General features: G+C 38.8%; 3 protein-coding genes and 1 long non-coding RNA gene across 13 annotated transcripts; 1 reads left to right on the top strand and 3 right to left on the bottom strand.

Moving 5' to 3' along the window:
• Nucleotides 1-11,754: 11,754 nt before the first annotated feature.
• On the bottom strand, nucleotides 11,755-65,365 carry LOC105036427 (phospholipase SGR2). Of its 7 annotated transcripts, none has more exons than XM_010912196.4 (23): nucleotides 65,179-65,346; nucleotides 64,198-64,505; nucleotides 63,231-63,331; nucleotides 44,204-44,368; nucleotides 41,365-41,520; nucleotides 40,591-40,662; nucleotides 40,361-40,510; nucleotides 37,144-37,194; nucleotides 31,933-32,103; nucleotides 29,336-29,485; nucleotides 24,086-24,151; nucleotides 23,400-23,987; nucleotides 23,095-23,194; nucleotides 22,871-22,986; nucleotides 22,596-22,668; nucleotides 20,862-20,964; nucleotides 20,527-20,620; nucleotides 20,347-20,409; nucleotides 19,859-19,907; nucleotides 19,658-19,758; nucleotides 13,771-13,817; nucleotides 13,388-13,664; nucleotides 11,755-12,098 (listed from the first exon to the last, which is right to left on the bottom strand). In XM_010912196.4, the coding sequence occupies exons 2-22, from the start codon at nucleotides 64,439-64,441 to the stop codon at nucleotides 13,421-13,423; spliced, it is 2,904 nt and encodes a 967-aa protein (XP_010910498.2). In that variant the 5' UTR covers nucleotides 64,442-64,505; nucleotides 65,179-65,346; the 3' UTR covers nucleotides 11,755-12,098; nucleotides 13,388-13,420. The 7 variants fall into 7 exon arrangements, 4 of the variants coding, with proteins under 4 accessions (XP_010910498.2, XP_029118235.2, XP_019704111.2 ...); XM_029262402.2 differs by having other exon boundaries at nucleotides 22,871-22,983; XM_019848552.3 differs by having other exon boundaries at nucleotides 64,198-64,500.
• Nucleotides 65,366-81,574: 16,209 nt separating this feature from the next.
• LOC105036402 (uncharacterized) lies at nucleotides 81,575-94,377 on the top strand. Of its 3 annotated transcripts, XR_012140768.1 has the most exons (6): nucleotides 81,575-83,758; nucleotides 83,838-85,139; nucleotides 89,521-89,585; nucleotides 90,248-90,466; nucleotides 91,413-92,029; nucleotides 94,141-94,377. It is a non-coding gene; the product is annotated as an uncharacterized lncRNA (long non-coding RNA). The 3 variants fall into 3 exon arrangements; XR_012140800.1 differs by lacking the exon at nucleotides 83,838-85,139 and having other exon boundaries at nucleotides 90,353-90,466; nucleotides 94,141-94,368; XR_012140785.1 differs by lacking the exons at nucleotides 83,838-85,139; nucleotides 89,521-89,585 and having other exon boundaries at nucleotides 94,141-94,365.
• On the bottom strand, nucleotides 85,180-121,317 carry LOC105036407 (uncharacterized). Of its 2 annotated transcripts, none has more exons than XM_010912183.4 (20): nucleotides 121,211-121,317; nucleotides 114,396-114,454; nucleotides 108,749-108,853; nucleotides 106,105-106,161; nucleotides 105,902-105,972; nucleotides 104,345-104,444; nucleotides 101,885-101,955; nucleotides 101,639-101,739; nucleotides 101,443-101,546; nucleotides 101,306-101,359; nucleotides 101,040-101,095; nucleotides 100,891-100,929; nucleotides 100,585-100,729; nucleotides 91,391-91,572; nucleotides 91,238-91,308; nucleotides 88,236-88,317; nucleotides 88,093-88,154; nucleotides 87,078-88,002; nucleotides 86,248-86,538; nucleotides 85,180-85,619 (listed from the first exon to the last, which is right to left on the bottom strand). In XM_010912183.4, exons 2-20 carry the CDS (start codon nucleotides 114,438-114,440, stop codon nucleotides 85,340-85,342), a joined length of 2,841 nt encoding a protein of 946 aa, XP_010910485.1. In that variant the 5' UTR covers nucleotides 114,441-114,454; nucleotides 121,211-121,317; the 3' UTR covers nucleotides 85,180-85,339. The 2 variants fall into 2 exon arrangements, with proteins under 2 accessions (XP_010910485.1, XP_010910477.1); XM_010912175.4 differs by lacking the exon at nucleotides 121,211-121,317 and adding an exon at nucleotides 116,655-116,862.
• Nucleotides 121,318-128,222: 6,905 nt separating this feature from the next.
• On the bottom strand, nucleotides 128,223-132,450 carry LOC105036392 (cytochrome c). The gene is given in 4 exon segments (XM_010912163.4): nucleotides 128,223-128,599; nucleotides 131,311-131,444; nucleotides 132,263-132,334; nucleotides 132,337-132,450. Coding segments are annotated over 4 exon segments (339 nt in total). The 5' UTR covers nucleotides 132,374-132,450; the 3' UTR covers nucleotides 128,223-128,503.
• Nucleotides 132,451-133,166: the final 716 nt, after the last annotated feature.

The raw sequence follows: 133,166 nt of genomic DNA, 5'->3' as shown, positions 1-133,166 counted from the left end.
TATTTTATAACAAATACCATTCATCCAATTCATGCATCATTTCACAAATCATGTCAGAAAAATACATTATAATTTACGATAAATCTAGAAAAAGTAAAACATTACTTACCTCAAACGTATTCCAATAATTCACATAATTCTATAAATTTTCTTCCAAAAATTTTGTTCGTAGATCATATCGCGATATCCCATGATCAAACATCCACAATCCTATACATAATCAATTTCAATAATTAGAAAGAATACGAATACCATATTTCAACGTTTAGATTGGGTCCGATCATCTAATTTTATCTAATCAAAATCCAATTAGGACCTAAATGATCCAAAGTTTGACTATCAGATCAAATCAGATCGAAGTGATAGGACGAGTTTCTTCATCGATTTCATAAAATCAAGTAGAGAGAGAAATCAGAGGAGAGAGAATTCATGAGGTACAATTCGAATTGATCAGGTGACACAATCCAACATTACGATTGGTCCAATATCTCAATTGGTGAAATCAACATGATCAAATCAAGTCATGGCTAGATCGAAATCATGGATAATCAAATCTAAAGATTCATGGTCTGATTAAGGTGGGTGCCAGTACGTTGTCTGACAATCATGGATCAGGATTCTTCATTAGAATCAGATCAGGACTATTGAAAAATTTTTTCATTGATAAATCGATCAAGAGAGAGAAATCATCGAGAAGAGAAATGACTTTAGAGAGAGAAAATTAGAGAGAGAAAATTTTAGAGAGAGAAAACTCATCTTGAACTCCTCAGACGATATGATTCAACAAATTCGATCGATCAGATCAAATCATGCTAAGATTATCATGTGGACAATTCAATAAGATCATGAGAAATAAAATCTAAAAATACTTGATCTGATCAAATGGATGTCGGTGTACCGTCCGACGATCACGGATCAAAAATCCATCACGAGATCATTTAAATTCATCATCATTCTTCTCAAAATTCTAAAAATCTTAGAAGAGAGAAATAATCTAGAGAGAGGATTTAGAGAGGGAAAGTAGAGAAGAAAATCCAATTCTAGAGAGAGAAAATACTAGTTCAGCTGAAGAGAGAGGGGAAGAGAGAGAAACTCTCTTTCTCATATTTTATTATTTATAAATTAATTTATTTTATTTTTTTTCTTTCTTCTTTTCTTTCTTTTTTTTTTTTTTCTTCACGGAAGAGAGAGGAGAGAAAATCTATTTATTATATTATTATTATTATTTTATTTTTCTTCTTTCTTTTTTTTTCTTTTCCTTTTCCTTTTCCTTTTTCTTTTCTTTTTCTTCTTTTTTTCTTTTCTTTTCCTTCTTCTTTTCTTTTTCTTTTTCTTTTCCTTCTTCTTCTTCTTTTTCTTTTTTCTTCTCCCGTGGGTTCCTTTTGGGCGAAACAGGGGACCGTGAGGTCCCCTCATTGGTTGGCCGGTCGGCGGCACAACCGGTGGGGCGGCCGTCGGCAGGAGGGGGTGACTCGCCGATAAGAAGAGGGCCAAACCGGTGGTCGGCGGTGACCACCGCGCCGGTAATCCAAGAAAAATGGTAAAAAATGAAGGTTACTTCCGCAACAAAATCCGGCGACTCCGATCGCCGGCGAGCATGCACATCGGCACGGAAGGAAGAGGGAGAAGAGAGGAAGGGGAGGAGGCTTACCTCCGTCCGGCGAAGCTTTTCCGACGAGAAATTGGACGGCACAGGGACGGTCTTCCCGGATTTTTCCGACGATTGCCGTCGTTTGAGCTTAGAATTTTTAGTGGAAAGGAGAGAGGAGGGATCTCCTCCTTAAATAGGGCCGGAGGGAACTTGTTTCCGATTCCGATTAGGAGTCGGTGAACGGAGGAAGAAGACTCCCTTCGGAAGTTCTTCTCCTCTGTTTTCCTTCCTTTCTTTTTTTTTTTGTTTTGGGCTTTGGCTGATTGTTGCATGGGCCAGGCCAGGCCATGACACTAAGCTCGTCATCCTGAAATTTATGAGAGGCTCTGTGTTTTGACACTTGGGTGCCTCCGAAGCCATGACACCACGTCGACTTGGGGGCCAGAGTTTTTGGTCAGAAGAGTGACGTACGTCAGGATTCTTATTTTATATCATTAAATATTATTATTTTATAATATTAAATTTATATTTTACGGTATATAACTTGACGTATTGGAAACTAGAGTTATTGTAATAATATTTAACTAATATGTTAGTAAATAATATCATAATTTATAAAATTTTAAAAGATTACACTGTTAAATCTTAAATTATGAAGACGTCGACTTAAAAAAATTTCAAATAAATTCCTTAAATTCATAAATTATTTTAAACTATTATTATTGTCATTAATTCTTATTAACGGAGTAGCATCACGTGACCATCACATGATAGTATAAAATTATATTATGATCAAACTGTCCTCTAAATCATAAAAGGATCCCATCGCATAATGGTATCAAGACACCTTTAGGATCATCAATCACACAGATCTCAAAGTTCTACAAACTTTTTTATTCATCCATCTCTATAGATCTTAAAGCAACCAATACATTATGATCAGGATCATCCATCTATCTATATAGATCTTGAAAAGACTAACAGATGAAGATTATCCATCTACTTGTACAAATCTCAAAGCAACAGTATTGATGATTCAGATTATGCATCCTTTTGCACAGATCTCAAAATAATTAGTAGATTTTCAGGATTATTCATCCACCTATATAAATCTCAAAGCAATCATAGATAATCTAGATATTTATCTGTTTTCGTAGATCTCAAAGCAACTATGGATAAAGGTGGCAATCGGATCGGATCGGATCATAAATAGGTTGGATCAGATGCAGGTTGGATCAAAAATATCAAATATGAATCTGATCTATTTATTAAATAGGTCAGATTTTCAAATCTGAATCTGACCTATTTAATAAACAGATCATCCGACCCGATCTGTTTAACCTATTTATTAAACAGTTAAATCATTTAACCGATCCGACCCAATCCGTTTAACCTGTTTATCGTTTAACCTGTTTAATATATGAACAACCTATTTAACTGATCCGACCCAGTCCGTTTTATCTGTTTTTAAATAAGATAAACATCATAATTCACAAATAACCAGCATGTTTAATTCAAGACAAAACATACTATTTCAAACTGAAAATACATTATCCTTAAAAGAGAACAAATGCCGCCACTATTTAACGTATGATCACTTTAAATAATATAAAGCATGAGGAGAAAACCTACTCAACAAAAAAAAAAAAAAAGCTTGCCAACCAAGTAAGTAATCACAATGTTTTTAAGTCTAATCTCATATCATGCATAAAAGTATGAAACTTGCAATATCCTATTATAGAACATAAAATACATATATCAAAATATTAAGTTAACATGTTATATAAAAATAAATAAATAAATAAATAAAACTAAATCGTAGGAGAAAAATGATTATCTGAGAGCCAGATCGAACATCAATAGGTTAATGCCATTGAACCCATAAATCGAAGCAAATCAAGAAGAAAAAAAATGACTACTAAAAAGGACTAAAAGCTCTAATTTAAACCAGCTGAACAAAAAAAATTTCAAATAATAGACTGGATCGCTATGAGATCCCAAAAATCCTAACGTAAATCAAAAAAAAATCTAATCTAAGAACATTCATCGGATCTAGATCGAACACCAACTCCAGAGATCAGAAGGGAATACCTATGCTTCGGACCAGCGAAATCTCGTGATTCCTTCGAGTTTGTCGTTGTCGTGATGTCGTGCATCTCAAACGCTAAAGATGGAGGTCAGGTCCCGACGGGCACTCCCATGAGGGAAGACTGGGGAGGAGCAGCGTCTAAGGGAGGAGGTTGAGGAGAAGAGGAATACCTAAGCTTTAGACCAATGAAATATCGTGATTCCTCCGAGTTCTCTTCAACATGGCCACGAACAGGAGCTGGTAGTGGACGGCCACCTATTGCCGACGGTGGGGAAGACGGTGGGGGATCCTCGATCGAGAGGAAGGATGGGATGGGAAACCCTAGAGAAGGAAAGTGGCGAACAGCTGCGGAATCGGTCGAACGACGAACGAATGGAAATTTAGAATGACTAAATCCCTGGGATCCTAAAACCATATTCAGTTATTCCTTAAGCCCTAAGTGTAACAGGTTAAATGAGTTATAATCTGATCCGATCCGATCCGACCCATTTATTAAATGGGTTAAATGGATTGGTTGTCTGAAATCTGAACCTGATCCGATTATTAAATGGATTAAATAGGTCAATCTGTTTACGATCCAAACCCATTTAATCCAAACCCAAATCTGTTTAAGACGGGTCGAATGCAGGTCGGGTTGGCGAGTCGGGTCGATTTTTGCCACCCCTAACTATGGATGATCCAAATATATTCATCCACCTGCATAAATCTCAAAATGAACAATGCAAAATTAGGATCATCCATCTACTTGCATAAATCTTAAAGCAATTGATAAGTGATCTAGATTATTTATCTACTTACACAAATATCAAAGCGACCTCATAGATGATTCAGATTATTCATCCTTCTACATAATCCCAAAGCAATCTATGGATGATCAAAATTATTCATCCAGTTGTACATATCTCAAAGCGATCATAAATATCCAGATATTCATTCACTTGTATAGATCTCAAAGTCACTACTAATGATCCAACTTGTTGTGGCCAATACTCTCATCGCCTGATCGTCGGGAACGAGCGCCTGCAAAAGAAAGTCTGCACTGACCGGAGGCGGCTCCGGCGGAGACCCTCCGACGGTCAAGTCAGAGAGGAGACTAGGCAACAGTGAAAAGAAAACAAGGAGCTTAACGAGAGAGAGAGAGGGAGAGCTTGAGAGTTTTCGAAGGGACCTCCTCCAGTACTGTTGACTTTTCTGTTTTATAGTAGAACGCGGCATGGCACCGTCATTAATGGCGCAGACAATGGGAGGAGTTGTCAAATCACCGGAGGCTGTCAGAGTCACCGTGGGCTGTCAAATCGCCATGGATTGTCAGAATCAACCCATGTCCTTGGCAGGATAATGTTTCAGGGTGGTCACACAGCACGTCCTTAACAGGACAGCAGCCCATAGCGGTCGTACGGTATTTGGGAGGGCTGGCCGATCATACATCGGTATTCGACTACCAGGACATCGGGTGATGATCCGGCGGTACCGTCGGCTGGTCTGGTGTCTTGCTTAAGTCGGACGTCGGCTGCCACCCCCGACAGTGAGTCGGTAATATGGGTTCGGTCGCTTGGTCGGTCGGGAACAGCATGGGTCGGTTCGGCCGACACACCTTCGATCGGATATTGTCGGCAGCCGTCCATCGGGGTCGTCCGTCGGAGTCGTCCGTCGGGGTCGTCCGTCGGAGTCATCCGTCGGGGTCGGTCGGGGTCGTCCGTTGGAGTCGTCCGTCGGTCGTCGGTCGGGGTCGTCCGTCGGGATCGGTCCATCGGAGTCGTCCATCGGTCGTCAGTCGGGGTCGATCGTCGGTCGGGGTCGGGGTCGTCCATCGGTCGTCAGTCGAGATCGTCCGTTGGGGTCGTCGGTCGGTATATCCCAACAGTTGCCCCCCCCACTCCTGAGTCCGATGTCGTGTTGGCTCGCGTGAACACGTGGGCGACGGCTTCGGACGAAAGGAGTGGTTTTTCGTCTCGTCTTGCTCCGACTCTGGCGATCACATCAACGAACGATCCAATATCGGTCGTCCCGACTGTAGGTCGAGCATGCACATCGGGTCGAAGGTCAGCCAACCTCCGAACGTTGCTCGTCGACACGATCATTCCGCAGAATCTGATAGTCGAGTAGCATCCGATGTATTCGGATAGGATAACGATGGCAAGTCGAATATCCATTGTCCGGCCCTTGGTCGGACGTATGCATCGGGATGTATGATAAATGGTGGCAAGCCGAATATCCTTCGACCGGTCGTGACCAGATCGGTATGTCGCGAATGCGACTGCGGTCGTCTTGACGTTTTGCCCTTCTTAGTCGAAGCTAAGTCGGCAAGTTAGCCAGCCGCATTAGTCGAAGCCCTTTGCCTTCAGAGGTAGGGGCCATCGTAGATATTCCATCCCTTCGATCTCCGTCGTAAAATTCGATGTGTCCTCGACGATCGAGACGTAGATTGAGCCATTGGTTCAGCGATTCGACGATCAGGCCGACGATGGAGTCGTAGATTCGGCGATCGACAATTGAGCCATGTTGGTCGGGGCCTTTTGCCTTCAGAGGCCGAGGCCGTCAGTTCGGCGATCGGTGATCGAGCCGTTGATTCGACGATCAGTGATCGAGCCATGTTGGTCGGGGCCTTTTGCCTTCAGAGGCCGAGGCCATCGGTTCGGCGATCAGTGATCGAACCATTGATTCGACGATTGGTGATCGAGCCATATTGGTCGGGGTCTTTTGCCTTCAGTGGTCGAGGCCGTCGATTTCGACGATCGGTGATCGAGCCATTGATTCGACGATCGATGATCGAGCCATATTGGTCGGGGCCTTTTGCCTTCAGAGGCCGAGGCCGTCGGTTCGGCGATCGATGATCGAGCCGTTGATTCGGCGATCGACGATCGGCCGTGTTGGTCGGGGCCTTTTGTCTTCAGAGGCCGAGGCCATCGGTTCGGCGATCGATGATCGAGCCGCTGATTCGATGATCGATGATCGAGCCATGTTGGTCAGGGCCTTTTGCCTTTAGAGGCCGAGGCCGTCGGTTCAGTGATCGAGCCATTGATTCGGCGATCGGTGATCGAGCCATGTTGGTCGGGGCCTTTTGCCTTCAGAGGCCGAGGTCGTCGTAGATTCTCCGCTCCTTCGATCTCTATCAAGATCTGCGCACGAGGAGCGGGGAGAGGGGTGTAGGAGTCATACCTGCGATGCGTCGGTCTCGGACTCCGTCGTCGGGGCAAGACCCGTCTATCGGTGGAGGGCCTGCTGGGTTCAGCATGGGCCCGACCTTTCTTCCATTTTTCCTTTCGGCCCGTGCCTTAAGTCAGGCGCCGGTCGGAAGCTCCTTCGTCCGTGCACATGTACTTGTACGTGCGCTCCAGCAATTCGGCGTATGTCCGGGGGAGGATCTTGTCCAAGGAGTATGTGAAACGGGACCCCCTTAGCCCCCTCTTCATGGCCGAGATAGCCATGTCTTCGTTGAAGTCCCGAACCTCAAGCGTGGCCGCGTCGAATCGCATCACAAAGTGTCGTAGAGTCTCATTTTCTCTCTGCTTGAGGGAGAAAAGACTATCCGAGGTTCGTGACGGCTTCCGACTGGTGCTGAAATGGACCACGAAGGAATGTTCGAGCTGTCCGAAGTAGTGGATACTTCCCGAGCGGAGGCCGGAGTACCAGACCCTGGCAGCTTTGCAGAGTGTGATGGGGAAGTCGATGCAAAGAAGAGCGTCGGTTGTCCCCTGAATCGTCATGAGAGCCTTGTAGCTCTCCAAGTGGTCGACTGGGTCGGTGGAGCCGTCGTAAGGCTCCACGTGTGGCATCTTGAACCGATTGGGGATCGGTTCGTCGAGGATGAGTCGGGAGAGAGGTTGGGCGGTCTGGAAGTCAACGTCGTTTGAGGACTTCTGTCCGTTCACCTGCAACTGGGCAAGCCGACGGTCGATTTCTTCGAACCTACGTTCGTAGTCGTCGATTCGTCGGTGCTGAGAGACCCCAGAGTGGAGTCTCCCGATGAGTCCGAGAGAAAGGCGGATGGTGTTCGCGGCCGCTTCTCCTTCCTCGCTCGTTCCAGCTGGGAGGGAGATGACCGTCGGGACCGATGGGTGTCATGCCGCAGCCGCCCCTCCTCCTCTCGGTGGGAGCGCTGTGGCAGGTGCTCCCGAGGAGGCAATGGAGACCGACGCGGGTTTCGACGGCTGCTCCGGGAGGGCACCGGATGTGCCACTGGTTGCTCCACCGACGAGGGCGGCAACCGGATCGGTTGTTGCTGAAGGCTCTTGACCGCGTCTGTCAGCACGGTCATCTGCCGCACGATCGCCGCGATCTGTGCCTCCGTGGTCACCGCGGGATGCGGAGAGCTAGGTTCCGCCATGGAGGGTGGAGGAGAGGCCTCTTTCCGACGGGAAGAGCACCTCGCCGATCCAGTGACCCTCGACCGCTGAGCTCTCGTTCTTGTCATCTTAGGAGATGCTTTGAGTTCCGCGGGGGTTACAATCCCTGGTGCTATCGATCCCCCCTACCTGGCGCGCCAAATCTGTTGGGGCCAATCCCCTCGTCGTCTGGTCGTCGGGAACGAGCGCCTGCAAAAGAAAGTCCGCACTGACCGAAGGTGGCTCCGACGGGGACCCTCCGACGGTCAAGTCAGAGAGGAGACTAGGCAACAGTGAAAAGAAAACAAGGAGCTCAACGAGAGAGAGAGAGGGAGAGCTTGAGAGTTTTCGAAGGGACCTCCTCCAGCACTGTTGCCTTCCCTGTTTTATAGTAGAGCGCGGCATGGCACCGTCATTAATGGTACAGACAATGGGAGGAGTTGTCAAATCGTCGGAGGCTGTCAAAGTCGCCGTGGGCTGTCAAATCGCCGCGGGTTGTCAGAATCAACCCATGTCCTTGGCAGGACAATGTTTCAGGGTGGTCACACAGCACGTCCTTAACAGGACAGCAGCCCATAGCGGTCGTACGGCATTTGGGAGGGCTGGCCAATCATACATCGGTATTCGGCTGCCGGGACGTCGGGTGATGATCCGGCGGCACCGTCGGCTGGTCTGGTGTCTTGCTTAAGTCGGACGTCGGCTGCCACCCCCGACAGTGAGTCGGTAATATGGGTTCGGCCATTCGGTAGGTCGGGAACAGCATGGGTCGGTTCGGCCGACACACCTTCGGTCGGATATTGTCGGCAGCCGTCCGTCGGGGTCGTCCGTCGGAGTCGTCCGTCGGGGTCGGTCGGGGTCGTCCGTTGGAGTCGTCCGTCGGTCGTCGGTCGGGGTCGTCCGTCGAGGTCGTCCGTCGAGATCGATCCGTCGGAGTCGTCCGTCGGTCGTCGGTCGGGATCGTCCGTCGGAGTCGTCGGTCGGTATATCCCAACACAACTATTTATCCATTCTTATCTACATGGAGGCTGGGTTGATGGGTGTCTTGGATGTGTGGAAGTAGGGTCTCGAATGTTCTAGAGCAATAAGCCGTCCCGTGACAATCCTGCTATGTGAAGGAGCTATCTTACATCTTATCACTTGCCTCCCTCAACGAGTCAATCGCGTCTTGCTTTTATTTCTCTACCGGGAATTATTTTATGTATTATTTGATTTATTCCTGTCTTTTGTTGAATCTTTCATGGTTGATAGATTATTTTATAGCCAACAAATTTTTTTGCCCCATGTTTTCTAATATCGTTAACCAACATGTTAAACTTATCGACCACGATAAAGTGGATCAGACTTGCAGCCTTTTTCTTCTGAAAACTGAGAAGCTGGGATTTGGTCTCAGAGGATCAGGAAAATAAGCAAGCATACCCTCTGTTTTCCATGAAGATGATGATGAGGAGTTGATCAGAAGACAGAAACACTCTTGCCTATTGACCATGCTGGAGCACCAGCGAATCTAGCAGCTGCCTCTGAACTTGCCAAGCGCGCCAGACTTGCTGAGAGAAATTTATGCACCGCAGTCGTCGTATCAATAGGAGATCCACATGAAACTGGACACATGTCGACATCTACGTAGACACACAGAGCAGCACCCGAGTGGTGGTGGTGGGATTCGTTTACGTATAGGCTATTCACAAGGGAGGGGTTTCCCTCCTACCTCTGGGATGCTAGGCTAAGCGTTTTAGCTGACACTTGCCTGCCTCCTAAACCATGACACCATGTCAAATAAGGGGGGCCAGAATTCTTGGTCAAAGAAGTGCCACCAGCCTATATTTGCTCGAATGAAATATAGCTTATAGAGCTTTATAATGCTTTGAATATCCATTTTTGATTGTGTTGTAGCACCATTAGATCATATTAGATTATATTAGTGACTCATCTAATGTGGAGGGTTGGAAGACTGTCTAATCTGGCTTGGTTTGCAATCCTTCTACGACTAATCAATAGCGGTTTGGCTACCTAGTGCCTGCGGCTATGTTGGATCTGTCTGATTCTTGCCGAGGATGGACCTATTTATCGTATAGCAAAAGGGAATGTATTTGAAACAAATCAAGTTAGGTGCTCCCAAGTGCAGATAATATATATATATCAAATCAAGAGATGTCTAGGCCGAGGCTATGGGCAAATGAGAAATTCGCATACATTTTGGTGAAAGTCTTCCGGTAACGGTGGATGATGAAGACTCAGAATTCCATCAGGTTTTTCTTTTTGTATTTAGCTTTATTTTATTTTATTTTTTATAGAATGAGGAGGGTAGGGCCTATAGAATTTCATCAAGAGAATGAAAATTATGATAGAGGTCAGGATGTGAGATGCACGGAATTGACGATCACCTCACTGAGAGGAAAAGTGCAGGAAGGGTTGACAAATAAGCATAATTTGGTCCGCGGGAGGTCGATGGGGGAACTACAGTCAATGAAAAGTGGAAAGAATCCCTTTTATGTAGTTGCAATTTTTAAAAGAAAGGGACTGGAAAAAGATGTTCACATGGAAATATCGTTTTCGTTTTATGGGAAAAAAAACTATATAAGACATGGATTTTTAAAATTCTCATGAAATAGAAATTGGAGGGTTCATTTTTCTGTGAAAATATTTTTTTAAGCCATCAAAATATCTACTACTGAAATAAACATTTTCTCTATTATAATACCTCAAACTTCCCTTCACTGTGATCTACAATCAAAAATATCTTTAACCATTATAATATTTTTTTATAAACAATGATAAAGATAGAATAGGATAAGATTTTTTTTTGTATTAAAATATAATAGATATATTATATAATTTTTTTAAAAAAATAGATGTTCCATCAAATATAACCGTTTTGGAATGAACTACTTTCTCACCATCAAATATGTCAAAACTACTTTTTAGACATCATGTTCTTAGCATTTTTCAGAAATAACATTCGAAAGAAGAAAATTTCTTTCCACAAACTACATGAGTCCAAAAAAAGTGGATGCGATCCATTCTCTCACTGTTGTTGAGCTTCAAACTCGTAGGAAGCTTAACAGCCAAAAATTTCAGAACCTCAAATCACAATAGTCAAACGAAGGTAAGCAAACGTCTTCAGCATGGGGGTAAGAGGATGATAGGAAACTAGCAGAAAGGGTTTTACCGATATAGGCCACAGAAAATGTGAATTTTTATACCATGACAGTAAAAATTTGTAGTTCTATCCCCAAAATGTATTAAATTAAAACTTGATTCGCCTACTTGAGCAAATTTTACAGGTTTCCTTTGCTTATATGCTGAATTTTATCTATTTCTAACAAGTAGAATAAAGGTATGAAATATGAAAAATGTATGAGACATTTTATACATGAATATCATGGATGATGGAATGCATACAACTGCATATTTGTATGTGTTACGGTTTACCGATGCATGCACAAAAAGAAAGGTTCGTTGCTCATTTTTCAGTCCTACATTGACTAATAAAAAGGCGCCACAAATGTTTATTAATTTAAACCAATCCTCCTCCCAAAAGCTTAAGCTTTTAGAGTTAATGACAAATGGTACCCATCATGCATATTAACTTTTATTAATGTCCTGCTTATCTCTCACTGAGGATTCTAGGATTGAGTACCCAATAGGAGCAAGTACTGAAGCAATGGAAGGCCCCTCTCTCAAGCAGAAGCCAACTGTGATAAAGAGGTCACGAGATTGGATAGGGGAGATTGTCATAATCACACATTGACTAATAAAAAGGATGCTACTTGGATTTAGTAGCCTTTATTAGTCCTCCTAATAGCTTTAGCTTTTGGATTGAATTCAACAGAGAAGAAAGTGCATTGATGGCTCTCTTTCCCTTACAGGTGAAGGTGAGAAAAACGACCTCCCAATATATACAATGAGGTCCGAACAAAATGTAGAATGCCATCCTATTTTTATATTTGATTTACATGTTAAAGTACAGGTCTATATACAAACTAAATGTACACCTTCATCCAAAAAAACAAACTAAATGTACACAGGTATTAGCAATCGGCTCCAACACAAACAAGCTCCCCAGGGACCGGGTATGATTCCATGTAATGTGATCCTGTCCACAGAATTAAGAAATAGTCATCAGTTCTCTTGCAAAAAGCATGGAATAAGTACCAGCATTTGCCTGCATCACCAAGCATGAATCAAGGCAGAACTCCATTTATTCTCGCTTCATAACATTAAACAAATACCTCTTTTTTTCCATAAAAATCTATTGTTATGCTACACTCAGATAAACATTCAAATCATCAATCTTCATTATTATGTATGCATAAAAGTGTTCATACAATGTATCAATATAATTTGGAATCTCTAAGTGCACTTTGTCATTCAAAATACTCTTTAGAGATTCATATTAGAAACCAAAATGCACACATAAAATGTATAAAAGAAACTCCATAACCAAAAAGAAAGAGATGCAACTATGTTTGTAAGCTTCTTTCTGGCAGTCTAGCACCCCTGTTCTGCAATGAAGCCAGTCAGATCAAGCCATGGTTCACTAATGCATGTACCTAACAATTTACTTTCTTTTTCAGGATAGGGGGAAAAAAAGCACAGAAAATATTCCCAAAGGGCATTGCATGCCTACTTTACTGCAATAAGAGTTGGCTTGGCTGCCAAGTATTCAGGGTTCCTGAAATATGTGAAACTTCAACCCAAAAATACACTTCTTCTTTATAATATAAAATATGCACATATACTGAATGCTATTTACCGACCAAGTTGACTAGCGATAACACTTGCTTGAAAAGTGGACTTTAGTCATGGACCAAAGATTGGGAAAATGCATAGTATTCAACTAGATGCAACTAGAAACTTGAACTTAATATTTGATTGTCACCTAAAATATTTGAATTTTGAAATCTCATCACCTTCACTAAGAAGTTGGTTAAATTGACACTCCGAAAAGGTGCATTTAGTACCTACACTTCTAACAGATGTCAGCAACATATTTTATTTTCGGAATGCCAAACCATTTCAGGGTCAAACAACCGGGAACTCAAAGAAGTTTCAGCATTAAGCCAAACAATTCTATATCTATTTCCATGCCAACCCTAACCAAACACCAGTACCATAAACCAAAAGCCAAGATGATTGGCCAAACCCCATAACAACCTATGCAGATACATTACAGTGGAATATGCATTAACACTATATCCTTGTCATTCTTACACTTCTAAGTGGACTAGCAAGTATAAACATCCTGATGTATTCCATATGGATTAAAATGCTAACAGTACAAAAGGCAACCTTACAAACTAAAGACAACACAACAGAACAGTACAGAGGCAACCTTATAAACAACAATGAATATAAAAAAGTTCAAAGCAAAAGATTACTCACCCTATGTTGTGGCAACAAAAGCCTTCAAAGTCATCATGTGGCATTCATGATCTTTTTTGCTTTCCTAGAAAATTCCCTAATCCGTAAATCATCAGAGAATGTCAATGGAGTATCTTCATCAATAGCTTCCCTGTCATAAAATAGTTTAATGGCCCTTCTTTGAGTTCTGGAACCCGATCCACTACTTGATTGTTCAGTTGTTGGGGGCTCTTCAGGTATATCACGATAGAGATGTTTGAGAATGAAGAGTGCAGTGTCATAATCCCGCCAATAATTACTGTTGGATACACATCCAATCAGAGTCATCAAATGAAAAAGAAACTGTCAAATCTTTAGATATAAAAGCATAAAAATAAGCAATAATTTGTTCAGTTGATTCTTACGTATGTGATCCCAAAGCTGATATGTAGGGATGCCGAAATGTTTTGTCCTGCATGGTTAATAAAAACAATCATAAACAAATAGCAAGAACACTTACAGAGCCAGCAAAAAGATAGGGTAAAGAAACTTCCATTTAACAAATATTTTGCCTAGGTGACTGACATCATACAATAAGAGGACATATATGTAAGAATAGTACAAGACAAATAAACATCACTTGTCCATGATTTGGACAAAGGCATAATCATGACAAGAAAATGATTCAGCTTTTCCAATTTCGCCACAACATAATGATCAAATGTATAATGATTTTGGTTTAAAGCAAAAGCTGTAAGTTGCATAATGTTTATCCTTTTCTTTTAAGTTTAGCCAATAAATACTCTAATCTTGCATTGAGATGCGATCATGTAGGTAGGATTTGAACCCATTCCATCAATTAAAATACATTCAGTGCACGAAAATTGAGAATTCATACCATTAATCAGGATTTACAACCTCTAGAAAAACCAAGTTCCAAGCGTTCTACTTGGTTTATACCAATGCATTTGAGGAAAAATGTAAAAGCACAGGAGGCCATATATACTCAAAATCCACATTGTGCAATCTTAAGTTACCGTCTTGTATTCATGACATTAAATAGTGATGGAACCATGGTATGCCAAACCATCTCGACCCACCTGATTTAGGCATACAGGCCCAAACCACCTAATTCAGAGTGTATTGACTCGAACTGGTGTAGAACATGTCAGGATTCCTATGCGAAGCAGTAAGTGGGACAAACCGGTTGGGGCAGTTCGAGCCACCTCGATAAGAGAGAAGGCTATGACATGACCTCTTTTTTCTTCAAAAAGAGGTTTTGTGACAAAAAAATTCAGGTAAGAGGGAGATTCGCTGATTGTGAGCCTAAATCCAACTCAAATCAGGTATACTCTCCTCCCTCCTATTCATTCTTTTAAAAAAAAAAAAAACAATTTTTGTGCCAAAAATAGGCCAAAAATTGGTAAAATCAAGGGAAATGCCAAAATTTTGTAATTTTTCATTGATTTTATAATTTTTAGATTAGAAATATATTTTTGATCTAAAAATATAATAATAAATAAAATAATATTCAGAAATTGTGAAAAGATGGTACCATTTTTAGGGATATGCATGGTACTTGCTGCCTTATTTGACAATAATCTATTTAAATCTGGGCATGATTACAGCTACATGAACCTAAGGGGTATGCATGCTACTTGTTACCTTATTTCAACACTAATTTATTTAAATTTGGGCATGATTACAGCTAGATGAATCTAAATTCAAATGAATTACAAAAATAAGTGGTGATTGGGCATATCCATAGGCTGAAAAATATATGTAGTACTCCTCATCGGGTTCTACATTAATATGAATGAATAGCAATTTTTTAGATATTTTATAATTTTAAAATAATTATTGTTTGAAATTAATTAGTATTTCAAAAAATATAAAATATGAAAAATTAGAATTTTGTATAGATAATGTAGCTGTATCGTTTGAAGTAATTCAACCATTTTTCGCACTAAAATGTAAATTATCTAATTTTTTTAGTATTTAATCCCTTAAATAATTATTAATTCAACTGAAAATCATGAAAAATATGGTAATACGTATTGGCCATTGAGGCATATTTCTTAGGACGACATGCACAATTTTTGTATAAAGCTATAAATTACCATATACTGAGTGAAATTTAATTATAAAAGTCACTAATTTATCTAAAAATATAAAAATTTTGTTTATGTTTTGAAAGTGTAGATCCACTTTATATAATCTACGGTGATGAATGAGAAGGTTTATGATGTATATTAATTAAACTTATAGAAATAGATTCATAAAGAGAGAAAGATCAGGGTATTGACATAGGTTTGGATCACGGTGTAATTATTTTGGATCACCATCATTGGAGGTGGAAGCCGTACAATTCAAAGTGGAGAGAGATGGGGTGATGAGATTGAAGCAGCATCTATCTAGCCATCATCCCGATATTGATGCACATAAGAAACATCCACAATCACTTTCATGATACTAAGGAGAGAAAAAAGAAAGTGCAGAAAAACAAGCAAAAGATTGATCCTCGTCAGGCAACCAAACCACTATATCACTTCAAAGACCAGCAGGATTGAGGCATCAAATCCTGATGGCATGGAAGATGGCTAGATGCAAGCTGCCATATGAGGCAATCTGAATGAACAGTGCAGAAGAAGGCTGCCAAGCATACGGCACAGTTAGATCCACATAATACAAGGGCATTCTGCTTCCAGTTCTGCACAGATCTAACCTATAGATGAAGCCAGTCAATGAGAAAGGTTGTTTGAAAGTGGCAGCCGCATTACGTATAGGTTGGGGCCTAAATGGCAAGAACGAAAAGAAGTCTAGCGATATAATCAAGGTTCCCTGTACCAGTACTGGACAGCGTACCGGTGCCGGACCGGTATGGTACGGTACCGGTAGCATACCGTACCGACACACGATATGCTTCGGCGTACCGGTTCGGTATCGGTAAAAAATGTCTTTTTCATTTTTTTTTGGTATTCAAGTTAATAATTCATAAATACAATCCCAAAATTGCATTATATTGCATATTATTGACATATTTGGATTCAATTTTGAGTTAGATAGCGGTACAAAGACTCTTGATCCGAAATTTCAAATATATATTTATTTACATTATATTACAACTATGCTATCTTAAAATTAAAGAAAAAATATATAAAATATGCATTAAAATGTATCTAAATGTTTAATGAATATCTGCAAGTATAACAAAACATGATAGTTTAATGATAATTAAAAAAATTATATATAAATTTAAAATAATTTCAATAATAATTTTAGAACTTATAAATTCAAAATAAATATGTTATATGCTTCAAATAATATTTTTAAATTAACTAAAATATAACACTATTTTTATATATTTTTTATTTTATAATATTTTTTTATTATTTAAATAATTTTTAAAATATTTTTTAATTTCAAATATTTCAAAAATAATTTGAGGTTAGATTTAAGTAGCTTGAATTATTCTAAACATGATTCCAAAACTCTGATTTTTTTGCTTTAAATTTATTTTTTTTATTAATTTTTAAATGAATAAATATATAAAAATATTTAAAAAATATATAATTAACAAAAATTAATAATTTTGGTATCATCATGTAGATCTTCCGAAGATCTATCACATATAATTAAATCATACCAAAATCATAAAATTTTGATATGATTTCCTCTTATTTTCATACTTCCTCATTCTTATCCTATTTTTAACAACAAAAATAAAAAAAAAAAATATTTACTAAGAGAATAATACATTATCTTACCTTCGGCCAAAGATCAGCCTCTCTTCGAATCACTCCCGCAATTTGACGGAGTTTTTTTCTTTTTTCTAATTTTTTGGAGGTCTCAACGGTTTTGTTGAAACCAAAGCACCTTCAGGAGTTCTCTGAGACTTCTCAAAGAACTCTAGGCATTGGGCTACCACTTAAAAATAGCCCAGACCCCACTCCCCCCCTCTCCACTTTTTCACGTGGGGTTGTCGGCACAGTTCGATTCACGCTGAACCGATGCCGAACCATTTCATACCGCCCAGTTTTGGGCGGTATGGACCGGAACCGCACCGAACCGAGCGATTTGGTGCGGTTCGGAGGGGTTTTCCGAAAAGAAACCCCCCGAACCGAACCGGCGGGCGCCGTCCTGTTCGGTACGCCCCGTACCGGGCGGTTCGGCCCGGTACGGCGAACCCTGGATATAATAATGACTTTGCATATAATAATGAATTCGATGATTTATTAGTTTAAAGGCCAAAAGCAGTAGCCAGAGCTTGATGAGTCAGGATCGCCTCGACCAACTAGTGTATAGCAAAAAAAGCTAGGATGAATACAAAGCAATGGGTTGAGTGACACCTGCCATGCTCACAACCAGCCAATAACCAATAACAGGAACAACCATGGAGGCTGGGGGAATTGATCAAGCTCACAACTCACAAGGCCTTGAGATATCTACCAGATAGGAGGAGTCACCATGGCACTATCATCCAGTCAGAAATGTAGGGCCAGTCGGAGTGGTAGGACCTAGTCAAGCCACCTAACAACATAGGCAAGGACAACCAAGGAAAGAAAGCAGTTTCTCAAAACAGCAAGAAAGGAAAAGAAAAGAAAGCTACAAATTCATTAAAGAGAGTTGATATGGAGTTCATTCGTTCAGATCCTGACACCATTGAGCTCTCTGATGACTGGCTATCTAGAACATCTCACCATACAAGCGATGAGGCTAATGATAGTTCGAATGATAATACATTTGGTGGCCAGAAAGGTAGCAGTACACAAGAAGGGGTGTATATGACTCAGCCACCTAGTCAGAGTCAATTAATTGGTGAATCGCATCTCAGTCATACCATGTAAAATACAGACACGATGCACATTGTAAGGCCTACAAGGATAGGATAGCATATAGGAGACATGCCCTTGAGATGATTCATGACAACACAGTGCTACGGCTGATGATATAGCATGCATCTCTAGACATATCTGGATCTTCATATAACCCAGATCCAATTCCACAAAATTATGGTACAACCCGCATGCATATTCTTTGTCTGAAGCATATTCGACCAACTAATAACCTCCACAGACTCAACTAGATTAAGGGTCAAATTTCACAGTCATGATCTTCCCTCAGATGGAAGTGTGACATGTCCCGCATAGTATTATAAAAGATCAGTATCACGATGACTATCCTGAACACTTAGATTATCAGATGCAGGAGTGGGCACAAAATTTAGGTTGGAGTTATGTCTAAGGCCTCGACTATGAACAAGATTCCAATATCTACAACAGTAGAGACACTCCATGAGGAACTAGATGTCAGTATGTATTTTGCAATGCAAATCAACTTGATACATACATTTTCAACCTTAAAAAAAATGCATTGTTTATGTTTAATTATTACAATGTCATGCATTAAGCAATCATGCAGCCTCTCAGGACAAACATGAAATAAAAATATAAAATAATATTAAAATATCCATAAACCATAATTTAAAGATCCACAAACCCTTAAAATAATCTTCATAACTAGAAAAATCCAAAAAAAGGCCAGAATAGTGAACCGGTACACATCTACGGCCAGTACAATTTCCCTTGGTACCATACCATATTGGTAGCTAACCGGTATAGTCTCCAACATTGAGATTGCATATCTTGGTTGGGACAGATTCCTTGATATAGAAAGAGGGAAGGCATACACAGAGAAATCATAAACAGTACCAAGCACACCGGCTTTTTTAGTGCCATGCCTATCGAAAAGTCACCAGCAAATTCCAACTTCCATTTTTTCCTTCCTAAATATTGCATAAATCAAGGGAAGATAAGGTACATATTATTTCTCCTAAATCTTAACTGTTTTTGTCTACAAGAATCAGCATGATGAAATCTTTTACCAACCACAGATACGCCACCTTGGTCAGTTGTCATATCATCATGATTTAAAACACAAATAGGATGGCAATTCTAACAACTTGGTGAGTCCCACCTAAGGCATCTTGAACCAATTTACAAGGATCAAGTAACATATTAGTATTTTTAATTATAAGAACTGAAGTAACAAAAATAAAACATCAAATGTTGATTTAACAAGATGTTGCCTTATCTAGTTTCCACCAGGATCCATGAAGGCTACAAGGAAGGGCAATAGGAACTATAATCCATTTGGTACATCCGCCAATCAAAGGTATTCAGTCTTCACAGATATATATAATTCAATTATTTGCACAACTATGCTATTACCTGATCAAAATATCCTAATGCAGAAGGTCAAGTATAGAGAACAGAAAAATATATGGTAGTGTAGATAGAAACTAATTCATACCTGGAGAACATGGTCAATTCGACCACCTTCACTGCCTGTCAATCTTTCAATCATAATGGAGCCATATGATCTTTCTTTTTCTTTGGCATCCTCCTTCGCTTCTGTAATGTATAGTTAATCACCACAAAAATGCTTATTATTAAAACACTAATAATACCCTTAATGGAAAGATAAGAGAACATAGATGATTTTGGAACTAACCGTCCATGTTATCCTTGTCTCCTGAGTGAAAAACATTAACCACTTTAACCTATTGAAACAGCAACATAGCTTAAGATAGAGATTTCATATAGATTAGAAATCTACAAAAGTTGATCTACAAGTGATATTTCAACATTCATAATGCTCTACATATGCATTTTGGTGCTGGATTCAAAATGAATTAGCACATGAACCCAACAAAATTTTGAAGCTGAGACAATTTTTTTTATCCATATGTTTTCCATCAAACATAGAATTCCTACTTCCTATTTACTCCTGGCACTTAGCTCACATCTTGGAACTATCAACTATAGGAATTTGTATCACTTTCCAGTGATTAACAGCATGATCATAATATGCTATGGCTTGATAACAAGATTTCCATAAAAGAACTTAGCTCAATGATCTGAATGAACAGAACATACTTTAAGATATCTAATGTAGAAGGAAATAATGAAAGTTTTTTCAGACTAACAGATAAAACCTACCCTCAAAGAGTTTAAGTGACTCCCTATAGCTTCACAACGTGCAGCTATATCTTCAGTGAATTCCTGCATTAAACATTAAGTGATTTATAAGTTAGATGGCTATAAAGGAAATGACAGGATATCTAAAAAGAAAATTATCTGGTCTTTTTCAGCAGTTTCTTGATAGAATGATGATCTCACCTGAAATCCAATATGCAACCTCTTCCCACCCCTGTGATAGGGTATAATAACAGGGCGCTTGCTGATGTATTCTTTGCAGATAAGTGGTTCTAGTCTGTATGAAAGCCCAGCCTAGATTCATATAATATGTTCCCTCACTTCCAAATAGAACTTCACATTCACAAGCAAATGACATGACAAACGATCTAGCATGCATAATGTGTTTGTGCTTAAACATTATAGAATGAGACAACTTTTTAACCAAATGTGGTATTATAGCAAGTTTGAAGTCATCAAAAGCAACAAATGAGACAAGCATTTTAATTTCAATAACAGCTAGAAGATATAGAACAAACCTGTAAGCCACAGGATCAAAGGGATGGAAAATGTTAAACATCTGCCTGCAAGATGGCATCTCTTCAGATATTTTTTCATCTTGCCAATAATCTTGCCCCCTGCCTTTAAATCAAAGATAACAGTTGTAAGAAAGCTGCCATTCAGGAGTGAAGAGACACAAAAAAATTGCTGATCATATAACATGATACTTCAACAAGCAGCATTTAACATAACACTATAGGTGCATATTAAGCAAACAAGTTACATCTAGCCATGACAAGCTGTCATGTGAATCCAGCAATTGATACTTGCAATACACATTACTTTGATACTTTATGCATCAATATGCCTTATCCATTTCTCACAAGAAATAAAGTTGAGGAACTACAATATTTTAAGATAATAAATATCAAATTTGATCATATAATCAGGTTTCTGTCCTTGTAACTGCAGTTCAATGACACACCACAAAGAGATCCTTGAAAAAAAAACTATTTTTGAAACTTAATTTCTCATTTTGAGTTGCTGAAGCTAATGGTACTTCAGTTACATAACATGATAGTTTTGATTTCTATGACTCTAGTGTTTATTTCACTGTATCTTTACTAGGGCTGGCAAAATATGACCCGACCCGCCAATCCAACCCGTATTCGACTCGCCATAAGCAGGTTTGGGTTTAGGCTAAACGGATTTGGGTCATAAAAGGGTCGACCCGTTTAATCCGTTTAATAATTGAGTCGGATATGGATTTTAGATATCTAATCCGTTTAACCCATTTAATATTCAGATCGGATTGAGTCAGATAACCCATTTAACCTGTTTAATCTATTTCTGACTCATGTAATCTGACCTGTTTAACTTGTTTAATCCATTTAAGATCCGTTTAACCTGTTTCTGACCCATTTAACTTGGCCCGTTTAACCCGTTTAATCCGTTTAACCTAATTTGACTTATTTAATAAACGGGTTAAACGGATCGGATCAGATTACCTGTTTAATAAACAGGTTGGGTTCAGATTTGAATTTTTGACCCATTTAATAAACAGGTCGGGTTTGGGTTGACGATTTTCTGACCCGACCCGTTTATGATCCGACCCGACCCGATTGCCACTCCTAAAATTCTTTACAGTTCATGTGTTTTCTTTACCCAACATGACACAGTAAGGCATATAAATAAATCTTTGCCACTAGATCAAATAAATCTAACAACAGAGAAACTCATAAACCAAAAAATTAGAAGAAGCCTCAATGGTTAACAATGATACCATATAACATATAAACGTACTATTCTGGGTCATCAGGTTTGGTTCCTGAAAATTCTGAAGCCATATCCTTTAGTTTCTTAGGTCATTTGCTGATATCCAAAACCATCCTTTAGTAATTCATTCAGTTGAGAGTTTTCTCAGATCCAACCTAACCTGATTCAGGAACCCAACCAAAAAATTTAAGGTCGGCTCAGCTGAAGGATACAAAATAAGTGTCATGTACTACTTCTAACAGAAGCAGAGACTAAATAGTACTTATAGGAATTAGCTATTACATTTTTTTTTTTACTAACTACATATATTTTTCCAAATAGGAATAGGGTGCTCACCATAAGATGTGTAGTTTCAAGACCTTGAAGGAACAGAAAATAAGCTTAGTGTTACAGAAACCAGCTCTTGAGCATGGATCAATTGGGGTAATTAAACAGAAAATAGCACCATAAATCAAGATAAGTAAAAAAAAGTAGAAAATGCCCTTAAATTTGTTTACCTATTCCTATGCGGATATTCCGAAGGGCAAGAAAAACTCCAAGAGGTGATCCGACAGCAAAGAATGTATCAACCTGATGGGGTGGTGCCAATTAACACATCAGTGTAGAAAGAAATGAAAACAATATCAACATACTTCATGTACAAACATATGATGCAGGAAAGACTAACATATGAAGGTCAACTGCAGTGGAAGATGTTACCAAAATCAGAGGAGAAGAGGTGGAATATAATAACAAATCACATAAATGAGGAAAAAAAATTAGACCATGTTACCTTGAAATCTAGCTTAGTGTATTTAACATAAGGCGTATAGTTCCTTTTGTCATCTTTCTCCGTAGAGAGATTGTTATGAGAGGATTTTTTAGTTGTCGATTTAACCTCTTTTCCTGCTGTAGCACAAAGACAAGCCCAAGAAAATCATGTTATATGACTACAGGGTATTACATACAAGCAAAATTCTGTGGAGTTATGGTGGCAGTCAAAAAATTATTCATTGCCTTGATCAAATTCACAGCTGTCAATTTCCTCACGATTAGTGTAAGTTGTCGGGGAACGATCATGTTCAAGTTCTGCAATCCTTGCTTTAAGAGCCTTCACCTGTATTACAAGCACATTTACAATATGAATGCTTGGTCATACTTCCATGTACAACATTTAAGAAAAGAAATAAAAAACTTATAATAGAACAAAATAAAAATTCACCCCTTCAAATCATGTAATAAGATCATCAAAATCAATAATCTCCAATATTTTATCGCCAAAAGGTTTTTAGTTTATTGAAAGATCAGCAATTAATCCATACCTCTTCCTCCAACAAGGAGATTAATTTGTCCTTATCAATTATATCTTTAGACATCATTCCAGCAAATCCAACTGCATCACCTTCATAATCTCCACTGCCTGTGGTTGGACTTGCATTAGAATCTCTTTCTTCTGCATTTAATGTTGCTCCAGAACGCTGACAGAACTCTTTTCCAGCTTCCTCAGAGACCAACATATCATTATCTAGCTTTTCAGTTATATTTAGTCCAGTGGAATCATCAGACTGCTCTTTAGGATAGAGAAAGCCACTACCATTCGAGGAATCCTCTAACAAGTCTGCTGAAAAGTCTTGAGAATTAGGTTCATTAACCATGATATATGAATGTAACATAGAACTGCTTTCCACAGCTGTACATGCCAGCTGCTCCAAATCTGCACCATTTATGTTATTGTTGTTATTTTGAGAAGTCATGGCAAAAGCTTGGCAGGAGGCATCAGCTTCGGACTCTTGTTCTGGTATCCGTTCCATGTAAACAGACTCCATAGGAAAAGGTGAAGACAAGCATTCTTGATGACAAAGGATATCATAAGACAGTACACTTCCTAACGAGTGACCATATATGGAAACCTGAAAACCGTAACAAGCATCTGTAAAACCCAACCGACAAGGTTGCAATGACAAGAAAGAAGATGCATATCGATCATTTTATACATTTCACTACAAACCTTCCCATCGTAGCCCGGGTTTCTTTTGAGGAACTTCGTATATAATCTGTTTAACTGGTTTGAAACCTGAAAACATAATTTATAAGTTAAAAGAGCTCCACTGATGCAGTTTGAGATTCAGTTTTGTAACACTAGATAGCTCTCTCTTTTTTGTTTCATGCTATTGATTGGAAAATTTCAGGGTATGATCTCTCCAATTTTATAAACCATGCTAATTTTTTAAGCAAAACTTGTTATTCAGATATGCTATGTTCAATATGGACCTTTAAACGCTATGGTGTATTTGAAGATGCTGAATGGTGGGTTTGTTCCTGGGCTATCCACTCTAACAATGATTCAAATCAATATTTTCATATTCTAATACATAAGAATACAAACAATTTGGAATGCATTTGTTTCTAAAATCCTTTGCAGGATTTCCCGGTTTTAGTCATGTATCGCTGTTGGTGATATGGCCAGCAAACAATTTTCTTGTAAATTCTTAGCTTTTGTAAAATCACTAGGTAATGAAAAATAGAATTCACCTACAGTTTCGCCAAATACAGAAGGTCAAGTTGTGCCAATGCAAGCAGAAGCCACATATAACCCACATGAGTCATGCCATAAATTATGCAGAAATGATCCACAAAGAGTGGTGATAGATCTGCTCAGACGACCAAGCCAATATCAATGATACAATTTCATTGCAAACCAAGAGAAGTAGAAGATTATTTTTAGCAATAGTGTGTTCACCGAGGTTCCTAGAAGTTTTGCATTCATGAAAGCTGGTTTCAGCATCCCTCATCTGAACAAGAAAACACAAACGTTGAAATGCATCTCCAGCCAATGATACAGCTCAAATGCACAGAACCTGTAAGTACCCTCTTGAGCATTATAATATGTGCATCACGATGCACTATAACCACAACAAGCCTTATTCTGTGGATTGTGTGGGTAGATCAACCATTGAAACAAGAAGGTATCTATACTGCTATGCAACATAGTTGCACTGACTCCCTTGATTTGATATCTTTTACACTAATTCCATCTTCCAATTTGACTTCTAGAATTCCAGATCAATTTTCTTCTGTATCAAACCACTCACCAAGCAAAGTTTCAATAGACTGCTCTTCTCATGCTCAATTTTGTTTGAGTAGGATCACGGGATCCTATTTTCAAACTCAAGAATTCTTCTCTTAAATTCTACCAACACTTATAGTCATCCAGAACTTCTATTGTTTGATTATCCTTATTTGGGGCTAATGTACCAAAAGATAAGTTATCCTTTAGTTCCAAATAGGTCTTACAAAGTGTCAATCAGTCAATTCAAGCTCAGAGAATCATATATACTTAAATGAAATAGAATAGGTCCTCAAGCGAGTTACAGCAAAGGATTGGCCGGGAATTGTCCAACAGTGGCTTGGGGAAAACCTTTATGGCACATGGTAATCATCCTTATCGGACATCAAGTCAATTTGCATGACGGTTATGCTCAATTGCTAGATAATGTTAAGATGGTGTTCAAAATGGGCTGTGTTATCTAGGCATTTTAGAATTTAGATAATGCTAAGATGGTGTTCTATATGGCCTGTGTTATCTAGGCACTTATGCGCAGCTCCAAAAATCCATGTTAGATACATATCCAAATTGGATGCATGTCAAACACTTGAATACTCATGAAATTCTTCAGCTTCTGAAGATTGGTTGAGAGTTGGATTCTTCCAACAATGAGTTTGACAATCTATTTTGAATCAAAAGTCAGTATTTGTTCTTTTGAGAGCTTGTTCAAGGAAGTAGGTGCTGAAATAACTTTGCAAAAATTTATTTTCTTACATCATTGATTTAATTGGGAACGACAGATATGTATATTGAAACCTTAACAATTAATATCTTTTTTAATGTTTTTTCTAACATTTAAACAAACAATGTTGAAGGAATAATTACATCTAATTTAGTTAAAATTATATTCATTCTATGTATCCGAAGATCCATGTTTCCTTCCTACTGAGTTGGACACTTGGGTATGAATCCAAATCCAATTCTTATGTCCATGCATATGTAATACAGAATATGGGATATCCAAAATATCATGCATATCGACGAAATTTGGAAATAACGAATCAGTAGCTGAAATATCCGTCTCACCTAGAAAGCACATCAACAAAAAAAAAGGAGAGGAAAAGCGTTAAACATTTGCATGCAATTTCATGACATCAAACTTCTTCCAAAAGGACTGCTTCAAATGGGATGCTCAAGACCAAAGATGAAAAATTATGAAAAAAATATTTTGACATATAAAACTAAGTGAAGATCAAGCCATGGAATAGTTGACGTAAAGGATTATGATCTTAATCTTGAACATGAATTCATTTTAGAAATATGAATTCCACCAGATTGGTAGACTGCATTGTTAGACAAGCCATCCACAGGAGAAAATTAAGATGTCTACATTTTTCTTCTAGAAGGAAACAAGAATTCCATTTCCTAAGAACGAAGTTCCTTAAAGCAAATTACTTTCTCATGCATAAGACCCTGAAAGTTCAATTAATTGACACACAAAACACAGAACAACAACAACAACAAAGAAAGAGAAAGAGAAAAAAAAAGAAAAAGAAAACCACTAACACTCCTTTAAAAGTACTCAAATTGATGTTTACTGATTAAATATAAGGATTTTGACCATCTGTAAGCCTTTGCCCTTTCCTTCTGGATACACCTGTAAGGAATCAGGGTTGGATGCCATAAAATCTGGAAATTATAATCCTATAAAATGGTTACATTGAACTAGACAAACAAAATCCAGCACTTTGCAGCTTTAAATGAGACTATAAAGGTTAGATGTTTGAACCAGTGATCTGGCCATAAAAAGCAGCGTATGCCAATGTCAGGTAATAGCATGGTTCGCCGTACCGGGCCGAACCGCCTGGTACGGGGCGTACCGAGCCGGACCGGTCCGGTTCGGGCCTGTTTTTCGGAAAAGGACCCCGAACCGCACCGAACCGGGCGGTTCGGTGCGGTTCGGGCCCATACCGCCCGGAATCGGACGGTACGGCTCGGTTCTGGACCGGTTCGGGGTGAACCAAACCGTACCGCCCATGAGAAAGGGGGGAGGGGGAAGGTGGGGGCCTTTTCACGTGGTTGGGGGGAGGGATAGGGGAGAGAAATGGGCGTGGCCCACTTCACATGGGGGGGAGGGCCTAGTGCTTTAATAAGCACCAGGCCTTCGGTGTTCTTTGAGAGTTCTCAGAGAACATCCATGACCGTGGGTAACTTAATCGTTGAGACCTCCAAAAAATTAAAAAAGAAGGGAAAATTTCATAAAATTGGAGTGATTTGAGAAGAGACTGATCTTTGGTCGGAGGTAAGATAATATGTTATTTTATTAGTAAATATTTTTTTTTATTTTTGTTGTTAGAAATAGGATAAAAATGAGGTAAAATAAAAATAGGAGAAAATCATGCCAAAATCTTATGATTTTGGTATGATTTTGGTATGATTTAATTATATGTGATAGATCTTTGGAAGATCTACACGATGACACTAAAATTGTTATTTTTGTTAATTATATATATTTTAAATATTTTTAAATATTTATTTATTTAAAAATAAAAAAAATTTAAATTTTAGGAGAAAAAATTAGAATTTGGGAATCATGTTTAGAATGATTCAAGCTACTTAAATCTAATTTCAAATTTTTTTTCAAATATTTGAAATTAAAAAATTATTTTTTTTAATTATTTAAATTAAAAAATTTAATTATAAAATAAAAAATATATAAAATAGTGTTATATTTTAGTTAATTTAAAAATATTATTTGAAGCATATAACATATTTATTTTGAATTTATAAGTTTTAAAATAATTATTAAAATTATTTTAAAATTATATATAATTATTTTAATTATCATTAAATTATTGTGTTTTGTTATACTTGCATATATTTTAATTATATATATATACTGCGGACGATCTTGCACGTGGAGTAGGGTCCATGGATGTATCTGGATCATCCTCACATTATGGATCCTATTATCCATAGCCACCTTATGATCCATATGCATATGGTGCATCCGAGGCATCATCTTCTAATGGTTACTATCCTATGCAGTCTGGAACATTTTATGCATCAGATTTTGCTACTAGCATATTTGGATGGGCTCCTTCACAACCGTACCATCATCTCGAGGATACTTCTCAGAGTCAGAATTTTAGCGAGAGGCCTGAGATGTCTTACAATCCAGAGAGGATGCCTTATGGGATGATGAATATTCGAGAGTACAGTGCAGCTTGGCTAGAGGGTTGGACTGATATCCCTTCAGACTATGTTGATGATCAGACATCTACGAGCGTCACAGACACTCGACAAGAAATTAAATACAGAGTATATCTTAAGGTTCATATATCAGTTATTGCGCTTTGTACTTAAATATTTAGATACATTTTTATGCGTATTTTATATATTTTTTCTTTAGTTTTAAGATGACATAGTTGAAATATAATGAAAATAAATATATGTTTGAAAATTTGGATCAAAAGTCTTTGTACCGCAATCTAACTCCAAATTGAACCCAAATATGTCAATAATATGCAATATAATGCCATATTGAAGTTGTATTTATCAATTATTAACTTCAAAAATCCAAAAAAAAATAAAAATCGAAAAAAATATTGTGTACCGGTATCGGACCGATACGCCTAGACGTACCGTGTGTCGGTACGGTACGCTACTGATACCGTACCATACCGATCCGAGACCGGCACGCCGTCCGGTACCGGTACAGCGAACCTTGGGTAATAGTATGCAAAGAGGTAGAAAATCAAGAGTTAACAAGTGATTACATCCCCCAAAGGAAGTGAACAAGTAGAGAAAGGATGTTACAGCAAGCAAATTCATAATTTACTTCAAAAATCATTCCCAAGCTCATTCCTTTTACAATGCAACAATTCTTTCACATATATTTTTCCCGTCACTTCCAAGAACACATTGCATTGTGCTTTCTATCATTGCTCCATGAATAATAGTAAAATTACAGGCATGATTACAATGAAATGAAACTTCTTTATGTTAAAGTAGATTATTGAACAAAAAGGGTATGGGATATTTGAGGTGATTCCAGATATAAGATGATTTGCCCTGAGACAATAATCTTGCCCTCTAATTAGTCTACCAACACAGTTAATAATGGTAAAGTTTCAGGAATATTAGCAGCCAGTAAACCAAAAATATATATATACATCAATGGAATGTCCACGAAAAGAAGGAAAAAGTTACCGAATCAATTATATCTTGACAATATATTGGGCTCATGTAGTATAGAACATCATGAACTGTAGCACTCAAGGTTACACGCAGACCTCGAACACCATCCAAGGTGATCTTTTCAACTGCACTCTCACCACTGAGCTTCAAACCCCTTCTCCACTAGTAATACAAATGATGTGAGAATTCATGCAAAAGAGACCAAAAAAAAAAAAAGGAAAGAACAAAAAGCACATTACACACAACCACACAGATGAGATCAGAAATAAAGTGATAGTGGCATCATAGACTACTACTGACAGACTATATATACAAAATAGAAATTACACTTTCCATCAAATAATCTGGAATCATATAGGGAACTGGAGAAAAAGAAGCACAAGATTATAGATAGGCTGTATACATGAAAACTACAACTACATTCTTAGTTCAGGAATTCATGAGAAAACAAAAATCAAGACATAAAGTTCTACTTTACCTGGATTGTGTTTAAACAAAACAGAGCAACACAAAGTTTGATGCAACAGGCACTTTTAAAGGCCAAAGTTGGACATAATTTATCACATCAACATAAAAAGGAAGGTATCTTCCAAAACAAAAGACACTGAATAATAAGATAGCGGTTTAGGGAAAATCAGACTGCAGTACTTTTTCTAGATATTTAAAAAAAAAGAAAGGTTACTGGGCATGAGAACAAAAGATGGTTGGATGGTATAAGAGAGGCTTTCAACTTTCAAGTGATGCCACAGATCACATACCCAAGAGAATGTAAGTCCATACACCAGTCTGCTTCAGAAAAGAAAAGTCACATCATCACATGTAGAATCAGCTAATCTTGTTGAAGATAATCTAGGAAAGAGTAAGGTGCACATTATTTGAACTTTCGTGGTCCATAAAGAAGACTTGCAGAAATTATTGCAAAGAAATGAAATGGGAGAAAAAGTGCCTCTGTAGGTTCCAGGTGGGATTCTGATAAAAAAAATACTTTACAAAGCAGAACCTAAATTCATAGCTACTATTATCATGATCATCCTCAAATTTGGGTACTCAATGATTGACCAATTCATTAGGGAACTGAGATTTCATGTCAGCTTCATTCCTTCTCTGGTACAATATGAGCATCCCTAGAGAGCAATAAGAAGCCAGCTTTTGTTATCACTCAAATATTTTGTGGATATTTACAGTCAAGAGCTTTCTTGTGGATGGAGGAACCTAACATTTGGACACCTCATGAACTAAAAGATATTTTGGAAGTTATAATATATGGAAGATGGAACAGAAGTAAAACAAGAAGCTCCAAAACAAAGTTTGCCATCTCGGTACCGGATCCCATATTGGTACCATTCTATAACACTGTCGATACATAGTTCAGTACAGTACAGTAGTCAGTACTCAGTAGTGTCGTATGGTACAGCACATGTACCGGATGGTACAGCGTACTGGATGGTACAGCAAACCTTGCTCCAAACATAAGGCTTACTCCATAAACTAATTCATGGACAAATCGACAAAGTCAACTAACTGTTAACCAATTTAGTCAATCAAAAACAACTAAAATATAACTACCAAATCAACTGACGTGGAAGGACTAGCAGTAGTCTCTTGGACAACAGGGGAAAACCATTGATTGGGAAACCACAAAAAAGGTCAATTAATGTGAATTTTACCAAAGTTTTCCTCTTTGGAGTTGGACAAATGAACATTAGACCTTTAAAGCAACTCGCCGTTCATCTATATCAATACACCCAAAAACATTAAACTTGTGGTTCCATATTCTAGCATCTCATCTTTTAAACAGAAGTGGTCAGGCAAGGTGGGCATGCCAAGGATAATAAAATATTGGAGGCCATAAGTTCACTTGCAAGTTATTATATTTCCAATTGCTTGCTTTCATTATGTTCTACCAAAGTCAAATAGAGACTCAAATTTAGAGGGTGAACTTTGGCACAAAGGTAAGGCCACGTACATCTAACCCTCGCTAAACCCCGCAACAGCAGGAGCCTCGTACACTAGGCCATCATTTTTTTGAATTTAAAACTGACAAAAAGGTTAATGGAAAAGATGTCTTCAAGCAAGCATGCATGTAGTTTGCATGCAGGTGCATGGATGGATGGATAGATGAGTAAAAACATCCTCAGACCAGCAAGTAGTAGACATGGCAATTTTCTTTGTTTTGTTTCAGACAATAGCCCAATATGGCATATTCCACAATGTATGACAAAAACAAATACATCCCCAGACCAGCAAGTAGGAGGTTTGGTACATCTCTTAGCTTTGTAATTCTAGGGCAGATGGCAAATAAGTGATATCTCACAGAGTATGAAGAAAACAAGTGGAGTTAAGTCCACTGTTTCTGCACTTTCTTTCATTCAAATTTATATTGTTCTTCCTCCTTTTGGTCTGTCTCCCACTTGTAATTTTATAGTAGTTTATCAGCCACAAGGTATTAGCACTGGTGCATGAGTAGCATTCTGGCAACTCCTTTTTTTGAAGCAAAACAAGATTTTTATAAATATCTTTTATGAGGGTGGAAGCATCTTCTCAACATAAAAACTTTAGTTAAAAGGAAAGAAAGAAAGAAAGAAAGAAAAGCAATATATTGTCTTTACCTGGCAAGGAATAAAGAGGACCCTCTGGGTGCTTCTCTGGTATGGAGTTAAGTGCCTTTCAGCTAGACTTGCTGTTATACAACGAAAATCACCAACATCATCAACTAAATTAGCTTTCTCTAACCTCTGTCCGATACCATGAACCATAAAAACTAGGTGACCGACTGGCACCTGCGAAACAACAAATAAAGCAATATAAATTGCGAGGTTAGGATGCATTTTTTATGCATTGAAGGTTCGTAACTTCCACTAAGTTTGTACAGAAATTTGAGTGATGTTAAGTCATTCCAACAAACATGGAAATCAATCTCGGTCAAAATGCTTTCTCCTGTCTATTTGGGTTGGGGGCAACTTAGGCTAAATTAGTATAAGCTTTGTCAACCTCCAAAAAGATTTGGGCCAACTTGAAGAATTTTTGATGTAGGACAGCAAGGGGTTAAAACAGTTTAAAGCTAATTCTAACATAGGTATTAATATCTTGCAGAAAATCAATCTGCAGTGCCAATAACCAATGAAGAAGAAGAATAGCGGCACAAATAAGAGAGAATAGTAGAAAGTAAAGAAGAAATAAAGTGAAGTAATAAAAAAAGAAGAAGAAAGAAATAGAGAAGAACATAGGGATAGAAGACAGATAAAAAAAACTCAAGCATGACCTAAGTAATATTTTTCATTCATTTGGAACAAGCCGCATGCAATGCTTTTCCATTCAACCCTAACTTTATATGGCTTGCTTTCCAAGCAAACTAGGATTCTTGATGGGCAAATAACTAATCTCTAAAATGTTTTCTAATAAGCAAAATTCGGAATAGCACATAAACCTATATAGAAAGACACCAAAAACAACCAAATATCATATCGTAATAATTTCATGACTTGTCCAACCAAACATGTACCTAATATAACACTCTTTTATACCAAATTCACCTAAAATAAAATTCCAAAAGCAATTCTTAAGATTACCTAAATAAAAAGTTTGAAGAATAAAAAAAAAAAAAAGAACTACACTTTTCTTATTCACAATCACTCACTTCTGCTGTATGGATCTCGACCTTGAGGTCTTCATGATGTCACTCATAAGCTCCGCCACAATTGAATCTCCAAGATCTGATGATGAATGCCAATACAAAATTTTCTCGTAGTCACATTTGGTTGTTGTGATGTTCGATGCTTGACAATCAACAAGCATTGGGTCATTTTTTTTCATGGAGATCTTCATTGAATCCAACAAATTAGTCAATGGATCTTCACATCAATTGATCTCCATCATTGCCTTTAGGATTGTTACTTCATCTCGTCATCATACAAATCTCCATCATTTTGATCTTCTACTTCAAAATACCTGATAGATCATCATCTACAGCATCTTCAATCTACAAAACTTCAATTGCAATATCTTTTTATGATAGAACTTTGATCATATACTCTTCACATTGCGAAGCTTTATTTCTAGGCACTTCATGAAGTGTTTCATTAGTTTCTTCATTCTCCTGAGTCCTGACTCTTGATCTGTAATTCCTCCTCAAAAAGTTTTTCAATGCCCGAAGCTGCTGCAATTTTTTACAGCATAGCGGTCATTGACATCACATTATCGTTGATAAATGTCAACCTATCATCCATCTGCCAAAATATCTTCTCATATTAGACATGGTCATGAAGAAGATCAATTTTGAAACTCAAATCTTCATTCGATAACAATGATGAAAGGGGAAAGAAATTAAGAAAAAAGAAAGGGATCAAGAAAATGACTAGAAGAATGGAGTGTGACCCTTTAGCTCTGATACCAAGTTGATGTAGGATAGCAAATTGACTCTAATAGTTTAAAAGCTAATTCCAGTACAAATCTGATATAACATCCTGCAGAAAATTATTCCGTAGCGCCAACAATCCAATGAAGAAGAATAAAAGCAACAACAATGAAAGAGAATAATAGATAGTAGGGAACAAATAAAGTGAAATGATAAGAGAAGAAGAAGAAAGAAACATGAGAAGAGAAAAAGGATAGAAAAGCGAAAGACAAGAAACGCCAAACCTGACCTATGGAAGTTCTTTCATTCATTCAAAACAAATTACACAACATGCTTTTTAGTTTTTAATTCATCCCTAATAGACCCTTCTATAGGCTTCACATGACTAGCTTTCCAAGCAAATTAGGATTCTTGATAGGCAAGTAACTGATCCCCAAAATATTTCCTAAAAAAATTCGGAATAGCACACAACCCTATATAACAAGACACCTGAAGACCAAAAATCAAATCCTAATCATTTCGTGACTTGTCCAAACCAACATAATATAAGCCTCCCTTACCATAATTTTATTTAAGATAGAACTCTAAAACCAATTCTAAGAATTACTAAATAAAAATTTCAAAAAACACAAAATTGAACTTCTTTTTTTTTTTTTTACTCACCATCAACCTTCCTCACTAATTGCCCTTATTAGGGCTATATCCTCCAAGCATATGTTAGATTGAATCAGTCTAAATACTTTAGATGCTTCTCAACAAATAGCTGTATTTTAAGTTATATTCTGCCTTAATTCATCTGGACCTGACTTGGCATACTCCCTTCTTTAGTATAATAAATAAATTCTACAGAAATATGTGATAACTAAGGAGAAAAATATCTCAATAAATAGCTGTATTTTAAATAATTTTCTGCTTTAATGCTTTGGCATACTTCTTTACGGTAATAAATGAATTCAACAGAAATATGTGATAATTAAAGAGAAAAATATTTATGTTATGGAGAGTTGGAATTCAGCAAGCCTAAATAATTGCAATGAAGAGAATGTTAGATACATATACCAAGTTAATTACAAAAGCATCATACTTATTAATCAATATATTCCAAGTAACAAGAGACTTTCATAGCTATACCTGGATTTCATGCCAATGCATAACCTAGACTGAAATTATGGCAAAATGTGGTTAGGGAAAGAAGGCACCTTCAAACCTTATGCCTTCCAAACAGCTTTCAAAACAAAAGTAAAGAATAGTTATGTCAGTCAAGCTTGCTCACGCCCCGCATAACTATTCCAAAGATAAGCTGTCATGAGTTATTCCTGGCATAAAGTTATCATTTATGCCTGCCTCAGCTCCTATATTTTGTGGGCAAAAAGACCAAGCCAAAAGTTAAACATGTAGTGAACAAAGGGGAATAACTTGTCACATGACTATTTCAATAGGAATAACTTTTTGCTACTTCCCTCTTTTTCTTAAACACAGGCCAAGACACTCTATGCCAGCATAAGAAAGAGGGATATGGTGTGGAAGAGGAGTTCAAAGAGGGCAAAATAATGAGATTACATCAAATGGGAAGGAAACTTCAGATAAGCTGATGGAGAAAAAACTCCCAAGCAAAGTCTAAATTGGTAACACCGTAATACGTAGAGTGATTCCAGCCATCAAGTGCACGTGGAGGTAAGAGAATAAAAGAAATTAGTACCTTCACATCACTAAAATAGATCAACAAAACATGATAACATCAGCTGACAATATGTGAACATGAAATTTGTTCCAAAAGAAAAAAAAAATGTAATAGAAGATGAGATTTTCTCCAGCAAATATTTCTTCCTGATAAAGTACATATTTCTCATGCTAATTTTTATCTAGAGAACTGTGATTACATGCCAAGTTTTTGATGATGTTTGCCTACCTATATGTACAATATAAGGAGATCAGATCAGCCTACCAGACACATTTGCCAAAAAAAAAAAGGCAACTTGAATTTATTAGATCCAGCACTTTTCTATACAAGAAAGCTGAACATGATATCACTATAATAAGATTACTGATTGCATATCATCTTTTTCATCAAAATCTTCAACTGCATTAGTTTACATTCAGTTTGTGTCAGTTTTATGCAATATCTGGACCTTTAATTAATAAGTTATTCTATTATTTAGTAACAAAATTTACGAGAACAAATCCACTGTAACTAGTCATCAACCTTTTATGGACTTGAATATTCGATAAAAAATGATGCACCATCCAAGACCAAGCAAGAGTATACAACAAGTACAAGTTACCAGGTCAGATACTGTCAACCAGATTTTATTGTAATGCAGCAATTAATCAACAATGAAAAAAATAAAGAAAATTTAACCAAAAAAAAATAAAAAACAGAAAAGGATTACAAATTAAAAAAACTTCTTGAGAATTGAGATAACGTATTAATCGGTGTTACTTAGAATTTTATAGCATTATCAATTCTTATAATTAGTACCATTCATGTTGGAGTTCCAAACAAGGATTTAAGTACCAGTACTGTACCAACTAGTATGGTACCAAAATAGACCGACATACAGTATGCCTCTTGGTGCTAGCACCTTAAAGATAACATTGTGTAGTACGTACCATGTGTTGGCACAGACCAGTACTGAGGGGGGCACCAATACCTAACTGGTGCAGTATGACTGCTATGGATCGGTTTGCACTGGTCCTTAGCAGATACTCTTCCCTTTCCTTAATACAAGTCCTGGCAAACTAGAAGACTTTCTCAAATGGCTGGATTGCTGGACATAATATTAAGTGGCATCAAACTCCTTTACCTCTTACTTTTTTTTCACTTATTTTTCCTTTTCACTCATAAGCCTCTGATTTATCACTGAGAATAATTACTCATAGGCTTTAAGTTTAAGTTATTCTCTGTAGGTAAGCAAAATTCCATATCAGTAGCAGAAAACTAGAGTAAAAAAATGAAACAAAAGTAAGGTTGTAGCTCCAATTATTTTAACAACTAAAATACTCTGAGGATGCCTATCACATCTTTATCACTGCTTCCTTTATGATCCTACTTTTCCGGTGCTTCCTATGAAGGGCAAGTCCTCCAAAATAGGGAGCATCTACACATACAAAATCAAAAACGGATCTACATACTTAGGACATAATTATGCCAAGATATTAAGTAATTGTGATTTCTACATGTCAGTTATGTTGATTAAAACAAGCTTGACTGATTAAAACAAGCTTGAATATTGTCTAAAAGGACCTCTTACTATCAACATAAAGAGCATGCCGATCTTCTTGCCAGAGAACTATTCACCTTATATAGCTATACATTCATCTAAAGCAAGAAATCAAGTACAATGCATAAAAATCATATGGTGAGTAACTGCAATTTCAGATAGGCAGAAAAGAAGAAAAATATCATGTTGAATAGCGTACAAAGTGATGCACAATATCTATTATCTATGATCTAAAATATAAAAACCTGAGAACAATAATCATCCATCTCCTCCTCTTTTTGCTGGCGCAATTCATCCTGGAGAAAAGCATCAAAACGAACAACATCATTTGACCATTCAAGATCTCAAAAAAAGCCAATAGTTTTCCGGCATGACCAATTTGTGCAATATTTAGAATTAACTTTTGCTTCTAACATGGACAATATGTTACTCATATCAACAAATTCTAACTTCTTGATGAATAAGAGAATGTCAAAGAAAATTGCATAATACTAGTCCATTTGATAAATTACTCAACTAGAACATTGCAAGCATTAAAGCAGTCAATACAGATATTTGGGATGGTATATGATACTAGATCTTCTCTAAATAGTTAAAACCATAATAATTTGTTCAAAACATACCTATCAACTAACATAAAGCAGTTAGAGGTAGTAAATTATGACAGAAATTAAATACTTTCTGTGCGTTACCTTTCGACAGACCTGAATAGCTCCCATCCCAACTTCTGCTAATTACTGGCATGGAATGCCATAGTACCTGTACTAGCACCAAGCCACTGCGAGTACAATTACATCACTACCTCCTTTCACTCCAAAAACTAAAATATGAAAATTCTTTTCATTTTTCAAGTAAGCACTGCAAAAAGTGAAGGTTTGAATTTCCTTATTGTGGTCGTTTTATTTATTTGTTACCACCTCTTTATTTCTATCATGTTTCTCTCTCATTAGTGCACTAGTTCCACCATTTTTCCTACAAATATATCTTCCTCTCTCAAATATTCCCAAACATTCTGCTCATGTACCTACCATTGAAATTGAGAAGTGAGAACCATGTTCATGTACTAATTAAGTCTCTTATTCCATCATTTCAAGAATAGATCAATTTAATTTTAGTCATACATATTCTTTTAAATCCTTATCTTATATGCATGCTTCAACCTAATTTTTTAACACTCCATATATATTCCTTCTCATCATGTATTTCCAACACTCATTTGTCATTTTGTTTCCAGCCATTATTTCAAAACTCAAAAACTAAGCTCCTAAGTCCCAACTACTGAAAACATCAAGCACATCTCTAAGTACCAACCCCACTATGGAGACTGATTAATCCTTCATAAATGGAAAACAAAGCAAGCTAAGAGGGAAGGGATGCTCAAGTGCAATTTAAGTTGTCAATGAGCTAGGTTTAATTATTGATGGTATGCTTTCATTATCCCATTTTTACTTTTTATTTGAGCATAATTTATAGTAGAAATATATAGAATCTAAGACCATGGATTCCTGCTAAACTCTCCAAAATAAGAATTTAAATCAAGTGAAGCCGATATATTTGACATGATTTTGGACTAATACTATATCAACCAAGTCATTATACCTTAGTACTCCCTCTAAAATATTGTCAGACCATCACGAACAAGCAATTTTGAGACACACCATACTGAACTGGCTAGGCACCAAGATGGTTTAGTCTTTCATTTGGGGCAGCAATTGGGCCAAACTGCTCCAAACCAAGTGGAATCAGCCAGTTCAGCCAATTCTAGGCAGTACTGATTGGCACTTGTCAGTCCAGGTGCATCCCATGTTCTTTTAGACCTTCTATGTTGCAGCCAAGATCGAGGACCTCCCCCTCTTCCACAGTGTGCTTGTCCCTGGACCCTGACCACCAGACCTCTTCCTCTGCAAGCTTTGGATCTACACCCTCAAATCCACCTGCAAGGAAGCCAAGTGCCAAATCCTCCTCGAGCTCATCAACTTCATCTAATCTGCTCCTGCTGCATCACCAAGCTTGTTCAGGAGGAGCTTGTCCATGTCATTGGCACCAAAATCTTCCGCTGCCTCTCACTTGCAACCCCAAGAATATCAACTCCTAGAGCACCGAGTCAGAGGAGGATCCCTACCTCGATCCTACTTGGCTCCACCTCTAGTTGTCTACAAGCTCCTCCAACACCAACACCAAGCTTTCCAAGTGCTACATCGACCCCTCCTTCATCCACCACCTCTCTTTGATCTCTTCAACTCTACCCCATGAGTGCAAGTACTAGTACTTGCCAGCATATCGTGTGTCATTAATCGTATGGTACCATACTATAATGACCCAATACTAGACTAGCATGATCAAAATATGCAAATGTGCTCTCTCTGCCCATCAAGAACTCTTTTTGGAAAGGCAAAGCCATCTCTCTCTCTCACACACACACCCACACAAACACCTCCTCCGTACTTATACATGTCTATATATATATATATATGTTCTTGACCTTAATTGCTAAATCTCTTCCTGTAGTTATCACTGGCTTCCTTTCCTAATTGCTATTTAGAGCTCCACTTTCCATATCCAAGTCTCTTCTTCTGAAATTTTATTTAAATCATTCATTTATTTCACAGTTAGTGCACCTATCAGCTCCCTTTCAGTTACCATCCAGTTCTTTTTGGGATTGTGCTGAAGAGTTAAATATAGCATGTGGATTACTTTAGTACGAGTGACATTCTTCTGTTATGTAAATTCGATTTTGCCAAAGGAAAACAAACAAAGAGAAGATAAAGAGCTATAATATTAAACTAGACACAAACTAGCAAAGACAATTCCTAGACTATCATAGCCTCCTAGGCTAAATACTACCTAAATGGACTGAACATAACCCAATTGAGCTACTGGACATCAGATAATGCAAAGCTAAGGAAAAAGACACAACAAGATCAAGAAAGCAATTGTTTCCAATGTAAAGTTAACTGCTTTCTTTTTGTCTATTTTGTTGCTTATGAGTCAATCTCCAGAACTTGTTAGCATCAAATCTGTACAAGATGTGCATATGTTCACTTAATGTGTGGATAAATGCAAGCAACCCTGGACTAAACATGGCATGTCCCTCGATAGGTATGCAGCATAGTCAGTTAATATCTAATTATCCACCAACAAGACTTAATAAGAAAATGAACTAAAGTGATGACCCCTAAATGGAAATTATTTACAATCAGATCATGTCAACTTCAATATAATGCATTCCATTGGTTAAATAGTGGTAGCCTAGGGTGTAAGAAGGAAACCCAAAGTTAAATCAACAAAGAAGATACAATCTCCCAGCAATATAAGAAAAATAGGGAGTTTGATACACAAGCAGATAAAGCAACCTCAAATGAAAGAGGTCCTGGTGGTGTTCATTGTTTGTGTGACAAAGGAGACAATATATATGCGGATTTCATGCATTAGTAAACAAGAGACTTGCCATAAAAGACAGACCTGTGTTGGCTTCAGAGATCCAGAAGGTGAAAAACCACGTCTTAGTTTAACACCATTTCCTCTTCCCGCATTAAGAGTAAAACTAGAGTTATCAGAGACTAACCAAGCCTCCCAAGTATCATCCACTCCTGTGAAAAGAGCATGCAATCCCTGTGCAACAAATCATTTTAGTGACAATATATAGATAATAAGAGTTTTATTCACTCCGTGGTCATTATATGTTTATATACCTGTGTGGTGCCTTGCAGATCAACACGGGCAGCAAAAAGGCCTGAAGGTTGATATGTCCGGCGATGCCAAACCTGGACTCAATGAAAATTACATTATTAAGGCTTTTACCATACAACAATCTAAAGCAACATGTTAAGCATCATAGTAAAATTGAAGCAACACAATATTTAGAGAAAGTAAAATACTAAATCATACTTTCAAGTTTCAAAAAAGTACAGCAGTAACATAAGTTAGATTCACAAGTCAATAGTTAATCCATTCCATGCATATTCAAGTCACAGGACAAAGTATAGCGATTAAGAACATTATGCTGCCCATTTGCTTTAACCTATGAAAATCAACTACATAACGTAGTGATAGAAAGTACAATCAGTAGCATGAAATGGAGTTTATGTCAAGCTAAGTTTCCATGACTACAATAGTGCATGCTTTCAAAATCCAAACTCCCCTGAATATACACATTAACAAAGCCTTTCAGGTCCACACAATCCAACAGTTATTCACCAATTATATAATAATTATCCAAAAGTTATCTTCACAGTTACTAATGTTGTAGAAAAGAATACTAATTGCCATGATATTTATCTAACAAGTAATTCAAAATTAAAAACCTTCATTGCATAACATTTAAAATTACATGTCACACATGAATATGAATGTGTGGTTTTTACACAGCCCATGTTCCTCTATGCACGTAAGGAGAAAAGAGAGTCAGAAAGTTGTACTATAATAATGAAATTAGATTGCAAACATTGTATCATACAATTCAGTACCCGACAGCGGTAAGCCAACTCCAATTGTTCTGCAACATCTTCACGTAGGGGAAGCCAATCAAGGCCACCTTTACGAGCAAACCAGTGGCCTCTCAAGACACGTCTGTTTTCACCATGCCAATAAACTGGGAAGCAGTGGCGCTTAGTTAGATCTACCTGCAATCATCCATAGAACTAATTATCACAAAACGGAAGTTAGGTTGTCTTCCCTGTGACCAATCAGCTCCTCTATGGTATGAAGAAATATCCATATCCTACTTTAGCTAATAGCATTATATAGAATGGAGGAGAGGAGATGAAGAGGTTTTCTATGAATAACGCAAATTTTAGTATCATAGTGCAAATTTCAACATAACTTACAAAAAAAAAAAAAAAAAAAAGAGACTTGGTTCAAGAATAGATGCAATTTAATTAAAATCTGAACTTTGACTTCAATTCTGAAGCTAAGGGCAAAAATTCTTTAAATAAAACCTGCAGTCAAATTCACAACAAAAGGGTCAATAGATGGTGAAAGAGGGAAAGATCATAGGACAATATTAGTACTCAGGCTCAATTTGTTTTACAGTAAGTTTTTTTGTCCAACAATAAAAAGACCAAGATCAACCATAGACTTCCATCTAATCATGCTAAATCACTGAAAATATTCTTTCCACATAGATACACAATGGGCTTTTAACTTAAATCTATAAGCTAAATGTTTAGACTGAGCCTTGCTAAAATTATAGATGCAAAAAAAAAATTTATAAATACACATAAACAAAGCACCCAACATGACCAGCCATTATGTTTGAATGGAGATAAAAGAAAAAAGAAAAGATGAAAAAATACAAAATGCCTTTGGAAAAAGAAGACCCGGCTTGCAGCCTCATTTAACAGGCCTAATTGTTGGTCAAACTGAGCAACTGGGCCAAACCAAAGCCCACAAATCTATGGTGGGGTTTTGATTTAAATCATGCTAAATGATTGAAGCTACACAGTTAGACCCCAATAAACCTCACTAAAATTAACAATAATTTAAATATACAAGCTAAATCACCTAAAATATTCTTTCTATTATCGATACAACAATGGGCTTTTGACTTCAACCCGTAGGCTACAAATTTAGAGCCCATAAGCCTTACAAAAATTACAGATGCAAAAAATAATTTAAACATACACAGAAACCAAGGCATCGAAAGTTACCATCCATTATGTCTGAATGGAGACAACTACTCATAAAACTTACACATTGAAAACCCCACCCCAGCACCGCCACCCCCCCCCCCAACCCAAACAACTCCCCCACAAATAAAAAAGAAAAAGAAAAGATGAAAAATACAAAATGCCTTTGGGTAAAAAACGACCCAACCGATCATCTTATTTAATGGGCCTCATTGTTGGCCAAACTGTTACTGGGGCAATCCAAAGCCCATAAATCTAGGTCCACTAGGCCCACACCTATTATTTCATATATTTTTTTATCAAAACCAAACCTAACAAAATTCTTGAACCTGTGATTTCACTGTTGATCCAGCATAACTGAGTTTTAGCTTACCTCAATTTACTTTGATCCAAGGTTTGAAATGTTGCAGTATAAGGCCATACCAATCACATCTCTGTATGGTACCTACTGCAGTATATGCTCACGGTTTATGAATATATCTCAATTATATGCCTCAGTATTGTAAGTATCATATTGCAGTATGGTTGGTTTTTCAACCCTTACTTTGATCTACCAAACATACAATTTTATTCCCCTTACTTATATCTTTAGAAATGATGGAAAATGTCCCTGCATGATGCTACACATCAACATTCAGGTTTCAATACTTTTACAACTGATGATCTTCCTTTAATAAACCATTAAATCATTAAGCATCCACTGATTGAGTGGAACCAAAATGGTAAATACCAGTTGCATTATCGAAGTTTTTTTCTTCAAAAATTTTCATAACAAAGGGATAATAATAGTACCCATTTGTATGGTTTGACATATTCTAACAGCACAAAAGAAACTAGCTCGCAACCACTTAACATCTAACAGACTTAATAGAATAATCATGCAAGGAGTAGATAATGTAATATGAACTCATGAGGTGCCAGCACATAGTGAATTGACCTTTGATGATAACTTCTTCAGTGATAGCTTTCTCTTTTTTAATCTCTACATTCAGTTCACAGCCTTTACATGGATCCATCATAAGTCAATATAGCATTTGGTTTGCAACTTCTCAGACAGATTAAACATGTAATTCTGGAAAGTTGTTGATCGTCATTGGCATATTAAAATCAGCAACTGATACCAAAAGAGTCCTATCTGACTTTGAATTCAATCTTCAGTTGTCACTTCAGATCCAAAGAGAATTGAGTTCTGCCTGAGTTCATCATTTAGTTAAGGCTGCGGAAGAATTTGTAATCCTAAAGACTAACAACATGATGCTATGATGAGAATATTAGTTAGATCTAGAAGAATGCTTAACAAAAGAAAATAACTTCAAAGTTAAAATCAATTACAAAAATATTATAAGGAACTCTCCAAAGTCCAAACTTATTCACCTTTAAAAAAAAAAAGATTCTAAACACATGCTAACCATCAATGGAAATCATTTTAGAACATTTAAAATCATAGTAGTGTAATTTCCCAGAGTTATGCGAGTACTCATTTGGACATTCCAAGCCTCACCATTTATTCAACATGAATTATTTGTGGGAATTTTTCAGTATCTCTTATTTTGTAAATTTTTAAGCATTTAAGCCCCTGAAAAATTCTGGAAAGATGACAATGATCAGATAAAAGCAAAAAGTACAAAAAAGAATCCTATTCAAAAAATAATTTAATGCTTCAAATGCAGAAGAATACCTCATAAAGGCCACCCTTTACAGGGACGCCAACCCTCTCTTCCTCGACCACATATAGATCATCGGATCCAGAGCCAGTAGTCATACTAGCCGAACAAGGTCCACTTGGACCTGCACTGCATTCTGCATATTCTCTCCACCAATGTGCAAGTAGCTCCTCTTCCCTCTATAATTAATAGTCCAAGAAACAACAAAATTACAGAACAGATATGCAAAAGAATATAGCTTTTGGACAAAACTTAGTACAAGCATGCATATATTTCAGAAAATGATTAGCATCCAAGGTAAAAATTCAAAATATATGGTTCAGAAACAGATAGCCTTCATTTTATTAAATAAAACACCGTGTTAGAATCATGACTCATGGCCAGCAAAGAGAATTCCCATATGAACCAATTCCAATTTAAGTGTATATTTATTAAGATATCTGTACCACTAACATGAATTTATGCATTAAATTTAAAGAATCTAGAAACTATGCCATGTAAAACTGGCAAATAATGTTCCAGCTAAACAACATGTATAGTAAAATGGAGACGTATGCCTTGAACAGATCTGTCCGTTATGAGGGAGTGACTAGAGAGGAAAAATTTGGGTGAGGGAGTGACTAGAGAGGGAAAATTTGGGTGAGGCTTTGATTTTTTATTTTCCTTCTCTAGATGCGTTGTCCCTTGTACGTCATTGCATAGCCTTGATTCAGCTTAACTATGGTGCATGTTGATTCCAATGTTTTGCTCTACTTCCACACTTCTAGCTTCACAAGAATTTGGCTGGTGAACTTCCAGCCAGCCAACTAAGTAAAACTATGTTAGCAAGCTTTTCTTGCAGTCATATCATTTATGTCAGATATACTAGCTGATTCATGACCCCAATCACTTGCTGGGAAAGTTGGGCAACCGAAAGTTCTATGTTGCCATATCTGGTTATTGGAAAAACATGTCATCCATGAGACCCAAAGTCCAATAAAGTTCACCGCTACCTACCAGGGATATACTGAGACCAGCATCTTTTACAGCTCAACATGCAAATTAGCCCAGATTGCACACTTCTTCACATACAAGAGTATCATGATACATTGGATAAGGAAAAAAAAAAAAGGAATCAATGGTGAATGTGACTTCAACATGCTAAATCAAGCACATCCAGAATCCCAGCCATATGAGCAAATTACTTCAAGTGAGCAGCATGGAAACACCAAAATATGTCACAATCCAGAAACCATTCTAAATGCCGGTGGCAATAAGACATTCAAAGAGAAACACCTGCAACCTTAAAAGCTCAATTAAAATGTCACTCCGTCTCCATAAAGAAAATTTCTTAGTTCCAAAAGAGAAGTAAGATGCAGATGTATCCAGCTAATCTAAGAAAAAAGATTTAAAGAAACAAAGATATCGAACTCAAACTCATTAAGGCAATACATGATTCATACCTTCCCCCAGGCTTAAACCCTCATATTAAAATTTTCATGCATCAAACAACTACTAAAGAATTGATCCAATTATATGCTTGCAGTTAGAATTTGAAAATGTCTCACAACAACTACAATGGAGAGGTGAAGTTTTCCTCTCCATTTGCTCAAATAGTTTCACCAGCATGTATTTGTGTCTAGCTGAGTTCAGCATCGCTGTCACCAGTTTTCTTTAAAAATTTAAAAACAGATTCTACTTCGCCTTTTTTCTCAGAGTTTTGACAAACACATTTGGTAATCATGGTTGCTTTTTCTATTTTCCCAAAAAAAAAAAAAGGAAAAACATGCTTGGCAAGCAAAACAGGAAATCCCTCTAGCGGTGCTTTTCCCATAGCAAACTAGCATCAGATCCAAAAGCACATGATAGATAAGGCCAAGCTCCCCCTACTCTCCATCCATCACCATTGCTGAGAAGTCCTCTGAAGCAACAACCCCACCAAGAAGAACAAGCACCCTGACTTCATCAAAGATCACCATTGGATCAAGCCAAGTACACCAACCTCAAGATCCGCAGCCTCCCTGATGCCATCTGCACTGCTCCAACTACATCTACTTCGATTTGCGAAAGCAAAACCATGTAGCTAAAAATCAGATCATTAACCAATTTGTATCAAACAGCAAAAGCTATAGAATTCCGAATTCTATTCCATTACGAAATGAATACAACACCAACAACATCTAGGGTCAGCCTCGAATAGCTTCCTCCTCGCAGATACATTGTTCTGGTAGGTGTGCCATAGGATTAGTCATGGGGCTCACCCTCGACTACTGCCTCTACTTTGTCGGCATTGTCTCCTTAGCCCTCACTCGCCTCATGATCTGCCAAGACCCATCCGGACCCCCTTTGACAACTCACCCTCAACTTCTGCCTCTACTTCTTTGTCGGCATTGCCTCCTTATCCCTCACTCATCTCAAGATCTGCCGAGACCCATCATCACCCCCTTTGCCAGTGTTCACCAAACCGAATGATTCAAGGCATGCTAAATTGTACCGGCGGTCTACCGATACAGTTCGAGCGTTCCATTCGGAACAACAAAAATGGAGCAAGAGAGAAGGAAAAAGAGGAAGAGAGAGAAAGAGGCAAGAGGGAAAGAGAGGAAGAGTCTGGCAGTGGCCCGCTGAGGCCATCGGAGGGCAACTAAGGCCTCCAGAGATCTGCCTTCTCCGAGAGAGGAGAAGAGAGAGAGAGAGATAGAGAGAGAGGGGGAGGGAGAGAAATGGACAGACGAGAAGATGGCGGGGAGGCACCAGAGGGCTGCCAAGGCCCCCGAACAATCAAAATCGACCGCACAGCATCTACAAGGTTGAAACAAGGGCGACCCGGCCCAATTTCATCACGTAAATTTCTTTTATGTGAAACACAGTGAAGTCCATGGCCCTATGGTGGCCATCACCAACATCTCTACCGACTTCCCTTTCCTTCCCTCCCTCCCTCCCTTCCACTCTCTCTCTTTTCCTCTTCGATTCTCTCTCTCTCTCTCTTCCAGTTTCATTTCCATGTCAGTTCACACACAATACGGTCTAGTACAAGGGCTATGCCGCATACCAATCCATATCATCGACCTGCTGGTATGGGTTCTAGTTCTAGTTGGCAAACCTTGCCCTTTGCAATGCCCTTTGTAACCACCCCCAAGATATACTTTGCCACGCTGTAATGCCCATGGCCCCTTCAATGACCCCCTCTAATGCCTCTCCTCCCGCATTGCCTACACCCTCACCTCCCTTCTCCTTCGCCACCTCCCTAGCCTCCTCTCCAGCCTCTTTTGCGCCCATCCCCTCTGCACTACCACCCACCTCACCTCACCTATACCTATACCCTCCCTAATTTTTCCTTCCTCCATGCCCTTACAATCGTCATCCTTCATTGCCCTCTCTCAATATTATCGAAGCTTATACTTGAGGTCGTGGAGACCTTAAGCACCAAAATCACCCCAGGCACCAGGATCAATCCACTCCAACAGCTTCCCAACAGGATCAAAAGGAGGACGTGCCTTAAAGGTCTCCTACAAGGAGGCATAGGCCACTGGCCACGACCTCCCCACCATCCGCCACATCCACATCTGCCTCCTTGCCCTCAACCTTGCTTCTCCGCTCTAAGATCCGTGCTCGACGACGCCCACCTCCTCCTCTACTGCAATTTGCCCTAACTTTTCTTTCTCTCCCTTGTCCACACCCATTTCACCATCTGCCACCACACCACCATCTTACTCCTCCACATGCTCTTTTTCTCTTTTTTTTCTCTTCTTGATTTTCGTCAACCAACATGTTTGTCGTTGGGTATTTGACCAAATAGGATCGTCCTATTCCCATAGAACCTATCACCAAAATACCCCTAGGAGAGGATAGGGCTAAGTGGAGAAAAAAAGATTTTTCATGAGATGGAAAATGAAAACTATTATTAGTCCTATTGCGGCTCGTCTCCGATGGGGTAGTCGGATCATCGTGCCTGAGTGTCGAACGGCAAGGAGTTGGTGGAGGACCGCTCGTCGGAGAGAGGGCACAGTCGAGAGGGCCGAGAGTGAGGGCTCACGGTGCGTTGAACGAAGGTAGGGTCAACTCGGGCTGGACGAAAAGGTCGGCCAACAGCATCCGATGGCAGCAGAAAAACTTGCAAGAAAAGCCTGCATCGGAGATGGCTCCAACGAGAACCCTTCGATGCTCAAGTCAGTTTTTAGCTCAACAAGTGGAGCGAGTGAGGCAGAGTTTCGAACTCTGAGTCCTTGAGTGTGCGTACCTCCTGGGGGTCCCTTCTTATCTTCATTTATAGAGAAAGCAAGATGAAGGATGAAAGGATAGGAGAGCATTCCGATAACGTCCAATCATATGATGCCGCATGGGGACTGTTGCGGCTCATCTCCGATAAGATAGTCGGATCATCACACCTGAGTGTCGAATGGCAGAGAACCGGTGGAGAAAGACCGCTCATCGAAGAGAGGGCACAACCAAGAAGGCCGAGAACGAGAGCAAGGGCTCACAGTGCGTTGACGGAGGCAAGGTTAACTCGAGCCGGACGAAAAGGTCAACTGATGGCGTCCGATGGCAGCAGAAAAATCTACAAGAAAAGCCGGCACCGGAGATGGCTCCGACGAGGATCCTCTAATGCTTAAGTCAGTTTTTAGCTCAACAAATGGAGGAACGAGTGAGACAGAGTTTCGGACTCTAAGTTCTTGAGTGTGCGTACCTCTTGGAGGTCCCTTCTTACCTCCATTTATAAAGAGCAGGATGAAGGACGGAAGAGTATTTCGATAACGTCCAATCATACAGAGCAGCATTGGGGCATCTTTAAATGGCCCTATCAATGGACATGCCTTTTGTCCGATGCATCGGTGGTCGCGGTGGCGGATCTTATCGCGCGCATATAACATAATTAATGACTTTATGGTGTCCTATCACGGTGCACAGCAGACTGCTTAGGATATGACCTTAAGATGACGCGACTTGATGTGACTCGTTGGGACTGTATGGTAGCAACACTTGACTGTCGGTTATTTGGCTTATGCCAACATCCAAGTCGGCCACTAGCTAGAGCAAGATGAAAGGGATTGGGAGCAATCCGAGGTGAGTACCCCATGTGCCAGCAATCACGAGCTCGTCAAGTAGGGTTGGAGAGTTAGGTCAGGAGATGACCGATCTGAAGTATCAAGCGCCGTAAGCAACTGAAGAACCCGATCTCCGGCATCAGTGCTGTCGTGACAGACAAGTATGTCAGCTTTTCACCGATGCCACTCGAGAAACAAGCCGATCGTTGGCCAATATAGTCTTTAACTTGGACAATGTCACCACATCTAGATGATGTTGAGCTCGGACTTCTACCAACCTCAGCTTTCAGATGAGGTCAGCCTCCCAATGAGGCAGGCTTCCTGAGGACCATGATCTTCTGATGAGGCTGGCCCTCTGGTGCCCTCGGCTTTGCGTCGAGACCGGCTTTATGATGACCTCCACGATCCGGCTCCACATCAGTAGCTTCACGTCGGTATCCAAATGGCGTTGGCTTTTACCGAGGTAGGCCTCCGATTGAGGTCGGTTGGATCAAGTCGGTTAAGTGACGAGGATCTATCCCAACACTTGCCCCTCAACTCCTAAGTTCGATTACGTAGTCTCCATCGGATGAAAGGAGTTAATCGATGCATGGATCCGAGTTACTTTTCCTGACGACCATTTCTGGAAGCTGTGCACAACAGACTTGTTTCGGGCGCGAGCCATCATTCTATGGAACATCTCTTCAAGTTCGAAGCATGATGATTAAGGCAGAGCATGGTCGTATCTCCATTTCATTTCAAATCAACTGATCCTTGGTCAATCGAAGATAAGCCGGCTAACCACAACTTTTTTCGTCTGGGTCTGCGCTGCGAACTGTAGCTTATACTCCAACGGCCTTTCGGCCATAGCTGGCACACTAACAGTTGCCGGACTCCACGATTCCATTAAATGGATATTAGCCGAATAACGTCGGATTTCGTTTGGATCTGCGCTGCAAACCGTAGCTTATACTCCAGTGGCCCTTCGACCTTAGCTGGCACACACACAGTCGTCGGACTCCACAGCTCCATTAAACGGGCATTAGTTGAATAACATCTCATCGGAGGATGTGGATTGATCGGCTATCAAGCGATCAAGTTGCTGATGTCTGGAGGAGTTTCCCAAGTTGTAGGAACATCTCGAGTCGTCTGCCTCCCGTAGTGTCGGTCTCGTCGAGGTCATGGTCAACTCATTTTGGAGGGGCTTCTTAGGGAGGACTTCTTCGGAGTTCCTCCGTGAATTTTCTCCTCGGCTTCATCAGCCATGTCGTGGGCAGCTCTCCCTTCCCATCATGAAGGCTTCATTGGGGATTCCGCCTTCGAAAGGTCAGCTTCAGGAGGTCAGTCCTCGGATGAGGTCGGCCTCCCATCTGATGAAACTAAGGGAGTCTCTGACTTGATCTGCCATCCGGAATACTTTGGTCTGACCGATACGAATGGCCAATCAAGTTTTTCATGAGAGGCTTCGCCGCACTTTACGTCGCAAGCCTCAGGGAAGTGGGGCTTAAGGCTACCTCTGGTCTCGTCGGTACTCCTGCTATTGCACCTCGGATTTTGTCGAGGTGACCTCATATCTCGTCAACGATTTTGACCGCATCGCACCTCGAAACCCACCGAGGCGACTTGGGGCCTTGACGAGTGTTTTTATTGTAGGCCATTCCATCGCAGAGGAGCGTCATCGTTTGCTGCACCTCAAATCTCATCGAGGCGGCTTTGATCCTTGACCAAAGGTTTTCATCGTCACACCTCGGACCTGAAGAGGTGACCTCTAATTTGGCCAAGGATTAAGTCTTCGACAGTTAGAGCTGTTTAACACAGAATTGTAAGAAAAAATTTATTTACAAGGTGTTCCTATTGATAATATATTCGTAGATTCTCGACGTTCCAAGTCCGAGAAATCTCCGTGCCGTCCAGGCTCTCGATTTTGTATACTCCAGATCGTAGAACCATTGAAACCTTCTAGGGATCTTCCCAATTCGGAGATAACTTTTCTTACTCGATCGGTTTGGAGAATTCGGCTCTCCTAAGAACTAGATCTCCAGTTTGAAAAATCTTAGGCTTAACTTGAAAGTTATAGTACCGAGCTATCCTTTGCTGATAGGATGCCATCCTCAATTGGGCTCATCTCCAGATCTCATCGAGCAAGTCCAGATCAGCTCGTCACTTGTCCGAATTGGTCCGTTCGTCATAGTGCTCCATCCGAGTCGAAGGTAGGCCGATTTCAATCGAGATCACAGCTTCCGACCCAAATACCAGTTTGAAGGAGATCTCTCCGATCAGGATCCGAGGAGTTATTCGATAAGGCCATAGGATGCTAGAAAGTTCGTCAGCCCAACATCCTTTGGCTTGACTGATCCTTGTCTTCAGGCCTTGTAGAATAGTCCTGTTGGTCACCTCGGCTTCTCTATTGAATTGTGGATGCCCGACCGAGGTAAATTATGGATGATGTGGTATTTTGCATAGAATTCCTCAAACCTGATATTGTCAAATTATCGGCCATTATCGATGATGATCATTCGAGGTAGACTAAAGTGACAGATGATGGATTTTCATAGGAAGTCGGTAGTCTTCCTTTCCATTATCTGCGTCAGCGGTTCGGCCTCCACCCACTTGATGAATAGTCGATGGCCACGATGATGAACCTTCTTTGTCCACTGGCAGACGGAAAAGGACCGAGTATATCGACTCCCCACTAATCAAATGGCCATGATGCTGAAATGGTTGTGAGTTGACTTGATGGAAGCCTTTGGATATTGGCAAACCTCTGACATTGGTCGCACTTCTACACTAGATCGACAGCATCCTTCTATATGGTCAGCCAGTAATATCCTTGCCGTAGTATCTTGTAGGACAGCAACTTGCCCCTCAAGTAGTTGCCGTAAATGCCCTCGTGCACCTCCCGAAGAGCATAGTCGGCTTCAGAGGGTCGAAGGCATTTGACCAAGAGCAAAAATGCCGACCTATGGTAGAGTTGGTCATCGATAATCACATATCGGACCGCCAGTCTCCTCATTCGATGCGCCTCAGTAGGATCAACCGACAAGGTTCCGTTGATCAGGCATTCGACGAACGGATCGATTCAACTCGGCTCATAATCAATCTGAACCTGGTGAACTTCCTTTTTGGAGTCGATACTTGAATTTTCGAGATACTCGATGAAGATCCTCTCCAACTCACCGCAGCCAGATGTGGCAAGTCGGGATAGAAAATCAGTTCGGACATTCTCCAAGTGGGGGATGTGGTATACTTCAAAGTAATCAAAATTTGTTTGCAGAGATCTGAGTTTCTATAGATATCTGGAGAGAATTGGATCTCGGACCTCATATTCTCCTCAGGATTGTCTAGCAACCAGCTACGAGTCGGTGAACACCCTTAAACATTTTATACCGAGATCTTTGACGATCTTCAATCTGGCTATCAGAACTTCGTATTTAGCTTGATTGTTAGACTTTGAAGCCAAACCGAAGGACGTACTCAGTCACCACCCCATCGATGTTGGTCAAAATGAGACCCGCGCCGCAGTCTTGGACGTTTGAGGCTCCGTCCACATGCAGAATCCATGCAGGCTCCAAAGCCTCTCCTTGAGGGCAGTCCTCGACTTGACTGTCGTCGGTCAGAGTGTACTCGATAACAAAATCGGCAAATATCTGAACCTTCATCGAAGATCGCAGGACATAAGAGAGATCGAACTCACTAAGTTCGACCGTCCATTTGGCCATCTCCCCGAAGTGTCTGGTTGTTGAAGCAAAGTCCTCAGAGAGAGATCGATCAAGATCTTCACTGAGTGGGTCTGAAAATAAGGTTGCAGTCGTCGAGTCATCGTGATGATCGTGAAGACCACTTTTTCAATCCGAGGATACCTAACTTCCACCTCATGCAACACCCGACTTATGTAGTAGATCAATTTCTATACCTTATTTTCTTCTCGAACTAGTACCGAGCTCACGACTTCAGAAGTCACAGCCAAATACATGTGTAATTTGTCGTCGGTATTTGACTTTGTCAAAAGTGGAGAACTCAGGTACCGCCTCAGGTCGTCGAAAGTCTTCTGACATTCTTTCGTCCAAGTGAAGTTCTTCTGCCTGAGGGTTTTAAAGAAGGGAAGGCACCGCTCTGCAAACTTAGAGACGAACCGACTCAAAGACGCAACGCATCCCGCCAACTTCTGAATATCTCGTCGAGAGGTCGGGGGCTTCATGTCGAGGACCGTCTTGATCTTCTCGGGATTGGCCTCAATGCCTCACTTCGTCACCATGAAATAAAAAAATTTTACCAACGTGACGTCGAAAGTGCACTTAGTCAGGTTCAGTTTCATCCGATGTCTCCTCAGGGCATCAAAAGCTTCTATCAGATCGTCGATATGGAGAGCAGCTTCCTTGCTGTTCATGAGCATGTCGTCGATGTAGACCTCCATATTGCGACCGATCTGATTCTTGAAGATTTTGTTAACCAGCCTCTAATATGTAGCCCCACGTTTTTAAGACCAAAAGACATGACTTTGTAGCAATACAAGCCTTTATTGGTGATGAACGCCATCTCCTCGTCCTCCGACGCTATCCGTATCTGGTTGTAATCATAAAAGGCATCCATGAAGCTGAGCAGCTAATGGCCTGACGTAGCATCGATCAATTGATCAATTAGGGATAGTGGAAAGCTATCCTTCGGATAAGCTTTATTCAGCTTGGTGTGGTCGATACATATCCATCACTTGCCATTAGCTTTTTTGACCATCACAACGTTTGCGAGCCAATCTGGATAGGTCACCTCGCAGATGAAGTCGGCTGCTAGCAATCTATCGACTCCTCGTCGATAACCTTCTATCGCTCGAGAGCGAAACTTCTTTTCTTTTATCTCACCGGCTTGTGCTTGGCGTCAACAATTAGTCGGTGGACAATCACATCAGATGCGATGTCCGGCATATCTGGGGCAGACCAGGCGAAGACATCTACATTCTTCCTCAGAAAGTTGATCAGCTTCTCTCTCAGTTCGTCGCTTAAGGAAGATCCGACCTAAATAGTTCTAGTCGGGTCCTCGTTGAGGGGCATCGAGGTGAGTCGCTCTATGGGTTCTCGACTTTCTTTGGTCTAGTCCGTCGCCAATGGGAAGAGCTTCAGTCGGCTTCTTTCCTTTGACTGTCGGGCCAGCTGCTGATCTTCTCTCATTTCACTGGTTCCTTTCTTCGTCGAAAAGCGCACGAGCAAGTGATACGTTGAGACGATTGCTCGAAGTGCGTTCAGCCTAGGTCGTCCCAAGATAACATTATAAGTGGAAGGAACCCAAACCACAAAAAAATTGAGTTGCACGGTTGATTGTCGAGCTGGTCGTCCGACAGTAACAGAAAGTTCTATTGCCCCTTCTACCTCGATCGAATCACCAGTGAATCCAATTAAAGGAGCGTTGACTAGTTTAAGTCGATCAATAGAAAGTCGCATTCAAGAGAAATAATTGTAGAAAATTACGTCAGCTGAGCTTCCATTATCAACAAGACATCATTTTACATCATAATTGGTTATCGTCATCGATATAACAACAGCATCATTATGAGGAATTTGGACTCCTTGCAGATCTTCTTTGGAGACGTCATTCAAACCGACATTTGGAGGAGCTTTCTGAGTCATCAGCTCTCCGAAATCTCGGCCCCGCCAAGAACACGCTAATCACACCCACTGTAGGTTGAGCGTGAGCTTCCTCATCGAGACGTGACTGAGGCTGAGAGTCATCCGACAGCTACATAGGTCGGTCCCGCACATACTTCCCAAGGTATCCCCATCTTATTAGGTCCTCTATCTCATTCTTCAGCTCGATGCACCTCTTGATGTCATGGCTGTAGTCGCGATGGAACCAACAATAGCACCTCCGATTACAGAACACTGTTTTTGTCTTCATCGACTGGGGTCGTCGAAGGTAGTCGCATGAATGGTTGAGGGGTGTAAGAATCATACCTGGGGCCGAAGTTTTTGGACTTCAAATTTGGTCAGGAAGGTAAAGCCTCCCTCTCACCGTGGGCTCAACTGGGACCCGCGAAGGTTCCCTTTTTCTTAATCTTCTTCTTCGAGTCCTTGCCCTCAGATCGACGTCGATCAATCTCTCCCTCAGCTCGGATGTACTTCTGTGCGTGCTCGAAGAGTTCGGTATACGTTCGAAGAAGCATCTTGTCCAGGGAATAGGTGAACTTGGAGCTACATAGTCCCTGCTTCATGGCAGCGATGGCCATTGATTCGTCAAGGTCTTAGATCTCCAGAGTGGTAGCGTTGAAACGTGCCACAAAGTCTGGCAGAGGTTCTCCATCTTGCTGCCTGACGGAGAAAAGGCTGTGGGATGTCCGCGGATCTTCTGATTGATGTCGAAGTACGCCATGAAGAGCTATCCGAGCTGGTCGAACGAACGGATACTCTCCGATTGAAGTCCAGAGTACCATGTTCGGACGATTTTTCTGAGGGTAACCGAAAGGCAATGCAGAGGACGTCGGATGCCTCCTGAAGAAGCATGAGAGCTTTGTAGCTCTCAAGATGGTCGAACGGATCGATGGAGCCATCGTACGGTTCCACCTGCGGCATCTTAAACCGATCTGAAATCAGTTCATCGAGAATCCATCAAGAGAAGGATGGACGGGTGCTGACGTCGAGCTCGTCGATAGGATCTTGGTTGTTCGCTTGGAGCTGATCCAAACGGTGATCAATTTTCTTCAACCTAAGGTTGTATTCATCCAATCGCCGCTGAGATTCATCGAAACGTTTGGAATATCCTGGGATAAAACCTTCCCCAGAAGATCTTGACGGAGATCGCGACCTCTTTCCCTTGTGTGAAGCTCGTCGAGGGGAAGGGGACCGACGATCACCGGAAGCAGCATGTAGAGTACATCGAGAGTCAGCTTGTGACGATTGTCGGACGAGTCGAGAAGCCGTCCAATGGGAGCACCGAGATGAGTGGCAAGATGGAGAACGAGGCCGGGGATTGCCTGGAGGGCACATCCTGTGGTGCCAAATCCTCTATCCGTCATTGCTGCTGCTCCGCAATCTGCTGGAGACTGTGGACAGCCTCCGTCAATGCTCTAACTTGCTGTACCAAGGTGGCAAGCTATTGCTAGTCCGCTGTTTCCTCCAATCGTAAGGCACTCAACTCCCCAAAGGTCATCGGAAGTGCGTCACGCCGCGATGAGCGTCGAGCGGAACTAAGAGAAGCACTTTGTGCTCTCGTCTTGGCCATTAAAACTTATGAAAGAATGTTTCACCCCCCTATCTGGCGTGCCAAACTGTTGCGGCTCACCTCCGATGGGATAGTCGGGTCGTCGCACCTGAGTGTCGAACGGTAGGGAGCCGGTGGAGGACCACTCACCGGAGAGGGCACAGTCAAGAGGGCCAAGAACGAGAGTGAGGGCTCACAATGCATTGAACGAAGGCAGGATCAACTCGGAACGGACGAAAAGATCGGTCGGCGACGTCCGATGGCAGCAGAAAAACCTACAAGCCTACATCGGAGATGGCTCCGACGAGGACCCTCCGACGCTCAAGTCAGTTTTTAGCTCAATAGATGGAAAAGTGAGTGAGGCAGAGTTTCGGACTCTGAGTTCTTGAGTGAGCGTACCTCCTGAGAGTCCCGTCTTATCTCCATTTATAGAGAGAACAGGATGAAGGATAAAAAGGATGGAAGAACATTTTGATAACGTCCCATCATATAGAGCCGCATAGGGACATCTTTAAATGGCCCTGTCAGCGGTATGCCTTTTGTCCAACGCATCAGTGGTCGCGACGGCCGGCCTTATCGTGCGCATGTGACATAATTAATGATTTTATGGTGTCCTATCATGACGCATGGCAAACCCTTAAGATATGACCTCAGGATGATGCGACTTGATGTGACTTGATGGGACTGTATGGCAGCCACACTTGACCACCAACTGTTTGGCTTATGCCGATATCCAGATCGGCAACTAGTTGGAGCAAGATGAAAAGAATTGGGAGCAGTCCGAGGTGAGTACCCCGCATGCCAGTAGTCCCAAGCTCGCCAAGTAGGGTTAAAGAGTCAGATCGGGAGATGATTGATTTGAAATATTAGGCACCGTAAGCAGCTGAAAAATTCGATCTCCGGATCAATACTGTCTCGACAGACAAGTACGTCAGTTTCTCGCCAATGCCACTGGAGAAACAGGTCGGTAATTGACCGATGTAGTCTTTAACTTTAATGTCGCTACATCCAGATGATGTTGAGCTCGGACTTCCACCGACCTCAGCTTTCAGATGAGGTCGGCCTCCTGATGAGGCAGGCTTCCTAGGAACCACGATCTTCTGATAAGGCGGCCCTCTGGTGCCCTCAGTTTTGTGTCAAGATCGGCTTTATGATGACCTTCACAATCCAGCTCCACATCGGTAGCTTCACGTCGGTATTCTCCGAATGGCGTCGGCTTTTACCGAGGTAGGCCTCCGATTGAGGTCGGTTGGATCAGATCGGTTAAGTGACGAGGATCAACCCCAACAAGCCCCACACGAGGTTTGTGAATAAGTGATCAAGTAAAAGGGAGCCAACTGCACCCAAGCCTGCATCGATAGAGTATTTGAAGCACAAGAGCTCCCTCAAGTCAATTGGGAAAAGGTCGAAGGGTTCCTACTTCCTATAATGACAAGGGTGGAATCGCTTAGTGGTGGCTCCAGGAGTGGCAACTACAGTTATGGAGCCACAAATGGATACGAACCATGGCAAGGCAGCAACTACAACCACGAAGGAGGAGAGGAAAAAGATGGAAAGGAGGATAGTTTGGGGAGAGCAAGGACGAAGAGATGAAAGAAAAAAATTGTGAGAGTATAGCTTGATTCGAGGAATTAGTTTCGTGATTCAAAAGTTAATTTTTAAAAAATAATCGAAGTAATAATTTTTCACTAACTTTTTACATAAATTCTGAAAGTCACTTTTAAAAATATCAGATTTTGTGTATTCACTTTTAAAAATAAGAAAAAGGAAAAAAGTGATACCAAACCGAGCCTAAGTATAATTTGTTATGACAATTTGATATAACAATCAAGCCTCTATGGAAGCCTTTCATCTAGCATTCATTATTGAACTTTGCAGAGTTTCGAATTCAAAACATATCTCCACACCAGTACAAGCAAAGAACTTTGTTATATGGAAATTTACTTGAGCATCACAGTAAATTTTTCCAATTATGAGTATTATTTCATGTTATAGCAGCTAAATACAACCATCATAACAGCCATAACTCAATTTATGAATATATCCAGTCAACAAACATAGCAATTATTTCTGTTATCATGGTAAAAAGTATTTTCTAGAGTCTATCATCTTCGAACATCAACAATAAATCCTCCATTACAGCTAAGGGTGAGTCTCGATGGTTCAATTACATAGCTATGGTTTGTGCATGATAACCACAAAGGTAGAAATTATCATTAAGAATTAGAGTGGAGACTTTGCACCATGGCCAGTGAAACCTTCCCGAATTGCATGGTTCGGGCGTGCCAAATCATACCACTAGTGGACCGACATGGCTCTGGCCTTTGAATGAAACATAGGCAAAGGTGGGGGACAAGAGATAAGGTAAGGTAATGAGAGGGAGAGATGGCCTCCGTAGGCTGCCGACCACCGCCGTCGCTGCCAAGGGAGAGGATCTCTAGATCAATCAAAACAGGGCAACCATGTCGACTTCATCGAAAAATTGCAAAAAAATATAAATAAAAGGAACAAGGAAGTCAGCAAAGAAGGAGACGATCTCTAGATCGATCAAAACAGGGCAACTATGATGACTTCATCAGAATATCGCAAAAAAAAAAGAGGAACAAGGAAATCAGCAATGGTGTTACTGACTTCCCTCAATAACACCAAAATGAAAAAGTGATCCAAAGATCCTCTCTCTCAATAGAGGTGGAGATGGCCTTGGCAACCTTCCACCAACCTAAAAGAACCTACAGAGGCCGTCTCTCCCTCTCCTTTCCTCCCCTTTTCTCTCTCTTTCCTCTCTTTCCTTCACCCTCTCCCCCTTTCTGCTGTGTTGGCTCAAACCCAGCATAGAACGGCACAAGGGCATACCAAACTGGGTACAGGCTCCGATACTACCACAACCAACCTTGCTTTGCACCTTTACATAATTGCATGATTATACATTGTTAGCCCGACTTGAGAATATACCTAGTTAAAATGATTCTATCGACTATCAAGATAGTTGTCCTCCCAAAATATGATATTGGCCCCAACTTGTCAAGGAGAATTTGATAGCATTTCAATCAAGGACTTAAACATTCAAGTAAGCTGCGAATATCAATCAGTAGTTCATAAGTCACATACCATAGACACAAATTATACAAGTTGGCACAAGCCATCACCAACCAATATAAATAACCAAAAAGTAACAAAAAAGAAAAAAAGAAAAAAAGAAGTACACCAAGCAATACAAGAAATATGAGTGCTAAATCTATTTGAAGGCTTGCCTTCACATTATACCTATACATAATGGGGCATCAAGCTTTACTAGGTTTTAAGCTTAATAAAGGTGATGATTCTTGATCATATCATTAAGAGTTGAAGGAACTCACCTCTACTTTATCTAGTAGAGCTTTATAATTTGTACACATCAAGGTTTTAAATCCTGTTGGATGGGGGTGTCCCAGTTTTTCCATGAAACAGTATGCTCTACTACCCTATCTCGTCCTAGGGTTAGTCCCAGTCAAGAGTCCCATAGGTATGCTATGTCTCTCTCCCCTTCTTCTTTCCTTTCCCTTCCTTTCTTTTTTTTTTTTTTTTGTTGTCTTTCCTTTTCTTCTTTCTTATACTTATTCCTTCTTTCCTCCTTTTTCTCCTTACCTTCCTTTCCTTTTTCTTCTTCTTTCTTTTTCTTAGCCCTTACTTTGCTTCCTTCTTTCCTTTTTCTTCTTTCTCTTTCCTTTCTTCCTTCTTTCCTCATTTTCATTCTTTTTATTCTCTTTCCTTTCTCTCTCTTTTTCTTCTTCTTTCCTTTCACTTTCCCTTCTTTCCTTTCTTTCCTTCCTTTTTTTTCTTCTTCTTTCCCCACATGGATGGGTTTCGTAATCTCAACCCCGACTTCATCCCATTTTCTCATAGGAATGGGATAGAACAACTGGGTGTCCCCTTATTCTGTTGAGACATAAAACCCTAATACATAGTAAAGGACAAATTAACCAGCCAACTCAACATAAAATGCTTGGTATAGTTGACCAACTATAATTACATTATGGTTCCTGCTTGCCTTTACACTTCGTAAAAAGCTCACCTTATAATCCACATATAAATATCTTTTGATTTGATTTCTACCATGAATACCTGTCAAATGCCTTTTTTTTACTATCTCTTAGCCTAGCATAAAATATCAAAATACTAGTTCTACTGCAACTTAACTGTTACAGACCATAAACATCCTCACAACCTATGAATGGCTGGAATTTCTTTCCTTTTATCATCCCATACACTCTGAAAGGCTGGTATTTCTTTCTTGTTATCATTCCTATCTGTAACAACAGGACATCCCTTACACTTGTCACACAAATTTCTTGCTCATTATGCCAAATGCAATTTCTCAAAGCATAAATCAAGCACAACCATTAGTACTTTGCAAATACTTCTCTTGAAACACAAACATCCCTCTCCCCACATAACCTTCAAAGTTCAAGCCAACAAGCAGCACCATTCTTTTCCTTCTCCAATCTCCTCCTGTTCCTATTCCATAGTTGAAAGCCTATGGTTTCAGGTTTTTACAATTCCTCATACCATCCATCTAAAGAGGAATCTTTCATTTTTCATGTCGTTCTTATTCTAATCTTGCTAGTATACATACTTATGAACATCAATGTGCTCTCACATCCCACTACCAAATGATGACACTGTTTGCATACTCCAAAGATGAATTTTTATAGTGCCATCTTCTATTTGGTGCAGAATGGCAGAGTTTATGATCAGCAACCTCCGAATTCACAACTATCTACAATGTTTTCTCTGCAAAATACCAATAATTTTTTTGTATCATTCAGTCTTATCAGGATAAGCAGGCTATTTGTGGGACAATAGCAGTCCCTATGGCAGGAGATGACAGCTTTAGAACTTCTTGAACTCAAAACCACATGCCTTTCCTTTCACATTTAAATTTTCTTTGCTGCAAGTGAACTTACAAGTTAAAGATTGACTTCAAGAATTATAATTTTAAAAAGTTATATGTCTCACACAAAGGTTACAAATTTGTTAAAATAATAACAACAGGACCTTCGCTGAAGTTGTTATAACATGACACATTCATTATTTCTCAAATTCATTTCAAAAGCTCCTCTTCACAATGATTGAAAAAAGATCCACTTGCATAACCCACCTAATCCTCTGGATATGCATTTATCTCGTCCTATGCTCCTTGATTTCAAGGAAACTACTTGTAATTAAATTCTCAAAACTTGAAGGAATCATCCTTGAGGCTGGCTTTGCTATGTCAGAATATACTTTTCCTCACCTCAAGTTACCCATTTATATTTATGTCAATGATCATAATGCTGCAAACTCTTCTGGGATTAAATCTTCAAGGAGTATATTTGCACGAGTTTTCTCTAAGTGCATTATTGTTCGCTTTCCAAGAATATAAATTCTTGATCCAAGTTTCCCTGCATGCTTAGCTAATAACTCAATCCTTATATTATAAATGAGTTTAATCTCAACAAAGCCTAACGATTGAAAGTCTCTTCATGGCACGCCCCTCTTATTAGCAAATAGTTCAAGGTTCACCGAACCAATATCAATGGGTGCACCGACCAGCTACAGTTCAATATGGTACCAATACATACTATACTAAGCCAAGGTGTACCGGAGATGAACGATCAAGAGAAGAGGAGGGGAGCAAGGGAGAAAGTCGAACCCTACCCCCAAAAGGAGAAGAACCAGAGAGAAGAGAGAGATGATGAAGCGGAGAAAGAGGAAGAGAGAGAATGGAAGGGGGAAGAAGAAAAGTGAGGTAGATAGAGGCATACCAATTCGAACAACTGGAAGGGGATAGCATCAGCGTTAACATCGATCAAAGATGACGACATTAGCTAGAGTTCAAGCAAGGGGGAGGGGGGGTGGAGAGAGATTGAAGTCAACACGGTTCAGGGGGATCAAGGGGTAAGGGATTTTATAATGACTGAAACTGTTTCAATTGGACAAACCATCTCAGTTACTAGCTGATCTGGTTTGGTATGCCATGCACTGCCTGGTTCAAGATGGTTCAGCATACCTTGCCTCATACATAACCTAGTCCATCCCATTATTTGGATCCAACATTTCTTACATGCATCTAGTCATCAAATATTTCTTATTCATGTTCTGTTAACTAATGGTGACCTATGCAATTGTTTTGCATCATACTTCTCTCCAATTAGACCTATCATGGTGACATATAGGCAGGGAATACTACTTCAAAATTCTAAGCATTCTACCACTAGATACAACAAACTCAAATATGACCTTCCTGTTTCTGAATAAGGCAAGGTGGAATTTCAATGACATAAAATAATGCATCAAGATCAACTGTCACGTTCGCTGTTTCACTGTAGCATTATAAACATCAGGCCCTTTGTCAACTCTTAATCTAATTAGCGTCTTTACAAAGTCTCAGGCTGTAAGTGTTCTAGCTGGAGAAATTTTCAAAGCATGATTCACTCAGAGTGTGACACATTAGGGGAATGTGTTTGCTAGGTAAATTGCAACAATTATTGCATAAGTGACTGCAACAATCTTTTTTGCACATTATGATATGTTGTTGCTAAGTATTCATGCTTTCTTTATCCTAGTTCCACATGTTTTGAATCTCTTATAGGCAGGTTTGGGTCCATGTTGGGACAACAAACATAAAGATGCCCTACAAGTAGCATGTAGGAGTGCAGTAAGAATGACCTGCCAAAGTAAACCAATAAAAGACTAGAAATGAACATTATGTGTAGATAAAGCTTAGGTTCACAACAGAAATGATCATGAGGAAGATAACGTGCCGACACACTATTAATTAAGACCATGTAATTTTTCTTAAACAACACAACCCAATTTTGTAGTGGAAAATAATTACCTGTAAAAAAGAAGCCTCCAGTGCAAGGGAGTCTCTCATACTAAATCGGAAATAATCACTTTTTCCCACTATTTCTGTTTGAGGAACTGAAGCTGCAAGCTCTGTAAAATAAACAAAATTTTAACAACCATACCGAAATGTACGTTATCCATCGCTTGCAGTAGCAACTACAATTCTCATACAGAACCATCAGTATTCATTTCAACACGGCATCATATACAAGGAAAAAAAAAACATAATAGTCACTTCTATTGAAATAGCATTTGTTCCTGATCAGCCTCCAAGTTGCTATATGGTGATTTCAATTTTTTTCCCTGGTCATAAAAGCTTCCACTGGAGATCAAGAAAAGAATGGAATCCAAAGGACCAGTGCTAGAAAATAGGCACGGTGTTGGTGTTGGAGTCATCACGAACTCCAACATTTAGTGGTCTCTTTGTTTTTATGTACTGGTCTAAGTTAGCTTAGGATGAGCCTCAGGCCCAATGAATCCAAGCCTGGTCGTAGTGGGACTCTATTTGTCTTGTAGTGGAATTGGTCATTTCGTGGGAGTTATAAAAGGGGAGAGAGGTGATGAGGCATCTCGGGGCATAGGTGAGGGAGAGAGAAAGAGAGAGGGAGTTTGTTTATTTGTGAGAGAGCCATGTTTCAATCTCAATACAACTTTTTTAATAATTCTCTCCTAATTTTTTTTCTTCCAGTATCTCTTTCCTGTTGGGCTTTTTTTTGTTTGTTCTGGATCTTGGACCAGGGTGGTCGATCTACTCTGAGTAGCATACCGTTCTACAGTTGGCACTCGCTAGATATATAAATATTCTCTTGAGGGTTCATATGTTTTTAACATAATTGCAACTGGGCGAGAGCATCTGTGCCTAAAAAATTTCACTAATTTGCCTCTAGAAGCCAGCTCCATATGGATCGAATCTGAAATTACAAGCTGAAAGATACATCAATCGCAGACATACTGACCTTTCTCTGCTAGGGGCACTTTGCAGAAGTACCAACGGACATCCTCCCCATCAGATGGGCTCTTTGTCTGTGCAAGATACTTCTGCCGACCCTTGCAGTGTTCAATCATATCTTCCAATCTGGCAATGTTAGAAGGAGTGTTCTTCAACAAATCCGGCGAAGTCTCTTCCACCTGACCTAAACTAGCTGCCTCCGAGACTGAAGCCATTGCTTCATTCCGACGTCCTTCTTCAGGACTTGCCATTAGAACAACCTTACAGCAGCTTAATAAGAGTATAGAGCCGAAATTCTAGCTGATAGTCTCTGAGCTAAGCAAAAAAAAGAATAGGAAAAGAAAAAGATTATCAAGTGATGTCCAAGTAGATTGTCGGATTATTTAAAAAAACATCCAACAAGAGTTAGTGAGTATTCCTCAATCTTGACAAGAAAAGAAGTGAAAAACTTAAGAGCTGCCCGATGTCACTGAAACAAAATTAGAAGAAAAGAAACGGGAAATATGATGAAAAGGAAGGAATTCAGATGACTGTTGAAAAGGAAGAAATTCAGATGAGTGAAAGGTCTAACGAGAAAATAAAACCAAACCTAAAATTTAAAAAAAAAAGGTTATGGAAAAAGCATGAAATTTAATGAACTTAGCGCACCCTACAAACGATGGAAGATAAGCTAAGACCTAAATATACATGAGGAGAGGATAAATTTCTCAAAATCCGATTATGAAATGGAGTAAATGCCGATACAAAGCAAACGCAGATCAAATATAACCATTCAAACAAAAAAAGAATAGATTTTGGTCCAGAAACTGGAAAACATCAGACCCTAAAAAAATTGCACAACGATAATTAACCACGAATCTCCTCCCCCAGACCGAATGAAATTGGGTAAAAGATATAAAAGAAAACCACCAATGGGACGAATCCCATGCAAGAGAGAGGCGAGATCGCGGGCAATTAACGCAGAGATTTGGCAGCGGAGAAAGCTTACCGCGCGTTCACGGGAAGAGGCAACGGGGGATCGAAGGGCGGAGGGAAGGGAAGGAGAGTTAGGTTAGGGTTTGAACGACAGTTGGGACTTTGGAATTTGGGAGAAGAGCCGAGGGGAGAAGGGCAGTTGCGTCGAAAGGGAAAGGGAAGACGGTTACAGCTTACAGGAGAAATTATCAGACGGACCGGGTCCAGTGGACTGTTCGAAATGCCTGAGGTACACGCACGGTAGGTAACAAACAGGGAGAAAACTAATCTGATCTGATCTGATCTGATCTAATCTAATCTTCTCTCTCTATATATCTCCGCACATGTGACCCTCTAACCCCTTCTTTCCTACACGTCGAGTATCATCCTTCATGAATATGTATCGCATCTCTGTCCTCCTCATCGATCACACCCACCTCCGCACATGCAACCCCCCAGTCCCTTCCTTTCCACACATCAAGTATCATCCCCCGTCCTCTATGAAGACAATAGTAACCCCATTGCCTCCCATCGATTTAGTAAAATCTGACAGCCTCATCACCGCCATCAACTTCTTCAAGTTCACCCGTGCCCAGCTTTACCTCAAGGCCAAAGCCCCAAAAGATCCCGCTACAACATGTACACCCTCTTCGCCACCCACGTGTGGCGATGCACGAGTCTAGCACGTGAGCTCCCCTCAGTCCGGCTTTCCAAACTATATATTGCCACCGATGGCCGCCAGCATCTCCAATTGCAACTCCCAACAAGATACTTTTGGAGCATGATCTTCAAAGTGGCATCGGTGGTGAAGCTATCGTTGCTAGATTTTTACGGCAACATCGATGGTGGAGCTATCGCTACCAGCTACCAGCCCTAATCCTTTTCATTGTAGATCATCATTCATGGTAGAGAGAGATGGAGATATCGGCGAGTTTAGCCATGGCTTCAGCTGGGGCAGGGGCCATCGTGGTGATCGTTGCAATGTTCATTGGGGCGGGCAGCATGAGGAAGAGATGTGGGTACCTATGACAAAGCTTGGGCATTTGGTGAAGGAGGGACGAATTCAGAGCCTGAAGCAAATCTACCTCCACTCTCTCCCCGTGAAAGAGCACTAGATCGTAGGTAGGCACCCTTCTCAGCCTCCAACTCAAGGATGAACAAAGGAAAAAGAGAGGAAAAAAAAAAAAAAAATCACAAGAATCTTGATTATTCTAAAATAGAGAATAACAATAAAGATCTTCGATTATCACGAGGAAGAAGGGAAAAAAAAATAAAAAAAAATTAATTTAAATTTTTATTTTTTGGAAAAAAAATTTTTTAAAGTTTAGATCTCCAATATTTCAATATCGAAAAAAAATTATTTCTAAAATTTAAATCTCTTATGAACCATCAATTGGAGGCACGTTTACCAGACAATTTATAATCGGTATCTCTCAAAGCTGCCACCTATCACTATATTGACATATTTTTGCTTTGCCCTAAGCTCGAGTTGCTGTTATCATTGATGACAGTGGTATCCAGTGGGTAACATTGTCGGTTCTACTATTGGGAGAGTTGGAGGATGTCAAATGTGTAAAAAAAGGATTGAAGAAGAAAGAGAACGAGAGATAGAAAGATTTAAAAATAATTAAAAATAAAAATAGTAAGAGATAAAAATTACATCCCGTACATCGCACGGGGTTATAAGCTAGTTTGTTTATAATAATTCATCATATGTATCTTGGATCATCTAATAACAAATCAATACATCATCTATTAGTGAAAAAAATGATATTGTTATCCAAACTTGATTGGAAATTTTAAATATAAAAAAGTTTCACTGTTAATTGCGATTTGGTAGCTGACAATTTTACTGTTTTGAATGAAAAAAAAAATAACTTTTTGGATGGTGTACTATGTTTGTTATTGGATGGTTCAAGATACGTATGGTAGAACCATCTAACCAATAATTTCTCACAAAACAATATAAAGATAAAATGGAGACTAAAGTGGTGGGTGATTATTGGATGGACCTATTAGATATGGTCAATCTAATAATTAGGCCAATTATAGATCTCCTCGCCATTCAAAATATATATAGAATTTTGGGTAAATTATAAAATTCTCCTGAGAATAGGTCAAAATTATAGGTACGCTCGATATTTTTCAAAACCTACAATTATATCTTTAAAATTTTAATCAACCTTATAGTCTAACCCATGTCGTTAGTCAATCCATTAATGTTAATTTGGATCTATTTACCGAGTCATTATAATTTTTTGAAATGATCAAAATAGTCTCGAAAGAAGGATTAAAAAAATAAATAGGTCGGAGGGGTGATGGAGTCGTCGGCCTTTTTGCTGACCCGGGAGGTGGGAAGGAGATAGGCATCGGCAACAAGCTCTTCGCCGCTAGCATCAGTGTTGGCAAGGACCATCTTGACTCCACTGGAATCGCACACCAGAACCTCATTTCCGCCTTGTTCATCATGTTGAAGGCTCCATCACTGAGAACAGAGACCCTCGCCGTCTTCGCCGCCCCCTCATAGCCTTCACCACCTAATGTGAGGCTTCGCTCAGTGTCACTGTCTTCAACGTCCTTATCGCCGCCCTCTTTCACCACACTGCCACAACTTGCACTAAATCGACTTAAAAAAAAAATTCAATCAAAACCTAAGAAACCCTTCTGGTGTCTCTCAGGTGCTCTCCTTCAATGGAAAGAAGTAGCAGAAAGGAAGAAAAAAATGAATTAAAAAAAAAAGAATCTATATAAAACAAGGTCTTGCTCCATCTTCTGAAAAAAAGTGATTGGCTTAAGGCTCCAGCATATGAGAAAAGCTAGCGAGAAGGGGAAGGTGAAGGCCATGAGGCCTTGGATAGGACCTCATCAGGAGGCCGCACGTTGTAGGCGATCCAAGCCCTGAGGCCCAAGTGGCTAATGTCGAGGACGATGAGGGTGGTGCTGAGGTGGTAGATGGACTTGCTCAACGAGTCAAGCATCTGACGGGTCTCATTGGCGAGGGCGGAGACGTCACACTCCACCATGGGATCGGTGATCTCCTGATGCTAGAATTCAGTAGATCGAGAAGTGTCTTCGACATCGGAGGAGCTCTCTGGCGAGCTTGAGGAGAAGTTTCTAGAGCGGATTTTGGGATTGGGACCCCTTGGTAGATTCAAAGTAACGATTATGAAAAGGTTCACATGGGATTTGAGCACACAAATGCGAGGGTTTGTGGGGCTTTGCCGGAAAAGGGATTGGGATTGGAGATTTTTGGGGGAAATCGGATAGGATTTGAGGAAGCTTGGATTAGATTTGGGAGAATCCAAGGGGAGGGGAGTGAGACCATGGCAGAGAATCAAACAGGAAGATAAATGGGGAAAGGGGGAAGAAGATGGTGAAGAGGTATCCAGATTTTTTTTTATTAATTTATTAGGGGTGGTAATTTGATCATTTCATATTTTTAAAATAGTTTGAATAACACCATTATATTTCACGAGGATAAGTGTAGGTTTTCGAAATTAATGTATATAACCGTAATAACTGCAAATCTCAGAAAAATTTTTGTAATTTATTTTAAATTTTTTTTCTTTTTTCCAACTTATTGTAAATTTCTAGCTGTTAAAAAGTTGTCTTAGATTGGTTCAAGCTAGAGAGCATCCAAGAACTTTCAATAGCTTTAACTACCTGTGTGACTATATGAACGTTATCAATAAAGAAACAACAGCTCTTCCTATTTAGAGTATGATTGGACAATACAATAAGGATTACACTAAAATTTATATTGCATCAATGAGTTGAATAGTCCATTTGGAGACAGTCCATATCAATTCAATATTTTTCAAGTTTGAAGCCGATCAAAGGAAGAAATCTTCATAAATTTTTTTCCGCATCTTGTGCAGCATTGCACTGAAACTTTGATTCATACCAGACTATGGATTGCAAACCGGGACTTAGATCAATCGGCCCAATTTCTATAAAACTTGAGGACATCAAAGAATCGGATTGGCTTGTTCGATGCCTCTGTATTTGTTTAGAGATTATCACAATTCAAGATCAAGTTTTTCAAAATGATATCTGTTTAGAGTTTAATAAAAAATAATTCTTTAGTTAATAAATAAGTTTGGCTTTTAGTTTGGGTAAAGGAAATCAAAAGAAGTGTTATGTGTATAATTTATCAGTTTACATGGATGGTGAATATTTTGAAATTTGACTAGTCAAAGTGCATAGAAAATGAACATGAGAAAAGATTGCATTGAATTTCTTTTTATAACACATACACACACACGCGTGCGTGCGTGCGTGTTATACCGCTTATTTAATAACTTATTCCATGATCTAAATGATGAGACGGGCGATAAGTGCAATAACATGTCTTTGTCATTGAAAATATATATACAGTTCATGAGTAGAAATGACATCTATTTTTTAATGCATTGCATCGTATTATTATTATTATTACATGATGATGGTGATGATAATCATACAAATACTCAGATTCCATTCTGGAGCATTCAAATTTATTTTAAAGGGATGTTTGATTGGAAAGATTTGGACTGTGGAATTAGAATGAAAGTTGGTGGCTTTCATTCTAACCATTTAGTTGGGAGGAGTTCTATTTTAATTTTTATTTTAAAAAAATAAATATAATTTAATTTTTATAAAATTTAATTTTTAGTAGATTCAAATATTCTAATTTTGATTTCAATAGTAATCTATTCTGATTTTTATTCTGATTTCAATTTTTATTGTGAACCAAACACTCTTCGGGACTGGGAGCATAAGAGAGTGAATAGGATTTCTCCTTGATAAAAAAATATATATATTAAAATATTAATTTATATGCATAGATAAATATAAATTTTATTTTTTTGTTTAAAAAACATAGATGCTATACAAAATAACCTTTGTAGGATTTTTTTATCAAAATAATATTATTTTTAAAATAATTTACTAAAATAATGTCCTTTCAAAAATATTTATCAAAATATTATCGAAGGCAAAATCGTCCTATAATGGAGCAACTTTCTGTTCTGACTTAGCACATCCAATACTAGATTGGGCAGACACATTAGACAATAAAAATCATCTTATGATAGGGTGACTTATAGAGTCGCCTCTCATAGAGTGACTTAATATAACTTAGCCAAAAAAAAAAAAAAAACACCCCAACCTCCCTCTTCCCCGATGCGAGAACCTCTCGATCCCCGATGGTCCTCCATCCTCCTCTCGGCCCCCTCCCCCTCTTCCTCCCTGGCTTGAGAACCCCCCAGTCCCTGGTGGCCCTCCCTCCTCTCAACCCGTCCTTCCTCTCCCTCCTCCTTGGGATGAGAACCCTCCTCGATCCCTGGCAGCCCTTCCTCCTCCAAGAAATTTTAAGGTATTTACCAAAACTCAACTAACCAGGGAGGGTTCTCACACCGAAGAAGAAGAAGAGGAAGGGGGCCAGGCCGAGAGGAGGGAGGGCCGTCAGGGATCGGGGGTGTTGGTGCAAATTTACACCAGCGTCGGAGAAGCTGGAGTTGAGGGAGTCGCGGTCGCCGCCGGGACCTGCAAAGAAAGTCTAAACCGGAGTTGGGGGTGCTCCGGCAAGATCCTCCGATGCTCAAGTCAGTTCTCTGCCTCAACAAAAATGGAGTGCTCAAATGAAAATTTTAGCAGAGTTTCGAGATAGAAATTAGAGCTTAGAGAATAACGTATCCGGGATCTCCTTTTTATAGGCGGAGGGCGTAACAGATTGATAGCGACGTTTGTAACCGTCTGGTAGTGGGCCGTTCAGGGCCATGAGGAGTTTGTTGCAGAGAGTAGTGGCGTCAGGGGCTGTTCAGAGCCACGTGGAGCTTGTCGCGGGGAGTGGAGTGGTGTCTGTTGTCATGACTTGCCAGAGAGTGGTGGAGTCGTGTGGAATCCGTTGCAGGGAGTGGAGCAGGATGGCGGCTCTTGTCGTGGCTTGTCAGAGAGTTCGGATTTGTCGGTCGAAGCTCGGCTAAGATGCCTGATGAAGCAGAGCGGCTCTTCACATCGTTGTTCTGGGAGAGGTCCGGATGTTCCGAGGTCGCTGACGTTTCAGGCGAAAGTCATCTGCTGTAGGAGCTCGGACGAAATCTTTCTGTTGGTGACGTCCGGTTTCATGCGAAACTCGACAGAAGGTCGATCGATGGTGGATTTCGGATGGCGTTGGAGAGGGTCACCCGCTGGGAGGGGGTCTGGAGGGTTCTGAGGAAATTCGATCGGTGCTGTTGAAGTCCGACTGACATTATTTGAGGCCGATGGCTGGAGAGGTACGACAGACGTCGGGGGCAATTGGCTGTTGGGGGAGCCCGGCTGCTGGAACCCGTCTGTTGTAGGAGTTCGTCCGACATCTATCCGCTACAGAAGTTCGGTCGGAGTCTGATTCTCGTAGAAGTCCGAATAGAGATCGTTTATTGAAAAAGCTCGGCTGAAGCCCCACTGCGACAGGAGTCCAGAAGGAATTCATTCACAATAGAAGCTCGGATGGAGGCTTACAGTAGAGATCCGACATGGACCGCTCGTAGTAGAAATTCGGAGTAGGTCGCTTGTAATAGAAGCTCGGAGTAGACCATTTGTAGTAGGAGTTCGGAGTAGACCGTTTGTAGTAGGGGCTCAGATGAAGTCTACCTGCAATAAAAATTTAGGGCAGAGGTCCGGCTCCCGTAGGAGCTCGGATGAAATCAAAAAGGCGGTCGACCGTCGTAGAAATATGGGTGGAGTCGGGTTGCTGTAGAAATCTGTCCTCGGGGAAGTTCGGCCATGGACAAAGTTTGAAAAGTTCGGATTAGAATCTGTCATGGCTGGAAGAGATCTGGAAGAGGTTCGGAGAACGGTCGATCATTGTAGAAGGTCGGTAGATAGTGAAGCCCGGAGAGCATTTGAAGCAGTCCGGTGGACGACTGAAGAAGTTCGTCGTTAGAGAAGTCTGGAAGGACGTTATCATAGCTCAGACAGTTGGGGGAGTTTAGAAAAGCATCGCACCAGGTCAGAAATTCGGCTGCCGGAGAAATCCGAAAAAGATGCCACACAAAGTCGGAGGGATCTCGGGAGAGTTGGCCCCTTAGTCTTGAGCTCTGATATCGACTCCCCGACCTTCGACTTTGCTCATGTTAGGACGAGGTTCTCCTCCTATTTCTAACAAGGCTGTGGGGGCACATAAGGGCCGTTGTAAGGGCCTCTCCCCCCATCCGGTCTTTAGAAAATTGGGCCTTCGACTTTGCTCATGTTAGGACGAGGTTCTCCTCCTGTTCCTAACGCGCTTAATTTCATTTGTATGGGGGAGTTATTTCCTGTCGTTATAAGCTCATACCAAAAGAAAAAGAAATGCATGAATATGAAAAGAATTCTCATTCAGGACAAAGTTGTTGGTAATACATTCGTAGATTTTTTGAACCCTATAGCCGCGGAAGGTCTGCTCCCCGTCGGGGTCCCCCTGAGATGGAGTTGATAATCCCAATTGGAGGCCGATCTTCTGGCTGCTCTTCCCTCCTTGGTGGTTCCGACTATGGCAGGGCCCTAGGCCGATCTTCTCTTCCTTCAGGTCGGCGTCGAATGAACCTGTCGAGCCAACCTCATCTGATGAGCTCCTCGATCTCGTCTCAGAGCTGAATACATTCCTCCGTATCATGGCCGTGGTCACGATGATAGAGGCAAAATTTATTCGGGTTGCACTTTTCGGAGTGCGAGCGCATCCTCTCCGGCCTTGGGAGCTGCTTCCTAACCTCCATCAGTACTTGAGTTTTTGATGCGTTGAGAGGGGCGTAGCTGTGGAATCTTCCGGGAGGAGAGCTCCGTCGAACTCGACGGTCCGGGCTTCTTTGTTTACGAGTTCGGGGAGGAGTCTGGACGTGCCTATGTCCGGGAGGAGTTCGAGAACGTAGCCGAGCTTCACTCGATCTTTTTCGACTGCGGGCTTACTCGAGTCTCCCGCCTGCCGCTCTCTTGCGGTCTCCTCATCCTTCATCTTGAAGGCTTCTTCTGCTCGGGCATATCCTTCGGCCCGAGCCAGTAAATCGGCAAAATCCCTGGGGTACTTCTTTTTCAGGGAGAACAGAAGGTCGTTCTTTTGAAGGCCGCCTTTCAGAGCGGCCATCGCGATCGATTGGTCCAAGTTTCGGACCTCCAACGCGGTGACGTTGAAACGGTTGACGTAAGTCCGGATGGACTCCCCCTCCCTCTTCTTTTATGTTGACAAGGGACTCCGAACCCCTCTGGGGATGCCGGCTGTTAACAAAATGAGCCGCGAATAGGTGGCTCATCTAATCAAAGAAAAAAATGGTACCCATCTTCAACGCCGAGTACCAGTTCCTTGCTGCTTCCTTCAGGGTGGATGGGAAAGCTCGGCACAGAATGACGTCTGACGCACCATGGAGCAGCATCATTGTTCGGAAAGCTTCCAGGTGGTCGATCGGGTCCGAGGTCCCGTCATAGCTTTCGAATTGGAGGAGCTTGAAATTTGCCGGGATCGATTCCTGCATGATCATTTGAGAAAATGGAAGATCAGTACAAATATCCTCACCATAAGCAGGGGGAGCGTGGCGGAGTTCTTCAATCCACCGGTTCATCTCCTGGAGCCTTCGATCCAGGAAGTCCTCGCGACTACGGGTCTCGAGGGTCTTCGGACGGAATGGAGGTAGAGATCCTTCGGAAGTAGAATCGTGATCGGATTGAGGGCTCTCCACCCTCGGATTCATTTTTTCGGGAAAGACGGGGCGACTGGCCCAAGTGGCCCGTCCTACCGCCGGATTTTGGAATTCCGATGACGTTCTCTCCAACCGCACCGACGCCTGCGGCTGTTGTTGCTGTTTCATGACCTGCACCGCTTCAGTGAGGCCCCTGACCTGCTGAACCAGCAGGTCGAACTGTTCCGCTCCGACCGTCATTGCCGGAGGAAAAGGAGGAGGAGCCTGAAAAATTAGAGGTGAGGCCGGAGCCTGAGATCTGGCCACAGAGGTCGTGGATCGTCTGGTGGATGCTCTACGGGGAGGCATCAAGTAAGGGTCTAGTAGAAGAAGGAGAAGAGAATGTCGGAGAAGATGACCGGAATCGGTCCCGTTGAGCACTCCTTTAAGAATAAGGGTACTGCAAAGACAGCCCTTCCTCTAGCGCCAATTCTGTTGGTGCAAAAATCCACCGGCGTCGGAGAAGCTGGAGTTGAGGGAGTCGCGATCGTCGTCGGGACCTGCAAAGAAAGTCTAAACCGAAGTTGGGGGTGTCCGGTAAGACCCTCCGACGCTCAAGTCAGTTCTTTGCCTCAACAAAAATGGAGTGCTCGAATGAAAATTTTAGCAGAATTTTGAGATAGAAATTAGAGCTTAGAGAATAATGTATCTGGGGTCTCCTTTTTATAGGCGGAGGGCGTAACAGATTGATAGCGACGTTTGTAACCGCCTGGTAGTGGGCCGTTCAGGGCCATGAGGAGTTTGTTACGGAGAGTAGTGGCGTCAGGGGCTGTTCAGAGCCACGTGGAGCTTGTCGCGGGGAGTGGAGTGGTGTCTGTTGTCGTGACTTGTCAGAGAGTGGTGGAGTCACGTGGAATCCATTGCAGGGAGTGGAGCAAGGTGGCGGCTCTTGTCGTGGCTTGTCAGAGAGTTCAGATCTGTCGGTCGAAGCTTGGCTAGGATGCCTGATGAAGCAGAGCGGCTCTTCACATCGTCGTTCTGGGAGAGGTCCGGATGTTTCGAGGTCGCTGACGTTTCAGGTGAAAGTCATCTGCTGTAGGAGCTCAGACGAAAGCTTTCTGTTGGTGACATCCGATTTCATGCGGAACTCGGCAGAAGGTCGACCGGTGGTGGATTTCGGATGGTGTTGGAGAGGGTCACCCACTGGGAGGGGGTCTGGAGGGTTCTGAGGAAATTCGATCGGTGTTGTTGAAGTCCGACTGACATTATTTGAGGTCGATGGCTGGGGAGGTACGGCAGACGTCGGGGGCAATTGGCTGTTGGGGGAGCCCGACTGCTGGAACTCGTCTGTCGTAGGAGTTCGTCCGACATCTATCCGCTACAGAAGTTCGGTCGGAGTCTGATTCTCGTAGAAGTTCGGATGGAGATCGTTTATTGAAGAAGCTCGACTGAAGTCCGCCTGCGACAGGAATCCAGAAGGAATTCATTCACAATAGAAGCTCGGATGGAGGCTTACAGTAGAGATCCGACGTGGACCGCTCGTAGTAAAAATTTGGAGTAGGTCGCTTGTAATAGAAGCTCGGAGTAGACCATTTGTAGTAGGAGTTCGGAGTAGACCGTTTGTAATAGGGGCTCGGATGAAGTCTACCTGCAATAGGAATTCGGGGTAGAGGTCCGGCTCCCGTAGGAGCTCGGATGAAATCAAAAAGATGGTCGACCGCTGTAGAAATATGGGTGGAGTCGGGTTGCTGTAGAAATCTATCCTCGGAGAAGTTTGACCGTGGACGAAGTCTGGGAAGTTCGGATTAGAATCTGTTATGGCTGGAAGAGATCTGGAAGAGGTTCGGAGAACGGTCGATCATTGTAGAAGGTCGGTAGATAGTGAAGCCCGGAGAGCATTTGAAGCAGTCCGGTGGACGACTGAAGAAGTTCGTCGTTGGAGAAGTTTGGAAGGGCATTATCATAGCTCAGACAGTTGGGGGAGTTTAGAAAAGCATCGTACCAGGTCAGAAATTCGACTGTCGGAGAAATCCAGAAAAGATGCCGCACAAAGTCGGAGGGATCTCGGGAGAGTTGGCTCCTTATGAACTTCGGCTGGGGGTATTTTATACCCAACAGGGGGGGTTCTCGCATTGGGGAAGAGGGAGGTTGGATTTTTTTTTTGGCTAAGTCACATTAAGTCACTCTACGAGGGTGACTCTATCTTAAGGTGACTCATAAAGTCACTTTATTATAAGGTAATTTTGTTGTCCAACGCATCCACCCAACCTGATGTTGGACATACTGAGTCAGCACAGAAAGTCATCCTATCATAGGACGATTTTGTCTCCGACAGTATTTTGATAAATACTTTTAAAAAGATATTATTTTGATAAATTATTTTAAAAATAGTAATATTTTGATAAAAAATCCCAACCTTTGCAATTACTCCCTTGATGATGGAAAATTTTACCAAAATAATGTTTATTTTTTAAGAAATTACCAAAATAATGCTCCTTCCAAACTTTTTATCAAATGCTGTCCAACAATAAGTCATCCTATAATAGGGTGACATTTTATGATGATTCACCCTCCTCTTGCCATGTTGGTGAGTAGGTAGAAGGCCACATGGGATAGTCGCCTTATGGTAGGGTGCTTCAGTAAGTCGTCCTATCATAGAGCGACTATATCAATCGCCCTATGATAGGATGACTGACTAAACCTCCTTATAACCCTTCTTCCTCCCTCAGTTTCTTCGCACCATCTCTTACCATGACAGAGTTCCCCTTCCAAGCTTCTTCCGTGTCTAGGATTCCAACTGCTGCATTTGAGCTCCTCTATTTCTCTCTCTTATGCCCCTTCCATCTCCCATCCACGACCATCGAGATAGAGCTCCTCTCGCTCGGGGGAAGATCGGAGAAGTGCCAGGTGCATCAATGGAGGTGCAAAAAGGTAAGCTCATCCAAGCTTTTAATTTTTTTTTTTCACTTCTTTTTCTTTTTATTTCATCTAGTTTTTGAGAGACACGTGGGGAAGGAGAGCACCCGAGGGAGATCAGAGGTCATTATTAGGTTTTGATTTGGGTTTTCCTGAAAAAATAGAGCACTTGAGGTAGATCGGTTTTGATTTAGGTCTTCAGTTTTGTTTTGTTTTTTCTCGATCTCAAGGAGATTGGCTCTTGAGAAAAGAGAGCACAAGAGGGAGAGCACCCGAGGGAGAGGTCTTTGTATTATTCTATTATAGGGGGAGGTCTGCACGGCCTAACCCTTCTCCATTAAACTGACAAATCCTATGTCCATAGTTAGAAATGGTCCCGTGCCTAATTTTTCCTAAAATCATCAGGTCTACACCCGACTTGAAGATCGAAAAGAATTTTTAGGCCAGACTCGGATAGGGGTAAGGCCCAGCCTAGCCTGGTCCACTTCCAGTCCTAACTACAATGAAAATTTTGGATTGCTGATTTTTAATTAATGATTCTTATTGGAATAGATATTATATTTTTTAAGTCTCTTTTTGCTCTTGTTTTGCTCTGCTTTATGTTCTAGTTTTTTCTACTCAGTTATTTATTTTTAAAAAAATTATATATTACATAAAATCATAAACTCATCTTTTAATTAATGTACATATTCTACGGCATTCATATATTTATATATTTTTATACTGATGAAAGAATTATGTATATTGGTCAATTGATTATCCAGTTTTAACAGTTTAAAAATTATAATTAATTCTATAGATAATTATAGTAATCAAACGATATGTAGAGGATTCAAAAAAAATTTCAGACAGCATTTTTTTTTAGTTCTTCTCATACATCTTCAGCCGTTTAGGGAGAACTAAAAAAAAATACTGTCGAAATTTTTTTAAGTCCCTATTGCATATTATTTGATTACTGTAATTGACCTATAGAATTAATGCAATTCCTCAATGGGATAGGACCTTCTATACCTGTTAGTTGATGATAGAATGCATTTATTATGTAAGTCATTTTAAATGTTAAGTACTTCCTCCTAGTAAACATTTGTTCATATGTTCATACAGTTACTTCTCACAATAAATTTTCAACAAAATGGATCCAAGTCTTGTCACTTTATTTTCTATTGGGATGGAAGGATTAGTCATGATGCTAACGGTGCATATTGTGATGGTGGAAGGATCTGGATGATCATGGTAGACCGTAATGCAATATACCAAGAACTTATGCGAGTCTGTTATGCTGTCACTGGATGAAACCCCAATCACTGTGGAGTTTTCCTACTATATAAATTTTTGATTCATACTGTTAGACGGTATTTGGCTGTACCTATTAAAAATAATGAGAACATGAACACCATCTTGGGCATCCCATCATAGAGGATTTTTTTAGTTGTTAAGATTTTTATTGAGTCGGCAGCTATAAGAATTTTGAATGGTGGTGAACAACATGTGAGTGTATCTAAAACTGTATCTGTCCCACTTGCGTAATTGAGGATGGGGGGATCTCTACCTGAGCAGCTTCAATGGCCGATGAGCTGTGTATGAGTACGGAGGCACCCCTATATGTATTGTTAGTAGACCAACAGTATCCGTAACTGATAGTCCTCAGTGCATGATAGGTGCAAAGTTTGCATATCAATATCCATATAACACCGCATTTGATAATATCGGGATCGAACCGATCCTAGTTATGTGGCAGCTACCGTGAAGTATGTAAAGCACAAATCTTATGATCCTGTACCACTTAATCAGCCATATGCAACACATGTCGGACTTGGAGGATTGGAAATCATAATGGTCGATATAACTTTATTTGAAAATAATGCCGCTGTTAGTTATAATCCTAATCCTACTGATAACGAAGATGGAATGATGATGCAGAGTTTGATAGCAGTGGTAGTGGAGAGTCTAGTGCAGAAGATGATATCCCACCATATGAGGCACCCTTTGTTCCTGAATTCGAGTCACGCTTATGTACGTGATGCATGGCAGTGCGAGGCATCTTACGAAAAGATGTGGATAGGTAAACAACTTGTTATGGACAAACTGTTTGTAGATTGGACAGAGTCCTATAACACATTGGATCCTTGACTAGCTACAATTTGTCGTACTAACGAGGGGACCGTGGTAGATTTTGTAAAATTTTCTATAATAGAGGCAAACACAGTGGTGTTCCACTAAGTTTTTTGGACATTTGGTCCATGCATTCAGGGCTTCCAATTCTATCGCCCATTGATTAGTATCGATGCAACGCATCTATACAATCGATATAAGGATACTCTCATGATTGCTACGGAAAGGGATGAAAATGAAAGTATCTATCCTCTCGCATTTGCTATTTGTGAAGGCAAGAGCTGTAGTAGTTGGTCATGATTTTTATGACGTTTGCACTATTATGTGGCACGTGACGTATGAGGATTGGCATAATTTTAGACCGACACAAAAGAATATTAGCTGCAGTTTCAGATGAATCTATTGGATAAACAACACCATATGGGTATCATAGATTATGTCTTAGACATATTGAGGCTAATATAAGCAGTCGATTCCATGATGCTGTATTTTTGACTTATTTACATTAAACTGCAAAATAAAATCAGTCTGAAAAATTTGATCGAAGCATGCAATACATTGAGAGAACATAATCCAATTGCTTCCAATATCTGGAAACATATCCACTTGACGATTTGAGTAAATGATCGTTGGTGCATGATACAGGTGGATGTAGGTATAGATAATGAATACCAATCTATCTGAAAGCTTTAATAAGATATTGAAAGGGGTTCGCTCATTGTCCATTACTTTTGTTCATCTTTCCTTCGAACGCTTGTCGAAGTAGTTTAGCGTCAAATGTGCACTTGCAGCATGGAGAAGGGAGGTTGGCAAGATATTCACTGATAAGATTAGATGAAAATTAAATGGACGTCAGCTGAAGTCTAAGGAGCATTGTGTGATTAAGTACAATAATTAATCAGATTTGTATGAGATTCAGTTGAGAGAAAGGTATTATAGCTCCAATGAAACTGATTATATATAGACAGTCAACTTAGGGGCATGCACGTGCATATGTAAGAAGTGGCAGTTACTACGTTACCCATGCTCCCACTTATTTATTGTATATGCCAGCAAAAATTTAGATTGAAAGCAGTTCATTGACAACTGTTATAATATTGTACATTATGAGCAGTCATATGTATCGCTATGATTTGATTTGAGAGCATCGGGAGCATATTGACCCATGGGAGCGGCGAGAGGATTTAATTGTAGCTGATCCATCCATGCTCCCCATGATGGATTATCATGATCCATATCTGTAGTGATGCAGAGGCATCACTAGGTGAGTCATCTTGTCATTAATGAGTGAGCGGCTCGAGATGAGATTCCATCCTTTGAGCAACGTGATTGACATTGTGGTAAGTACATTTTGCTTTTATCTCTTTTTGTTATATTTTTATTGTTATATTTATGAATAATATTTATTTTTCTTTTTATACTGACAGTTTCAAAGGATCATATCGCTATATCATACAGTAAAGAGCGGCTTCTATTCGATCACTGTTGTATGTAAGGATCGAGCACTTATCGATGTTATAGACATCTTATCGATACTATGTGAGTCGTCTCAGAGGATAGATGACTTCAAACTGTGCCATCAGTAGATGATCCGAGTATCTTTTCATATGTCCAGCACACCTCATACCCTGGCTTCTCAGACTTCAACCTCTCCGTAGATGATGCATCTATATCATTTAGGATGAGCGAGTCGGGAGACACATCGTACCGACTCGATGAGCAGCATGTCGATCAGCATGGGAGGGTCAGAGGCAAGGGTTGATTGAGAGTTTTTCGAGATAGATGCCAGGCATATGTTGATAGGCCGAGCACGCCATCACCTCCCTCCCCACCCGTCGATATCGTGTCTGAGCCATCACGCCAGGGGCTAGAGATGACACGTGTTTACGAGAGGCGAGCATGGAAGAGGCCCCAATATCTTGATATATACGCTTCTCGATAGTGTGATACTTGTATATTTTTTTTTACTAAAAAATTTTGTAATCATCAACTATTGGATTATATTATTTTAAAATTAATGTTACAATTTTTTTCATCTAAAAGCATACGTTACAATTTTTGTTAGTTGCACAAAAAATTAATTATTGACCTTGATATAAGTTATAAGGGTGGAGTTTGGGATTGTCCATCATTTTTAAAAGATCCTGCCATGTTAATTATAAATAGGGTTGGAGAAATTTGAATTTATATCTCAAGAAAGTCGAGAATTTTTTAATAGATAAAGATGCTTGGAGAATATCAAAATTACAATTTCATCAAGTTGGAGATGCTTGGAGAATCCCATGGGTCGACCCATGTCAAGTTGCTGCTGCAAACTAAAATCTAAATCGGAAGGTATTTCGTACTGTTCTAAATGAGCAATCAAGATAACTAGTTGATGCCTAAATAAATGATTAAAAATAAAATATTAAAAGAATAATATATAACTTAATTAAGGAGAAAAATTTGAGTCTGAAATAGTAACATGGAGTGTGGAGGCCAAAATCGTTCTATTACAGGACGACTTCGTTTTATAATAAGATGATTCTATAATAGGATGATTTATAGAGTCGTCTTATTATTATAAGGTGACTCATAAAGTCACCTTATTATAAGATGACTCATTTTATGGTCCATTTGATCATTAGTTGACGGTCAGGTTGGTGAGTCAGTATAAATTTTTTTTTTTTTTTTTGAAGAAGTTTTTATTTTAGACGGTATTTTAAAAAATAATTTTAGGAGAATATTATTTGGATAATTTTTATTAAAATTAACATTAATCCGGTAAAAAAACCTCGACGATGAGTTACCGATGCGTATTTGAATCCGATTCCTCTCTGATGGCGGAAGCCGCATCAGTGGCAGCGCCAGTACCAGTGATCTCTCCGGTGGCGGAACCAGCCAAAGAGGCGGTCTCAGAATCAGAAGCCTCGCCGCCCGCTGAAGAAACGACCCCGAACAGAGGAACCCCGTCACCGGACGAACAGCAAGACTCAGAAGCTCCAGCTGAGAGCGAGATCCCGGCCGCTGTTTCCGATTACAAGCGGAAACTGGAGGATCTGGAGCGGAGCCCCGAGGGCGATGAGGCCCCGGAGAAGAAACCCGAGCTCTCCAGCCCAGGCACCGTCGCCGAAACCCCAGCATCCTTCTATAGAGAGTATAAACCCTACATCGGGACAGCAGCCTACATCTGAGTTTGCTCCATCTTCTCGTAAAAACTTGAAGTTTCTAACAGCAAGATGCTCGCTTTCGTGGCTTTTATTCCTGTCATCTTCCTCAATGCTTGTGTCCTGTTCGAACTATCAATTCACCCACTTGGTATTCCACACTCGTTTTGATGAATAGTGCGTATGTATTGTTTACATAATTTATATTTTGGAGCAATACCAGGGAATGTGCATGTTAAAGGCAAAGACAAAGGGAGAAGCTTTTCATCTTCCAGATATAGCTAAGTTGATTCGTATAGATTCTAATTTAAATTGCAAACCTTTTTATATTCCCCCCTGTACTAAGATTCAACCTTCTTGAAAGAGAACCTGCAGGATTCCCTTTTGTTCTGAATGCCCATTATGGGTTTTAAATGCTTGCTAATTGCCTCAAACATGTAAAACTAGTAATACTGCTGAGGGGCCTTTTTTTTTTTTTTTTTGCAATGATTTTTAGGATCTTACTTTGTTCTGGTTCTTTGCAAAGGGTTAAAAGATTTTGCTTCATAACTTTTTTGAACGCTCATGATTGGCATGATTTCAGTTTTCTCGGATTGCAGTGGATAAAATGTTATTATATAATTGTACATTGATTTGTTGGAAGGGGCAAAGTTGAAACTTGAAACTGAAAATACTGATGAAGTTGCAATTGCAATTTTGGCTTAGCTATTCTTCATCACGCTTGGCAGAGATGAAGGGCTGGGGGTTGTCCAAAATATACATACATACATTCATACATGCATACATACATACATATGAATCTATGTATCTATCTATCAATGTATGTGTCTATATATGTACGTATGTTTGTACACCTTTTGGTCATCTATAGCCTTATAAGACCAGTACAATAGCAGTATTTGTTAAAACAAATGCTTTCTCTGAAGCATTGGTCGGTTTTCATTCGGTGATATGGGTTATAACGTCATAGACTGACCATGACATGGTTATAGATAGGATTTATCTGCATGGATTCTGGGTTTTCTGGTTGTCTTTCTTCAGAGTTGACTAGGATTATGAAAGAGTTGTGCAAATGCCTTGACCATTTGTGAAGTGGTAATGTAGGGTGCAACTTCGATAGGTTTTCAAAGATCTCTAAGCTTTAGTAAGGGAATTCTCTTAGAAGTGATTGCAATGTTCATAAACTATCCTTTTATTCTACAACTCCTAGGATGTGCAATCTTTCCTTTATGTAGTTCTTGGGCATGATAATCATTTTCACCGATGTTAATCTATAATGATTTTTGTTATAGCCTGAATTGCTGGAAATGCAATATGGTTTAGAAAATCTTTGTGCCCAAATCCTGGTTTATTTGGGATAATTCTGTGGACATGTTTTATAAAATTATCTCATCTATCAAATAAACTAGCTGGAGTTGATTTCAGTATGCCATGGAGAACTGTCGATCTAGGAAAATGCCATAGCATGACTTAAACTGATGATGTTTCCAAAGTTACAGAATTGAATGGCCTTGCTCACTAACAGTGACAAGATACTATGCACTTTTTTCCTTTGCATCAAGAAATGAGAGCTTATTTTTCAGAATAAAATCTGTTGAGGCTTGCCCTATTGCATGTCCTGCATGAAACTCACTTTGTGACAGTTACCACTGTTTATTTATGCTGAAGATGCCAATTTGGAACTGATTCGCTTCCTAATGCAGATGTAGCTATGCTTTATGCAAGGGGTCAGCATTGGTTTCTCAGTGCAATATTACTTCCATCCCGCACTTTCATCTGCTGAAGAGGGGTATCTCGCTTGAACCTTGCTTTTGCAGAGTATTTATAGTTGGTAAGACACTAATACTGCTTTAAGACTTAAAGCACCAAATTTCATAATCTAACAAGACCTATATGTGTCATGTGTTCAGAAGTATTTCATCATTTTGATGATGCCATGATTCAGTTATAGCTGCAATGGATACATTCCTCAGTTTAACGCCTAAATGCATTCTGAGAACATGAAGACTACTTGTGGATTTCCTTTATGTCATTAAATTGTTGTATGATAGTGTATCTTCCATTGTTTGCGAGCTTTCATATTCTCATAATCGACTATCTCTAGGTGTTTGTATGCTGTAGAAGTTAAAGCACAATCTCACCTTCAACATGATCTTGTGATGATTAGATCAATGATGTCTGATACAGGGCAGTTCAATTAGACTTTTCTTGGCTGTACTTCGATTTTATTGTGTTTACCTCTGCTTTAGACTAATTGTATAGTTAACAAACCCGAAGAAAATTATTATTTCTGTTAATGCCATGTGTTAATGAAATGGTGCATAGCAGTTGGGAAACAGTCTTGAACTTTTTTTTTCACTTGAAAATACTTTTTCTTTAAACTGACAATCTAGATAATGTAGATAGTCAATCTCATTTCCATTTATGCATCTGTTGATATAATTCCTATTATTGGAGCCTAAGGCAGCATGAATACTGATCATAACCCGGTTAATATCATGCATTTCTTGGCATTTCCTCAACAGTGACTATTAGATTTTACTCTTCTGATACCAGTTAACGCAGATAATTGAGTTGGGCTGCTCCATGATCAGTTCAAGGCTTCAAGCAGTTGGTCACTTTTATTTATTTCTTGGATAATTAGTCTGAGACTTGCATCATGAATCATGGTTAAAATGCATAAACATGGGATCCCTTATTCTTGTTTGCTTGCTTTTCATTTTATTCTACTAGCAGGTCTTCATCTTTTATTGGTGAGTAATTTCTGGATAAATTGATGGTTATTCTTCTAGCTAAGGCAGATAAAAGTGAATATCAGTTGTATTGCATTTCACAAATTATTATGTACAACTTAATTGGTGTAGGTCAAAATTTTCATCAACTGATACTATTATTTAATTTCATGTAGTTCATGTATTTATTATTTTTTTGTTCCAAGATTCTTAATTTTTGGATAGGTTATACTTCGAGCATGTGATTGTTTAGTAAGAGTATAGTGCAAATTGCTTTAGACAGTTGCACACATTTCATTGCTCTCTTATGTTCCTTCTTGATTCTGTAAGACTTTCCCCGGCTTTTGTCGATGTTCAAGTCCCAATGAATTACATAGTTCTCAGTTTGCATTTCTACCCTAATGTAAGCTCTGCTTCGGTCAGGCTCTGCCAAGGACAGCACCTCAAGACAGGTACAGGAAGCAAACTTGTCACCCTAATGTAAGCTCTGTAAGCTGACCACAGATTATAAATACCAGTCTGATAACAATAACTCTATTATAGACTGACAATAGTGATTTATTTGTTTATAATTACTACTATTTTTGTATATACGGTCTTTTTGTACATTATGATCACATTTCAAATGTCTCAAATATAAATTCATCTGCCCATCCAAGCAAGAAGTTTTAGATGATTCATTAGTATGGCCATAGCCTCTGACGAGCAATGTCAAAGATGACTTGAAGTGTGCTTTTAGTATGCTTCTTTTCTGGCAACTTGAGAAATTTAGCAACCTCAGAGAATTCCACATTGTTCATATTGGTCGAATCTCCATTTCTATCCATCCTTGATTCGTCCTTGTAGAGCTTTGGTGGGGATAATGCCCACTGCATTGCCCATATGGCCAACGGGCGCATATATTGCAGAGATCTGTACTCATCTTTTGTATTCCATGCTTCAGGAGTCTGGAAGGAGTACCTGTGATTGGAATTAAAAATTAAGGAAAAAAACATAAACAAATAGTCGAAGCAAGAACAAGAAGAACATGTATTATGTAACCTTAATTTGGAAAACATGTATGTCAAGTAGTGGATATATGATTTCAACAGATCCAAATGCAGGGTAGCTTGGGAGATGGGAGGAAAAAAAAACACATGCTGGACAAATAACTTTAGTAATGCCAGTAAGTCCATGTCAGGTAGAGACCTCAGTGAAAAAAATTCTGCCAGTTTTTTTTCCATTCTGCTAGAAACCTCAATCGATGCAAACTAAATACAGAAGTACAAGATTTCTCCATTGTCCTGATACTCTGTTCACATGCACATAAATAATATTCTCTAAGCAGGATTCTAATATCAAATTGGATTGTTGTGTCCCATAAGTGCTAGGTTGAACCATTCTATTAATCAGATCATTTTAGTTGTATTTTTTAAAAACGAATTCATAATGCAGAGAAATGAAAAAAGAACAATCAAGTAATCAGCCTAGATTCAAACACAGTCTGCTAAGATGGAGTTGTTGTATAACAAACAAGAACCTATAGTCAAAGTATGGATAGTTCAACCCCAAAATCTTATAAAGAAGTGGAAGAAAAGTCAAAGCTTACCCAAGTCCTTCTTCAGACCAGACCGTTTCATATATTCCTTGTGCAGTTTTGAAAGCTGTTTCTGTCATGCCTTCTTGGATCATGGCAGCTGCAACAGCATATGTCACTCCAGGCCATACCTCCTTTGATTGCAGCGATGAAAAGTCAACTGTACCATCTGGTCTCATCCCATTAATTGCTCCTCGCTTCCCATCCTTCATCTTTAAGACATTGAAGCTAAAAATCTTTTCCAATGCAGTTCGGGCTTTGTCCTCATCAACAATTGGGAGAAGACCACATGCTCTAGCATACCTAAAAGGGGGTGCGTGAATGAATTTTCACCAGAGCAAACTCCAAAGTCATTATAATTGCTATAATTGAAACATCTTACTTTATAATGTAGAAGAAAAGCTCAACTATTATAATGTATTGAAATTCCTGAATATACAGTGCAATGTAGAGAATGGATGTAACATCATATCAAGTTACAGCTAAACTATAGCAAGGCAAGAATTAGGATAATACAGAGGAACAGTCTTAACTGCAAAATATTTCTGCCAATGTACTAACAGAAGAATTAGGAAATAAAGAAAAATATAATGTTATGGCAAGTAAAAAAACAATATAGAATGCAGGCGATGCATATTACATTCTTCAAGCCAAAAAAAAAAAAAGCATGGAAACAAACTTCTATATGAAGTTTAGAAATTTATGGCCATCAATCCATTAACCATAAGAAAAATACACAGGAACCATGGATATAGCATTTCATTTCAGATATCTCAGAACTCAAAGAGACAGCTGAGTTCAGATGAGTAGTGAAAAGGTATAGCAAATCCATAAAAGTATACCATTGTCCAGCCAATTGGTCAGCCTGAATAGATGAGCTTGTTGGTCCACCACTATTATCATATTCGAAGTAAGAACCGTTCCATAATTGCTCATATACAGCTTTTGCTTTCTGATATCTATGCCAAAAATAATCTTCAGAAGCTTGGTCACCAACCATACCTGCCATGGCTGAAGCAGCCTGTAGGGCAGCTACCCAGAGGCCACCAGTATAAGCACTCACACCAGTAACTGACCATACATCATAGGTCTGATCAGGGAAGCCTTCATTTTCAATCATTCCATCTTTATCCTTGTCAAACTGATCCATATAAGCCATTGCCACATAGACAGAAGGCCAAACAGCTCGAGCAAAGGATTTGTCACCTGTGGCAACTGTGTCTCTATAAACTTGTAAAACAAACTTAGGATTCAAGTCCTTCCACCTATCTGTATTGTGAAGGTGGTAAGAATTTACTTCAAACCATGGGTCCCTTTGTCCAAGATCATGAGGAACAGCACCAAGAACCTTTCTTGGGACCAACTTGCCATCAATTAATTTCTTCTCTGAAGGATCATGCATCATTACTGCTGCTGCGAAGTCTCTTTGGATGCTAAGTTCAAGCTTGGGGAAAAGCATGGTCAGAGCAAATGATGAGTAGAAGTGGACATCATAAGTGTTCCACATGTGATACTCTACCCCTTCAAGGTAGAGAAACTGACCAACATTTTCCTCTCCTTCTTGAAGCAATGATGTACCGAGAGCAGCATTTGATGCAAAACGAGACTCTAACTTTTTGGTTATCGATGACAAGCTGTTAAGGATGTCAGAAGCTGTATTGTTTAGGGGGATGAAGCCATTCATTTCTTTATATCCTGAACTGGACAAATCTAGGGAAAATTTTCTTTTCTCAATTGTTGCCAAACTCTGTGGTGGAGGCAATCCATCTGAATAACAGAATATGATTATGCTTACATAACAAACTGAAGTGCATGTATTAGGACAACAGAATTAAACGATTAAAAAACTAATATTACCTGTCCAAATTGATGCTCCAGCATTCAGATAATAGAGCTCATTAAATAAAGTGATTGGGTACCTGAACAGAACCTTAAAAAGTTCAGATTGTTTCTGCTGCAAGATAAGAAGTTGGTTAATGTGGGGGAAATTTCGAATATACCATTCTGGAAGCCTCTTGTCTTGGCAGTCTTGCAGAATGGGTCTTTGCCAATCTTCAATTTGAGACTCCCAATGGCAATGTTCTAGGTTAAAACAAGAAGAGAAGATTTTATGAAATTCCAAGATGAAAAATGTTCATACTAATAATCAAGATAAGATTTTTAATTAAACTAAGTACAATGATATTATATTTTGGTGGAACATTCATTGTAACAATCTCGAAAAAAAAAAAAAGATATGTTGCAGATCATAACTCAGAGGGCTCCGTTAGAGAAGCTTCTACAGTCAATATGTGAATCCATACATATTTGTTGTTCTCCATCTGCTCAAGTAAAATTATGGTCTCTTAATGCTCTGTTTTCATTCATGAGAAAGTGGAGAAAAGTAAGTTCATTGGACTGAATCCGCTTTTCTATTGGAATCAAGGAGAGACAAGAAAATCAAGGCTCTCTTTGGTTGCAGACAAAGTTTTTTTTTTTTTTTTAAAAAGAAAGTTTGTTATAAAGAAATATTTATTTCTATTGTTTCATAATAAAATGTAAATGCAGGAAGAGAAAGTTAAAGAGAAATTATAGAGTCAAAATTTTCTTCAACAAGTCTAAAATTTCTCTTATCCAAAAGATAGAGATTTCGAAAGAAAAAGACAAGCAGGAAATGACTCAAGCTAACTTAATTATGTCTTGACCACTTTCTTAACAAATTGCTCTCCAATTTTCATACTGCAAGAAAACATGATAAAATACTCAATTTTTGTTTCTTTTCTTTCAGTTTGTTTTTTCCTCAAATTTCTCTTTCTTTCCTTTTATTTTCTTGGCAACCAAACAAACCTTAAGGTCTAAATATTTTCACCAAGAGGCCATAAATTTTTCTGATAGGAAGTGATTTTGAGAGGAAATAATGAAAGGTTAATTAATCAAAATAACTAATTTATATCCCACAACTTTCTCTAAAATGTTGCAATTTTCCTAATATAAACCAAACAAGAGCAATTCCTCAATTTTTTTTCTTTGGTTGATTTGCTTTTCATTTCTTTCATTTTCTTGGAAACCAAATATAGCCTGAAGTGGCTCTTTATATAGTTAACAACTAACACTACTGAAATGCTTTAAAACTGAACGGCTTTAGGGACTGACTCCTTGGTATTAGATAAAATTTAATATTGCCATGAAGGTTTTTGTTGTTAACACAAACATATTCTAACAAATAATGCATGACCAACTTGTTCTCTAAACCTCCTTTTATACTGTAAACTCTGCTGCTAAACGTTCGAATGTGTCATATTATAGGAATCCACCAGATCTTCAAATGGATCTTCTGGGAAGCTGACTTACTATTATATATTCATGACCATGTGAGCACTCTACCTATTTATTTTATTTTGCCTATTCAAAATAGAATTCGTACAAGTTCATATAAAATAAAAAATAGATAAATGCATGCTCTGTGTGAAGTATTGGACTAAAATTCAAAATAAGGCTTCTAAAGCACTTGGATTCATCACATTTCAGGATAGTTCTTAAGCAACATGATCAGTAACCAACATTTAGTTTTTCATTAAAATAGATCATGGACTACGAATAAGTAGACAATTTCATGTCACGTTGATCACAACTGAAATAGAGAAAGGTGGACCACAGAAAACTACAGCGGAAATATAAGTTAGACAACTATATGAGGCCATGGGCTAGTTGTCTTCTGATCTCTCACCTGATGCTGATGTGGACTTTGATTTAGCATTCAACCTATCCTTTCTCAATTTTTTTTTTTTTGCGGTATATATTACCCAAGGGATATAGTAATAAAATTATTTATAATGTGATATTTGCTATCAAATCATACATGATTTATATTAATTGTTTTGATTTCATTGATTTTGTCCAGAGAGAACCTAGTTCATGAGTAGATAAACTGCGTTACTATAATGAATCATTTTACACAAAAACTACTTGATATGAATTTGAGGTTACTTCTCATCATGTAAACCATGTATTTTGTCCTTAAAATATTCTACAGAAGGTCGAAGGAAAGCATCAGTGACCTGCCAAATTAATAAGCTTTAGATGATGTCGTGTTTACTTAAAAATTGTATGCTTCAAGTAACATGGCCAAATATTGTAGAACACCAAACAATACCAAGTTGAAATGGACAGAGCATCATATGATACAAACTGATGCTTAAAGAGATCGGCCCCATAAAGGAGGATCTTGCACCGACGTTAAGCTGGACATATGGTGAGTATTCTGTAGTAATATACAATATCTCCAGATAGTTTAAAGCTAAAAAAATCATATTCGCAATAATCTTGCTTGATTGTTGATAGGCCTTTTGAAGTATCAAAAGACGGCCAGCCATAAATCTTGTTCAAAATGATTGCAATTATCCACATCTGCTTTCATCTTGATGCTCTGAAAATTTGCTAGCATTACATAATCATATTTATGTATTCCAAACTTCCCTTAAATTTACTCTTTCCATGCACATGGGGATCATCAAAACACAATCTTAATGATACCAAAGTATCAACATCCATCAAACTGTTAAGCCGTATATACATTGTTGACCTTTTGCCAATCAGCTAAAGCTTTTGGGTTCAACTGGTTAGTTAAGCTTAGGTTTGTTGGAGGTCATAAGTTGAATCCCCTCTATACGAATTATTTATTTCGCTATCCTGGTTATTTTGTTGGCTCATTTCAGTCATTATTTTTGTTATCTTCACTTATTTCAGTTAACATGGTCCTTCTGCAACCCAGGCTGCACATGAGCCGGTGTGTTAAACCTGATATTTATTGACCCTTTACCTATCAGCTTAAGCTTTTTGGTTCAATTGATTAGTTAACACAAACTGCTTGCAGTTATTTTCCACTAATCAATGATTCATAATGAAGTTCATATACTTTCCAAAGATAAATGCTTCCGAAGTAGATGTACAAGAGCTAGTTATCATAGTTCTACAAGGAAAAAAAAATATCAATGATCATTTGAGTTCTCTGACAAAAGCTTACCCATAAGAGCATCATGAACAAGATTTGCAGCTGCCTTGTCTTCATCAGTGCCATAAAATTTTGTGTAGCGCCTGTTGTTATATTTTCATGAGAAAAATTATTGGAATTGCAGATCTCCTCAAAGTTCTGTTATACAAGAATTGACCCACTCACCTGTGATAAATTGTTCCACTAGGAAACTTTACTTCTGGGCAAGCCCATGCCAAAGAAAATGAAACAGTACGAATTGCTTGAGATGGTACTGTCACCGATGCTGCAACAGCAGCTCCAATAGATGATCCTGGCTCCGACAGCATTGGTGTTTCCATGTGATCAAGGTGGCAGAAGGATCCGTGCTGGCACAATATAAAAATATAACAAAGTTTTGAACACAAAGTGGGAAAATTAACAAGTGTCGAGCCTCGATGTCAGAGTTTGATTCGCATGGACAATATGTTATTTAATGCAACTTCCCTATTGGTTAACATATAACAGTATGCATATCATGAACATATAATAGAGTTGATAAGAAAGAGAGACAATTTCAGATAATACAATTGTAGACAATAACAGTAATTCTAAGGGTACAGTTTACATAAGACAATACCAGTATGCCACAATCACAAAAAAGGAAGTCTGCTACTGGTAATATGATTTATTTTAAATACTTAAAGGCATTCTCATGAGAGACCTAATGACAAATTAGGATATAAAAGAAAAACTACCGATAAATAGCTAATGAATTTTTGCCATTTCTAGGTCGCATCTGCAACAAATGAATTGGACAATAAAAAATTGGCTGAGGAAACAAAGGTATGTAGCTTGATTACAAATACTATGAAAGCATTCTGGATGCAGGATTACATTGCAACGGTACTTGTTTGTCCTCCATTGTCACTAGACTATGAGATTACAGAACTAAAACTGGATTCCTGTTATTAGTTGGACTCTCATGCCCCTTTGCTTAGATTCATGATAGTAATATCAAGAGTCTTTGACTCCTAACATATGACTATATGAGATCTAGTACTCTTGCCTTTGAAAAGTGGCTAATTTTATCATGTATCTCTTTAATGACTTCCATGCACGGACCTTAGAACTATCCTAAAGCGGATAGTGATGGTTCAAGACATATCAAACCGGACAAAATGGTTGCTGAGATGGTTCGGTGAATCGATCTAGTTCTCCTTTTTTTTAATAAAAGCCTCTCTACCCTCCCGATTCTCCGCCTTTCTCAATTCAGGAGATTCCTTTCCCCTCGCTTCTATCTCTCAATGCTCCACTAGTGCTAACGACTTTACGACAACAATGGCTTTGAGGTACACCTCTCTCTTTCCCCCTCTCTCTTGATTCTGCTCTTGGAACCTTCCTCTTCCCTCGCCCCTCTCAATAGTTCAGTGCTGCTGCCGGCACTGCAATGAAAGCAACTCCACAATAACGAGCCAACCAGGGTCAAGACTCCATGAATGACAAGGCATGCCTCTATCCCCTCTCCCTCTCTCTTTTCCTTCCTCTCCTCCTCCCCCCTCTCCATTTCCTTCCCCCGGTTTAGGTATAACTTAGTTCGGTATGGTAAAATACTAATACCATATGGAACCGACCGCCAGCAAGTATGTTTCTTGGTACTAACTCAACGAACCTCACTCTCATGCATTACTTGGATGTAACTTGAATCTTAATAGTTTTTGCCTGTATCAAGATTTTATTTCTGTCATTCATTAGCTATTTTAGCTTGCTTCGGATGGTAAGAGTACCTCAAATAACCATGACCATCAAGCTTTATCCTCACAATTGGATAGGGGCATATGGCTTTATGTATCCTTATTAATCATTTTGTTGATTCCCAATTCTTGTGCTACTGAAAAATTTTCCAAATCCTCTCCAAACTTCTTTTCATGTTATTGGAAGTACATATCAACTTCCTTACAAACCCTTAAAAATTCTGTGTCATACCATCTTAGTTGATCCTACCCCACCATCTCCTTAGGGAAGCTTATGTGCCTCCTACAATAAACTTTACAAGCCTCTTTAGTTGTACCATACATCTTTTCAAGTCTCAACATTCACCATGAACTATTAGCTCAGTTGGTTGGCACCTCTCCCCTAAGGGCTTGCCCTTATTAAAAAAAGTCTCAACTCTCAACATTGTCATCTTTCCTACATCAATGAGCGGGGAATACCTCTTCTTTAAGATTGGTGATATGTTTTCCTCTTACATCACTCTTAACAAATTGTGAGCACATTACAGAAAAATGGTGTCACTATGAGTGAGAATCATAATCTTCTCAAGATTCAAAACCTTTCTCATGCTCATATTTGTCTCAAATACTTTGTTAATATGGACTAACATGATTTTTATTTTTCATATGTTTCGACAGATTGCACTCTATTCTTGCAAGATCCATGCCCTTTGAGATTCTTTATTTAGTTTTTCACGCACAAGGCATCTTATATATTTTAAGATACACCTGCTTCATGCTTGTTTTTTTAGTAAAGCCTAAGCTCCTTTTTTCGATGAACTAAGAACATCTTAGGTATAACTACAAGTAAAAAGATTTAGTTACTATGATCCTTGTATTTGGTGTTTTTGTGCTTTGAGGCATGTCATATCATCAATGAAATCCTAGTTTTTAGTAAGCCAAGGAGTCCTTCCAGAGAGGACAGATTTAAACATAAATAAATAATGATACAAATCCAATATGACCATACTATGATAGAAATCTCTGAATTTATATGAGCAAAATGGAGTCATGCAGACTAAAACAAAAATCAGATAACCACAGTGGTGCGGACACCAGATCCATCAAAAATCGGCAACATGATTTAAGTTCGATTTGGATCGAAGAAGCCTCATTAAATTGATTCTACTTCAGTTATTTATTTTCAGTCAATAAATTTTAATGCATTTGACTTTGGATCCATAGGGCCATACTTGGATTTGTCCACGTCACCTTTGGAGCCACCACTCTCCACATGCCAAGAGAAGAAATATGCATGCCAGCATGTGTCGTGCTCATGCCAAGTTCTGTCAAGCATCAAGCACCCACATGGAGTTCCATTTTTTCCTTAGAATTCCTTAAGAGTTCTTGGCTGCTTACTTATTTTGTTGAAGGCTGATTTCTTTCCTATGGTAGATTATAATGCTTTACTTTTTTGTGGAGGGTTGATTTCTTCCTTGTAAAGATAAGAGATTCCTAAACAAACAGGACCCTTAGAGTCCTATATAAATCCTTGTATCTTTCATGAAAAAAAATAATGAATGATTTTACAAACTCCACAAATACTTATGTCAATCGCTCCGAGAGGGAGAGGGTGTGAGACCCAAAATCGCCCCACAAGGGGAGGGTGTGAGGCCCACTTTCTATCTTATTCCTTCTACTTAAGTTCAGTGTTCCTGCGATTTTTATCGACTCCACCATCTACCCACGCAAGCCTATTCCGTCAAGAGAAGATCTGTCTCATCCAGAATTTTCATCTGTCGTGCTGAGAGAAGGAGTGATTTCTTATTCTACAGATCTTAAGCTGTCAAGGACCTTCGTTCCTTAACAGTTGATCTTTGATTTTTTTTTAATCCGATGTTGGTAAAGACCTAGTTCTTTATCGATGGATCTGTTTGGTTAAAAGTTTAAGAGCCCTAATCAGAGTAGTTTCTTAACTACCACGATCCGGATTCTTATCATCTTCTTGGATTTTCTCACGGGTTTAATATTTTATTTTCTCTCGTTCCATTCTTATTTCTTTTTTTTGCATTTACTCGTGAGCATGTTTAATTTCTGCTATCTGTTTATGAAATTTTCTATTACTAATTGTTTACTGATCTCTCGAATGGCATTCGTCTGTATCATTTAGATTGATCTCGCTTTAGTCTCGTATCAATCAATCACGCCTCCTGAGCAGAGTATAGACAACTATACTGTCTGTCCTGGGAATAATGAGCCCCTGACCGGACATGATTTGTTGTTGATGAACAGAAGAGAGCTTGATTATTATGATTGATTTTCTTTTTTTAGGATTGTCCCGCATCAATTTGGTATCAGAGCAGGTTGATTAGGGCTTTAGTTTAAATTCAGCAATTTAAATTTCTGCAAGTTAAATTTTCGCACTCTAAATTTCGTACTTTACTTTCAAGCATTTTAAATTTTTATTGCACCTTATTTCTGCATCTTAGAGTTGCATGACCACTAGATCAGGTACCTGGTACCAACATCCTACTTTTCCACCCAACACCAATATGGATCCCAATATAGCAGCCATCATTAATGCTCTGACTGAAAAGTTTGATGACATGAAAAATTTTATGAAAGCCATGGATGAAAGAATAGTGGTATTAGAAGAAGCTAGACAGAAATAACCTGAACCTGAGTCTCCCCGACTACCTATAGGACAAAGAGGTAGGAATCTAGAACTTGATCGACCTATAGGGGCACGCCCGTACCATAACCAGTTCGATCAAGATGAGCATATTCTTAGGAATGTGAAAGTCGAAGCTCCAAGTTTTGATGGTTGTCTAGATCCGAGAGAGTACCTAGATTGAGAATCAGGTATGGACCACTATTTTGGATGGTACGAAATATCTGAAGCAAGGAGAGTTAGGTTTGCTAGGATGAAATTGGTGAGGCAAGCCCGACTTTATTGGGAAAGTGTTGAGCGTCTTCTCAATCAGAGAAGATAAAATCCGATAGAAACCTGGGATGAGATGAAAGAAAAACTCAGAGAGAAGTATCTCCCCACCTCTTACCAACAAAGACTTTTAGATCAATGGCAGAGGCTTATTCAAGAGAATAGATCAGTCACCGAGTATATCACGAGATTTGATGAATACCTCATGAGATGTGGAGTAGCCGAAGATAGAGTTGTTACCTTATCTAGATTTAGAGCTAGATTACGAGAGGATATTCAGCGTGAGCTCTTTCTGCGAGAGGTAACCACGTTGGAACAAGCTTATCAACTTGCCTTAGATTTTGAAAAATTTTCTAGATATTCGACTCCCCATCATCCTGAACCCAACCGAGTAACCCTTCTGGATCGAGACCTAATATTAATCAAACTCCTAGTAACGGACCTCCACTTACAAATCCTATTGGGAGAAAAGAAGATAAAGAAAAAGGAGCTATAGGAGAGTTATCAAAAGGAAGTAGTTCTCGATCTCATTGCTTCAAGTGCCATGGTTACGGTCACTTTGCTGCACAATGCCCCAACCGATCATTATTCGTAGAAGAATTAGAAGGAGAAACTCTAGAAAATATTGAGGAAGTTTATGAAGCTGATCCAGATTTAGCCGAGCAATTTGAGAGTACTGAGGACATCCTAGGTTATGCCACACCTGAGTCAGACCTTAGGCTTGGAGTCGTTAGGTATGTCCTAGCCCAAACTAAGGAAAGTGAAGACTGGCGTAGGACCTCTATTTTCCATACCTTCATAAAATTTGGTGATAAAATTTGTAAGGTGATCATTGTTAGCGGTAGCTGTATCAACGCCATCTCCACCGATACGGTTAAGCGATTAGGATTAACTCCTGTAGATCATCCCAGTCCATACCGTGTGTCTTGGATTGATTCTTCCTCTATTTTCATTAAATTTAGATGCCGTGTGCTCATCCAGCTTCATTCCTATCAGGATCATGTGTGGTGCGATGTCTTACCCATGGAAGTCGGAAGTATCATATTAGGTCGGCCTTGGCTATTCGACAATGATCTTACGATTTATGACCGTATCAACTTCTGTAGCTTTACTCATCAGGATAAAAAGATCACAATTAATCCTTCCCCACCTAAGGCTACTAATAGAAAGATAGACGATGGACCAAAAGAAAATCTTAATAAGAAAAGTCTCAATCTGATAGGTGCTAAAGAATTAGAGACGACCATGAGTGAAGGATCACCAGTTTGGATGCTTGTTGCTAGAGAAGTTCGTGAGGATTCTAAGGTGGATTATCCTAAGGAAGTAGCTAGTCTTCTTACTGAGTTTCATGATGTCTTTCCTGAGGATCTTCCAAATTACTTACCGCCTATGAAAAACATTCAACATGCCATTGATTTAGTTCCTAGATCTACCCTACCCAACTTACCCCACTATAGGTTGAACCCTAATGAGCATGCCGAGCTACAAAGACAAGTTGGAGAGCTGATAAAAAAAAGATTTGTGAGGGAGAGTTTGAGTCCTTGCGCGGTTCCTGCACTACTGACTCCAAAGAAGGATGGTACATGGAGGATGTGCATAGATAACCGTGCCATTAACAAGATCACCATTAAGTACCGCTTTTCCATCCCTAGGTTAGATGACATGTTAGATATGATGGCCGGATCCACTATCTTTTCTAAGATCGATCTTAAGAGTGGTTACCATCAAGGATTAGACCGGGAGATGAGTGAAAACTGCTTTCAAGACAAAAAATGATTTATATGAGTGGATGGTGATGCCATTTGGATTATCTAATGCCCCTAGTACCTTCATGAGGTTGATGACCCAAGTACTACGATCATTTATAGGAGTATTTGTAGTCATATATTTTGATGACATTTTGATCGATAGTCAAACTAGAGAAGACCATTTAGATCACCTCCAAAGAGTGTGTCAAGTTCTTAAAACAGAAAGCTTGTATGCTAATCCTAAGAAGTGCGCTTTTATAACAGACCATATCATCTTTTTAGGTTTTGTTGTTACTCCCAATGGTATATCTGCTGATCCTGAAAAGATTAGAGCAATAGTTGAGTGGCCGGTGCCCAAGAGTGTGCATAATGTGCGAAGTTTTCATGGATATCAACCTAGAAAACCAATAGACCTCATCCCATTACCCATGCATGCTAGGATTTTCGAATCTGCAGAGTCATTTGCACAGCATGTCAAGAGTCTGCATAAAGAGATCAGTAAAAAAATTAGTATGAGTAATAAAGTTTATAAACAGAATGCAGATTCTCATCGATGTGTTCAAGAGTTTGCAGAGGGAGACTATGTGATGGTTCGATTGAGGCCTGAACGATTTTTCCCCAAAATCGTGAAGAAGTTACATGTCCGAGGAGCAGATCCGTTTAAGATCATAAAGAAAATCGGATCAAATGCGTATGTTGTGGACCTACCTTCTGATTTTGGAATTAGCTCTACTTTTAACATTACAGATCTTGTTACCTATAAAAAACCAACTCGGATACCTAGTGAGCCATTTGAGCCTGAACCAACCTTTGAGAGCGAACCTATCCCTGAGTGTCCACCAGCCAAAATGTCAGCAAAACATGATCAGATTGAGAGAATTTTGGATGAGCAGATCCTTTCCACCCGGAGTCGAGGCTATCAACGGTATCTGATCAGATGGCGAGGTCGATCGGAGTCTGAAGATACCTGGATCACTCGAGAAGAGCTGCAATGCATTGATCCCGATCTACTTGAGTATCACCAGAGCGGAATCGACCCACACTCGACAGAGTCGAGTTTTTCCTACCTCGGGAGAATTGGTGCGGACACCAGAGCCATCAAAAATCGACAACATGATTTAAGTTCGATTTGGATCGAAGAAGCCTCATTAAATTGATTCTACTTCAGTTATTTATTTTCAGTCAATAAATTTTAATACATTTGGCTTTGGATCCATAAGGCCATACTTGGATTTGTCCATGTCACCTTTGGAGCCACCACTCTCCACATGCCAAGAGAAGAAATATGCATGCCAGCATATGTCGTGCTCGTGCCCAGTTGTGTCAAGCATCAAGCACCCACATGGAGTTCCATTTCTTCCTTAGAATTCCTTAAGAGTTCTTGGCTACTTATTTTGTTGAAGGCTGATTTCTTTCCTATGGTAGATTATAATGCTTTACTTTTTTGTGGAGGGTTGATTTCTTCCTTGTAAAGATAAGAGATTCCTAAACAAACAGGACCCTTAGAGTCCTATATAAATCCTTGTATCTTTCATGAAAAAAAACAATGAATGATTTTACAAACTCCACAAATACTTGTGTCAATCGCTCCGAGAGGGAGAGGGTGTGAGATCCAAAATCGTCCCACAAGGGGAGGGTGTGAGGTCCACTTTCTATCTTATTCCTTCTACTTAAGATTCAGTGTTCCTGCGACTTTGATCGACTCCACCATCTACCCACGCAAGCCTATTCCGTCAAGAAAAGATCTGTCTCCTCCAGAATTTTCATCTGTCGTGCTGAGAGAAGGAGTGATTTCTTATTCTACAGATCTTAAGCTGTCAAGGACCTTCCTTCCTTAACAGTTGATCTTTGATTTTTTTTTAATCCGATGTTGGTAAAGACCTAGTTCTTTATCGATGGATATGTTTGGTTAAAAGATTAAGAACCCTAATCAGAGTAGTTTTTTAACTACCACGATCCGAATTCTTATCATTTTCTTAAATTTTCTTACGGATTTAATATTTTATTTTTTCTCGTTTCATTCTTATTTCTTTTTTTTGCATTTACTCGTGAGCATGTTTAATTTCTGCTATCTGTTTATGAAATTTTCTATTACTAATTGTTTACTGATCTCTCGAATGGCATTCGTCTGTATCATTTAGATTGATCTCGCTTTAGTCTCGTATCAATCAATCACGCCTCCTGAGCAGAGTATAGGCAACTATACTGTCTGTCCTGAAAATAATGAGCCTCTGATCGGACGTGATTTGTTGTTGATGAACAGAAGAGAGCTTGATTATTAGGATTGATTTTTTTTTTTTAGGATTGTTCGGCATCACACAGCTTGAATTCAATGTAAAGGTAAAATAATAGAATGATAAAAAGACTACCCATTTGCTGTCTGTGTATGCGTGCAAGTGTATTTTTACTTTTTTTTTTTTTCCTTCTTTCACATGTGTACCCAAGCTCAGAAATGGGTTTCTATTTGTTAGGCCCATAACAAACACACTCGTAAAGAAGTACACACATTATATGTCCTTATTTTACAATGTACTAGTCCAATGTTAACTTGGATGTTGTGCTTTCTCTGAGCAATAATATAATTGGTACTTGACCCCCAACAAAGAAACAAATAAAATTTTGGTGCGTAGTCAATTTATAGGAATTGTTTTTAAAATTTCACAATCTTATAAGGAGTCATTGATATCACACAAAGTGCTGATGTAACAGAGCACCATGATAAGATCGGCGCATAGTCAATTTATAGGAATTGTTTTTAAAATTTCACAATCTTATAAGGAGTCATATACATCACACAAAGTGCTGATGATAAGATACTCATAAGTATCTTTTTTGATGACTCAAATGTGCCATACAAGAAGTATGAAAAAGGCCAAGTTGCAAGCAAACATCTTTATAGGTGAATGGGTTAATCTGCAGGATAAATCTTTGGTGGGAAAAGAAAAATGCAGGGAATACCATAGCAAAAGAATTGGAGACAGAATTTATAAACCATCTAACCTTTTTAATTTCGTCCCACATGTCCCTTGCTGTAAACCCCTTGAATTTCCCGGATATCAAAAAATAAGGACACTCTGAAACATGAACATCAGTTGTCTCTTGAGCTGCTATTGCAAATGTTACTGGGGACTGTCCATTTGCAGTTCTGCATTTATATATTCATTTATTTCAGAAAAGAAAACATACACAAGAACATTCATATGTTTAGAGCCAATCCGATGCCCCTTAAGTATCCAAGTAACTTTCGAGGAATTGAAATGCTTAATGGAAAAGTGGCTAAGTTTGGAGTTAAGACTCTGAAGATACCTGTGATGTAGAAGTACCCCATGCACACCATCTTGTACTCTAGCATTTATAAAATATGAAACATATTTCTTAGATATACATACATGAATAAATTTGATGGTATATGAAAGAAATAGATGGTCATGAAATCCCTTTGTCCACAAACTTACTTCATTTTGGAATTGCAATGATTTCCAGAAAATTCAGAGTTCTCACCCACTGAATTCTGTATGAACAACAGAGTCCAATAAGTTAGCCCCATTCTTATAAATATTGCATTGAAATGTAAGAATATAGACTTATGGAGTCAAATGAAAGTGATTAGCATGCGTACAACATTAAATAGAATGATGGAATTTAGAGCAAATGCAATTAGAGATCTTATTAGGGAGAAAATATCAAGAAGCAGCAAAATAAGTATTTGCATTGGACTTACGGCCCATGTGAAAAGCAGTGTTACTTCTGCAGGAGTCTTCCCCAAATTCCTTAGCTGGAAAAATATTAAGCAGCTTAAGGAAAATCAAATATAATGTATACCAAAAAAAATAAACTCAATATAAATACTTTCCGCACCGTAAATGTAAATACTGCAACAGGAAAGCTACTTTGTTGATAATTGTGGGGTATCACTGGTGAAATTTGACGGCATGTTATTTTGAGTTCTGTATCTGGTTCACCTACATTGACAATGATAAAAAGTTATTATTGATATACAAGCTTGTGGATGAAATATCAGTTTTAATATTTTGATTCCTTTTATAATGATTACCGTCATACACTGTCCAGGACCTTGGATACAAAGCATGGTAGGTGCAGTTCTGGCCATTCAGATTCCAGTCCCAAGATTCAATGCCAGGATTTTTACTTCCTCTGATATCAATAAACAAAGTCAATCTAAATCTGAACCACTTGAATCTTAATCAAAGAATCTAGAAATGTCTTGATTAAAATTTTCTAATCACAGAGCTGCATTCCAAAAGTAAGACAAATTTGACAGATAAAATAGTTTGCTTACTTGAGAATCTCTGGGCTCCTTGGGGACAGCACAGTAGAATATTTTCGACCATTAGGGCGTGAAACAAAAACCTAAACAAAAATGACACTTAGTTTTGTATTTTCTTCCTATCATGAAAGAGCAAGTAAAACTTAATTAAACAAGAAGCCACATCCAATCTATTGGATATAGGCTCTCTAACTACTCTACTATTTGTTATTATCTAAAGTGGAGTCCTGTTGGTAGAAACTGTCTTCATGTCCCTTCTAACTTCATTCAATATTCTTATGTATATCTATCATCTTTAAAGCTGCGGTCTAATTAAGGTCTTTCTTTGATTAAAGCATGCATGGCTTAGCCATCTGAACAAGCATTTATATTCACCTTATCCTCTACCAAGGTTATTATCAAGCTTATAAAATTCTATCCATCAGAACATATGAACAACTGTCTGCAACTAGTAGTTTAAGGTGGAGAGGGCAAAAAGACCATCACATATTACCATTTCTAATGAAATTAAAGTAAATTTTAGAAAAGTGACAACAAAATTTTATTGAAGTAACACTTGAATATTGAGAAGTGTGGGAGTACAAGCAACATAGGTAAAGCCAAAGCTGGAGATGAGGGAATGAATACAAACTGCACCAGTGAGAAACATTGTCCATCACTTATGGTAACACGTGTCATCTTGTTACAGATTAAGACATAGAAATAACAGTAGAGAGCAAAGTTTGTGTGACCATTTTAATCAACATAGGTTTAGGCACCAGCATGGAGGTACAGGTAAAAAAGGCATGAGTATTGGTCCTTACAGATATCAATGCATGTGAAAGAGTTACAATGCATATTGACCGGAGCTCATTCATAAGTGACGTGCGGTGTTAGGCAAAAGATGTTCATGTCGAGGAGACAACAAAGCTCCGTTAATGTAAATTCAGTGCAAATATCAAGTAAACATAGATATTGATATAGTCAGTACATATTTAACAAGCACCTCATGCACAAGGTCCTTCATTAAACATTGAATTAAAGATATTGCTTTAATGCAAAAGTGGATTTACCATTGTTTAATAACAAAATTGCTAATGTATGACCACTAGATTGTGATGCATATGATTTCCTACTAAGGGTAGAGGGTACAAGCATGAATAATCAGACACAACCAGAAGTAATTACTTAACTATTAACCTTAATGCAAGAAAACTCATAATATAATGATACAGCTAATTACAAAAACAATTATTGGTGACAGTTAAGACTTGAATTCAACCTATACATATTGAAAGAGGTTGATTAATTTGCAACTCATCTCTCATGAAATGTTCTAATATTTTCCATGTTACATTGTTCTTTCCTTCTTTCGCTCTTCAAGGTGACATTATTCGTTAAGCTTCCACACTCTAACTTTTCTTCTTCTCATTGAAACATTGTAGCACAACCTGATTTGATGATATTCTCTTAAAATTATCAAATGGTCAATAGCATATATCATCATGCTACATCTAGCAATTGAATCAGCTGATTGAATGAAACAAGAAAAATAGTGAGCAACAAAATCTTGAATGTTTTTTAATTTCTGAAGGTAGCTAAATAGGACATAAACAACAAGGTTCTATCCAAATTATGAAAATGCACAAGGAAAAATGGAATTTGATATCTGAAATACAAGAAGCAAACATTTGTGGTGAATTTAGATAAGCAGAAGCAGCTCTACAATGAGATGTTATTAATGGAAATATTACAAATTCAAATCATAGAAAGAATGATAGATTTGCATAAAATGTGAAAATCATGAATACAAGGTTTGCAAATGCCACAAGTGTTTTTCAGTTGGACACTTCGGGTTATAACTGTGCTTCAGAAGTAAATGAAATTCCCATACATTAAACCTTGTCTGTTAACCTCTTCAATTTAGATAATCCTCAAGCATTTCAGAGTGTTGCTACTTGGATATAGGAACTCAATTATGATGAAAAGGATAGACTTTTCTATATACTAATTGGTCTTCTGTATTTCAACACAGTTTCCTTTTTTTTCCCTAAATTTGCTTGGCTAAGAATTTGGGATGAATTGGTTTAACAATAAGTTGACAGCCACATAAAAAATCTGCCATATTCTATCTCAACAAGAAGTAAAGAAGACCCCATTTATGTGGGGACAGGATTCAATGATATGCACAAATAATTGAGAACAAACTGACTGCAACTGATCTAATAACAGAACTACATGTTGAAAAATGCTAGAAGCTTGGAATAGTTAAAGTTTGTACATGTAAAAGAACACCATAGCATTTAAACTAGATTCTCTTTATTACTTCTGAATGAGACTTTGACTCTTTCACATCTTTCTTTTTCACCAAATTATATAGGTATAGTTTAAAAATGTCACAAAGTAAGAAGCAGATAAAGTAGAAAGCATTCCTGCAAAAATGCATTGCCTATTATTCTTTATGATGCTTATCATCAGTAAAGAAGAACTTACAGAGAACTGATTTGCTAAAACAGGTTTCTCTTCGCATATGTCTGGGAACAATTGCCAGTGTTGAAAATAACCTTTAAAGCTTCTCCCTATGCTACCTGCACTGAAAGTTGTAGTTTTACAACCATAAGGGAAAAATAGAAATTGTAGTAAAACCAAGCACTGGATTCAAAAATTTGTCAGTGATCAATTATTTCTGAAATAAACACAGCAAAATAGGTATTATTAAATAGAAAAGGAACTTGCTACCAAGGTTTATCACATATCTAATGGTACCATTATGAGATGAATATCCTTAAAAGAATTATTATCTATAATGTGTCATGAATGACACAAGTATATGATACTCAAAGAAAGAGCTTGGAGAAAGCAAGCATGAAGTAAGAATTGCATTCTAAATTTCTAATTAGTGCAAACAGACCAAAAAAACGGACATATATATATATATATAAATGCAAAAATACATAATGCAAGCATGCATAAAAGCATAAATGCAGTACAGTCACCAATGCAGTAACATGGCACAAACTATAAAAAGGAAATGAGATGTGTGTGGTAGGTGGGTGGGCGGGTCAAGCATTTTCTAGATCAGACATTAACTACCAATCCTCGAAAGGGTTCCATGCATTTTACAATAACATGCCTATGCAAAAGGTGGTGAACATTGTAAATAACAAAAGATAACACTGGCTGATTTGGAAATACTAGAACAGCCTGATTTCCTACATAAATCAGTTCTAAACTTTTATAAATTAATGTCCCACCACACACAAACATGGATATTTTCATTATCTTTTGTGGATATATGGCAATGCAGAACATCTCAAACCTTCTCCTTTATATCCTTTTATAGACTGGATATGTAATATTAATGAGCAATGTTTCTTCACCAGCACTCATTCTACTCTTCTCTATGCATTTGTTAGGGCTCAACTACTGTTAGCAATTATCCTCCATCTTAATATGCCCTGACCTTATAATGTTGCTTATAGCCCTAAAATGACACACATACAGGAATAACACACCCTGGAGTTGTGCGGTATATGATGGATTGCATTGAATTACTTCCCCTTTTTCCTTTTTTTTCCCTTTGTACGGCCTGATGGAACTTTGCACTAGGCACTTTAGCTACAATTCACTTGTACATGAATTTGTTATATTTAGTCTAAGATGCATCTAACTTCATTTTTTTTATATATAATGAATTGCATCGTCAAATACAGACATAGACACATGCACCCATGCATGCATAGAGTTTTAATAATGATTCTCCAGGTTAATGTACAAATGAGTTCCATAGCTTGCATGGACAGCTCCTAGTTATAGAAATTAACATATAAGAATGTTGTTGTGAACTTAAGCATGAGAAAGATTGGATGTGGATTTTTCATTACTTAACTAGGAGCTAAGCAACTTTTACCACTTACATTGACAGCATGGTAACAGAGTGCACAGCAATATGTTATTCTGAGCTTTACACTATAAGCATCAGATAAAACATGGATGCAGGTCAATAAACGCGTGGAAAATTTCTTGCCGCAGTTAAATGTAAAGGCCTACCCAATGCCACCTAAGGGAATGCCTAGAGAAGACACAGCCATCCACTTTTTGAAGGGGTTGTATACTGCAACCTGAAAAGGATAATAATGACAAAAAGTTGTTGTAAAGATCATGAGATAGGGATATTGCCTAATTATTCAAAAAGCATGATTCAAACATTTATCAAAGGAACAGACTTCACTAGCTGTTAGAGAATAGCTTACGTGTCCTTTTGCAGTCTCTTCTATGTAATGGCGGGATAATTGAAAAATAAAGGGGGCCTTCCATAAAATAAAGTAAAAGAGTCAGTTAATCTGGACAGTGATAGGGAAAAAAGCAAGTGCCTACATGCTGGTACTTTAAGGTCATGTGTTATCTCCTAGAATACCTACCATTTCCATGCATGTCGATGCACTAACAAACACTTGATTCTGAAAATTGTACATTATATGCATATATGTACATATGCATCTAGGCATCCATCCATGATCCATCCATGTTAATGGTCTTTATAAGGGATTAAGTTACTTTTGGATAAACTAAAATCAAAGGTAAGAAAACCAAAATTCTAATTTCACAGTCAATTAGAGAACCCCACTGAACTAGGCAATAAGAAATTTCATCTATCAGAACAGACATGATAGGAGAATTACATTTATAAGCATCTTTAAATAAAACCATTCAAAATATATGTGCATAAATGGCAACTTAGATCGTTTCACTACATCAAATTTTGAGTAATAGAGGACAAGAAAAAGCACCCCTCCAATTGATTGGACCAACCAATAGAATGCCTTCTTCAAATGTGACCGTGGACGTGATGTCTTTTGATAATTAATTGCAATTTCTGCATCACTAAAGCATTACATATAGCTAGAGAGACAATCATGCATGAATACATAGTATCTAACTTAATAACAAGTTACAGATGTTAAAATACATATTTGGTTTTGCTTTAGATATGCTGTACACACTACTTGCTAATTGCATTATTGTTTGTAATATGTTTACTGCCATGTAACACCGACCTTGAATTATGTTGTGCATGGAGACAAAGATGGGTTGGGACCCGAATTTGACCTATACCTAACATGATTAGGACATGACCCATGCCCAACATATGTAGAGGCAACTGCCTTAGAACCAATCAAGATATATAAGACCTGGTTAAAAAATAATTTCTAGATAATGATTTCAGCAACAAACATGCATGAACCAAGCTCAATGATGGACCGAAAACAGACTTGTCCCAAGTCATTAAGTATACGGGTTAGGTTTGCACCTAAATTGACAGGTTAGGTTTGCACCTAAATTGTAAGCTCATAACCAATTCAGCTGTTTACACTAGGCATGAACCCGAGCTATCTCCACTACAAAGTGTGCAGTTCTTGGAGTTTTTCTCTGTAGACAAAAGTGATGAAAGCTCTTCAGACTCTAAAGAGGGAGGTTATAAAAGGATATAGGATGAGATGGAACTGCCACTAGACAATTAAGGATGCCAAGACACCTAATCAAAGAGAGAAATAGAAACAATTAATGGAAATAGAAGGAAAAGGTCGCAGCATGATCCTAGAGAATGAATTAGGAGTCAATTGTGCAGCATGAAGGTGCTAGGCACCCAAAGAAACTCATAAAAAATAGTTTTTATGATGGTTAATATGATAGCTTAAAGAGACAGTTGAAAAGTATAACAGGAAATTAAACAAAATGTGAGATGAAGAGGGTAAAGAGAAATGGTACGCAACACCTATAGATGCTAGTGATGTCATTTGGTACCCAAGACCTTTGGTTTGGGTACTAGAGAAAGAAACTGATCAGGTAATGCATTTGGAAAAGCTAAGTGGTTAGGGTTGTTGGCTAAGATCTTAAATTTGGAGACTCTAGGAAGTACTTAATTTGAGAGTACTGGCTTTCAGATGGGGCTTCATGTCACAGACATTGTAATAGCAGCAAAGGCTTGTTTTTGGATGGTTAATGGTGAATGTCTAGGGTTTCCGAATATCAGGGATGGAAAAAGAATTGTTCACATCGCTAAGGGTTGGGTTTGGATGGATAAGGTTCATGGCTAAGGCTTTGGGTGTGGGAGATGTAGGGCACATGGCTAAAATGAGCAGAGCTAAATTTTCTTCCTTAGCAATAGGGATGGCAATGAGGCGGGAATGAGGAAAGTATGCCATTACCTGCACCCTCCCTATGACGGGGAACTACATACCGATCCCCGACCTATACCTGCCTTAGGGGGTGGGTTGGGGCACCCCTAACCCGCCCAACGAGTATGCTTAAATCCCTTGAACCCACCCTGCCCTGTCTAGAGTTAGACGAGGTGGGACTAGAACAGAATTATGAATATAGATAAGAAAAGAGCCACTCCTGCTTCAAGTAGCTAAGGTGTGGACCAGAAAAGACTAATCATGATGGTATCAATCATATGTTCGGGTTAACTTGGAAAGGCTATGTCACTGAACTTGCGTTGGTCATTACTGATTACAGTTTACTCATGAAGAAAAATCAGGCCCGAAGGTGTCTACAATACAAGCTCTTTCTTCAAGAATCATGAATATAGAGATGTATAAGAGGGAAGTGCATTAAGATCTAAAAGAAAATAGATTAGGAATTAGGAGTGTAATTTGGACAATAATCAAATGATATGATGCTCTGAGTTTGGTGGTTGCAATTTGAGGCATATTAACTAAAACCAAAAGAAGCTCAAAACCTACAAGCATTTCATTTAAATAACTGAAAGGAATAACCAAATTGATAATAATAGGCAATTACAAATTGCTCATCTAATAACCAATCTCATTAAATGTAGTACTATGTATTGCTCTAATTAAAAATTTAAGACATCATCCAATGTTAAATACTTACCAAAAAGAGCCTATCTAGAATGGTTAGAGAAAATTCTGATTTTGCCTTCCCATCATCACTAATTTTCTTTTGCCAAGTCAAAGGGGCAGGTTGCCCGGGATCCACCTTAATCAAGAAGAGCAATATCTAAATAAGCCAATGCAAGATAAAATTCTGAAGATCACAACATTTCACTGAAAAAATGCAACTTGAAGAAATTAAAATTATTGAAGCCTTTTCTACCTCTTTGTGATCAGTGTTACAACATCTTCTCTATTTATCATACATATTCTTTTTAAGGTGTTATTAAGGTTTATTCCTGCCTTAAAATTTAAGTCATTTGGAGGATCAGTAATATTTGTCATTTTTTATGCCAAAAAAAAAGATGTATTTGAAGGCTCAACTACTAGCTAATTCAAAACACAAAATAAAGAATTGAAAAACAAGCATTTAATGGGATTACTGTATTTCTTCAATAAAAGCATTTTATATAAATTATATAAATATTTTAAGAAATATGCCTATGGAAGATGGCAAGCTTTTGGAAGATAGATGCTATATGAAGCTCCAAGCACATATTATCTTATAGTGCAGATTATCAGATGTTTTTCTCATCCAAGTGAATGTTGACTAAGATAAATCCATAAAGTGTACCTCAATTATCCCATCATCCAATCTAGAGTGGCTTCGGATGAATACAAAGTCTGAATGATTCCTTTAGTTGTCAGATTTTGGATGGCAAGAGTGCTGTGTAATGATGACCAGGGTGCTGTGTAATCTTTTATGAGTCTACCAAGTACTCTCATTTTATGAAATTGCTAGGATGCTCCCACATAAAGTGGCTGGTCTTGGTGTTCTATGTCCTATTATTGTGCTATTATCAGGAAATACAGGTAGGTCATGCTCCACCAAAGACAAGTTTCAAGAACTCTATCCAGTTACTGTTTCGGTCAAGCCAATAATTCAGTTTCTGTTCAGCACTTTCAGAACTTATGGGTCCAGTATTAATAGTATTGGCAAGCAATAAAATTACAATATCAATAATAATAAGAAGAAAAATAAAAATAGCCAACAGAATGAATTAGATATCATGTTTTGCATCCTATTAGTGTGCAGTATATCATTTATTATTTAATGATAATCTAGCACATGGTGATCTAAATATCTAAGTGTTTTATGGCTTAGGAGAATCAATTTTCCAAAAAATTACTTCTCTATATTTCTTTTGGACACTATATGTTTCTAATTCGCTCGAAACTTGCAAAATTCAAATTCTGACAAAATTACCGATATTTAAGTATATAGTATACATGTGTATATCTTTTAAATTTGGCATCATAAGTTAATTTCAGCTAAAATTATAAATAAATCTCCATTTCAATTCAGTTCCAAACTCCCAGCCAAACTTACAGACCATGACAACTAGCATTCCACCACACTGCCTTCACCTTCAATTTGTGGAAATAAGGACAAATTGCTACATCAAGACCCAAATTTACATTCTGAATCTACAGTTGGTAAGTGTGTTTTCAAGACGACTTGCCTAGACATTCAAGCCTTGAATGTAGCTTCAAGCTGATTATGTGTTCTTATGCTTGTATGGTTTTAATTGTCTTCATCCCCTCACTTTTAATGGCATTTTATCATTGAATTTACTTTCTAATTGGAAACCTAGCTAAAAGATGTCCAAAAAACAAGCTTGCACCTAAAGACACTATGCTGTTATTATTACCCCTAAGGCAACCACAGAAAGCTCTCCTTTCTTCTTCTAAGCTCAAAGAAATGTAGGTTCCAGGAGACAAATGTGAGGCTTAAAGAACTGGAGAGCTAGTCAAAGAAAAAACTGTGAGGCTTAAAATTTTTGAGCATTTCAGTTTAGTTCTAGGACAAAAGAGCGATGATACATGAGATGATGAATTATAAGTGCAGCACATGAAGCAGGAAAAGATGCAGTTATGCCTCAAAGGCAAGTCCCAATCATAAATGCTGAGAAAGATGGTCAAAAATGGACAGAACAACACCAACAATGAAAGTGAGAAGGGTCATTAATAATGAGACATGAAGGTGTACATCATGCAATGATGTAGCATCACAGATGCTGAGATGGTCATTAATAATGAAACATGAAATCTAAAGGAGCTAAAAAGAAGATTAAGCAATATATGGAGTCCAATATATTGCAATGTCAAAAGCCATCCAGTAAAAGTTAAATGGTGAGGTGATGCATGCATGCATGATAAGAACAACAAAAGAAAGGACATTCAGAAAGGAAGGATGGTAGAGCAATTGGAAGGCGGCACATGTGATCACAATTACGATCACAAAGAATCAAGTGACCAGCAATCACAAATATACAAAGCTTGCCAAAGTTTGTTGCGATGCCATTAGTCTCTTTTATCTTTATAATCTGTTATCCTTTAACTGTTTTTACTCTACAAAGCATCATTGTTGGGTTCTCCATTAGTGTCTATACAATCATGAATTTTACCATCCAGTGACATAATTGTTAGTTTTCACTTGATGGCAATTGCAAAGGCATGATCAGAAATGGAGCATTTAGAAAAATCACTATATATTAGATTAAATAGTGATATATGTTGCAGGTACATAGATTGATTCAGTCATATATATATTGTGTTCATATGTGCCTAAGCGCTCATGCTCCATTCCAATTGTATGTATTAGGCTATTGGCCTGTTTTAGTAAATTATTATCCACTTACAACTTCTTCAATGGTCATATATCATGTTTAAATAAGATTAAGTGAACAAAAATGGTCCATACATTCAAGTTGTTGAACAAAAAATGGCATATTAATGAAAAAATCCTAAATTATGGGAGAAATTGACTTAATTATACCATATAAGAAAAGAGTGAGTTGAGCCCTTGGGGGTATACACTTTTCTATCAAAACTAACATCAATTTAAGTAAAGAAAAATATTCTAATGGCATACCCCATAAGTATTAGAAATGTAATCTCTTAGCTACCTCCTCAATGTCCATCTGTAGCCAATCTTATTTGTTTGTAAAGTAAATCCTTCCAGGCCAAAGATTTAATAACAAGTATACACCAATGCATATCGACTATACCATACCGTACTATACCAATATACACCTGGGTACCATAATGATGCATGGCATATATTTTAGTTTTCTTGTGCCAATACCGATATGCGTACAACTGTCGATATGGTACCACTTGTAAAGTATTGATATGCAAGGTTCGTCGTATCAATGCATACCACCTCGTACTAGCTATACCATCCTGTATCAGGTATATCATACCATACTAGTACCAAACCAATACTCGGTACGAGGGATCACTATGCCCAACTAAACCCATACTGAGCATATTGACATTATACGAATATAGGACAAGTATCAGGTCTGATACTAAGATTGCGACCCTTGCTAGTATGAGTATGAGTATCAATATTTTAACCTTTGATCCTAAGTGATTCAAATTGTTGACAAATATCAAATCTCCTATTTCATAATAAAATTTGCAAATGTTGTGCACTCATATCTTCTAAAATTATGTGAAGTTTACATTTCGTTATTGATAGTTAAGCCATAAAAAAATTTTGTAAACACAAATTTTTATCTCTAAAAGCTTCTTAAGTAAATAATTGATATAATATACTGGTATACTTATAACATATTTATGACCAATAAAAGTTATCACAAACATTCAATGCTTTAAACAGCCACAAAAAAAGAAAGTAAGGTGCCCATCTTGATGCTATGCATCATGTTTGGGTATGGAGGGTGAGAGTGATTAATCAATTAATATTGGACAAAAGGTTGAGATGTATGGTTCACATGATGGGATGAAAAAGAAAAGAAGAAGAAGAAAAATGAAGGAAAGAAAGGAAGGGAAGAAGAAAAGGAAAGCAAAAGAGGAAGGAAAAGAGAAGGAAAGGAAAGGAAAGGAAAAAGAAAGGAAAGGAAGGAAGAAGAAGAAGATAAAAGGAAAAAGAAAGGAAAGAAGAAAAGAAGAGGAACAGGAAAAGATAAAGAAAGGAAAGAAGAAAGAAAAGAAAGAAAGGAAGTAAAGAAGAAGAAAAGGAAAGAAGAAAGGGAAGGAAAGAATAAAGAAAAGGAAAGAATAAAGGAAAGAAAGAAGGAAGGAAAGAAAGAAGGAAGAAAAGGAAAGAAAAAAAAGGAAGAAAAGGAGAAAGGAAGGAAAGAAGAAGAAAAGGAAAGAAAAAAGGAAGAAAAGAAGAAAGAAAAAGAAAGAAAAAAGAAAGAAAAGAAGAAGAAAATGAAAAAAAAAAGAAAGAAAGAAAAGAGGAAAGAAAAGTAAAGAAAAAAAGAAAGAAAAAAAAGGAAAGAAAGGAACAATGAAAAGAAGAAGAAAAGGAAAAAAAGAAAGGAAGGAAAAAATAACAAGGAAAGAAAAGAACAAAGGAAAGAAGATGAAAAGGAAAGAAAAAAAAGACCGGAAAAAAAAAGGAAAAGAGGAAGGAAAGAAAAAGAAAAGAAAAGAAATAAAGGAAGGAAAAAAGAAAAGAAAAGAAAGGAAAAAAGAAAAAGAAGCAAAAAATAAGGAAAGAAGAAAAAAAGAAAAGAAAGAAAGGAAGGAAAGAAGAAGAAAAGGAAAAGAGAAAGGAAGGAAAGAAGAAAAAAAGGAAAGATAGGAAGGAGTAAAGAAAAGAAGGAAAATGAAAGATTGAAAGAAAGAGAGAAGCAAAAGGAAAAGGAAAAAGAAAGAAAAGGGAAAGAAAAAAGAATGAAAGGGGAAAGAAAAAAATGGAATGTCCCCAAACCAGGCAGAACTAAGCTAAACTAGATGGTTCTACTAGCTTCAGATTGGTTCCGCTTTATTTAAATATCTTACTAAGCCAAACCCTCGGACCAACCCGATAACCAACTAGTTGTCGATATGCCTTGAACTAGGTGGTTTAGGATGGTCGGTATACCTTGCTCCAAGCCTTTTGTGTTACATAAAGAAACGAAGTATTGTCTATTTGCCACTACAGATAATTTGATATTTATTTTCATTTTTTGAATTATAACTATTATTGTTAAGAATCTTTTTATATTTCTCAATTTTTTAAATATATTATATTTTAGGTGCAAATATGTAAGCTTGGTTTTATGAGTTCTTCACCATCCATTCACCAAATATGTCAACAAAAACCTTTTCAAATCCTTTCCCTTAGTTTCACCTAATTTCCTTCTCTTTCTCATCCTAAAATACGAATCCAGACCCTACAGTGGGCTTTCTTTGATCTTAAATACACATGTTGGCATCATCTAAGTTTTTCACCTTCTTTCTTGACAAGTGAAATGAGTATGCTTCCTCTTATTTGTTGAGTACTCAAAACATCTATCATCACTAAAGAAGTGAACGAACTATAGCACTTATGGACAAAATAAGCAATAGTATAATTTATTTTGTATTTATATTTGTTAACAATGATACAATATTATGGTCCATGTTTTATACAAGGAAGGAAATCTATGCATTGCAGCTACACTTATGTCCTTCTGTTGACAGGATTACAACAAAATATATTATGATGTTCCATCTATTGGCCCATACTAGCAAACAAGATTTTGCGATATGTTCCAAAAGACCTTGCAAAATGAACAAAAGAAATAAACAAATAGTTCTCAGTAGTAAGTTTAGCCAAGATATGAACTGCACTTAAACTGTCATACCATAGGAGCATTTAATGTTGTATTGTCAAATCCATTCTTAGTCATCTTGACCAAATTATCTGAAACAACAAAAGAAAATATAAAAATTTGGATCAACAAATATTCAGAATGTCAATTAACATTCAACAGTCGAATCTTATATACCAAACACACAAGAAAAAATATATACCCTCATCGAAGTTTGTGTCTTGCATAAGTCCAGAACATGATACTAATGATCTAAGATAATGTGCCAAAAAAGATATTGGGAATAAAAAAAAATCTGACTGAGGACACAAATAAATCTCTTTTCAGAAGTGCTAGATAAAATGTTTCCTTTTAGCAATCTAAGGACATCCTATTGCATGAGGTTCCTATCACTGGAGTTTGGAGAGGGTTAGATGTACACAGCCTTACCCTCTATATAAGAAGAGGCTAGTTCTTTGTTTCAAACCTATGATATCCATATCATAATGGAGCAATTACCATGGCAGCATGTTTCACCTTAATATATATCCACAGCATTCTAAAACTTGAGCACGAGTTGAATCAAATGCAATTATGACCTAGCGAGGACAAATAGCCAAATATGTGCAAATACAATAGAACTCATCCATTGCAAACACTATTGTCACAGCAAGAACAATAATTATAATATGTATATGAACATATATGCTAGAATATGGTAAATTTGCTGCTCCTCCACCCGTCCAGTATTCTCTTCTCTAAAACTAGATATCAAAATTTTGGATAACATAAGGGAGAGTGATGTGCTAATCAATAAAACTAGAGGTAGAGACGAGAGCTCAGACTACAGTTAGATAATAGTGTCAAAGAAAATGATAATCTTTTACAATGTCCTTATCAGTCATGGAAATTTCATTTAATACTGAATGAGCCTCCCAGTTAGCAAGCTTTCATTTGTAAAAAAATCGACACACTGCATTTAAAGAACAGAAGGATAAAAGACCAACTCAATGGTCATGCTAATTATCACACAATGCTGGTACTTAAGTGATGATTTCATTTTCTTGATCTTACAAAAGGCTAAAGACTATATTTAAGATGTGGAAGCCAGTACTGAAGTATAATTGGTAGGTTCACCCTCCTTGTGAAGCACACTGTTGGCAAAATTGTGTAAAACACAAAATGTTGAAGAATAGAAGGGAGCAAAAATAATATCTAAAAGGTACTTTAAGAATGCACAAACCAATAGTAGATAGATGGGGGCGAAAAGTTAGCTCGTGACATGAATATAATGCATAATATCCTGGCGAGAGCTGAGAGATGATTGACTGAAAATGGCCAGCAATCTCATGCAATCAGAGCTCCAATGGAGTATCAAATATCAAGTCTGCCAGAGCATTTCTATTAAACCAACTATTCTTGAGGAGGGAGAATGATCTTGAGCCCTAAATATGGCCGAGCATCAAATCCATCTAAACTTGCAGAAGGTGCAAAAAGGCAAATAATGGAAAAATCATCAACTAGATGATGTATATGATGATGCAACAGGAGCAAAAAATATTGAAAAGCATCATGGAAACAAACAGGTCAGGTTATTTATCAGGTTTAATAAGTGGACTTGATAAAACGGTCCATTTAGTTATATAGTTGCAGCACAACAGGTTGTGACAGATTGAAACTCTCAGACCTCAAGTTATCATCAAATAATCCTTACTCATCTACCTATTTACACTATTACTATATCAGACCATTTGGAAACACACTTGGTTCGATCTTACTGGAGTATTTTCATTTTTAAATTTTTTGTTCCTCTGTTTTACTCCTCGATATTTTTGTCTCAAATTATGCTTGCATAACAAGCAAACTAATCTTTCCAGGTCCCTAACCAATATAAGAATATTTCTCTCTTCCTTTCTAATTCACCACTATCCCTTACTCGAATGATGCCTTGGTAATCACCAAAGAACCGAATATAAATAATAAAGATCGAAAAGGAAACCCCCAAACAACATCTAAATTCTTCAATTTTATACTTCAACTACTGTACCCATCCACCATATTAGCAGTGATGCACGGAAGATTATAGATGCTCTATTGACACTGCATTCCATTCTCCATCAAGATTTTTATTTTCTTAGGTAAACGAAAAAAAATCTTTTAAAAAAACCCTTGACAATCCAGAGTCCAGATCAAGCAAACGGAGCAATGAAAAATTCACAACTAAATACATTCAAAAAAAATAAACCAATCACGACTGATTCCACATCGACGAATAACGAAACAAGAAGAGCAGCAAGGATCGACCACGCTAACCTTCGGAAGCCAACAACAGAGAACCAGAGAGAGAGAGAGATGGTTGTTGGCCAGTCTGTGAGGCAGAGACATAAAGAGATCCGGAGGGTGGTTGTTGGACCACCAGTAATAATAGTGGGTCTTATTTTGGAGCACACTCGTCTATTTCTCCTTGTCCCACCGCTGGTCCTCCGTTCGAACAACATTTTATCCCGCGTTCGGAACTGTACGGCTACGGGAGATGAAGAGGATACTGAGGCCTCTCGCATATGCTTTGTGTGGAAGAAAAATGGCAATGATGAGATACCATGAAAGCGATGTGAGGGGAACTTGATGGCACGGGCTTGGCTTGACGCACAAGTCTTGGTGAGGCACGCCTACCACCTACCCGGCCAGTGGGCCCGCCCGGCCTTTTCTCGGGGACGGGGACGGGGACGGGGACGGGGACGGGGACGGGGTTTGGATTGACGTAGAATAAACAACAACATCACAAGTGGGCCCGCCCGGCCCACCCGAGCTCCATTTTTTCAGGACCGGTCGGGCCTAAAATTTAAGCGCACGTTGAACTGGCCGGAATCGGATTGGCAACCTGATCCGAATCCAATTTATATAGTATAATATATATAATATTATATAAAATATTTTTTATATTTTTTTCGGCTCTCAATTTATCCGGTTGCCTCGACTGGCCCCCATCCTCCCTCCCCTTCCATCCGGTCGCCCAGCCATCCCTTGTCCCACTTCCTCTTTGCCGTCGTCATTCCCAAAATAATTTGTCACGTTCGAAGATCTCAATTGAAAAAGATTAATTAAAAAATATTATTTAAATTTTTTATTTTTATATAACTATATTCAAGATCCGATGCAACTGGCATGAGATTAAACATACACCCATACTAGTACAAAAAAATGACGTCAAAAATTACTATTCTCGATTTTATAGTGCCAAGTTCAATTTTTTTGTTCCTATGATAGTGTTTGGTTGCTCTTATTCTAGCTGAAATAAGAATTTATTCTATTTTATTCCCTCAAACACTTTCTAAAATGTGATGGGCCCGCAGAAATATCAATTCCGATCAATCTACATTAATTATGTATTAATTGCATCTTATTTTCATCTACCTTGAATAAGCCATCCTATGTTGGACCATGGAATAGTCTACATTAATTATGTATTAATTGCATCTTATTTTCATCTACCTTGAATAAGCCATCCTATGTTGAACCATGGAATAGTCTATTCTAGATCTTTAATGAAAATTAATTGCACCTTATTCTAGATTAGGGAATAACACTGCATTAATTGCATCTTATTCTTGATGGAATAACAGATTTTCAACCAAACAAAATTTGGAATAGGTGTGATAGCTATTCTCTAAAAAATTATATTTTTATTTCAAAAATATCAAAAAGGCTATGAAGCACTACCTACTAAACTATGGCCACCACGAGGGATTCACATTGTGAATGGCACACGTGCAACATCTTATCATGCTCAAGAAATAGAAAGGGATGCCTCTATTTGGTTCTTCACGTACCATATGGCTAATCTATGACTTGACTTTTGGTAGGTTATATCATTTGATTTTATTTTTTATAATAATAATTTTTATTTAAACCTTATCCATGTCATTAAATAAAGTTATTTTGGTATGTGCTATAACATTTTAGTTCTTTGCGATTTTTTAAAACTTTATCGTTAAATATTTTAAAATATTTTAACATTTACATATTTTGAATTAAAAATAGATAATTCATAATTTTTACGTATGTTTCAATTCAAGAGGAATGATGGTATTTGATGTAGGAAATTTATTAAATTTAAAATTATATTATATATCTATGTTGAATGATTTTAGTTTTTAGTATTTTGATACAAATCCAATTAGGTAACAAGTGATGCAAGACCTTGATTGGGTTAATTTCATATGGATTTAGTAACCATGCTTAGTTCCAAACCTAATTACCCATGTATCATGTGCAATTTGGTAGTCAACTCTATTCTCATCTTTTATGATAACATCATTTATGTCAATCTTTCATGTTGAATCCCACTCAAAATCCGATCTATATATCTCACTCATATTTATGTTCATATAAAAAGAATATCGGTACATCTAATACTTGACCAATATATGTTTCCATTTATAATATCTAATACAAATCCATAGTCTCTTGGAACAAATATAGAGACTGATTTTAGTACCCTTTGATACCCATATTTATAATCGTATTTGTTAAAATATGGCTACAAATATGAATATATTAGTATTTGGTTTGTAACTGATATATTTTCAACTCTACTTGTGGTCATGTGAGTGCATAGTTTGATGCACATGAATAACTATTGAATCTTTCGGTTTCGGTAGCAACATTGGAGCCAATTGAACATTGTGACGTTTTGTTGTTTGGAGGAAAACTTAATTATTTCACTGGCTTTGCCTTTCCATGCAGTCACTTGATTCATGAGGAAAACAGTTAGGTAACCATAAAATTAGAAGCAAGGAGAAAGTGAGTCCCACCTTTCTTACTTAATTCATCCTTTTGTTTTCTAAATATAAGGGAGATAACTTGATTTTTAGGATTTTTGTTTTTTGAGAGAAAATAAATAGATGCTTTGCTTGGCAAACCATTTGTCTAAAATAGAAATTGAGATTGGATTTTATAGCTGTTATTTGATTGGGCGGGTTCACCATCAAAATAAGAATCGAGATTGAAGCTGCTAGCTTGTCAAGATAGTGATATTCTTTTGATGATTGTACAAGAAATTTGGCTCAAAATCATATATATATATATATATATATATATAGGTAACTCATCATGCATAAATTTTTTATTCAACAACGACGAAGATGACATCAATGCTTCATCGTGACTAGAAAAGTAGCTTTTTAAGCAAGCAACCGTGAATATTTGATGAGAGAATCGACCCCTAGCAAGATAAATTCAAGATAAAAATATATGATGATTTATAAAAAGAAAAAAAAAGAATATATGATGATTTATTAATTAAAAAAAAAAAGAAAGAAGAAGAAGAGGAAGAAGAAAGAAAGAATACCTTACTACCACCGAAATCTAGAATAGTCTTGCCCTTCTATTTATTTTTTGCTTTTCGTTGAAAAATTCTTGAGTAATTTATTTAGCCAATCTGAAAAGTTGAAAAGGGACGTAGTTGTAGAAAACTAGAGACAAGAGAATCCTTGTTTTGCGTCAACAACCAGCGGCCCACGGTCACAATGATGTAAGCTATGAAATCATCTAATGCTTTTGTCGCGGGACCAACTTCCAATAAAGGGTATCTTCCGTAAGCTCAAGTTTAGTAGCACATCAGAAAGACATCCTTAGAGAACTTTGTTCCCACTGAGCTAAAAAAACCAAACCATTATGAGCAAAAGTCCTTGTGTAATGTGGGTGTCCATAAATTGGATTGGCTAGAAGTCACTAGAGCTCACAAGAAATTTAAGAATCGCCTAACTTGTGGTCAAGATGCTTTTAAAAAGATCCAGCCTGGTCTGAGTTTGAAGTGTTCCACCATAGAAATTGTACCACCAAGTTCTTACAGAGGAATCGGACAGTGGCTGACAAGGAAAGTTGGTGTCTTTTTGTTTGATAGAACTAAAGTTGGTGCCTTTGTCAACCTAGTTTGTGGAATGCTCCTACCTATACTGACTAAATAAATAAATATAAGAAGACCATTGATTACGTCTAATGGAGAACTTAAATCCTCCAATATATTGTTATTTTTCAGCAAAAAATTCGCAAGAAAAATTAGCAAAGATAATTGCACTGGTTTTTCTTTGTATGATCTAACTTTGACCTATCTCCAAGCGCAAGTAAGAATGAACAATTTAATCATATCATTTGGATAATTTGTTCTTTCTGCTTCGCCCATACTCCTTTCATTCTAAAAATTCCTTACTTGAGAAAGGATAATTGAAATTCGCTATCACATACTGCATAACTTGAAAGGCTTTACAACCACTCCCTTAACTTTTTTTTTTTTTTTTTTTTTTTTTTAAAGCATGGTTGCAACCTACAATTGGAAATGGAAATATACATGATAAAATCTTCTCACAAGGTTGTAAATAATTTCACTTCTTATATTATATTCCTGGCCGGGGGTGCGGTGGGGTGGGGTTGAATAGAGATTTACTGTGCATCAGCCGAACATGAGAGTGTATTTCTCAGAAAAAAATCATTGATAAGAATAAGATCTCTAATAAGTGATAGTTTTAGTGCAAATTTCTTCATGAAATTATTCATATAAAATTATCATTCTATGTTTCAATTAAAAATAAAACAAAACCCAACCTCCAGTGTTAGAAGCAAAGTAATGCATGGCAAAATATGACTCCCTTGATAAACTCTAATTCATTCTTTCCACAACAATGACCACTAAAGGTGGGTAAAAAGGAATTGAAATGGAACCATATAGATACAAACCACATCTGAGGAAAAAACAAAAAAAAGAATAACCACAACGGAATCTCTTTCACAACTCAGCATGCAACAGCAAGAAAATACATATCCAAGGGATGATTGAGAAACAAAAGAAATCTAAAGATCCAGAGCCTTACCTTTGTGAACAAATCCAAGTGATGAAGAGAGAAACCTGAGAGCTTCCAAGAGAGTAGCAGCCACAGCCGGGGGCTCAGGCTTATATAGACTTTGTATTCTTGCTTCATTGTCTTTCAACCGTTCAATTTATACGGCTGCAATCAATCTAAGGGCGGAATATATAAACTGTACATTTCTAAACAAAGACTGAACACCCGAACAAAAACAAGATTCCACGGCCTCAAGGTAGGTGTAGCATCATCCATTTGACAATTAGTGAAGTTCACCAACCTTAGGTGTTGGAAGCTCGTTAGCTCACTTGATCACAGGGGACTGCTTTATCCAATCGTAAATTGTGATTTAAGATAATATTCTACGTGTTGGCACCATCAGAGCCCATGAATGACTCCTACCAAACAACTTGGCATTTGAATGAGACCAAAAAAAAAAAAGAACAAGATTACAGTGGACCTATATATCTCTATATATATATATATAGATAGATAGATATTTGAAAAAGATGAGTCTATCTAATAGTTAATCTAGTTGTTATAATTTTATATTATGTAGTCTATCTAATGTCATGAAACTAAGTTTATAGACATGAACTTTTTGACATCGCACACATCCGTGTATAAACACAAAATAATTTAAAATGGCGAAAAAATAAAGGTGATGTGAAGTGGACCCACCTGATGATATCGTTGTGTGGTGTGGAATATTGGTGAAGCAGGCTCTCGAGTCTCTTTTTTCATCTTAGAAAATAAGGTAATAATGGGTCATTAAGTGTTGTTACAGTGAAGTAACAATATAAGATGATATAGAGCTGGTACAATGTTATAGCTAGGATAAATCATATGGCCGTAATAAAATGATATAACTAAAATGACCAAGGATTCATCTACTAATTCAAGTTGGGATTTGTAAGACTTGCCCCCTGTTGTTATGTTAAGGATAGATTTGAAGGACCGAGAATCTTACTTTGCTGTAATATGCTAGCCGATCTGGCCTTACAAGTGCTGCTTAAGTGTTCATAAAGAAATAATAGTAAGCACTGCTTGTCCTGAACATTGATTTCATAATTAACAAAAAAGAAAAAAAAACTTGGATGCACAACAAATTTTTTATGTTTCAAATATTTTTTTAGTAACCATTCTCAAAATATAATGGAATCTCTTCTCAAAGGTAAAGTAAAATTGAATCAAGAAATATGAAAAGAACTTTTTTTTTTCTTCTTATTAGAGAATTGTCATTTTTTTGGAGAAAATTGGGTAAATATCACTTAACTAGAATTCTCAAATCTCTCAAGTTACAGTTTGTTGACTTCTTTTATTATTATCCAATTATTTTACCCTTAAATTGCATTTTTTTTCTGCTAAGCAAAATATTTTTTGCTAAAAGTAATTGAGTTATAAGAAATTCCAATCAAAGGCTACACTATAAAGCAGCTGGAAAAAGGAAATTCCATCTTTGCTCAAACAAATGAATTAGCTCTCAATCACACAATGAGAGAGGCTGACTTTGTCAAAATTCTTGTGCTCTCAGTGATAAAGATACCAAGGCCATCTAGAAGAAAGAAACTGAAAAAAAAACTCCATCTTAGTTTAATGGTCAAAAGCTTCCTTTGAAACTTGGAATACCCAGGGACTTCAGACATTCTAGAGACAGATTTGAATATCCTGACTGCCCTTCCGTTTGCTCGCGGGCATTGGCACATTGGAACCAGTCCTTGATGACATGAAGCCTTTGTTTCAAATACCATCCGATAATAGATTCTCTCGGAGTTAAAGGAAATAAAAGCATTCGTCATGCAGTGGAAGTTGAAGAGAGTCATTTGAAAAATTAGTTATGCATATGGTATTCCAAATGTGATTGGTATTTTTTCATTAGTTTTGATATACTTTTCTTACTAGATATTGTTAGGCTATATATTGATGTACATATTTGTTGGGTGGATGTCTGATCAGGACACCACTTCTCAAGACCTTTTCAGTACCACGCGATACAGCACGAAGAAAGAAGAAACAAAACAAAATAAAACAATCAAAATATGTGGATCAGCCACAAAAAGGCTCGCCTCCACGGGGCATGCAAACTTCACTATGAAAAAAAAATTTACAAGAGGAGACCTCACCCTCACCCTTATACACCCAATTCTCTCTCACTAGAAGTTTTCCTCTCAAAAGCTCTCTCTCTCTTGAAAGACCTCCTGAACCCCTGAAGTGACCGGCGTCCGCTGTCCAGGAGCCTCCTGCTCCTTCTCTTACAGTATATGGTCTTCTCTCTCTCCTTCACGGGTTCCGTACGGCAAAAACCAGACCACTTGCTTTCTATTTCACCGATCAGCCCTATTTAAAGGGCTTAAACTTGATTAAAGAGGGATTAAGAGTCCTAAACAAAGCTAAATAACCTTTGGACCGTCGAATCAAGATCGGAACGTCCTTGGACCCTCCGATTGAGCTTCGGTCCATGAAATAGTACCGTAGACCGTGAGAAATGCATGAGAAACACCCACGCGGTCACAGGCCCACCTATGGACCGACCGATCCACGATGGACCGGGGTACATGCCCAGCAGGGCGCCTGGGCCTGGGCTGGCCCGCGCTCGGATTCCACGCACGGGCAGGGCCGTCCGCCCGCTTGGGCCACCGCCGGTGGCCCTCCACCGTCTCGAATCTCGTGCCGACTTCAAAAGCTTGTATCTCCTCCATCCGAACTTCATTTGGAGTGATCTTAGTCTCGTTGGACTCCATTTTTTGCCGCAAACCTCGTTGTGAGCTCAATGTGGCTGAATCTCGAGGCATCAAATCCTAACAATTTTAATCTTGACTCGATATTCGGCCTCCTCCAAACTCCGAGAGCTTCTGGATCTCCTCGCCCCATGTCCTGGGCAATTGCCTGCTGATCATGAATGGGCAAACATGGGAGTCGAGCCAGGCTGCTCGATCTCATTTTCATCGTATGCTGTGCTCCTCCTGACTTGAGACCTGCTCGGGGCATCATCCTGCGGCAATAGGTATCTCACCTTGCGACGTCGCCTCTCGTCCTCTCGAGTCTCTTATCTCGTGCTCGATCCGCCTCCTGGAGCTCCACCTCACTCTGGGCTCTGCCTGACTCCTGAAGCTCCACATCGCACTGGACTTCCTGCTAGGTAATAATTCCTCTGCTCCCCTTCTTCTCCTTCAGAACAATCCTATCGCCGCGTAGCACCCTCAGAATTCCTCCATCAGCTACCGTCCTGTAGCCTCTCGAATCCAGTCTGCTAAGTGAGATAAGATTCTGCTTGAAATCGGATATGTATCGGACCTTCCCCAATCTCCTCACTGCACCGTCATGTGTCCTTCAGCTGATCGTCCCAATGCCTCTGATCGCACAACTCGATCCATCCGGTAGATATACAGTGCCCTCACTGTTCTCCAGGGAGTCAAACTACTCCTCTCTGCAACATACATGATAGGGGCATGCAGAATCTAATATCCACTACTGAGAAGAAGTAGATACCTCGTCAGATATCTCCAGGACATCTCCATCTGAATCGCTGCCAGCCATCGCTACAGCAGCCACCGTCCGATTTTTGAGTTGAGGCAATCTCTGCCTAGATGTCCCAACTCCTCACACCGGTAACATCTGATTTTGCTCAAGTCCCTCCTGGACTTGGACCGCCCTCGTTGCGATCTCCTGTCGCTCGTCTACCGCCTCCTGCTCCTCCAGAAGCCACCAAAGCTGAGCTACCGCCACCTGAGCTCGAAGCTGGATTCTCCCTCTTGAGAACCTCGTTCTGGAGTATCACTGCGGTGACCTCATCCATCTTGATGATGCTTTCTCCACTAGAAGAGCAGTCACCAAGGACTCATATGAAGGAGAAGCGACGTTAGCAAAACCAGCGCCCTGGTCTTCTCCTCAACATTCTCGTCAACGTTGAGGAGGTCGGTGAGGATCTTCTGGAAGTGGCTGAGATGCTCCTGCATGCTCTATCCCTCAGTCATCCGTAGTTGGTAGAACTGCCTTCAGAGAAAAAGAGTGTTGGTAAGAGACTTCGCCATGTATAACTCCTCGAGCTTTGACCACAGCACCATCGGGGAAGTCTCGCTCAGCACATGGATCACCACCTCATCCATCAGTACATACGAATGGTGCTCACCGCCTGCATCTGTAGCCGTTTCCAATCCCGCACCTCCATGGTGGTCAGCTTTCATTGCATAAGAGAGCATCGATCAACCCCTTTGGATGAGCACGTCCTTCACCCTTGCCTGCCACAAAAAAATTACTCTTACCATCGAATTTGTTGATCTCCATCTTGATTGTTACTGTCTTCTCCATCTTCAATCTTGCTCACCACCGCTGTAATCTGCGTCCTTATACCACCTTGCTCTGATACCACTTGTTGGGTGGATGTCTGGTCAGGACACCACTCCCAAGACCTTTTCAGTACCATGCGATGCAGCAGGAAGAAAGAAGAAACAAAACAAAACAATCAAAATACGTGGATAGCCACAAAAAGGCTCACCTCCACGGGGCATGCAAACTTCACTATGAAAAAAAAAATTTACAAGAGGAGACCTCACCCTCAACCCTTGTATACCCAATTCTCTCTCACTAGAAGTTCCCTCTCAAAAGCTCTCTCTCTCTTAGAAGACCCTCTAATCCCTGAAGTGACCGCGTCTGCTGTCCAAGAGCCTCCTGCTCCTTCTCTCACAGCATACGGCCTTCTCTCTCTCCTTCACGGGTTCCGTACGGCAAAAACCAAACCACTTGCTCTCTATTTCACCGACCAGCCCTATTTAAAGGGCTTAAACCTGATTAGAGAGGGATTAGAAGTCCTAAACAAAGCCAAATAACCCCCTGCACCGTCGGATCAAGACAGGGACGTCTCTGGGCTTTCGATCGCGCTCCAGTCATGAATAGTATCGTAGAATGCAAAAAATGCATGAAAAACTCCCACGTGGTCCACAGGCCCATCCGTAGACTGCTCGGTCTACGGTGGACCGGGGTACAGGCCAGACAGGGCGCCTGGGCCTGGGCCGGCCCGCGCGCGGGCCTGGCCGCGCCCGTGCGCTGTCCTGTGCACGGGTTGGGCTGCATGCCCGCCTGGGCCGCCCGCCTGCCTGGGTCGCACGTTGGCCCCACATGGGCCGCGCGCCGCCGCCGCTCCGCCGGTCGCCGCTAGCCGCAGGTGGTCTTCCGCCGCCTCGAGTCTCATGCTGACTTCAAAAGCTCGTATTCCTCCATCCGAGCTTCGTTTGGGATGATCTTGATCTCGTTGGACTCCGTTTTTCGCCGCGAACCTCGCTGTGGGCTGAATCTCGAGGCGTCAAATCTAATAATAGTATTATGACTTAAAAATATAATATACAAATATTTTATCTCTTTTCCTTGCTTAACCTAAGTTCAAATCATGTATGCAGGTATAATTTAAGATACTAGAAGGTAGCACCTTCATGATGCTTTGTTTATATGTTTTGTAAATCAAGGTGCCAATGAACTGTGTATCAGCAGTATTCTTTGATCTGCATGCTAGTTAGATGGGCATTAGCTGAGAATCCAAGCGAGTAAGACTAGACTTGGCATAACAAGTGCAGATGTAATCTGACCCGTTATTTCAATGGTATCTGGATGAAGGCTCTCAAACTTATGAAGTAATCGGTCAAGTTGCCCGCCCAACTTGTCCATATCGCTACCAGATTTCGTCATTATAAATGTATAAATTTTGGATCCAGATCATTCAAAACAATATATTATCTTTCAAACATTATTCTTAATAAAATTAGTTAGAAGTAATATAATAATTAGAATCAAGCCAAAACCACTCGCTGCACTTAGAGAACACGTTTGGTTGGCGGGGAGAGTTGGAGAGTATGGTCAATGAAAACAATAGAGAAAGACTTGCTGTTTGGTTGAGTTTTTAAAGAAAAGGGATGGGAAAGTGATATTTGTATAGAAATAAGTTTTTCTTATTTTATAGAAAAATATTCACATACGAGAGAATTTAATTTTTATCTATTTTTTTTCAAATATATTCTTAAATTTTTAGATAGAATGAGATAAAATTTTAGATTTTATTAAGATATTTTACTTAATTTTTTTTAGATGCACAACCAAATAAATGCCAAAAATATGATATTTTATCATCATGCTAAAACAATTTCTCCAAATATATACCAATATTTAGAAAAAAAATTACGATAAAAAAAAATTCTTCATTTAACCCATCATTATTGATTATCCTCTTTTTTTTATTATCTCGTCCCTTGCACTTTTTAAACTCAAACTTTTTAGATGCTATCATTGAATTAATTATTTAAAAACACTCCCTCAACAAACAGAACATCTCCCGAAAAATGGCCAATCACTCAAACAAATAGAACAACATTTACCGCAGAGGAAGTGCAGAGATGGTCCGATATCTCTTTACCAAGCAACAAAAGCCGCTGCAGAACATCAGTCGCCATGAGAACGATACGTGAACCACGGTGCGCTCCACGTAGAATTTTCTACACCGCAAATGGCGTACAAAGAATTTCGCCACCATGAAACCAACATACAAAAAGGAGCACAAGAAAGAAGATCGGACGATAGAGAAACGCTAAAAAAAATTAAAACACCGTACGATAGAGACAAAAAGCTAAATTTAAAACGTTTTTGATCAGCGCACATAAAAACTGAATTCTGAAGGGGAGGAATAAAAAAAAAAAAAGACCGCCTTCTGAGCACCGTTTCAAACTCCCACAAAATGTTCAAAAGAATATTCATAACATCCGAAAACCAAGTTAAATAGCTCTGTTCCCCCTAGGACACTAAAACATGCGAGCACCAACAGAGGCCACAGCCAAACAAACACAAATTGACATCAGAACGAACTCCACACACAACCAAATTTTCGCAAAGGCCAGCCACCTGACCATCTGATGATCCTGTTCGCGTAAAGAAAGAGATTACAATGAATCCCCATCCCTCTATCCAAACCTCAAAAATCATAGCAAACAAGACTGACCACAAACAACCTCCTGCGCACCACATCCAAAGCACTAAAAGATTGTCCTGAATAATGGTTATTTGTTAATTTTGGGGCATCTGCTGGATGTCACAAATGATCTCACAATTACTGGTATTCCTGGAAATGTTGCAGAGCTAAATTTTACAGCCAAAATAAATTTATCTCAGGGAAACAATCCCTTGGTAGATGGAAACAATTTAAGAGGAACTCGTCAAAGAATAAATGTTTTTATGGCTCCACCGCTTTGAAAAAAGCAGGATGACCCTTCAGGTCTTATTTGCCCAAAAAATTTGTCCGCGGTATAATAGGTTGTAACGGATTTAAGGTGCTGTGGACTCTTTGAGATAAGCAATAAGGTCCGCACGCTCCTGTGGCTTCTTCAGTCCAGGGAAAACCATCTTGGTACCAGGAATGTACTGCACAACCAGAAAAAGCCCATGAGAAATCATACAAGAGTTCCATATAGTTTCAAATGTGCGTTCACTATCATTACATGTAAGAAACTGCCAATAATCATTATGGAAAGAGAACTATTAGCGCACACAAAATAATTAAACATTTCTCCAGTTCCAGTTCCCTACACCCCCAAAAAAAATTAATGAGAATGAGAAAAAATTGCAGAAATAAAATTCTAGTTAACCAATATAAAGAATCTCGGTCGATATGATTTAACTATTGGCGGAATGGAGAGATGATTGTGATACAACACGAGGCATGCAAATCTTAGGATCGTAAGTGTATCCCTGTCATTGGGTAGAAATGATTGTGACATGGCATGAGGCATGCAAATCATAGGATCGTAAGTTTATTTCTCTCTCATTGGGTAAGGACCAATAGATGATTGTGACATAGCATAGCATGAGGCATGCAATACTCAGCATTATAAGTTTATTTTTTTTCTCATTAGATACAAGCAGTCATCAAGCATGATGCACGTAAGATAACAGCCTAGGCAGACCAATGCATAAAATTAATGCTTCATCCAGAGGTTCCTTACAGGAAAGCCATTTGTGTATCCATGAACAGTTCACCAATCAATATAAAATCTAGAGAGAAACACAGTTTCCCTCACCAAGTTAGACCCCCCTCTATCCATAAACAAATAATCAATCAATATAAAATTTAGGGAGAAATACAGTTCCCCTCACCAAGTTAGACTCCCCTCTATCCATGAACAGGTAAACAATCAATATAAAATTTAGGGAAAAACAGAGTTTCCCTCGTCAAGTTAAGACTCCCTCCTTTTTTTTCCTTTCTCCCCAACAAATACCCCACTGTAAAAAGTCCCATGCTCACTGCTACATTTCTATCCCCAGAAAATCCTTCCATCCATCTCCATGGACCAGGCGAGAGCAAGGCTTCAGTTAAAAAATCCCATGAACAAGAACAACTTTGACCTCAATGCAGCCACAACTGGGCAAAGTATAGCACTACAACATTATATTGCCACCATTCTAATAGAAATCTAAAAAGATATCATATACTCGTAAGTGAGCTTTTCAGAAGCAACCTCCAAAAAAATTGTACCAGCAAGTGAACAAAATTATGTCCTCATCAGCTAGAATCTGTCAGGTCAAGAGCACCCTCAATATGGGAAGAAACAGGTCAGATGTTGTTAATATATGGACTCTAACCTCATTTACCGACCAGCATTTGGGGGCTACTCAGACAACTGTGTCCATCTTGAAAAGTCTGAACCAAAACATATTTTCACACACTTCTGAAGCAAGTCAGATTCTTGGATTGTGGATATTTATAACCACATAGGGCATGTTTGGGAATTTCTGGCTAAATCAGGCAGGATCAGCTCAGAAGACATCACAGGAGAGGGGAGGAAGCAAGCAAAAGGGAGAGGAGAGTACGAGAGTAGCAGTCCCCATCTTGGTGAGATTTTTTTTTTTTTTTTGAAAGAATTCGAGAGGTCATTCTTTAATCCGGTATGGATCATGCCCAAAGACCCTCTGACCTCTCCTTCTCACAATTTAACTCCCTCTTCTAGGCCGATCATACTGGATCCAGCCAGAAGCTTCTACACTGAACCTAACCAAACAAAGCTTAGCTTGTGCTTCTAGGACCCAAACAACCTGGAAGCTACTCATGTTCATTTGAAGAATTTCGATTACGTTCAGGAAGCAGGCCATGGACACTCATTGCCCCCCTCACTCTCAAGGTCACATGCCCCTTTACCACCAACTAATGTATTAACTACAACTAACTTCTTTGTTGCATGAGAGTGTCAACATTGTTTGCCAATGTGGATGCTGCTAGCCATGTTTTCTTTCCCCAAAACAAACTACCCTAAAACTCAAGCCATTCCCCACCCCTTGCTGATTCCAACTTTGTGCAGAATTCAACAGGAGCTATCATTTCACTGATTCAACTAGTTTCTTTCTACTGAAAAGGAAGGAGACAATGTACCTCAAAAAATAGTATGTCCTAAAATCAATCGATTTAACAAATTATAAATCAATAGGCATACCGAAAAAGGTTATCTATGCCTCTTAGGAATACAATATGTTCCTCCCATACTTCACGCCTTGTAGATATTTCACCATTCCAGTGGATTTTTTTATAGCAAAAAAATATATCAATACATACTTGATTCCTTAATATCCAATATGTAGAATCTGCACATCTTTCCATAAAATAATGACTAGCAACCAAGAAGATCCTACTAAAATTCCTGCCAATTTGTCTCTGATATTACTGTCTCAGTTCAGGTGGAAAATCTAGATTTCGCAACCCTTCCTAACATTAATATGTAAAAAAAAAAAACTTAACCGGTTGTTCGGAAAAAATTGTATGCTGGTGTTAGCTATCATCGAGATGTGTAGTCAAACACGTTGCATATCTTATATGTAATAATACAATAAAAAAAATTAACTGAGTTTGAAGTTATATGCAAGAATTCAGATCCCAAGACGTCCTGCGGAACACTGGGATGGGATATAATCTGATGTGTGCCATCCCGCTAGTGTCTTAGACATCTTGGGACATCCCTGCCCCAAGTGTCGGGACGGGGTGGGATGCGGCGCATCCCATTCCATGAAACAATCAGAACAGCCCTATCCGACGAGATTTGAAACTTTGATTGTGTTATCTAAGATATTGAGTTTGGATTTCATACCTTTTTAGGATTAAGCAAGTAAGCATACAATGTTGACTCCTCCCATGTCACAGCCATGTTCTTGTTTGCAGCAGAGTACGAATAACCAGGTGTGGTACCAGATTGCCTTCCAAAAAGTCCATTCAAATTAGGTCCTGCATACATCAACATCAGAGCAAAATGAAAAAATTGTCACAAAAATCTATACGCAATTGACACCAAATTATTACTAGCTAAAGGAGAACAGAAATCCAAGCCAAAGCATGGATAATAGCAAATGTAAACATGAATGTGTGAATTAAAATAGGCAATAATTTGTTACCAGCCCGCAGATCATCAACAAACGCTATGAATTATGAACACCATGAAACTCACTGGTTTTGATACGTAACCAAGATAAAAACCGGTCCTCTTTGTTCCTCCCAAAGCCTCAATGGCAGAATTTTCATTCATTGCTAATTAACCTCAAAACACAAAAGGAAAGAAAAAAAAACACGCCAACTACCAAATCAGGCAACAAACCCTATTACCAAAATTCGCAGATCTTCCCTGGATATAACAAAAAGGATATCATGCGATCAGCAAACAAATAGATTAGAGATCACCAGCACAAATAGAAGGGGAATATATATATATAGAGAGAGAGATCGGAGGTTGCAAATCCAACAGAAACCCAGGAAGACTTAAAGTAGAGATATTCAGCATAAATAATGCAGGAAATTAAACTATCGATCACATAAAATAAATTAAGAAACAACCATCATGTTGAAAAAAAGAAAGAAAGAAAAAAAACAAAACAAAAAGGAAGCAAAATTTCAAAAGCCCTTTTGTTTAACCCAAGATTCAAGCAGATCGAGATTCGGGACCACAGAATACCGATCAGAGAAGGTTCAGATCAAACAAATCGAACAAAAAACTCTCACAAGAAGATCAAGCGAGATATACGGAGATCGGCAAAGGAGAAGAGGTTCACCTTGCTTGTGTCCGGCCCCCTTCTCGACCGTGTGGCACTGGGCGCACTTCGTCTTGAAGATCTTCTCCCCGCCTTCGCATTGCCGGGAGGAGCCTCCGCGAACGACGCCATTCGAGATCTAGGGTTAGGGTTTGCTTCGCTTCCCTTCACGCGGCAAAGACCGATAGGCGCCGCCTCCAACCAGGAACAATAATTTCCCTCGCGCGCCGCTGTCCATTTTATACACGCCCGTCATCGCCTAAATTATTAAAATACCCTCGTTCATTCTTCAAATGACATCGGCATTCTCCTTTATCATACCTGAGACATTAAAATGATTAGGGGTATTTTAGGGATTGAGGATGGGTCTGGAAACTTGCATTCGTGTTTGGCCAGATACTTCGAATGGGGTGGACGATAGGAAAGGATGCCACGTGTCAGGAAGCGTGCATGTGATGCACGACGTGGAAGCAGGCAAGTTTGAATAAAATTATTATTCCAATTCTTATTCAACCCCTGGGGAAAATATTAATGATGAGTAGAAAGTCTTTTAAGGTAAACAAGCCTCTCAATCCCTGTAGTAACATGTGGGTCACGTGCTCAACATCGTGAATCCACAGTCTCATCAGATGTTGCAGCATGATATGATATGGATATCCAATGGGACAGGTTTGTACAGCCCAACGTCAATACGGATAGGTGATTTCTAGTTTTCAAAATGGGGATGATGGCTTTTACCAAAAATGATGGTGCATGCATCATACGCAAAAAGTGCGGGTATTGTAGAAAATTGCTTGGGAACTTCTTTTTTGTTTCGACGTGTATTCCTGGCGACGAGGAAAAGGGTAAAATAAAAAAAAAAAAAAAAAATTCTATCATTAAAATTTATCTATTTTATGATTAAAAAAAAAATTATTAAATTTTT

Source organism: Elaeis guineensis, chromosome 1 (genome assembly GCF_000442705.2).
Source record: "Elaeis guineensis isolate ETL-2024a chromosome 1, EG11, whole genome shotgun sequence".
NCBI lineage: Eukaryota > Viridiplantae > Streptophyta > Magnoliopsida > Arecales > Arecaceae > Elaeis > Elaeis guineensis.
The sequence above is the reverse complement of the archived record's forward strand: the minus strand, read 5'-3'. Positions and strand labels throughout refer to the sequence as shown.

Coding starts and splice junctions, on each gene's coding strand:
- LOC105036427 (XM_010912196.4), bottom strand. CDS start 64,441: ATGGCAAGTCCTGAAGAAGGACGTCGGAATGAAGCAATGGCTTCAGTC. Junction 40,663..41,364: donor AGTTGGCTTACCGCTGTCGG/GTACTGAATTGT, acceptor CATTGAGTCCAG/GTTTGGCATCGCCGGACATA. Junction 37,195..40,360: donor GATCTCTGAAGCCAACACAG/GTCTGTCTTTTA, acceptor GCTTTTCTCCAG/GATGAATTGCGCCAGCAAAA.
- LOC105036407 (XM_010912183.4), bottom strand. CDS start 114,440: ATGACTAAGAATGGATTTGACAATACAACATTAAATGCTCCTATG. Junction 101,096..101,305: donor CACTGCTTTTCACATGGGCC/GTAAGTCCAATG, acceptor TTGTTCATACAG/AATTCAGTGGGTGAGAACTC. Junction 88,003..88,092: donor TGGAGCATCAATTTGGACAG/GTAATATTAGTT, acceptor TCTGTTATTCAG/ATGGATTGCCTCCACCACAG.